The sequence below is a fragment of the Callospermophilus lateralis genome, chromosome 18, assembly GCF_048772815.1.
Source record: "Callospermophilus lateralis isolate mCalLat2 chromosome 18, mCalLat2.hap1, whole genome shotgun sequence".
Taxonomy (NCBI): Eukaryota; Metazoa; Chordata; class Mammalia; order Rodentia; family Sciuridae; genus Callospermophilus; species Callospermophilus lateralis.
In genome coordinates, this window is record NC_135322.1 from 53,836,196 (window position 1) to 53,980,374 (window position 144,179).

The 144,179-nt window shown below is 39.9% G+C and overlaps 3 protein-coding genes, 1 long non-coding RNA gene and 1 pseudogene across 9 annotated transcripts; 3 read left to right on the forward strand and 2 right to left on the reverse strand.

Moving 5' to 3' along the window:
• The first annotated feature begins 6,090 nt into the window (after positions 1-6,090).
• Positions 6,091-32,505, forward strand: Tat (tyrosine aminotransferase). Its single transcript, XM_076839132.1, has 12 exons — positions 6,091-6,150; positions 23,849-24,095; positions 24,246-24,350; positions 26,284-26,351; positions 27,222-27,380; positions 28,301-28,439; positions 29,017-29,069; positions 29,839-29,991; positions 30,563-30,691; positions 31,031-31,114; positions 31,837-31,935; positions 32,365-32,505. The coding sequence occupies exons 2-12, from the start codon at positions 23,861-23,863 to the stop codon at positions 32,503-32,505; spliced, it is 1,365 nt and encodes a 454-aa protein (XP_076695247.1). The 5' UTR covers positions 6,091-6,150; positions 23,849-23,860.
• Positions 32,506-35,037: 2,532 nt separating this feature from the next.
• LOC143384031 (uncharacterized) lies at positions 35,038-81,556 on the forward strand. The gene is made up of 4 exons (XR_013089241.2): positions 35,038-35,096; positions 36,213-36,323; positions 65,390-65,449; positions 81,490-81,556. It is a non-coding gene; the product is annotated as an uncharacterized LOC143384031 (long non-coding RNA).
• On the reverse strand, positions 44,943-46,843 carry LOC143384131 (lysosomal dipeptide transporter MFSD1 pseudogene; annotated as a pseudogene).
• On the reverse strand, positions 59,695-67,492 carry Chst4 (carbohydrate sulfotransferase 4). Its single transcript, XM_076839083.2, has 2 exons — positions 67,430-67,492; positions 59,695-61,409 (listed from the first exon to the last, which is right to left on the reverse strand). The coding sequence occupies exon 2, from the start codon at positions 61,389-61,391 to the stop codon at positions 60,204-60,206; it is 1,188 nt and encodes a 395-aa protein (XP_076695198.1). The 5' UTR covers positions 61,392-61,409; positions 67,430-67,492; the 3' UTR covers positions 59,695-60,203.
• A 31,190-nt stretch (positions 81,557-112,746) lies between the features above and the next one.
• Positions 112,747-125,583, forward strand: Znf23 (zinc finger protein 23). 6 transcript variants are annotated; one of them, XM_076838822.2, is made up of 5 exons: positions 112,747-112,791; positions 116,747-116,805; positions 119,099-119,225; positions 119,793-119,840; positions 123,348-125,583. In XM_076838822.2, exons 2-5 carry the CDS (start codon positions 116,773-116,775, stop codon positions 125,066-125,068), a joined length of 1,929 nt encoding a protein of 642 aa, XP_076694937.2. In that variant the 5' UTR covers positions 112,747-112,791; positions 116,747-116,772; the 3' UTR covers positions 125,069-125,583. The 6 variants fall into 6 exon arrangements, with proteins under 6 accessions (XP_076694937.2, XP_076694934.2, XP_076961963.1 ...); XM_076838819.2 differs by having other exon boundaries at positions 112,767-112,791; positions 116,741-116,805; XM_077105848.1 differs by having other exon boundaries at positions 112,767-112,791; positions 116,741-116,805; positions 123,351-125,583.
• The last annotated feature ends 18,596 nt before the right edge of the window (positions 125,584-144,179 follow it).

The window sequence follows — 144,179 nt, forward strand, 5'->3', positions numbered from 1 at the left end:
ACAATACCTTTATTTTGTTTATTTCGTTTTTTTTTTTTTTTTAATGTGGGGCTGGGGATTGAACCCAGTGCTTCACGTATGCAAGTCAAGCGCTCTATGACTGAGCCACAACTCCAGCCCCATATGTGATTTTTAAAAGTTGGTAAGAACAGTATATCATCAGACTATCTCTATACAAACTATGTTCATATATTTAAAAGATCTTAAATTATATTTTTGTGTTTATATGGTATACATGTACAAATATTGTATTTATGTGTATGGACAAAGGAAAAGATGAGTGATATTTGTGAGATGAAATAGTTGTTTTTTATATATGCTAAGTCCTTTTTTAAATAAAAATGTCCTTTAGGTTACATATTTTAAACATATTTTTCTCAACCATGTTAGATTTGGAACTTTGCTTTTATGCCTATTTTGATAATAATACTGAATTGTCATAAGGTACTGTATGTTGGTTAATGCACACATGCATCCATTATTTGTTTGTGCACCACATCAGTTTTGAGCATATACCATGGGATAAAGACTGGAAGTACAGAGGAAAAACATGGCTGTTGTTCTCATGGAACTTACAATTCAGTGAGAGGGGAAAATCACTCCTTAAATGTGAAATTACTTACAATTAGTGCTAAGAAGTAAACTATACTTGGATCAGTCACAGGGTTAAGTCAGGGATACTTTCTCCAAAGAAGTGATGTTTGCACAGAGATCTGTAGGATAAGTGAGTTAGGTAACCAGATGAAGGATTGAGAAGTTTACAACAAAAGAAAAAGCATGGGCAAGGCCCTAAGGAAGGAAGGGAAATGGGACAATTCCAGAACAGAGAGAAAGACAGTGGGTCAAGAGAGGGCATCCAGAAAACACAGGTCCTCTTAGAAAAGGTCAGGGATTTAAAAAGATCTTTATCTTAAGAGCAATGGAAACTCAGTGAAAAGTTTTAAACAAAGATGAGGGAGAGGAGTGTAACATGATCAGAAAATGCCTTTGGTCAATATTACTCTGGATTTAATATGGAAAACAGTTTAGGATGAGGGAAGATTACTAAGGAAACAATTATAAATAGTTCAGCCAAGAGATGAGAATAGCTAGGGCTAAGAGGAGGTAATGGAGATAAAGATAAAAGAATGAATTTCAGAGATATGTAGGAAGTCAATTTGAGGGAACTGGGTGAAGGTGAGGGAACTTTTGAAATGGCAGAGTGAGGAGCTTAGCAAATCCCTTCCCAAAAGACAATGATAATACTGAACAAAATTATCAAAGAAACAATTTCAGAATTCCAAAAATTAACCAAAAACATACATCAAAATATTTATTTGGGAAAAAAATGACTGAACCTCAGATATGAGTCATGGAAGATTGTGGCATTGTTATTGAGGCTCTTCTCACTCCTTCACCCAGTTCTCTTGGCTAAACATTCCACCAGAGTGGGTCAAGCTCCACAAACATCAGATCCCCTGCTGGAGGGGGGCTAATGTGATTTGGAGCAGAGCATGGGGAAAATCCCATGACTTGGAGTGTGATAAAAAACTGTAATGACCATGTGGCAAACAAAGGAGGAAGGCCAATGTCATAACTATCTTAAGTACTGGGGCAAGCAACAGGCCAACAGAGTAGTCCTAATTTAACTGGGAGGTCAGGAAATGAGGCAGTCACAGTGGGTGTTGAGGAACTCCCATTTATCGCTGGTTGCCTTAGAAGGAGTATGAGAAGCAACTTATATGTTCCTGGTTGAATGCAAAGTTTGTGCCCATTATAGAAGAGACGTGAAAAGGCCTGGGAGAAAGTGAATGTTGGGTCAAATTTATAAACCACATGAATTTTGAATGTGTTCCCCAATTCAACAGAAGTTCATTGGTAAAGAATGGAAGGTTCAAGATGTTTGAGTGCAACTTCAGACCAATCATTAGTGGAACATGAAGCTATGCTGATCCAGAAACAACCCATAGGAAGCCATATTTAAAAATAAAGGAAAATACTGACATAGATTTTAGTGGCTGACTCTGCAAGGTAGACACATTCTACATAATTAATTAGTTCAACCAAGTCACTAAACAACAACAAAAACAATAACAATAATAGAAAATAAAAATTAGGTGTTGCTACAATATAGTGTCTAAAATGTCCACATTATAACAAGAGTTTATAAGATATGTATATAAAGAGACAAGTATGATCCACAAACATAAATAAATTCAGTTAATGGAAGCTATCTCTGAGGGGCATGGATGTTAGACTCAATAGACAAAGGCTTCAAAGAAACTGTTTTAAGTATGTTGAAAAACAAAACCTAAAGGAAACCATGCTTAAAGAATTAAAGGAAAATATGATGATAATGATTATAATGGTTAATTTTTTCTGTCAACTTGACTGAGTCACAGAGTGCCAGACATTTGGTTAGAATTATTCTGGGTGTGTCTTTGAGGGAGTTTCTGAATTATATTAACATTTGAGTTAGTAGACTTAGTAAAACTGACTGCCCTCCCCAATGTGGGTGGGGCTTAGCCAAACAATTGAAAGCATGAATAGAACCAAAAAGACTGACCCTCTTCAAGCAGGGTGGAATTCCTCTTACCTGAATGTTTTGAGCTGGCACATCAGTCTTTTTTGTCCCCGCTGCTTTTGACTCAAACTGACACATCAACTGTCTTGGATCTTGTACTTGATTCCTTTGAACTGGAACTGCCTTTCCAGCTCTCCTGGGTCTCTAACTTCCTGACAGATTTTGGAACTTATTAACCTTCATTATCGTGTATGCCAATCTCTTATAATAAAATATCTTTATATGTATATATGCATACTTACATTTCCTATTGGTTCCTCTGAAAAACCATGGCTAATGCAATGACTGATTGAATAAAGAAAATGAATAAATATATGGAAATAATAAAAAATAACCAAATGGTAGATTATGGAGTTTAAGAGTAAAATTGAAATGAAAAATTCATTAGAAGGTCTTTCAACAGCATATTTGAGATGGTTGAATAATCAGCAATCTTGTTGACAGGTTATTAGATATTATCCAATCTGAAGTAAAGAAAGAAAGAAGGGAAAAGAATGGAGAAAAATGACAGAGACATTTGAAACAATATTGAGCATATCAATATACATTCAGTGGGAATCGTGGAGAGAGAGAAAGTTGGTAGGAAAATTTTTTGACAAAATAATGGTCAAAGACATCTCAAATCTGATGAAGAATATTAATCTATACTGTTGAATGCTAAGTAACATAAACACATAGACACATCATAGTCAACTTTTGAAAGCCAATCAAAAAATCTGGAAAGCAGGTAGAGGAAAATGACTTATCAAGTACAGGGAACAATCATAAAGTTAACAATTGACTTCTCATTAGGAACAATGAAGGCCATAAGGCAATGGAATGCCATATTCAAAGTACTAAATGAAAAGACAGTCAATCAAGAATTCTATATCTGGCAAAATTAATCTTCAAAAATCAAAGTAAAATAATATTATAGGTAAGTGATGACTGCTAGCCATCTTTTCTTACAAGAAATGCCAAATAAAACTCTTCAGACTAAAAGGAAATTGTATCTGATAGTAATTTGAATCTATAAGGAGAAGTGCTGGAAACAGTAACTTAGGTAAACATAAAAGGCTATATAAAATGTATTTTTTCTTTTATTTCATGAATTTATTTAAGATAGAAAATCAAAATTATAAAACTATTGTGATACTTGAATAACTATTTTCATATATATATATATATATATATATATATATATATATATTTAGTTGTAGGTGGACATAATATATTTATTTATTTTTATGTGGTGCTATGGATCAAATCAGCGCCTCGAACGTGCTAGGCGAGCTCTCTACTGCTAAGCCACAACCCCAGCCCTGTATAACTATTTAATACATATATTAATAGCAATACTTGTATAGGGAAAGTGCAAAGAAATAGATATATTGGAACATCAGTCTACACTTTGTTGAAATTAGATTAGTATTAATCTGGGAAGGATTGTGATAAATTAAGATACATGTTATAATTTCTAGAGCAATCACTAAAAACTGACTTCAAAGATAAAATAAAGAGGTGTGCATGGTGGTGCATGCCTGTAATTACAGCAACTCAGGAGACTGAGGCAGGACTATTACAAGTTCGAGGCCAACCTCAGCAACTTAGCAAGACTCTCAAATTTTAAAAAATAAAATTAAAAAGGGCTGGAGATGCAGTTAAGTGGTACAGCAATGCTGGGTTCAATTCCCAGTACAAAAAAAAATTCCAAAATCCAAATGGAATGAAAATAGAACACTAGAAAAAAAATAACTATTTAACACAAAAAATAGGGCAGTAAAAAACCCCCAAAGACTATGAAACAAAAATGGCATAGATATGTAGAAAACAGGTATTAAAATGGTAAATGTAAATTCAACTTCATCTAAATTTACATTAAATAAAAACAAATTAAATATTCCCATCAAAAAGCATTCAGACTGGGTGCAGTGGTGCACACCTGTAATCCCAGCAGCTCAGGAAGCTGAGGCAGGAAGATCATAAGTTCAAATCCAGCCTCAACAAAAGTGAGGTGCTGAGCAACTCAGTGAGATCCTGTGTCTAAATAAAATATAAAATAGGGCTGGGGAGGTGGCTCAGTGGTCTAGTGCCCCTGAGTTCAATCCCTGGTACCAAAAAAAAAAAAAAAAAAAAAAAGCATCCAGATTGTCAAAATGGATGAAAAACAAGACCCAATTTTATGCCATCTATGGGGAACATATTTAAGATACGAAGACACAAATTTCACACAGTTAAGTGGTACAGCAATACTGGGTTCAATTCCCAGTACAAAAAAAAAAAAAAAAAATTCCAAAACCCAAATGGAATGAAAATAGAACACTAGGAAAAAAAATAACTATTTAATACAAAATAGGGCAGTAAAAAACCCCAAAAGACTATGAAACAAAAATGGATAATAAAAGGATGGGAAAATATATATGCAAGAGTTAACTGTACAGTTGTTAGAGTGGCTATACTAATGTCAGGTGAAATACATTTTTTTCCTTAGGTGAAATACTTTTGTGTTAAAATGTATTTACCCGAGACAAAGCTGGACATTTCCTAACCATAAAATGTCATGACACACAACTATTCCTGTCAGGGTCACTCCAGGAGAACTAGGCTGGCACAAACGAATGACTCATAGAGAAATACCTTTTTCTTTGGTTTCCGTGATGGCCCCTCTGACTCAGCTCCCACAAAGAAGACAAGGCAGGCAAGAAAGAGAGGGAGCACCCCTCAAACCTGGGTTTTATTAATGGGGGAGCTAATACATGGAACATTCTATCCAAAAAAGGGCAAAAGGGTAGGATTACAATAAACAGGTACGTGTAATTCAACCCCATCAGGTGATGCCCACTCCGAGAGCTGCACCTGTCTTATCCAAGCAGAGGTAAAGTCCACTTGCATTGCTGGGTGCAATACCAGTCCAGTACCTTTTTACTCAGGACTTAAAGGTGTGTGCATAGCTTCTGTTCAGGGTGGCCTCCGACAATAAAACTTCAATTTATGAGGAAGATAAAACAATTATAAACATATGCACACCTAACAAACAGAATCCTGAATGTACATGAAGTACTGGCAGAATTGAAAGAGGAAATAGATGTTAATGATAGATGTATATGGAAGAGGAAGATGGAGGGACAAGCATGTCCTTAGTTATCCAAAGATGGCCCACATGAGTTTTTCTTTTTAATATTAATCCCCCACGATTTATCCTCCTTTATTAAATAGGGCTGATCTATGTAGCCAATAGAATATTAAATAAGAGAGGATAGCTTCTGAGGAGAGGTCAAAAAGAGTTACTGCCTTACTCACTCACTCTTGGGGATCCCACCTGCCATGTTGTGAGGATGCTCAAGCATCCCTCTGGAGGTCAACATGGGAATGACTTAGGTCTGCCAATAGCTAAGGAATTGAAGCTTCCTACCAACAGCCTTATGAGTGAGCCACCTTTTTATTTATTTAGTTTATTGTAAATGAACCATCTTGGAAGTGGATCCTCCAACTTCGGGGCAAGCCTCAGTGGACTGTAGTCCCAGATGACATCTTGACTGTAACCTTGTGAGAGACCCTGTCACAGCCACCCAACTAAGCTACTCCTGAATTCCTGACCTACAGAAACTGTGAGTGACAATAAGCGTGTATTGTTGTTTTAGAATCTTCAAGTTTTGATGCCATTTGTTTTTCAGCAGTGGATACATAAACCAAATGGAATATTACTCACCAAGTAAATGAACCATTTTTTTCAAGATTTTTAAAGATAGTTGGGCCAACTAGGTAACAATATGCACACCTATAATCCCAGCTACTCAGTAGGCTTAGGCAGGAGGATTTTTTGAGTGCACAACTTCAAGACCAGCTTAGGAAACATGGCAAGACCCTGTCTCAATAAAAATGGTTGTCCTTTTGTGTATTCACTCTCTGCCTCCTCTATCTCTATTCCCCAAGACTGGGGCATCTTGGAGATTATGTGTTAAAAATGGAAAGACTGCAGCATGAAAAGATCCTAGATCCTGAAAATTTCCCAGGAGAATGCCCAAGTGTGAGCACCTGCTTTTAACTGGGTGTGATTAAGAAATGAACATTAATTACAAATTCAAGAAAGTCGTAAGTGGATGATTCGGTACAACTTATAGAAAAGATGAAGGTAATCCCAACATGCATGTACTGCCATTGTGACCAGGAAAGTCACTTCCACAGCTGTGGGGAAATCAGCGTAAGGTTTGAACTTTGGTTACAGTTTTCTTTACTAGTCCACAGTTTTGCTGAGGCTTTTGAGAAGTTTGAGAGTGATTATACCATTTACTAAGCTCCTAGGTCAAAACCACTCACAATAAAAGCAACAAATTCTTGAAGGGTTTCTTTCTTTCTTTTTTTTTTTTTTAAGAGAGAGAGAGAACTTTTTAATATTTATTTTTCAGTTTTCAGTGGACACAACATCTTTATTTTATTTTATGTGGTGCTGAGGATCGAGCCCAGCACCCCACCCATGCCAGGCGAGCATGTTACCACTTGAGCCACATCCCCATCCCTGAAGGGTTTCTTTCTGATGGTGTGTTAGTGGTTAGGATGGATCTGGAGCCAGATTCCTTTGTTTGAACAATGTGATCCATTTGTGCACTTGAGCATGATATTTAATTTTTCAGGACCTAATTTTCCTCCAGTGAAATGGAAAGTTTTCCTTTATTGAAATGAGCTTAATCATAGAACTGATAATTTACCAGGTGCGGTGGTGCACGCCAGTAATCTCAGTGGCTCGGGAAGCTGAGGCAGGAGATTGAGAATTCAAAGCCAACTTTAGCAAAAGCAAGGCAGTAAGCAACTCAGTGCGACCCTGTCTCTAAATAAAACATACAAAAGGGCTGGGGATGTGGCTCAGTGGTTGAGTGCCCTTGAGTTCAATCCCTGGTATCCACCCCCGCTGCCACCAAAATATAATTGCATGATTTAATATATGCAAAGCACCTAGAATTTGGACTGGCATGCAAGTTCTATGTGTTAGCTATGATTTTTATTTTCTCTTGTGTCACTTTAATCTTGAACTTCCTGTGTTTTACATAGGAGAGGAAAGCACAAGCATGAAAACTGCATTTTTTTCTTAAATTCACTTACTGCAATTAGTGCTTATTTCTCAATCGCACAAAGTCAAAAGCAAATGTATTAAAGAGAAGGAAAAATCCTAATAGAGAAGGCAGTCGGAGGTTGGAGCTCTACTATGCTAGAATTTTCTTCTGACCCTCCCCATATCAGATCCAAGTTACAGTCCCCAGTCAGGAGCTGAAGGCAATGAAAAAACAAATATGCAAGTTTGTCCAAATTGTCATTTTTATCAGTTAGGATGTATATTTTGGTTGGATTATTTGGCACTTGCAAATCAATATTGCAACATCATTACATATTTGTTTTCTGATTTTTAAAAATGTGACGTGTTGGGGCTGGGGATGTGGCTGAAGCGGTAGCGCGCTCGCCTGGCATGCGTGCGGCCCGGGTTCGATCCTCAGCACCACATACAAACAAAGGTGTTGTGTCTGCCGAAAACTAAAAAAAATAAATATTAAAAAATTATCTCTCTCTCTCTCTTAAAAAAAAAAAATGTGACGTGTGAACTTGCTTGTATTTTAACTCCCTCCTGGAAATAAACTTGATTAAGTTGGATTGTTTAAGTACCCTCTTGTACATGGCACTGTTTAACACTTTCTAAAACAAGTTAAACAAACTTGTCCCTTGCTCTCAGAAATGCACAAACATGAAAAGAAACAGAGATATTCACTTTTCCAGAGTCCACCCAGAGGCAAATGCACCAGTCAAGAACACATTGATCAAATATTTACAAGACTTATAAGCGTTATAGTTAATAATTTTTATGGTTAATGAGTTTTGTATCAGGGCTCACTGACATGAAGGCAGGGTCTTCATGGAAAATAAATTAACGGAGCAGCAAAATCCAGTAACTCTCATCAGCAAATTTTTTGGTCACTGGTAGATTTATAATATGTAAACTTTCTTGAGAAAACATTGAAACAGGTATTTGTGTATAAACACAATTACTATTTTATTTAGTTTTAAGGAAAGGAGACAGGGGTTCCTGGGAAACCCCAGAACAGCTACATTTGAATTTCTTGTAAAAATTATTGATTATTGCTGACATCAGGCAGTATTCCCTCATTGTCTCCATATACTCTGTATACAGAAAACTTTGCAAAATCAATCTCCAGTCACTGTTTTTTTTGTGTGTGTGTATGTGTTGGGGGGCGGCTACTGGGGACTGGGGATTGAACTTAAGGGCGCTTGACCACTGAGCCACATCACTTGCCCCATTTTGTATTTTATTTAGAGACAGGGTCTCACTGAGTTGCTTAGCACCTTGCTTTTGTGAGGCTGGCCTTGAACTTGGGATCCTCCTGCCTCAGCCTCCAGAGCTCCTGGGATTACAAAAGTGAGCCACTCTTTTGTTTTTTTTTTTCCCTCTGCATCCCTGGTGACCCCTGGTTCCTCCTCATCTCATTTACCAGGATTTAACCTTGCCTCAGCTGTCTGATTCTTGTTTGGTGGCGGGGCGGGGAGGGCAGGTGATGGGGAATAGATCCATCCTGGTGGCACATGCAATAAAGTGCAACACTGAAGTCATCAAGCTGGACATTTCTCAATATTTGCTCTGGCAGAGATAAGGAGCTAGAGCTGATCTCCTGTTTCGGGGAACTGAAAACCATTTTGCAAAGACAGGGGAGTGAATGGACCCAGCTTCAGGTTTGGAGGGCAGGAGGTTTGCCAGGCACAAGTCTAGCCTTCCTTTGCCTGTCCCCTTGGCAAAATGAGATGCCTCCTATGAATCTCAGGTCAAGGTAGATAAAGCCCTTGCTCTTCCTTCAAGCTCACCCTGAACTTCCTACAGGCCTCCATGGGGATGACCACGGGTTTACTGACCTCTCACCTTTGCACTGGGGGCACCTGTCTCACCTCTCTGTCCCCATCCCCTAGCACACTGCTGGTCACATCCAGGACATCCAGTTAATGTCAACAAAACAAATCCAACCAGGGGAGGTTGGCTCTGCCTTCCTTTTGCCTCTTGATGTTTATCAGCCAGAAAACTGAACAGTACAGTTAACTGGGGGTTGATGGTGTCACTTTGGTCATAAAAGTTAATAATATTTGTTGCTTTATTGGTTTCTTAAATATCACTTAAGTAGAAACAAGACAGCATGCTTTAGTGGCTATGAGACAGCATGGCCCATTACCTTCCTTGGGCTGAGTTTTGACTCTGCCATTTAGTAAATGTGTGACCTTGGACAAGTTCCTTAACCTTTCTGTACCTGGGTTTCCCCATTTACCAAACGTGACTTATAATAGCACCTGCCTTGTGGTGGTGTGAGAATTAAAAAAAGTAACATATATTAAGTGTTTAGAACTTACAAAAGCACAAGAATATAGAGATGCTCAGTCAATACTGATTGATGAAAAAATACTATTGTTTTTAAATTTTCAGTTAGTTGTTAAAGATAATTCTCTCTCTTTTTTTTCTTCTTTCAGTTGAATTTTATGTCTAGGCTAGGTATTGAAAAGTATCACCCTCTGGATTATTGCTAATTTATAATAAATTCCCATTCTCATAAAATATTTAACACAATTCAAAGAGTTAATACCAGTAAAGAGCTTTGAATGGTGCCAGACACAGATGCTCAACAAATATTTTTAGTATTTTATTATTATTATTCATTTGTTCATCCAGCCAATTTTTTGAGCACCTATTATATGCTAGGCACCAACATATATCATGGAACAAAAATCCTGCTCTCATGGAATCAGCATTCCAAGGGGGACAAATAGACAATAAATAGAATACATGAACTGTACACTACATTTTATTAATTTCAGTGAATTTTCACATGTCAATATCTCAGAATTAGAATGCATCTTAAATCTGGTAGCATCTTACCATTATAATTGCTGCTATTTTTCTTTGGTATGAAAAATGACAGTACATGTGTCAATCAATGGCATATTAGACTTGATGTAATAGGACAAGCCTGTTAGATACAATCAGTGATGTGGAAAAATAAAGCAGAAAAAATGATAGAATCTTGGGGAGGCTTTGCAACTTCAATATGGTATATCCCCAAGTTTTTTTTACATTGACCTATCTTAGAAATCAAGGACCAATAATTATCAAATGAAATCAGAATTTAAAAACATTATTAGTGCTAAATGTAATGTGGTATCCTGAATGGGCTCCTAAAACAAAAAAAGTCACTTTTTTTTCCCCAGGACATGTGTTTTATTTTTCTTCTTTTTGGAGGTGATCTTTTATTCATTCCTTTTTAGAAGTGAAGGTATAATTTACAAACAGTAAAATTCACCATTTTTAATGTATAGGTCTGCTCTAGTCTTAGGACTGAATCCTTTATATGTGTTTTCCTATACATGCACACCTATGATGAAGTTTAACTTATAAATTAGGAGTAGGAAGAGATTAACAACACTAATCACAAAATAGATTAACTAGATATTAATCTACTGTAATAAAAGTTATATAAATGTGATTTCTCTCAAAATATCTTCTCATTTTTCTTTTTTCTTTTTTGCAACTGGGGATTGAACCCAGGGGTGCTTACTGCTGAGCCACATCCCCGCCTTTTTTATTTTTTATTCTGAGACAGGGTCTTGGTAAGTTTTAGAGACTGGCTCCAAATTTCCCATCCTCCTACCTCAGCTTCCTAAGTAATTGGTGTACTGCTTCCAGCTCAGAAAGGACTCTTGAAGTCTCTTTTAGAAATAATCACTGTGAGAATCAGAGTTTCTGATTCTCTTCGCTTTAGGAAAGGAAGAAAAAAAGGGATTTTGGCAAGTCAAATGAAGGAAGGGGAATTGTTTATCAATATGTAATGAACTGAGAAGACAAAACAGGAGGAAAAGGCAGAACCACTCTGCTGTGGATGCAGGAGGATTATGGAGATGGGGATCCTGGGATTCCCTGCTTTCTCTCTCACCCTCCTGCAGATGACTTCTCACTGCGAGACTCATTGAATTGCTCTGTGTGGACACCTAGCTCTTGGATGACCACTGACACCAGGCCTGGGTTACAGAATGTGGGCCCAGAACTCAGTTGGGGAGCAGGAGCAGGGAAGGAGGTTGTCTCTGCTTCCTAGGGAGAAGCCCAGCCTCAGAAGTTGGGATGCCCGCAGCAGGAATCAGTTGACCTGAGATGACCAGCTCCCAGGCTGTGACTGCTCAATTCACCCTTGTTATACTCACCTAAGAGAGGAGTCCCAATGCCCCACAGTCCACTGTTGCAGGAATAACTTCTAAGAACAAGAGTGGGATATTAAAAATTCACTTATTAAAAGCTTTAAAATTCCTCTGAAAGAACCCATCAGGATCCTACCACCTTACCACTGAAACCATTGTTCTCTGAAATTGTCGCCCTGTGGGACCCTCAGGCAAGGGCCAAAGGAATGGCCCGATTTGAAGGTCCTTGGACGTGATGGAGCAGGGATGTTCGAACTCTCTGTGGGGTACTGAGTCCCAGTTCTGTGCAGACACAACCAGGAGACAGTCTCTTAATTCCCATCTGCATTCCTGTTTGGTCTCAGTGGTCTGAACCCAGCTGCCACATAGCAGGGTGACCCTGCTGCCCTCTTGCCAGAAGCACATGCCTTTTATGGGTTTTGCTTTAATTTCAGACATATTCACCCACCCATGATGTTGAAAGGCATTCATAGAGGGTAAATTGAGGCTCAGTCTGAGGCCATGAGATAAATGCTTTTGTGTTAGAACACTAGCCATAGTTCCTCCTCTCCTAGCCAGACTGAAGCACCTTCTCTCTGACATCATCCCCTACCACACTCCACTAGGTTCCTCCATCCTCTAGCTGGGCTGTGCGTGAACATGCCTAGCGCAGTCCCAGGTCAAGGCAAGACTTGCGTTTCCCTCTGCCTAAGTGACTGTCTTCATCCATAGGATCCATCTCCTCCCTTCATTCCCATCTCCATTAACCGCCATTGCCTTGGTTGGGGGGCATGCTAACGGTCATACACAAAATAAGACCCCTTCCAATCCCACACCTGGATTTCTTATCATTAATGCATTAATACTTCCTCACACCAGCTTCTTAATTCATTACTTCTCTTCCCCCAAAGGCACGTCAGCTCCATGAAAACAGGGGCTTGGCTTGCTTTCTTCACTTAGAACAGAGCCTGGGCCAGAAACATTTGTCCGATGAGTCCATAGATGACCCTGGATGGCAGAATTCTTGCTGTAGAAGAGCTTTGAGTGACAAGTAGGCCCACAGGCCCGCCTTCCCAAGTTTGACTTGGTTCAACCCTGGTTTCATCCTGGCTCATTGTTTTTCATTCTCTCTACCAGTCCTCCCCCTCCAAGCTGTGTGCTCAGTGTCCCACCCCATTGCATCTCATCTTTGTTTTTGCTCATGGTCCTGTGGGAACTTGGTGTTCCAGACTTGGGTAATTCTCTGTGGTTTACCACCCCCTCCACCCCCCGCCATCGATGGTCCTCTCCCCTTTGTAGATCTCAGCAGTGAGTCTGGATAAAGGTTGCTGAGTTACATCACTTTTGGCATTTGTTTCCAGGAGGAATAGGCCTTGAAGCCTCATTGTGGGAGGGCAGTGGCAAAACCTTTAATCTTTGGAACATTCTATGCTTCTTGGTGGAGAGAATGTTTCAGAACTGCAGACCAGGTTATCAACTTGAGACTTTGTGCACCTGCCTTGCGTGGAAGACAGACTCCATACATCCCACTAAGGCACAGGGCTGGGGATGCTCAAGTGTACGCTGTGGTACCACAAGATATTCTTTCTCAAATAAAATCTGTGCCTTGGGCTGGGGATGTGGCTGAAGCGGTAGCGCGCTCGCCTGGCATGCGTGCGGCCCCGGGTTCGATCCTCAGCACCACATACAAATAAAGACGTTGTGCCTGCCGAAAAAACTAAAAAATAAGTATTGAAAAATTCTCTCTCTCTCTCTCTCTCTCTCTCTCTCTCTCTCACACACACACACACACTCTCTCTCTCTCTCTCTCTCTCTCTCTCTCTCTCTTTAAAAAAAAAAATCTGTGCCTTAGCTCACAGCCATTACTGCAGGAAGGAATTCAGGTCTCAAGAAAAAGCTAAATGGGACTCCTAAGCGCACAGACCCAAAAAGGATCAGCCGGGAAGAGAAAGATTTCCTATTTCATGTTATTAGTATTTAAACCGTCCTCTTCTGACAGCTCAGAAGTCAGGCTTGATGGGAAGATAATCTCCATCTCTTTCTCTGGGTTATACATTGTATCTATATCCTCCCCTTATTTGCAGAGCTAGTTAAACTGGGCTCTATTTTGGTACCAACATCTGTAAAATATTTCCAGAAAAACAAGGAATAAAATGCAGTTAACCAACTGTAGGACCTTGGAGGAAGCTTTAAAAAAACTGTTTTGCTTAGCCTGGAAAAGAAAATAAAATAAGATGCTTTTTCTAGAGTCTGAATAATTCAGTGTGCAGCAGATTGGCCTATCCTGTTATATCTTCTTTTGAAAGTGGCTTCTGAAACATGTGACTGCAGTTCCGTTTAAGGTAGGGGAGAGAGAGACCCATGCGTAAAGGATGACTTAAACTCAATGGCTTTTCAAGATTATTCCAGCCCCTATTACTCAGGATTCTGTGATCCAGGTTAGAAGTGGGATTTTGGTGGCGGTTTATGGCATCTCAACAGGAAACAGATGGTACAGGCAGAGAAGGAAATTGGAGAGAGTTTATTAAAGGGACTGCATACAAAGGTGTTTTTTTCATAAAATTATTGATTTGTGATCTCCTATGATTCTGAGAGTTGACTGGGAATAATCGAGTGGATCTTGCTTGTGATTTCTTATGCAGCCATGGCCATCTTGACCCAGGGTCATCTGAAGGCTCAGATGGCCTGGACACCCAGGATGTCTTCTTCACTTTCCTGTCTGGTACCTCAGGATTTCTGTGTCTTCTTTTTCCAGAAGAGTAAACTGGATTTCTTACATGGAAGCTCAGGATCCCAAGAGGAGGAAGCAGAAGCTAGTGGTCAACTGGCCTATATTCACAACTGTCACAGTGTCCCTTCCTCCAACTTCTATTGGTCACAGCAGTGACAGGGCATCTCTTGAATGTTAAGAGCTGAGGTGGGATTGAGATCCAGTGAGTCACAAATGAAGGAACATCAAGTTCCAACTGAAGAAAAGTGGATGAATTAATAGACGGTTTACACAGTTATGCAAAGCACACAGCAAACAGGATGGTGTTATTTGCTAAGCACCATGAGAAAGGTGGCCAGGAGGCACCTCAGTCAGTAAACAAATGAAGATTCTATTTCTTTTTTAACCTCTAGAGCTCTGATGGAGAGTGAATGGCCATAACTTTAAAATCTCAGATGCGGGGCTGGGGCTGGGCCTCAGTGGTAGGGCGCCCGCCATGCACGTATGAGGCACTGGGTTTGATCCTCAGCACCACATAAAAATAAATAAATATATTGTAAAATTTTCTAAAAAGAATTTTTTTTTTTTAAAAAAAAGCTCAGATGCTCTTTCTAAACCCGGTGGCCCCTTCTAACCATAAGGAAAACACCCGACAAATGCAGATTGAGGAACATTCTACATCAAATCTACCAAGGTCATGGAAAACAAGGAAAGCCTAAGAAACTGTCTCTGACCGCAGGAGGCTGAGGAGACATGACCATGACTAAATGTAAATGGGTTCCTGGTGCAGGAAACAGATGCTGGCGGAAAAACTAGTGAAATATGAACACAGGTATTATGGACCAATGTTTGTTTCTTAGTTGTGACTAAGAGTGTATCAAAAATAGGGAGACACTGGGTGAGGGGTATGTGGGAACTTGGTACTATCTTTGCAACTTTTCTATACATCTAAAACTATCCTAAAATAAAAAGTTCAATCATAAAAAAGAAAGCTCCACCAGGCCTATCTTTCTGTTTCAACAACGAGTGAGACAGAGAGACTATTGAGATAATGTAGATAATGAATGTGAACCCAAATCACAAGGTTCTCTATGAATGCAAGGCATCATAAATTATAAAAATCCAAACTACCTCCTTATCCCATCTAAATTCCACACTCCACCTTCTATAAATACAGAAGGACTTTTTTCTTTCTTTTTTTTTTTTTCCTCTTACCACTCCACCACTTCTTTCCCTCTGGTTTATGTGCTCTCCATTGTCAACTGGTGAATAAGTTTGGAGTGTGGCTTGTATAAAAACACTATGCCAAGAGAGTATAAAGAATCCTCCTCACTGTTCTAGGCCTCTAGGCAGTTAAAATATGTACATTCCTTTGTACCCAATAAATAAGAGGTAATAAGGAGGATTCAGGACACATAGATAGTATGTAACTAATAAGGAACAATGAAAGTAAGTGAGCAGAGGTGACGGTTATTTGCTAAGCGCCATGAGAAAGGTGGCCAGGAGGCACCTCAGTCAGTAAACAAATGAAGATTCTATTTCTTTTTTAACCTCTAGAGCTCTGATGGAGAGTGAATGGCTATTATCCCATTGACTCAAGAGGTTGAGGCAGGATAATTGCAAGTTTGAGGCCAGCCTCAACAATTAGGGAGACCCTGTCTCAAAATTAAGGAATAAAAATAAAAAGGATGGGGAATGTTATTCAGTGGTACATTACCTCTGGGTTCAATCCCCAGTACACACACACACACACACACACACACGCACACGCACACACACAGAAAGTGAATGTCCATGTGTAATTCACATAGTGAATTCATTATTTTTCTAAGTCTTTTTTCTGATGATCTCTCCCTTAGTGTTTTCTGTTTTTATATTCTGTAGGGAAGAAAGGGCTCTATACATCTCAGCCCACTTTGTCCTCTAAAGAGAAGCAGATATGTTTGTGTAGTGAGATCTGGAGCCAGATTTCAAGACTTGTACTCCAACTTACCACTGACTATCTGGGGAGTTAGTTTTTAACCAAGTGAAGTGGAGATGATACAGCCTGTCCTTCTAGGACTGAAGTGAAAATTATATGAGTTGGTTCAGAACAGTGTGTTCTTCTGCTATGGGATAGATGTCCATTCTGCATGGGTAGAGGAAGAAGAGTATTGAAACATTTTTATTGAAATTAGGGACCCAGGGTTGAAGGTGACTATTAAAAATAAAATTTACAAAATTTTTATAGTCTTAGGAAAATATTCGCAATATATCATGAAATGAGACCCACAGAATACAAAAATTCTGATGTATAAAACATATGGATGTCTACCTAGAAAAAATAAATTTCAAAATGCTAATTGTTGGTAAAAAAGATTAACAGTCGTTATCTCTGGGAGTTGAATTATTTTTAAAATACTTCTATTTGAAAGTAGAAAGGTGGTTGCCAAGAGCTAGGGAAATGGAGAATGAGAAATAAGTGTTTAATGGTTATAGAGTTTCAGTATTGCAAGAAGAAAAAGTTATGGAGATTGGAGTTACACTGGTAGTGTATTCATATATGAACATAGGAAAGTTATATTTTACCACAATTTCTAGAAATTTTCAAAGTACCTTTTTATGACAGACATAGTAATGTAATCACTGGAAATGGTTGGGTTTTTAAATGAAAGGTCTTAACTCCATTTGTTGATGTAGTTTCTTGTGAGTGTACCTAAGTTTATTGGGTCCTTGACCCTTGATTCAAAATCAATTTTACCTTTTTCCAGTAAAACTTTCTCTCTTTCTCTCTCTCTGGTGCTGGGGGTTGAGCCAGCACTTTTAAATTTTGAGACAGGGCCTTGTTAAGTTATCCATATTCTTCTGCTTTAGCTCCTGAGTGTTTGCTACTTCACCTAGCTGATATTTTTCTACCTACCTTCCTTTCTCTCTCTCTCTCTCTCTCTCATTTTTCTCTCTATATCGTCCTCCTTTCTCTCTTTTTCTTTCTAGGTCCTAGGGATTGAACTCGGGGCTTTGCTCATGCGAAGCAAGTGCTCTGCACTGAGATACAGCCCCAACCCCATGAAGCTTCCTAAGTAGAGTTGGGTCCTCACCCCTTGTCTGCTTTCAATTGAGGGGAAACACTAGCTCCCCAAGGGTGGTGTTACCCAATCTTGTTTGCTTTGTCTGTTTTCCCTCTGATCTCAGCTGCACTGCTGGCTGCTGAGGTGGACATGAGGGTGTGTGCATGGCGCTGGCCTTCTGATGCAGGAGCCCTTGCTCCATTCACACACCCCTCAGGCCCGCAGATTCTGCGTCAGTGGCAGTATTTGCAGGACCATTTGCCAAAACCCTGTGCAGCTCATTGTCCTTTGATCTTTAAACCTTTATCTGAGCCAGTCAGGTTGAGACAGAGGCCACTGGACCTGTGATAACTCAAAGCAGCTGTTGTGTTACCGTGTGACCCCGTCCTAGACCAAGGTCTCGACTAAGAAAAGATGATCCTACTGGCAAAAAATAGGCAAGGGATATGATCAGACAATTCACAAAACACAAAGATCCAATATACAGGAAAAAATGATCCTCCTCACTAAAATGACAGGGACAGAAATAGCAGTTCTGATTGAATATCATTTTCCTTTGTCAATCAATTTGGACAATTATTTAGAAAATAATTCCCAAGGTTTGCAAACAATTACTGATTGGAAGGTAAATGGCTTTTCTGAAAACAACCTGGAAATGCATATGAAGAACTATAAGAATGTTCATTTTGGAATAGAATATTCTAGAAATGATGATGTCATAAACAATTTCTTGAGGATATAGGAATTTAGTACAAGATAAAAGTGACATTTAAAATTAGTAAGGTTACTCTATATATAGAGTTACGAAAAATTGTGCTGAGAATGGATAATTATGAATGTAATGCACTCCACTATTGTCATGTATATAAGAAATAAATTTAGAAAGTACTATAAAAATAAATTTAAAAATTAATAAGGAGACTACCATTTCTAGAGGACAGAATAATCTGGAAGATCTTTAGCTACCAAAATATCTAGAAATATTGCACAAATTGTAACAAAATGGTTTCCTGAACTAAGATAAAAAGGCAATCAGAAAGAACTGAAAACTAGAGACAAAGGTGGGCTAACACTGCTGTTGTTTCAGGAGGGATTAAAATTCTCAGGCTCCTGTTTTAATGGTAACTGGTCACCAAGCCAACAGGCTGCATTTGTCATGGGAGAGGGAGTTGGATCTGAGTCTCATGGGTAACTGGGATCCTTGAATTCTAAAACTTCAGTGATAGCAATCAATGTCTATAGCCTAACTCTGAGAAAATCCCATTCTTGCTTAGTCTAATGTTTTTAAAGGACAATAGAAGAATAGCCTAAACCTCTGATAAAGATTCTTTGATTGACCAAACTTTAGTCAGGCTCCTGGACCTTCTCTAAACCCATCTGTGCACTTCCTAGCAAAATCCAGTTTTAGCCAAGAACCCTGCAAGGTTATTTTATGAAGAACCCCTTAATACGTGATCTCCTTGTATATCTGATGAGGTTTCTTATGCTCTTTATCTTATGTGTGATCACACTGGCCTATCTTTAATAACAATCCTGTTAGGTCATTTAACCAGAATCCTTCTTACTCCTAATGTTTTCTCTTAGTAAATTTCCATGCACTGATACCTACCTTGCTCCTTGGCTACAAATTCCCACTTGCCTGTGTTGTATTTGGAGTTGAGCCTCTTCCCACTGCAAAATCCCATTGCAGTGGTTCCTGTACCATTGCCACAGTGCTGAATAAAGTCTGTCTTACCATGCTTTAACACATATCTTTGAATAGTTTTTTAAAAATTGAATACTTGTGAGATACTGTCTATGTGGAGAACCCCTATAGTAACACTTAGCTGATTCCCTGCGCTATTCCTCAAGCAGGATATGTTGTCCTGACAAATAGCATGAGCTCCAAGAGGCTGTCAAAATAGGCATATCGGCATTATCTTCTCTTCTATAGTCTATCATTGACAGATTTTGGAGATCTATCAATATTTGGGAGATCTATCAATAATTTGGAATGTGATTCCATTTTTAGGAAAATATCCCACAAGTCACAGTCAACTCATAAAATTGAGCAATTATAAATGTACAAGGATGCTCTATCTGCTTTATTTATAATAGGAAAAATATGGAAGCTGCTCCATGCCCAAGGAGAGTAAAATAGACAAAGTAACACTGTGTAGCCTCAAAAAAGAATAACTGATTTCTATGTTTGACAATGTGAAAATGTCTAAAAGGCTTTAGAAAATATGCTATAGAATAGCCTTGTCCATTAGAAATAGGATGTAAATCACATAATAATTTCAAATTTTCTAAAAGGAATAATTTAAAAAGAAAAAGTAAATCTAAAAAATAGATGACATTAATTTTTAGAGTTTATTTAACCTAATATATATATTCTTTAAATGTGTAATCAATATAAGATTAAGATGTTTTGCATTGCCTTTTTATACTAAGTTTTTAAAACTTGATGCATATTTTGCATTAGCCATACATCTCAATTCAGACCAGATGCATTTCAAGAACTCAGAAGCCAATTATGACTACAGGCTACAATACTAGATAGTGCAAGTATAAACAAATATATTGTATACATATATTTTTAGCAACCCCCAAACAGCTTCAAAAGTGTTGTATAAACATAGAAAACAGTTGGAGAAGGATACATAAGAAGTGACTAAAAGTAGTTACCTCGACAGAGTGGAATTGTGGGAAGGGAAGATAATCAGGGTTTAGAACATTCCTATTTAAATTTATCATATAAGAGGGGCTCAGATTGTGGCTCAGTGGTAGAGTGCTTGCCTAGCATGTGTGGGGCGCTGGATTCAATCCTCAGCACCACATAAAAATAAAATAAAGGTATTGTGTTCAACTACAACTAAAACAAAATATTTTAAAAATTTATTAAAAAAGAATATATCATACTTTACTAAAAAGGTAAGAGAAAAGTGTTTATTCTCTTCAGTGTCGTAAATCAATATAGAAATTTATCTTAAAGAAATAATAAAATGTATATGAACCAACATTTATGAACAAGGATGCCCTTGGCAGTATTATTTTTAATGATAAAAACTAAACTCCATGTTATGTTTAACAATAAGACAATTACTCAATAAATCCTGATACTTATCCATGGTGTAATGTTTCTTATAACATGGAAAATATCTATGATATAATTTAAAAATTCAAGATGAAAACACTAAGCATATAATGATCCAGTAACTTCAAGCTATATACCTAAGAGAATTGAAGACAGGTATTCACACAAAAACTTGTACACAAATGTTAATAGAAGCATTATTCAAAATAGGTAAAATGGAAACAATTCAAATGTCCATCAGCTGGTGAATGGGTAAACAATATGTAATGTATCCATTTCATAGAATATTATTCATTCATAAAAAGAAATGAAGAACTCTATGCTACATGTAATATGGTTGAGCTTGGAAGACATTTGCTAAGTGAAAGAAACCAGATATAAAAGAGCACATATTGTATGATTTCATTTATTTGAAATGTCAGAAATAGGGAAATCTGTAGAGACAGAAGATGGATGTTGGTTTTCAGGAGCTGGGGAGAGTCAGCGTGGGGAGCCGCTGCTTCATGGGTATGGGCTTCTTTTTGTGGTGATTTGAATGTTCTGGAACTAGATAAGTGGTGATGATTGCACAAAGTTATAAGTGTGCTAAAAATAACTGAAACTTATACTTTAAAATAATGAAAATAGTTGGGTGTGGTGGCACATGCCCGTAATCCCCCAGTATCTTGGTATGTGAGTCAGGAGAATCACAAGTTAAAAGTCAGCCTCAGCAACTTGGTGAGACCCTGTCTCTAAATAAAATATAAAAAGGAGTGGGGATGTGTTCAGTGGTTAGATGCTGAGTTCAATCTTGGATACCAAAAGGAAAAAAAAAAAAAGAAAGAAAGAAAAGATGAAAACAGTGAATTTTCTGTTACATGAATTTTATTTCAGTTTAAAGAATATCTATATAGTCAAGACCCCAGCTTTGTGGGGAGAAATAAAACCATACAAGCACCAATATGTTAAGAGTGGTGGTGAGATTGTAAATTCTTATAATTTTTTTTCTAATTTTCCTCCAACATATTTATATTTAAAATGTACAGGAGCATAAAATATTGTAGAAAATAATGGTTTACTCTCTTGGCAAAATATGTGTACTTCTGGTTGTTGTGGTGCACACCTGTAATCCCAGTGGCTTGGGAGGCTGAGGCAGGAGGATTGCAAATTTAAAGCCAGTCTTAGCAACTTAGTGAGGCCCTAAGCAATTTAGGAAGATCCTGTCTCAAAATAAAAAACTAAAAAGGGCTGAGGAAGAGGCTTAGTGGTTGAGCATCTCTGGGTTCAATCCCTTGTACAAAAAAAAAAAAAAAAAAAAAGAAAAGAAAAAAAGAAAAAGAAAAAACAACTATGTGCTTTGGAAATAATACCATGTTCTCACTCTGTCAGTGATTCTGCCAAGTGCAATCCTGTCTAGACTGTGAGGTATACTTCTGCTTAAGGACACTTTGGGCATAGGGTGGTAAATGCCAGAGCCGACCAGTCCTTTCCTTCTCTGTGTCTTTGAATATTCCTAAAACAGGGCTCTGCATTTGCCTTTTGAGACAGAGGAGCCCTGGTTGGTGAGCTCAGGGCTTCTAGTATTAGAACTCACATTCCCTTGAAATGAAAGTGTTGGCTTCCCATCCTCACTGCTGCTTCTGCATCTCCACTGCTAAAATGATGTGGTAACTGCTTGCTTCATTATAATGGAGAAGAGAAAGCATTGTACACATTCTGAAAAGTAATAAGGAATACAAGGTCCAGAAAAACACTAAGGTTATTCAACACCCCACCCCCAAACCTCCTGACTCAGATCTCTGAAAAGTAGATGGAGAAGAAAAAATTATGTAATAACTCTGTATCCAAACAAATAAACAGATGGGATCTGAGCCCTGGGAGTCACTGATATTTTCATTAACTCACAGGAATATTGTTGTTCCTGCTGAGGACTGTGACTTTGCTTTTGTTTTGTAGATGTCATCTGTATCATATTCTTCCAATAATACTACAGCTGATAAATGAAGGCGGCTTTACCTACATAGAAGGATACAATTGTACAAGTTTTAGCTGCCTTGGAGACCCTGACCTTTTAAGCTATTTGTTGAGTGACCATTTATTTCAACTGTCCACCTTTCTTCTAATTGGAATTTGAAACTTTGGGTACTGATAAGGAAAGGGGAACAAGATGTAGGAAATAAAAAAGACCTTGTCAAGCAAGTTGTAGAACATGATTCCCTCTGTTTTGAAACCCTATGAAAGTATGCATCTGGGTCTATCTTAATCTAACTATCATCTTTTTTTGGTGAATGACAGAAGGAGTCAAATGCCTACACTCCCTACTCCCAGGAAGGAGAATGGAGTGTGTGCACACACAGACTGTGCACAAAAGAGGGCAAGAAAGCACTCTCACCTTTTCACTTTATGTATTTCTGTACTGTTAAAAAATCAATAGAATGTTTTGTAACAAAAGAGATTTAATAAAAATTACCTACTGACTTCTGGCAGTTTTCTGAAACACCTAACCCAGTGCCTGGAAAGGATTAACAGAGAATTCCAGATGTTTGAAGTGAGGACACATTCATGATTGGAGGGTGGCAGCAGGTGAGAAACAGTCAAGGGGAGAAGAGAGGCCCAGGCGAGTACTTAGCTCTTACCCCTAACCAATAGCATAAAAGTTTCAGGTCCTACGCCCATTAGTGGAGACTATTTTAGGAGTCGGAATTTGTACCTGAGTTCATTGCCACGGGTAATTTATCAGAGGACTGGTGAGCTTTCAGCTTTGGCTGCTTGGAGGTTGCATCTCCCCCATGTGGAAGGTAAATCTCAAACCTCAGTGATATGGTGGTGGTGAGTGGAGCGCTCACACTTTTCTCTCCCATGTGCTAACTTCTTTTTCCACTCAGGGCCAGACACAGAGTAGTGAAGAATTAAAGGAGATTCTTTCTCAGATTGGTTTTTCATAGAAATGGGGCAGCACTTTTTCTTTGTATCATTTTCCCTTGGTTTTCCTTAGAGAATCCTTCTGCCTTTGCAGCGATTATGTTTGTACCCAGCAAATCCTACTGAACAGTAGAGAAATAGTCAACCAAATGGGACCTGTTGATGTTGTAGAGTAGGTTGTTTTGTTTTCCATCTCAGCAAAAAGCTTTAAAACTTTCATTATTTATAATAAAGCTACTTCCCTTTATAAGAGAAGGCAGCAAAAATGTTTGGAAAAGAGACCTCCAGTGATGTCACCCTGATGTTTAGATCCAAACATAGCTGCCCACCCCTGCTCCGCCTCACAGGACCTTCTTTCCTCCTAGGCTTCTCTAGTGATGGACCCCTACATGATTCACACCAATGGCGATGGCAACCTCTCCCCGGTTCTGGATGTGCATGTCAATATCAATGGGAAAAGCTCTGGACTGGGAAAAATGAAAGGCAGGAAGGCCAGGTGGTCTGTGAAGCCCTCTGACATGTCTGACAAAACTTTTAATCCCATCCGGGCCATTGTGGACAGCATGAAGGTGAACCCTAATCCAAACAAAGCCATGATTTCTCTGTCCATTGGTGAGTTGGGGACACTTGATGGAGGGGTAGTATTGTCTCTCCAATCCTCATGGGCTGGTTGGAGAAGATGGTGGTAGAAATGAATCTGAGTACTGAATATGGAAGAGTAATTCTGGGCTCTTTTTGGCTTTTTCCCCCTCCTATGAATAGGAGACCCAACTGTGTTTGGAAACCTACCTACTGATCCTGAAGTTACACAAGCAATGAAAGATGCCCTTGACTCTGGGAAATACAATGGTTATGCTCCATCCATAGGTAGGCTCCTGTTGAGAATATACCTGGTGGCTTTCAAATGTTTAGCTCTTTTAATAGGAGATCGTTCCTACCAACTCTAGATTAAATAGCCCTTTGGTTTGGGGGAAAAGAGTCTTGCTCCAGATGCTTCAATGTGTTGAAGGTCTAACTTCTTTCCGGGCTCCCTTTGGCATGCTGACCCCTCCCCTCTGGATTCTCAAACAGACTTACTTCTCAAATAATGCTCTCAACCCATCATTACTAATTCTAATAGAAAGGCCTTGAGTCTGGCTGGAACTGCTTGTTTGCTGAGTCCTCTAGGTCCTACATTAATTTACTTACCGCCCTATGTAAATAGTTCCTTCATTTTATTTTTCCTCTCTATATTAAAGGCTTATTTTCATTGTGGTTCTGATCACATTGAAATGCAATTGTAACTATTTAAGGTAGAAAGGTCAAAACAACACACACACACACACACACACACACACGGGGCAGAACAGGCAGCCACACTGAAGGATAGAAGGTTTCTCTGTTAGAAAATTTTTCTATTTAGGTTTAACATTCTCCATTTGTCAAAGATTTCTATCCAAAATATTTTGGTAAAATAAGTGATTACTGTCAGTGTTTCTTCCCTGTGTTTATGTGTACATAGGAACATATTCTTAGTATAGAATAAAAATCCAGTTAAATGTTAAGATCAGATTTTAAAATTGCTTCACTCTGAGTATAGTAGTGTACACCTTTTAATCCCAGGTACTTGGGAGGCTGAGGCAGGAGGATCTCAAGTTTGAGGTCAGCCTTTGCAACTTACCAACACACTGTCTCAAAATAAAATTTTTAAAAGAGGGGCTGGGGATGTAGCAGCTCACTTTTAGAACACTTGCCTAACATGTGTGAATTAAGTATCTAGTACCACAAAAACAAAACAAAGTGCTTCAGAGAGGTGTCAGGACTGTGTTTTTAGTTGGGTTACTTACACATTAGATAATTTTTTTTTAAAAAATTATTTTTTTAGTTGTAGTTGGACACAATACCTTTTATTTTATTTATTTATTTTCATGTGGTGCTGAGGATTGAACCCAGGGCCTCGCAGATGCTAGACAAGGGCTCTACCGCTGAGCCAAAACCCCAGCCCCACATTAGACAATTTAATACAGCAAAAATCAACACAAAAGTTATGTAATTAAGTTTCTGACTTTAATATCCAAAGTACTAGGGAACTGATCCAACCCAGAAAACCAAAACCAAATCTCCTTTGACAAACAGTTGGAGGATCTGAACATCTCATGCCAAAGGAAATACAGACAATAATGTATAACTAGGAATTTGCTTTTCCTCACTCATAATGGAGAGCTGATTTATATAATTTCAAGGGATCCATTGTTTCTATTAAATGAAGAAACATGAAATGTTGCCCCTGGCCTTGATAACTTGTCTTTTTGGATAGAAGCTTTACAAAATATTATAATGGGCATGAAACTGTCAAAACTTCAGGCTTATAAGCCAAAGGTGGAAATATTGTACAAGAATATAGTTTCAAAGAAAAAATTTATACAAAAACTTATAAACATATAATATAAAAAAATATAAAATGGACCACACTTACTCAATGCATTGATGACAACTTTTCAAAAACTATAGTTCCTATAAGAGATTTAGGAATAATTTAAATCTTTTATCTTTTAGAGACCAAAACATAATCACAGTAATCAAGATTACATAAAATATTTTATAGTTTGGGGATCTGTTTCTTTTATTGACAATGAATATAATAAAATTGCAAGATATAAAATATCAGTTAATCACCTTGGTCTACAGTGGCTGAGAGCTAAGCTGAACAGATTGCTTTGAGCAGGGACAGGAGGCAGCTTGAAGCCCATGTTGACACTCTAGGGCACAGTCCTCAGTTAGGGGAGAAATCGCCAGCTTCCTCTCCCTGCTGTTCTTTCAGGATACCTGTCTAGCCGGGAGGAGGTTGCTTCTTATTTCCACTGTCCTGAGGCACCATTGGAAGCTAAGGTGAGCCTTAGTCAAAGTTCCAGCTTGGAAGCAATTTAGGGCAAACTGTACCCCCTTTCCTTGTTTAGTTTTATAGGAGTAATTGGGTGGGGGACACGGAGGATAATTTCCCTTTAGCAATTTGAGGACTTTTTATTAATTGGGACCACCAATCAGTGTTTATATTTAATGTCATCATAGTATGATATGGATATCTCTTATAATATCTGGGGTGTCTGTCACAAGGAGTCTCAAAGGACCCAGAGGTCACCCTAGATTTGATGTTATGCAAAAGACCATTTGAAACACAACTCACAGACACCAAATAATTAAATTTAAAAATTTGCCAATAGGATCATTTTAATTTGTAGCTTTCTTCATTCACCTAGGGCATTCAGAAAGAGAGAAAGATATTCCAACAGCATACAAATTGATGGCAGTGCCAAGTTTAGATGCCGCCCTTCCCTCTATTGTCTGCGGTGTGGGGTAGACATTTCCTAACGTAAGAGGTGTCCTTCATCTGTGCTTCAGAGAAGAGCCAGATTTCAAGTCTATGGCCAAAATTAAGTAAATAGCCAGGCTAAAAATGCCCAGGTCAGCCCAAGGTCTCTCATGGAAGTTGGCTGAGTCATAGCCAACTTATCCTCCCCCCACAACTTATCCTTATAAGAATGATTTGTTTATTTCTTTCAAGTGGCCAACATTTTCAACAACATTTAGGTATGGACACATGTTTGGTTTGGTTTTGGCTTAGTATAGTTCTTACTATTTTACATGAAACTTTTTGGTTCATTACTGCTCCTAACTCACCCATATCCATCTCACAAGGTCTTTTCTTCTGTGATTGTTGGAACCCCTTACAGAACTAAACCTTTTTTTTTATCTTCACAGGATGTCATTCTGACAAGTGGCTGCAGTCAGGCTATTGAACTTTGTTTAGCTGTGTTGGCCAATCCAGGACAAAACATCCTCATTCCAAGACCCGGTTTTTCTCTCTACAAGACTTTGGCTGAATCTATGGGAATTGAGGTCAAACTATATAATCTATTGGTAAGTGACTTTTTAATTTTAGATTCAAGTGCTCAATTACTACCCTATAAAATTATGACTTTTACCTCAAAGAAAAGAGTCTGGCAGAATGACAATGATCAGAATGTGAACAACATAAATGCTGGTGAGGCTGTGGGGGGAAAAGGGACACTTCTAAATGGCTGGTGGGACTGCAGACTAGCACGGCCATTCTGGAAAACAGTATGGAGACTCCTCAAAAAACTAGGGATAGAACCACCATATGACCCAGCTATTCCATTCCTTGGTATTTCCCCCAAAGATCTAAAATCAGCATTCTACAGAGACACGTCCATCTCAATATTTATAGCAGCCCAATTCACAATAGTTAAATTATGAAATCAAACCAGATGCCTGTCAATAGATGAATGAATTAAGAAATTGTGGTATATACATACATTGGAGTTCTACTCAGCCATAAAATGAATGAAATAATGGCATTTGTTGGTAAATGGAAATGGAGAATATCATGCTAAGTGGAATAAGCCAAACTCAAACGCAAAGGTGAAAAAATGTTTTCTCTCATATGTGGAAGCTAGTGTAAAATAAAGGAAAGGGGGACGGAAGGAAAGGATAACATAAAGAAACAACTGCATTTAAATTAATAGGTGAAAGGAAGTCTAATAGAGTAGAGGAAGGAGAATGGGAGAGGGCAGGGAGGACAGGAGAGAAAACGGGGAGGAGAAAAGAAGGGACCATGAATAAAATCAATTCCATGCACGTCTGAGTTGTCGAATGAACCCGACTATTATGTATGACAATAAAGCTCTTAAAAAAGAAGAAAAGAAAAGGCTCTGGCAGTGAGTGCTTGAGGCCAAAGACAAATTTTGTTATTTACACTGCACCCTTGGGTTGAGTACTCCCCTGCAGTCATCTTGGTCTCCCTCTTTCTTTCTCTCCAGCCAGAGAAGTCTTGGGAAATTGACCTGAAACAACTGGAATCTCTGATTGATGAAAAGACAGCTTGTGTCATTGTTAACAACCCGTCAAATCCCTGTGGGTCAGTGTTCAGTAAGAGTCATCTTCAGAAGATTCTGGCAGGTAAGTCCAAAGGTAGGAATAGGGTCATTTAGCAGTTTCCTAGAATGATGAAAAAGAATATTAATATTCTTTCCTATATTCCAAGCCTGGGATGAAGGTAGAGGACTCCACTGATGTCTCTAGTCCATTGTGTGGCATTGGAATGGTAGGACCTGCCGAAAGGAGGATAAAAAGGAAATACGGGTTGAGCATCACTCATCCCAAATCCCTGGAGCACTTTGGAATAGTCAGATTTCAGATTAGGAAAGTTGAACTGGAAAAAAATCTATGTAAATATTCAAAATTTTAAAAATACAAAATCTGAAACACTTCTCGTCCTGAAAATCTTGGTTAGGTACTTTACCTGTACTCACTTCATCACAATCCCATCATGTGGAAGTGAGAGTTTGAAATATCTAGTTAATTAAATGGCAAATTTAGGCCCCACAGCCTGGAAGAGTATCAGAAAGATTTACAGTTCTTGAAGAGGAAGACCGCACAAAGAGACATGAAATTAGCAATAATAAGAGTAGGTGAATATTAAATGAGAGGGAAATTTGCATTAAAAATGATTTCAGCATGATTTTCTTATTTTCAGTGGCTGCAAGGCAGTGTGTCCCCATCCTAGCTGATGAGATCTATGGAGATATGGTGAGTCTGGGTCAGGATATAAAGCTACAATAATGTCTATCCCAAATTGTTTCATGGGAATTCTTAAATTGGCAAGTGAAACAATCAGAAGCAACTCCTAGTCCTTTCCCTGTAACAATTCAGCATCCTTGGAAACTTAACAAATGTATAGATCCATGACTCCTTGGTCAGTTTTTTTTTTTAATATCCATAAGCCTTGAAAATCCAAAGATACTTGAAGTTTATTTGGTTGCAAATTCTGAGCTGACCTGATATATCTGTAGATTTTTTATTTATCCCATGTGTGGATATATATTTGTTAAGAGTGCAGGGAAAGTGGCAGAAATATTAATATTCTTAATTATCCTAGACTGCTGTGGGCATGTTTCATAATGTGTGGTACACGTGTTGTATAGTCTTTTCAAAATCCAAACAGTTCTGCATTCTGCAACACATCTGGGCCCAGGAATTTTAGATAAGGGATTATGGACCCATGTTTTGTTTTTAAATCTAGAACTCTAATAGTCACTAATTCCATAAGGCTGGCTTCATGAAGTTGTATGCACGATTGGGATAGAGTCCGTTTCCCCACTTTAGGCTTCCTTTCATGCAGACTAGACCTGGAATTAAATGTTTTAAATAATTCCCTTTGAAGCCTCCTGGAAATCTGATCATACTTCAGCGTAGAAATGAACCTGTAAATCTGAATCCCTGTTCCTTCTAGATAGAAGGAAAAGGGTGGAGGTATGGGGTACAGAGAGAACTAAACAAGAAGATCTCTTCTCCTTAGGTGTTTTCAGATTGCAAATATGAGCCATTGGCCACCCTCAGCACCAATGTCCCCATCCTGTCCTGTGGAGGGCTGGCTAAGCGCTGGCTGGTTCCTGGCTGGAGGTTGGGCTGGATCCTTATCCATGACAGAAGAGACATTTTTGGCAATGAGGTGAGGGCAATGTGGTGCAATAGGATGTGTGATTCAGGATATATATTTGTTTTGTATGCATAGTAGTGAGAAGGTAGGACCCCTCCCCTTTCTTCTTGGCCTTATAGTTCATGGTGTCTGGAAACACTAGATAAAGATGGGAATAGTTATAGCTCTCCTAAGTTCAGTTTTCATGTATCTGGCTTTATGAAGAAGTTTCATCCACCTCCAGTTTTAGGACTACAGGAAAGGGAAATAATGACAGTAATGACAGCTAATAGTGCTGGAGGGTGAACCATGTACCTGTGCTTTATGAACAGTTTTAATTTAATTCTCACAACAACCTTATGAGGCTAGTATTAGTATTCACTCCATTTTACAGTTGAGAAAGGTACAGAGAAGTTACATTATTTGCCTACAGTCATCCAGCAGGTGTATGACAGAGCTATGCTATAGATCTAGTAACCTGATCTAAGATGTCATTAGGCCACATGACTTCCTAGCATTAAAAACCTGATAGGTCAGAATAAGAATCCCCCAAACAGGGATGCGTAAGTAAGATGAATTATGCATTTCTTGGGGGGACTTCTAGATTCGAGATGGGCTGGTGAAGCTGAGTCAGCGGATCTTGGGACCCTGTACCATTGTCCAGGGAGCTCTGAAAAGCATCCTGCGCCGTACCCCTCAAGAGTTCTACCACAACACACTAAGCTTCCTCAAGGTAAGGGCAGCCTATGGACTTCTACTTGGGGAGTTTGGGAGTCAGAGAATACCAGCAGTGGAATTAGGAATGAATGATCCCCATTTCTGGAGCACCATTCTAATATGGAACTTCAATATCAGGAAATGGCATCATGTAAGAATTCACCCATACTCTCACTTCTGGTAACTCACTCTGCTCTTGGCCAGGAACTCTAAGTGATAGAGTTTTTCTTGTTGACTCCTTATGCCAGAAGATCAAACCCAAGTTTCCAGCTTTCACTGAGGATTCTTTTAATGATGTGTTTTTTTCTTTTACTTAAAATTTGATCCTTGATGTTCTCTCTACCTCCTCTTTTAGTCCAATGCTGATCTTTGCTATGGGGCATTGGCTGCCATCCCTGGGCTTCAGCCTGTCCGCCCTTCTGGGGCCATGTATCTCATGGTAAGTAGGTGTGTGGGCGGGGAAAGGCAGTAGTAGGTCCATGCATGTTGTAAAGCATGGGAAGGTGGTATGCAGGGTTGCTTATGGGGTTATGCAGGGCATGCTGCATTCACAAAGGCTAGGCTCCTGAACAAGACAGTTGAGGAATTGCCTTGTTCTGAATTGTCCCACTGATAAGATTTAATCTCAAAGTTCTCAAAAACGTGGTACTGATAATCATTTTATATGTAGATACAGGGAAGTTGTAAGATGCAAACAAGCTACTTTATAGCTCATAACTGGGAATGATTCTGGTCCTCTAGGGGTATTTGGAACTGTATGGGAACTTTTGTTTGTTTTCAGGATGACTTAAGGGTGCTATTGACATTTTGTGGGTCAGGAATTCCAAAGATCTTACAATGGGTGAAACAGTCCCATGCAATAAAGAAGGACCTGACGCTAATGCTAATCGTACCTCTGTTGAGAAACACTGGCATTCTGTTTCCTTTCATTTATCAACACCCAAGAAGGAACTCTGTAACAAACTAAAATATGAATATAAATATATCCACTCTTCCCTGTGATAAATTCCACACATTTATAAGTGCCAGAACGCTTAGTTATCAGTAGCAGAGTTCCAAGATATCTTTTAAAGCAGTTCCTACCCTAATTTCTGGCATAGCAAATTGGCCTGTTTTCCCTCCTTCTGATAAGATGGCCTCTCCCTTTTATTATTGGTACAGGTTGGAATTGAGATGGAACATTTCCCAGAATTTGAAAACGATGTGGAGTTCACGGAGCGGTTAGTTGCTGAACAATCTGTCCACTGCCTCCCAGCAACGGTGAGTGCTTGTGTATTTCTCAGGACACTCTCAACAGTTCCTAGAGCCCCTGGAGCTCTCCCTGAGCTAGGTGCTAGCCTGACCTTTTCCCCTCCAACAAAGTATATTCTCATTTGTCATGATTCACACTTATATGTCTCATGACTTCAATTTAAAGTTTGTTTCTCCCCGTCATTATCTCATCCATAATGGGTGAGATAACCCATGTTTATAACAAACATGCTAGGTGAGACACATTCAAGCTTGTCCCACAGTCCATTTCAAGATGAATTAACTCAGTTACTGACTCAGCACCCTAGTGATGGGGATGGGTGGATGGATATCCCAGGGGAAACGCCAGCACTTCTTGCTGGTGAGAGACCTGCTGTTTTAGGGTGGTCCAGTGCCAGATTCAATTGCTCTGAAAATAACAGGTTCTTATTTTTGCAGTGCTTCGAGTACCCGAATTTCTTCCGGGTGGTAATTACTGTCCCCGAGGTGATGATGCTGGAGGCTTGTAGCCGGATCCAGGAGTTCTGTGAACAGCACTATCATTGTACTGAAGGGAGCCAGGAGGAGTGTGACAAATAGACCCTCCTCTATTCTTCTGAAGATGTGTCCCTTCTGAGGAGGGTTGGACTGGGCTCTGCAGCTCCTCAGTGAGTCAGACACCCCCACAGGGAGAGGAGCCTCAAAAGCACCATGTCAGGGATTCAGGATTATTCCTACTTTCCCCCGTTCACATCCACATGCACACTCTGAACCCCAGATTCTCCTCTCGCCCTGCTTGGCTGGAGTGACTCACTAGTTATTTAATTTGTCCCCCTCTCATATGGCTTCCTCCTTTTTTTCCTGAGAATACCAGGTTAACAAAGTTTACCAGAAAACAGTTAAGCCCATAAAAGTAAGAGTTCAAGGTGGGAGAAACAAGACTGTGAGAACAGGTGCCCCCAACTATTTCCTTATTGTCTAAGTAAGGACACTGTCCAGACAGGTCTGACGCCCAACTCTGTTACTGCCTCATTTCAGGTATACCTCACTTTTGCCACAGAGAAACATGTATCTGGCTGGTTTTATTCTAAACACATTTGGAAATTTGCTATTTGAAGGATCATTTAAAGAAATATTTTCAAGGATTATTTTGGTAAAGAATTATTTTGTGATGCAGATAAATAACCTTTAATTGATCAGTTCCTAAATTTAGTTTTACATGCATCAGGCTTTCTTAAAATGAGACTACATCTTGTTTTAAGAGAAACGAGAAATCAGAGAACCTTCAAGAAATACTGTTGTGTATGGGCCAAAAATATCCTCACTTGTCATTGTTACAGAATCATTATCACTTTTGCTGTGATGTTAATATTGATTTATTAATATTTGTTATATTATCTTTTCATGTTTTCTAAGAAACATTTGTATTACTAGATCTTTTATTTTGCCAAGGACATAAATTATTTTTCTTCTTTTTTAAAATAAATTGTATCAGGTATGCTTCTCTGTGATGTGTTTTTCCTCCTCTGTAGGGGAATCTCCAGGCCCTACTCTGTCTGTTGATATATTAGCCAGTTGGCTTATTTCTTTGTAGAATTTATTTCTTCATAGATGTACTAATTTTTGGAGTTACTTAAGAAACATAACTCCTAGAATGTTTTATTTGGGAGCTCAACTTCTGGCTTTCTGCTTATAAACAAGGGAAACCCCAAAGTAACAAATTATAACCTCTATCCTTGAACTTCATACTTTCAACTTTTTTGGATTCCCATCCTCTGGTACCCTTGCCTAGACCCAGTATTATTTTGGGACACAAAGTTCAGCTTGACTAGCAAATGAGAAGTGTTCCAGATTTGCATGAACATTTTGTCTGCAAATCCCCTTAGGTACAGTTGCCTGTTTAATTTTTTCTTTTGACACTTCCCTTAGAGAAGGGAAGCCCAAAATTATCTTGCAAGGTTGGTTGGGGATGGGACTACACCTTAACCAATGTGGACATTTCTCACCAAAGGAAGTTTTCTTAACTAGAAGAGGAACTTTGAGCCTTAACCCTAATAGTCACATCTAATTAATTACCTTTACAAAAATAAAGATTAAATTCCCCTTCCAATCCATGTTTGAGTTCAGGGAGTTCACACAAACATTTGTCTTTCAATGCTCTTCAGCAGATCCAAAATGAATACACAATGATTGAAATGATAAAGATGTCAGTTTCCTGTATGACAACATTGCCAAAAATTTTCAAAAAATGCCTGGCTCCTCTTTTCCTGTCTCCTGCTACCAACCCCCCATAGATCTCTGTCCAGAAATAAACAGGAAGACTCTGTGCTTTACACAAGACATTTTAGCTTCGAATGTATAGATAATTCTATCCCGCATTACTAAAAGAATTCTGCTCAGTCCTCTTAAATTCCTGAATGTCCTTGGTGTCTACATTTTGATAAATGTGTCAAGTAAACATTCAAACATTTAAAAAGTAGTACATGCACACTGGAAAAATTTCATACAATACAAACAAACCCTCTTTCTTTTCTATCCCATCCTCTAGCCATCCAATTCCCCCACCCCTTGAAGGAATGAATACACTTATCAGTAGCCGGTTCATAACCAAGAATATTCTGTGCATATGTAAGGGTCTCCGTGTGTCCCTTTCCTTTTTTCAAACCAACTATCACTCAGCTTTAGAATTCTGAGCCCTACGGAGGTCGAAGGAGGGATGACATATTGAAGTGTCCATCACTTCGTGGGTGTCTTCAGATAAAAACACTCTCCCTCTTCCCAGGCAGGAGCTGTTTCCAAACAAACTTTGATATTTAGCTTTTTTGGCTTTCCGGATACTAGCATCTGAGTGTCATGAGATAACACTAAGAACACATTACAAGATCGGAGACAAGAGCTCTGCTGTGAATTCACCTGTGCCCGAACACCGCCTATCAGGTGACTCACTTAGAAAACCGCAGAACAGCTAGCACAAAGTGTTCCACTCCTCTCCCTAGCAACCCTCAACGCCCGTTGTAGATGCCACGGCTGCGCAGGCGCAGATGCGCGCGCGCGGGGGAGGGGGCGCTGCGGTGCTAGGGCGCGTGCGCTGTCGTCAGGGACCACGCGTGTGTTGTGCCCTCCAGTGCGCAGGCGCAGATCCCAGCGGGCGGTGAGGTTTTCTGGCTCTAAGCAGCTCCTGGTTTTCTTAGGTAGAGGGTACAGTTTTATTTCCTCCTTTGGCTTCCTCGTGTCCTAAGTTCTGTTGTGAGATTCTCTTCTTCCTGTGCTCCCAGTTTGGGTCTCGTCTGGCAGAAGGTTTCTAGGAATTTGACAAATCATCCCTGAGTGTTGTACACACCTGTTAATCTATTTCCAATCTCGGGCCAGTCCCTGCAAATCCAATGAATTGAGAAGCCCAGGAATTCCATTTACCCTGTGTCAGTTTCCAAAAGTAAGGACCTTTGGAACTTAACTCCAAAGAATCGCGTCTCTCATGGTCCCCAGTGCCTGCCATATGGTAAGACCTCTACTCAGAACAAAGAATCCGGCCTGTCCTCCCTCTGGAGATGGCCTGCATTCTTCCTTGAATATGTGCCTACTTTTCTAAAGAAGCCTGTGCCTCTGAGGGGAAAAAGAAATCCACCTTTATGGTCTTGTCAAAGATAAAGCCACTAGTTAAAGTGAAGACAGGTTTTAATCAGTAGAATGCTATTATAATAGGGAGGATTCCAGCATGATCTGAACTGAACTTCAGGTTGTACCGAGGTGATAGTAAAGGAATAGGGGAATGAACTGGTAGGTTCAGCATTGGGGCAATGAAAAGTTACAAAATAAGAAGGAAGGGGTTGGTCCGTTTGCAGTCCATCTAGGTTCACTGTTACATGAAGATTAAGGAAGTTGGGCTCCCATCTTCCCAGAGAGGCTGGGAGACAGGGACACAATCTCAGGTGGTGGCTGGAATAAATAAACTCCTTTGATAGCCTTGAGATTTCTCTGGCGGTGGTTTAAGCAAGTCCTGGGTGTTATAGTTTGGCTCTGGAATTCTCCCAAAGGCTAATGTGTTGAAGGCTTGGTCTCCAATATAGCTTTGCTCAGAAGTGGGACTCTTGGGAAGTGATTGGATCATGATGGCTCTGATCTCATTTGGATAAATCCATGGATGGATTAATAATCTGATTGTATTATTCGGGTAAGGATGGAAACTATAGGAGGTGAGGACTCATTGCAGGAAGTAGGTCACTGGGGGCATGCCCTGGATGGCTATATCTTGTTCTTGATCCCTTCCTCCTCCTCTCTGATTCTAAGGTCTCTCCTCTCCTTTTCAGATGCGTGATTTTTCCTTCACCATGCCCTTCTGCCATGATGTTTTTGCCTTGGAACCAACTGACCATGGACTGAAACCTCAAAACTCTGAGCCAAAATGAATCTTTCCTTCTGTAAGTTGATTTTCTCAACTAATTTTGTCACAGCAATAGAACACCTACTAACAAACTCGGTCATCCTGGGGTGTGGTACAGAGATATTAGAAATTGCATTAGTGTTTTGTTCAAGTCCCTGGAGGCTAGTTGAGAAAGGACTCAGAAGAACCTGGCTGGAATTTGATCAAGGAGAGACTCTTTGTTACACTATGTACTTGCAAATTACTATACAAAGGGCTATATTTTAATTACCCTAAAGTTTGAGTTATTGTATTCGTTGGAGAAGAACAGAGTTCCTGGAACATTTTACTCGTACTTTATTTATTGTATGTTTATAGACACATTTCATATGTCATAAATGTGAAAATCCAATGCTATTGGCCAAACTGTTTCATGGTACCTTCCCAATAAGCTTTTTTGTTGTTGTTTGACATTCAGATTGAAGCATATTATGTAGGAGGTAATGTCCAATTCCTCAAATAAAACAATCTGTATAACCGAACATGGCTATCTTAATATTTGTCAATATTTCAAGCACAGAATTCAATTCTCATTCCTTGAGACAGTAACCTGATAATCAATATTTAAAGCATTTTCATGTTATGCTGCATTTAAAACTAAAGCCAAAATGTGTTCCTTTGATATTGTCTAAACTAAGATTAGAACAATAAAAAGATTATGGTACTAGCAAACCAAATTCAACAGCACATTAAAATGAGTATGCATTCTAACTAAGTGATCTTTATTCCTAGGATGCAAGGATGGTTTAACATATAAAATCACTCAGTATAATATACTGCATTAAGAGAATGAAGGACAAAACACATAAAATCATCTTAACAGATGCAGAAAGAGCAGTTGACAGGATGCAATATCTTTTCACTGAATGATTAAGAATAGAAGACATTTTGTCCACAGAATAAGGGTTACCTACAAAAGGCCTACAGCTAACATATTAAATGAGAAAAGACTGAAAATTTTTCCTCTAAGATCAGGGAAAAGGCAAGAATCCCTGCTCTCAACACTTCTATTCAATATAGTATTGGAAGTTATAACCAGAGCAATTAGACAGAAAAAGAAAGAAAATTCTCTAAATTAGAAAAGAAGAAATAGTTTCTGTTCATAGATGACATGGTCTTGTATGTAGAAAATCCTAAATATTCCACAAAAAAATGTTAAAATAACTAAATTCAGCAAAGTTGAAGGATACCATAGCAATATTCATCAGTTATATTTTTATACACTAACAATAACAACCCCAAATGAAATTAAGAAAACGGTTAATAGTAGCATCAAAACAGTAAAAATTAAAAATCAATCTAATTAAGAAAATTAAAGACTAATATAATGAAAACTATGAAATGTTGGTGAAAGAAACCGAAGAAGACACAAAGAAATAGCTTATGCTCGAGGACTGGAAGAGAGTATTGGTAATATATCTCTGATGGTTAATCTGGATTATTAACTTGATTGGATTGAGATAAACCTAGGATTAAGAGATTAATGGGTGTTTCCAGAGACATTGCCATGTGGGACAGTAAACTGAAGGGTAGATTTGCTCTGAATGTGAGCAGCACTGTCCTGTAGCTAGGAAAGCCAGAAGCAGCAAAGTGAACAGAGGAAGCCCTAGAAGATGCAAGCTCTGTTATTCTTGAGCAGGTGTGTCTATTGCTGCTGCCATTGTGTGTGGATGTCAGACCCAGCTTCTTCACTTTTCCATTGTAAAGCTATTCCTGAGGGAGTTTCCATGCCTCTAATCTTGGATGTGGCTGCACCATTGGTCCCTCTCATTCTGAGGCTCTAGCTTCTTGGACTGAGCAGCTACTGGTTCTTCTGGTTCTCTAGTGTGTAGATAGTCATTGAGTAACTGTCCAGCTTCTGATGATGTAAGACACCCTAATAAATCCTGTTTCATAATGGTACACATACATTTCCTATTAGTTCCGTTCCTCTAGAGAACCCTACCTAGTACAGATTTTGGTCCCAGAAGTGGGGGCTTTGCTGTGACTATACCTGACCATATGTTTCAGAAGTGTTTGGAACTGGTTTGTGAGAGGAGTTTGGAAAAGTCTGGAGATGCAGACTAGAAAGGCCTTAAAATGTTGTAGGCAGAATTTAGTGGGCAATTACGGTGGAAGCTCAAAGGACCAGAATGCCAACAGGATGGTAAAGATTGTGTGCATAGGTTTCAGACTTTTTGTTTGTTTTTACTACTGGGGATTGAACCTGGGGTTTTATCACTGAGCTATGTCCCCAGCCCTTTTAATTTTATTTTTCGACAAGGTCTTGCTAAGTTTCTGAGACTGGCCTTGAATTTGTGATCCTCTTGCCTCAGCCTCCTGAGTCATTGGGATTACAAGTGTGTGCCACTTTGCCCAGCTCATGAGGTTTCAGATGGAATTGTGAGGACTCTATTGGAAACTGGACTAGAGGTCATTCATGTTACATTCTGGCAAAGGACTTGGTACATTTTGTGCATGTCCTGGGTATTTCAATGAGGATGAATTTAAAGTCATGGGATAATTAATTGGGTGGAGGAAATTTCAAGGCAGCATAGCATTTGAGGAGTGGCATGAGTATTGCTGGTAGCTTTTGGCTAGGTTTACTGTGAGAATTAGGATAAAAAAGCAGAGCAGAAAGATTTTAAAAACTTGTAGTTTAGCCAGAAAAGTGCATATAAAATTGTGGTTGCTAAAGATATTAGAGCCATTAAAGAGAAACCAAGTTCTTTGTACAGAGATAATAGGAAAGTTGCCTTGAGGGCACCTGAGGAATTAGTAAGATCCTATTATTCACAGGCTCAAAGGTCTAAAAATGAAGACTCATTTGAAAAACTTTGCTTTAAGAAGAGACTGTAGGAGCACCCTGCTGCCACAGGACCACCTAGAAAAGATATTTCCCCAGGATTTGGTTCACTGTGTTCAGTCATCCAGGCACTCAGAGACCACTACAGCCAGAGTCTAAGCAGGCCTGCTACTGTTCCAGTTGGTGGTGGACCTTGGCTTCATCCACATTGGTGCTGGTTTCAGAGGAATGCAAAATGTTAGAGTTAGGGGACCAAGGAGGCTCCCACTGAGATTTCAAAGGAAGGCCTGGGAGGCCAGGCAATGTGTGAGCAGGGTTGGAATTCCTGTGAGTGGCCCCTGAGGGCAATTATGAAGCTGTGAAAGTGAAACTGGAGCTTCACTGAAGATCCCAAGAACTTAGAGATGCCAGAAACACAGAACATTTATTTAAGGTCACATCTAGGCAGTGAGAAGAGATAGCCCAACAGAGAGGACATGTGAGCTACATACCTCATTAACAAGCCATACTATTATTCCTAAGACAATTAAGACTAAAGCTACTAAAATATTTAAAACTAAACAACTAAAGTATAGAAAATAAAAAAAGAAAAAGACATACTACACAAATTATAAATCAAATAACTTTTTGGAACTATTAATTGTCAAGTATTATTTATTGAGTAACATTAATAAGGACAAAAATTTGACTCTTATTATATCACAAAGAAGAATCCTGTAGGAAATAGTATAATTACAAACAAGTATGCAACTAACATATATCTGGAAAAATACAAAGAAAAAAGAAAGAATTACAATGAAGAACTGACAATACGCAGTCATCATGGAAATCTTTTTTTAAATATAAATCTCTCTCAGCTTCACAGATCTTGCAAACTAACAATATATGTTATATGTGGTACATATATGTATTATATATGTATGTGTATTGTATTTATATGTATATATGAAATCCTATAACTAAAATGGAATGCCCATTATTTAAAAATTGAACATTTACCCAAAGTTAATCAAGTATAAAGCCCCAATAAATGTCTATGTGTGCATTTCTTTTTTTTTCCTTTTAAGTTTTTGCATAAAAACATCACCTTTCATTCTTAATTTTCACTAAAAATCTGAGTAATATATTTCTTGATGGAAATGGAAATTGTATAATTTATCAAGAAATGTGGTTATAATTCTCAGATACAATCTTATCAGTCATTTCTCTATGACCACAATGCAAATGTGGCTGGAACACGCACACAGGGTAGAAGTGTAAGGTACTGAGGCAGCGGTGGCTGGCGATTGTGACGAGAACATACGGGTGGCTTGGGAGCTGGAGCCCCTCTCTCAGCGGTTTCCACGGCCACTTAGAGGACCCTATGATACTGTGGAACTAATCAGATTAAAGGATAATGGAATGTCTATGCTGGAAGCAGAAGGCCCAGCGTGAGGCCACGGGGTATTCACTGAGATCACCCCTCAGGAAGCAGACAGCTTGCCATCCAGGCGAGCACATTGCTGCTCTGCTCTTGCAGACTCTATGTGTGCATTTCTAAATCATATTGATCTTGCCAATTTATAAAGTTTATATAAATACTTTAAATGTTTGTTAAATTAATCATAATATTAGAAAAAGAAGACCAGCCGAAATATGGGTTTAGCATTTAAAGGAATTTAAATTTTTTTTTTTTGGTGGTACTAGGGATCAAAATCAGGGCCTAGGCCATGCCAGCCAGTGTTCTACCACTGAACTACATCCCCAGTCTCTCAAAAAAAATTTTTTTTTCTTCTCAAAACTTTTTAAAGAAAAAAATCCTGCAATCTTATTAGTGTGCATTCATTTCTTCACAGTGGGAAACATAACTTTTTTCTCGTGTTTTATACAAAAGATCAACATTATTTCAGGGTTTAACATTTTGAAAGTTGGGGATATTATTATGGAGTCCACATTTACAGGAAGTACTTAAGTTTGTGAATTAGAGCTAGATGGGGTGACCTTGTCATTGTTGGTTCATTTGAGGGTATAAAGTGCTTATTTTATTTATCTTTTATATGGTGCTGAGAATCGAATCCAATGCCTCACACATGCTAGGCAAGTGCTCTCCCACTGAGCCACAACTCTAGTCCCTCTCTGTACCATATGTTATATCTGAAATTGGTTCTCTTTTTTAAATATTTATTTTTAGTTGTAGTTGGACACAATACCTTTATTTATTTATCTTTTATGTGGTGCTGAGGATTGAACCCAGTGCCTCACACATGCTAGGCAAGCACTCTGCCACTAAAAGCCACAACCCCAGCCCCTCTCTTGTTTCCTTTACTGAAAAATTATAAATAACATCAAGTCATTTCCCCCACACACTGCAGTTCACATCTCTAAAACCCAATTTCTTAACTATGGTGCCACATTGCATCAGATATTTAGGTATCTCTGCTTTCCTTCAAAATGTCTTTTAATGGTTTCATTTGAATCAGAATCCAAAGTTCAAACATTGCTTTTTTAGTTTTGTGTCTAAGTCTTTCTTGATCTAAAGAACCTCCTCTTATTTCTTATTCTTTTCTTCTCATGCCTCTGACTTGGTGCAGAAATGAGTGGCCTATAAAATTTCCCATATTCTGGACGTGTGTGTTTGCTTCTGTGTGGTGTTGTTTAACTTGTTCCTCTAGCTCCATACTTCCATTAAATAGATTTTAGCTTTAGAGCATGCATTTTCAACAGGGGAGTTACTGGAAACTTTACGTCTTCCTTTTCTGATGTTGTATCTTTATTTTAATGCTCGCTCCCTAGTTGATGTTACTGTAGTTTGTTTTAGTCTTTTAAAGTATTTTACTGATTATCTTTCTTTGCAACAGAAATATGGACTGATATGACAGACTGCTAGACATTCCCCAGTACCCCTGTCTCTTCTTTTCCAGTATTAAAAACTGCTGATCTAACTGGCCAGGATCACTTTTCATATGATTTTCTCAATTTGGGGTCTCCCAGACCATTTAGGTAGAATACATTCAATGTCAAAGCCATGAGATGGACTGTTTGTACATCTCATAAGAGAGTTTTAATTTTTCTCTCCAGAGGCCAGAGCAAGGACGATTTCTTTTTAATCCATCATTTCATTTAAATTTAACATGGCTTAGGTTTAATATGAAATTGCTGTTTTCACATGATCCTGACTCTATTGGACTGTTAGGATGTTGATACCCATGAACTCATGCTATAATTCTCCTCCTTTAAAACACAGCTACATTACTTTATATCCTTTCTGGGCCTTATCCTTTGTTTACTTTGACCCTTGACATGTGGGAAATTTCAACATCTCTGTGAATAATCTGGCCAACACCCTAACTTTGCAGCCTCTTGCCTATTCTGAACCTGAGGAGCTGTGAATTCTACTCCCAAAGCCAGACCTTTGCTCTTTGTCATCATCCAAACTAGACTGCAATATTTTCACAATATTAAATCCTGATATATAATTTCCTGATCATAATCTGTTTATCCTTCAGCTTTCTTGCAGCCTTACACTTTGCACTTTAAGCCCTCTAATCTCTTCATATATTTCCTCTGAAGTCCATTAGTACCCCTGTGTTGTTACAACTTCTTTTCCTTTCCAGTGGACATTCCATGGTGCAGTATTCCACTCACATTCTTTCTTTGCTTCCTACAGTGTTCACTGTACGAAGCTCTACCTGGGGTTAATGTAATCCTGATGGCTCTTCATTTTTATACTTAAAATAAAGGCAAATGGGCATTGTTTTGAAAATACATTATCAAGTACTGGACCAGTGCTTTCTAGGAAGTTGTGAATTGGAGGTGGCAGAGCCATGTAATAGGAGGAGCCTAGAGAAGAGCCATTTACTGACTATGTTGTTTATTTCGGCAAAAGAGAAAATTTAGTTGTGTTTTAGCCATCACACATTTGGGAATTTTTAAAAACAGAACCATTACTTTAATAAAACAGATACCATTTTTTTTTTTTTTTGTAGTGAGAATTGAACCCAGGGGCACTTAAGTTCTGAGCCACATCCCAGCCCTTTTTTGTATTGTATTTAGAGACAGGGTCTCACTGAGTTGCTTAATGCCTTGCTAAATTGCTGAGGCTGGCCTTGAACTCGAAATCTTCCTGCCTCAGCCTTCTGAGCTTTAGGGATTACAGGCATGTGCCACTGCACCCAACACCATATTAAATTTTATTTTTCATTAGGAATAAGAAAATTATATGTATAAACAGTTATATAATATTTTGTTCCTCTGTTTTAAAATACATTATCGGGCTGGGGTTGTGGCTTAGCAGTAGAGCACTTGCCTAGCACATGCAAAGCCCTGGGTTTGATCCTCAGCATCACATAAAAACAAATAAAATAGAGGTATTGTGTACAACTAAAAAATAAATATTAAAAAAATAAAATACATTATCAATTACATAATTAAAAATAACACACACTTGAGATAACATTTCATCAAAGGAAATATACAAGTGATTGACAAGCATATTAAAAGGATGTTTGACATCATTGGTCATTAGATAAATGTAAATCAAAGCCTCAATGAGATACCATTGAGGCTTTGATTTAGTAGGCTATAATAAAAAAACAAGTCAGAAAATAATATTACTGTTATTTATTACTGGCAAGAATGTGGAGAAGTAGAAACCTTTATTAATTTTTGATTGTAATGTAAATTGGAAAATAGTTTGTTGATTCCTCAAAAAAGTAAATATAGAATAGCCATATGACTCAGCAATTCCATTTGTAGGTTTATACCCCAAATAATTGAAGGCAGGTGTCCAAATAAAACTTTCATCTGAATGTTCATATAAACACTATTTACAGTGGTCAAAAGGTGGAAGCAACCTAAATGTAAATTAATAAATTTAAACAAATTATGATATATACATATCATGGAATATTCAGTCATAATAAAGAAATGAAATACTGATACATGCTTCAGCTTTGGATGAGTCTCTAAAATATTCTAAGAAACCAGAGGTCACATATTGTATGATTTCTTCTCTGTGGAATATCCAGAATATTCATAGAGATAGAAAGATGACTAGTGATTTCCAGGGACTGGGCAGGGAGAGGGAATAATAAGTGGGTACTTAATAGGTGCAGAATATTCTTCTAGGGTGATGAAAATGCTTTGAAAATAGAAAGAAATGTTTGTGCTAAATGCCATTGAATAGTACATTCTGAAATAGTTAATATTATGTGAATTTTGGTCCAATTAGAAAAGAAAAATGTAACAACTATAAAACTAACTCAATAAGTAAATAAAAATTAACTACTTGTAATCTTCATGCCCAGAGATGACTACTATTACTATTTTGCTGTGGTAGGTTTTTTATATGTAGGCTTTAAAAAAGTGAGAACACACTGGATATAATTATTGGTAAAACATGTTATTTTATTTAATAGAATTTTGCTTCAATATGACAAAAATAGCACATAATGATAGAAATTATATCTTGATTGTATCCATGTTAGCATCTTCATTGTGATATTGCACTATGGCTTTGCAAGAAGTTGGCTTTGGTCAGCTTCCTTTTTTTCATTGCTTTTATCATATGTTGTTATTATACATATTCATTTGGTGTTGTTTAATTCAATCACTTGGTTAAGGTGGAGTCACTTTACAGAGTTGTGATGGGAGGATTAAATGAATGACAGGTGGTCCATGAACCTTACTGCTTCCTGTTCTTCTTCAACATTGGCTTTGGGGCAGATACACATCATCCCTGACTTCACTTTCCCACTATAATTGCCTCTTGGTGGAGGTAGTAGTTATCTATGACTTGAGAATATTAAAGAAAATTATGAAAACTTTCAAGCATACACAAAAGTAGAAAATAATTTAGGTTCCCACTTGGGCATGATTCATCAAATAAAGGAAGACCACAGATAAAAATGACAAAGAAATACAGGAAGTGAAGAAAACTTCTAGAAGCAAATGTCCCGAGTATCCAGTATCAGGCCAGTGATAATGGAAATGATGGCCAGCCCCAGGTTCTGAATGGACTGCACGAAGCCATATGCAGTGCCCAGCTGATGTTCAGGAACATCAATCTGGGAACATCAATCCAGGTGAACTTCAGCATTTTCTGTCAAATGCCACCATTGGCCATAGTGCACAGGCGAGCAATGAATAGGAGAGTCCCAGAGACACATAGCGATCCAAGGATTCCTCATGGTGAAGACCAGCATCATGTGGGACACACGAGTGGTGGTCACTGCACACAGAATCCAAATTATGTTTTTCCCTGTCTTATCCACCAAGAGCCCAGATATTGGGGACAAGTGTGCTGCTATGACAAACACGACACTGTTAACTGTACTTGCTGCCTAGGAAGACCGTTCAAATTTCTCTAAAGAAAATTTTTCCCAGTCCAGTAAAAGGACACTGCAACCTAGTAGCAGACACAGATGATAAATATCAGCCATAGAGGGAAGGAGAAGTCCTTTCTATCAGCCAACTTTTAACTTTACCTGTTTTTCCTTATTGTTTGTGAAGGATTCTATCTTCTTACCAACAAACATGGATACATGTTTCCATTTATTTAGATCTTATTTCTTTGATTATTGTTTTAGGCTTTTCATTGTACAAGTTTTACATCTCCAGGAAATTTACTCTTAAGTAGTTTATGTTATTGTAATTGTTTTTTAAATTTCATTTTAGTTTGTTCATTGATAGTATAGGGAAATAGAGTTGATTTTTGTTTACCAACCTAGTATCTTGCAACCTAATTTTTTAGTGGATTCCTTAGGATTTTCTTTAAACAAGATCATGACATCTGCAAATAGAGATCACTTTGCTTCTTTTTTCCCCCAATCTTTTTATTTCTTGTCCGGTTGCCCTGGCTAGAATCTCCAGCAAAGGGTTGGTAATAGATACCCTTGTATTGATTCTGATATTTGAGGGAAATTATTAATTCCTTCACCACCCTTGTATTGATTCTGATATTTGAGGGAAATTTTTAATTCCTTCACCACTAGGTGTGATTTTTCCTATGGGTTTTTCATGATGCTGTTTATCAGTTTGAGGAAGTTCTTAGATCTAAGTTTGTGGATTTTTTTTTAATCAAGAAAAGTTGTTGGATTTTGTTGTGTTTTTTGCATCTACTGAGATAATCAAATGATTTTTATCCTTTATTTTCTTTATTCTCTTAACATGGCATATTATACTAATAAATTTTCCAATGTAAGACCAACTTTGCATTCCTGGAATAATTCCCACTTGGTTGTGATATATAGACCTTTTGATATGTTATATGAGTCAGTTGGCTAGTTTTGTTAGGCTTTTTGCATTGACATTCATAAGAGATATCAATATATAGTTATTTTTGAGACAGATCTTGCTATGTTGCCCGGAGAGGTCTAAAATTCCTAGACTCAATTAATCCTACCTCCTTGGCCTTCTGAGTGCTGGAATTACAGGCTCATGCCACCACACCTGGGTAATACATAGTTTTGTGTGTGTAGGTGATTGGTTTGTCTGGTTTTTCTATCAAGGTAATATTGATCTTATGGAATGTATTAGGAAGTGTTTTATCTTTTCTATATTTGGAGAGAAGTTGAGGGAATTAATGATAATTGTTTAAATGTTTCGTAGAATTTATCTGTGAAGCCATATGTTTTTGGGGATTTTCTTAATGAGAAAGTGTAAATTACTAATTCAATATCTTTACTATCATAGGAGTTTTCAATTTCTTCTTGAGTTGGGTTTGGCAGTTTGGGGCTTTCTAGAAATTTGTCCATTTCATCTAAGTTATCTCATTTTTTGACATATGTTTGTTTTCAATGATCCCTTATAACCCTCTTTATTTTTTTAAGTTCAAGATTAATGTCCCTCTTTCGTTCATGATTTCAGTACCTAGTCTTGTCTCTCATTTTGTTGATCAGTCTAGGTAAAGCTTTGTCAATTTTGTTGATCTTTTCAAAAACCAAATTTGGTTTCATTGATTTTATTCTTATATTTTGTCCTGTTTTTCATTCCCTTTATTTTTGCTTTAACTTTTATTGTTTCTTTCTTTCTGACTGCTCTGGGTTTAGTTTGATTTTCTATCCCTATATCTTAAGGTGGAAGTTTAGTTTATTGATTTTGAGATTTTTTTTTTCTTTTTAAATATTGACATTTAAAGCTAAAAATTTCCTTCTAAGCACTACTTTAGCTCTATGCCATAGTTTTGGTATGTTGCATTTTCATTTTTATTCGTTCTTTTTGTTATTTTTTGCAATACTGGGGATCAAATCCAGGACCTCATGCATACTAGGCAAGTACTCTACCACTAGCTACCAGCTCCTCACTCATTCTTTTAAAAATTATTTATTCTTTAAGCATCGTGTCTTTTTATTCTTTGAACATACTTAAAATAGGGGCCTTGAAATCTTTGTTAAGTCCAAAATCTGGGCCTTCTCTAAGGCAGCTTTTATTGCTCGTTCCTCCTCCCCAACTTCTTGTTTTGGGTCACATGTTTTTGTTTCTTTGCATGACTCATAATTTCTTGTTGTGGAAATTTGTATATTTCAGATAATATTTTGTAGAAATTCTGGATATTGGTCTTCCTCTTGCCTATTGTTATTTGTTTGTTCATTTATTTAGTTAATTGGCTGAATAGTTTACTGAAGTATATTTTCCCACTGTATGCATTCTCTGAGAGTCAAACCTTAACCGTACACACAGGCTCTCTGAAGTGCTAGGTTACTGCTGTTTACCAGTACTCTTATCTCTCCTTACTTCAGTCTCAGTTTCTGGGTAGTCTAACTACATTGGTAGCACATGGAACTATTAGACTCTAGCACTTGCCAGCTGATTTTTAAATTGTTTTTGTCAATGTCTGGGACACATATTGCTCTACAGTCTGATCCAAGCCATCAGGCCCCTATATGAGGGCAGTCTTTGAGACTTGCTTTGAATCCAGGAGGGCTTTTCTTAGTTGTCTATTTTTCTGGTTCTCTCTTTTGATTTTCTAGCTCATCTGCCACTTTAGTTGTTGTTACTAGTTTGGTAGAGCTAAGAGCCTTCTACTAATTGCTTACCTCCAAAATATTCATTGTTTTTTGCCAACACACTGAGGCACAAACTTCCCCATGTTTCTTTAAACATAAATTAAGTCCTCCTAAGAAGAGCTACTGAGCTGTTCGTTCTTAAGGTCTACTTCTCTCTTTGGACATAATCTCTGGGCTACTGCTCTAGAGTAGGGGACAGGGACTGTAGTCCTCTTCTCCTGAAGTGACATATCTGCCTTGGTCTACAGGTGGGGTATTGGATGTAGATGGTAGCCCCTAGTCTTTTCAGCTCGCTTCTCCTGGCATGGAACCTATGACTGTGAAAAAGGGTAGAGGCATGTGGGACCCAGTATTCTCAGCATTCAGTGCCTAGATAGGATTTCTGCCCTACAAGTTGGGATTAGATTTTGCAAGGGAGTCGCAGTCCAGTCCCCTGCCCGGAAAGAGCTTCTTCAGTGCAGAGCTTGGTGTGGTCATGAGAGATGCTAGCTACCTTCCTTCCTAATCTTAGACAAAGAGCTGGAGGGAAGGAGAGTCCCACTGTTTTGAAACCCTCGTCCCAGACAAGAGCCTTGAAGGAGAGGAAGCTCCATCTTCTTGTGCACCCTGCTTGGATTAGAATTTCTGTCACACTGAACTGGGGGGAGATCAAATCAGGTGGTGGCTTATATGCCACAGACTCTTACTGTTCTCTGCTTGCTATATACTTGGGACAATATCTAGAGGTTTTAAGTGGATATTTTTCCATAGTTTTTACTCTTTAAATATTTATTTCACTGGGGAGAGTGTCAGAATTCTCACATTGACTGAATATTCCAGAAGTGTGGTTACCTTAGAAGTTTTTACTTATCCATCATTTTAGTATAAAAAATTCAAACAGCAAGGCTGAAAGAATTTCACATTGAAGATTTATATTCTCCTCACCATGATTCTACCATTAGCATTTTTGTTATAGTTCTCTTATAATGTATCCGTCCATCTTTTCATGTGTCTACCTGTCCTTCGATCTCATGTAGACAACAGTAAATTCTCATAAATATTTCAGCATGTATCTCATTAACTAGAACTCAATATTTATATTTTTTGGGGTAAATTTGCATACATTGAAGTACAAAAATCATAAGCACACAATCACTTATTTTGACAAATTCTGCAGTGATGTAAACTAAATTCTTACCAGGATGAGGAACATTTTTATTAGCCCACAAAGTTCCCTCATGTGTCTCCTCTGTCCAGAGGAAAACACTGTTCTGATTGTCTTCTAAGATATGCAGGTATTACTTATCTTCTGTTTGGAACCAGATATAAAAGAAATCATACAATGTGAATTTTTTTATGTAAGACTTCTTGTTGTATGCTTTTGAGAGGCATCCACATATGTGCATTAGTAGTTCATCCCCCCCACACACACACTTCTTTTTGTTTGTTTGTTTTGGAGTGGTGGGGATTGCTCCCAGGGTCTTATGCATGCTAAGCAAGTGCTCTACCACTGAGCTGTATCCTCAGCTCAGTTTATCCCTTTTAATTGAAGAAAAGTATGGAATGATATGAATTTAACAATTTTCTTATTCGTTTTCTGAATTACAGTCACTAAATTATCCTACTGGAAGATTTTAGTCTGAGAATTTATATCATCTCATTTACTCTTTAGATAGCTCATTCTGGGTAGGAATGGAAGGCGAGCTTTATGGGGAGCAGGACAAGGAGAATCAAATCCCATTAGGAGGCTGTTGTTGCAGTTCAGGTGAGGTTTGGATGAACACTGTAGTAGTAGAGATGGTGAAAGATGTCTGGCTCAGTACGTTTTGGGGGAAGTTGAGCTCTCAGGTCTTGCTAATGATAAGATATGGAAGGTGCAGAAAGAATATGACTCTAAAAATGACTATTCCTTTAACCATTCCTTTAACTATACTTTACCATCATGGGAGTGAAGTGTCAATAAAAACCAGGTTAGAAACTTTCTGCTTAGATATTTGGCTAAAAACCAGATTGTAATCAGTTGCCAAGTATTTGCCAAGTTCTTATAGAAAGCAATTGATTAATTTGTAGGCTACACCCTGTGAATACATAAAACCCTTCAGAAAATCAGAACAATCTGTAGCTTTCTGGCCAAAGTAATATCACTATTAAAAACGTCATTCAAATGCAAATCAAAACCACCCTAAGATACCATCTCACTCCAGTAAGATTGGCAGCCATTATGAAGTCAAACAACAACAAGTGCTGGCGAGGATGTGGGGAAAAGGGTACACTTGTACATTGCTGGTGGGACTGCAAATTGGTGCGGCCAATTTGGAAAGCAGTATTGAGATTCCTGGGAAAGCTGGGAATGGAACCACCATTTGACCCAGCTATTGCCCTTCTCGGACTATTCCCTGAAGACCTTAAAAGAGCGTACTATAGGGATACTGCTACATCGATGTTCATAGCAGCACAATTCACAATAGCTAGACTGTGGAACCAACTTAGATGCCCTTCAATAGATGAATGGATTAAAAAAATATGTCATTTATACACAATGGAGTATTACTCAGCACTAAAAAATGACAAAATCATGGAATTTGCAGGGAAATGGATGGCATTAGAGCAGATTATGCTAAGTGAAGCTAGCCAATCCCTAAAAAACAAACACCAAATGTATTCTTTGATATAAGGAGAGCAACTAAAAACAGAGCAGGGAGGAAGAGCATGAGAAAAAGATTAACATTAAACAGGGACGAGAGGTGGGAGGGAAAGGGGGAGAGAAGGGAAATTGCATGGAAATGGAAGAAGACCCTCATTGTTATACAAAATTACATATAAGAGGAAGTGAGGGGAAAAGGAAAAAAATCAAGGGAGAGAAATGAATTACAGTAGATGGGGTAGAGAGAGAAGATGGGAGGGGAGGCGAGGGGGGATAGTAGAGGATAGGAAAGATAGCAGAATACAACAGACACTAGTATGGCAATATGTAAAAACGTGGATGTGTAACCGATGTGATTCTGCAATCTGTATACGGGGTAAAAATGGGAGTTCATAATCCACTTGAATCAAATGTATGAAATATGATATGTCAATATCATATTTGTAATGTTTTGAACAACCAATTAAAAAAAAAAGTCAGTTAACTGAAGTGTTTGGATCCTTAGCTTACCACCCCCGGCTCTGCCCACACATATCACTTGACCTAGCACTTCTGAGCTATTGGCTTTAGGATGCAATTTCCTATTTCTCTCAAACAGGAAACTTCTAAATGTTGGCCTATTCTTATCTGAGTCTTCAAACATATCCCTGTTTCTCAGAATGGAAGTTTCTGTGATTGGTTAAATGATATTCCCCCTAAATATTATGTGAGGAATGAGCCCTTTACATATAATAGAGATGAGATTGATGTTTTTGTTTATTAAACAGATATTTATTGAGTGCCTACTATGTGCTAGCAACTCTGGGAATGAGATAGTCCTTTTCCTCAAAGAATATGTCATTTGTCGTCCCCACAATTTATATTCCTTGTTCAACAATAGTTACTAAGTATCATTAAGTAAACATACATATAAGTAATTTTTAATTTTTAAACTGTAAAGATCTATAAAAAATGTTCATCATTACTAACAGTAAAAAAAAAAAAAAAAAAACAATTAACTGCCTTTACCCTCCTCCAAACCCAGAACTACCATCTCTAACCCTCACCACTACTACCAAATCTCACATGAACTGCAACAACAGCCTCCTAATGGGTTTACATTCTCTGCAGTTAGCCATTTAAGTCAGTATTGATTTCAGGTGGAACAAAACTAACTTTCTGAAATTCACCTCATTTTTATGAATGCTAGCTCCATGTGCCTATTGCACTTAATGTCCTCGGAAAGAATATGTAAACTGGATCATTTTACTGTAGTGTGATAAATGCTGTTAATAGGAAGCTCATAGCCTGGCATCCAATAAAGGATTGGGAGGGGGTCAAGCCAGGAAAAATTTGCAGAGATGTTTAAATTGAGACCTGAAGTTTGAAAAAATAGAGAAATTGAAGGTAGGACAAAGTAGGGTATTCCAGGTGGGAAAAACAGCATGATCCAAAATCCAGAGAAAGATGTCTGTGTGGTACATTAGTAGAACTATAAATTCAGATGGGTGAGAAGTAGAATCTATGAAAGACACAAAGACCAGATCGTGGGGCTTTCTAACTGCACTAAGATATTTGGATTTTCTGACGTCTAAAATATAGTGAAGATTCTGGATTGAAGGGGGCAGTTTAGAGGCAGGAAGCCAAGTCAGTGGTTCAGGAAAAGGATGGTAGTGCCATGAACATCAAGTGGGGAGGGCCTTGGGGAAAGAGAAAAGTAGATGAACTTAAAAAATGCTAACCAGGGCTGGATGCTGTTGTGCACGCCTATAATTCCAGTGACTCAGGAGGCTGAGGCAGGAGGATTGCAAGTTCAAGACCAGCCTCAGCAACTCAGTGAGACCTTGTCTCAAAAGTTTTAAAAAAGGTCTGAGGATGTATCTCAGAGGTGAAGTGCCCCTGAGTTTAGAGGTAAAAAGCTAACTAGATAAAATAGATAGCTGATGGATGATCAGTGGAAGAAGTTAAGGACAAAATCTAGGTTTTTGATTTGGCAGCATGTTGAAAGTGGAAAAGAGAACCAGAAGGATGCAGAATGGTGTGGGGTGGAGGAGGGGAAAATCTTGAATGCAATTTGGACCTTGAGTCTGAGGTTCTGAGGGTCTTTGATAGAGAAACTTCAATTAAATTTAATTAACTTGAGTTATTTGCATCCAGAATGCTAAGGTCATAGTTTGGTTAATGATGAATCAAATAATGAGGTTCTCTTCCTGCAGCTCAGCCTGACATAGAAGAACAGAAACCTTTATTCCTTCTTGTTCAACATGTTTACATTCTCTGCAGTTATCCACTTAAGTCAGTATTGATTTTGGGTGGAACAATACTAACTTTCTGAAACGTACCTCATTTTAATGAATGGTAGCTCCATGTGCCTATTGTACTTATCACCTCCTGTCAAAATATTTAAAAAACAAAAAATTAAATAACTTCCTTTTGGTTCTTCTAGTAGCAGAAGAAGCCAACTTGAAAACTGTCCAGGAAGATAGGGCCAAAGGCTATCCCAAATGGTGAGGGTCAGAGTTGGCAGGGCTGGTTTGGATGGGGCAGCAATCAGTTAATTGTTTTATTTTTTTTTTACTATTAGTAATGTCCAACATTTTTATAGATCTTTACAGTTTAAAAATTACTTATATGCATGTTGACTTAATGACAATTATTGTTGAACAAGGTATATAGATTGGGGGGATGACAATGAAAAGACATGTTAAAAAAGAAAGTGAGGGCCCGGGGAAGGAGCTAAAAAGTATTGGTGGGTGGTGGAGTGAGCCATTCTCTGTCTGCCTCTCAGTGCTGGGGATGAAATCAGGGTCATGTGCGTGATAGGCAAACACTCTGCCACTGAGCTACGTCCTTAGCCCTTAAGCCATGTATTCTCATTGAAGGTGATATTATTGCCAAGGAATGAAAAATGGCTCTGGGGGGGGTATAAACTTAGATATTATAATGGCTTATAATCCTTCAATGGGCTCTAGTACATGAACAGATGGAAAGATATACCTGTGATTATTAAAATTTCATTGGGGGTGATGATTAAGAAAAAATATCTAAAATGCTCACTGAATCAATAATAAAAAAAAGGTGGAGAAACACTGACGACATCCTCTGGTGCCTAGAGAACTTTTTGACATTCATGACTGATTCCTCTGTTCTCGGACATGTGAAGACAAGTTTGTCTTTGCACATCTGCAGCTGGCTGCACTGGTCCTGCTCACTGAGGCCCTAAATAACCATGTTTAAAGCCCCTTTCATCCTCTGAACACAGTGCCTGAATCAGGGTGGACGTGAGCCACGGAAGCCTGGCTGCGCCTCACGTTCTCTCCTCAGGCTCTTCTCCATCTCCTGAGATGCAGCTCTGTATTTCTGGATGCTGCTCTACCACTTTACTTTTGAAGTGGCTGCCAAAAGAGTGGGTACCAAAAAAGCCTTGGTTATGGCATCTTTCCAGTCATGACATTTGGGCACAGGGGCTCATCCATTTGAACAAGAGTGAATGTGATGGAAGAGAAATTCACTGAATCATCAGATCTTTGTCTTTATTCCTGGTTAATGTGGGGTTAGGTTTCCCAGCAGCTACGCCATCATTTGGATCACATTTTGTTGTTGTTGTTGATGTTGTGGAAACTGTCCTGTCCTTTCTCAGCATCCCAGTCCCCTACTCACTAGATTACAGCAGACCCCACCCTCACCAAAAATGCCTTTAGGTAAATAAGTACAATTATTTACACCAGTTAAAATAAGATACTAAAAGACAGAGCCAAATGTCCCCTGGGGAACTAAGTCCCCTCTGGTTGAGAGCCACTGATGTGGAGAACCCAGATGGTCAAAAAGTATCAGTCTCTTCATCATATTGGTCTGATCAGAAATTTTGCCATGAAGGGTTTGAGGTCTGTTGCTAAGCATGGCCTTGATGAGAACACAGTATTATCAGAAATGGTGGATGAAAGTATTGTGACCACAACATTCACAGCGATCACAGGTGAGCACTGGGTGAGCACGGGGTGAGGATGGTCCACATGTTAACTATTAGTCTTCCCAACAACTCTAGAGAAGCAGTGCCATTTTATTCTGCCCACCCTACAGCTGAGGAAGAGACATGGGGACCTGCCCGAGGTCACCTGGCTGGTAACAGCAGAGTCACCCAGGTGGCAGAGTTAGTGCTCAAGCATTCATGAGTGCATGATATCTCTCTCCTGCTTTCTTTCCTGTAAAATCCGTACTTTATCCTTCACAGACCAGCACGGTACTGAGCACATAATAGCTTGTCATGAGAACCGATTGGCTTTTGTCTGTTTTGACATTGGCATTTACTGGGGCACACTCCCCTGTTTCCAGAGGGTCCCTGTTCAACCATTCCTCCCTTGGTGATAGCGTCTCTTATGTGTCTATAAAACAGCACCCTCCTTCATTTTCTAGCCCTTTACCCCGTTTTAGCCATCCCAAGAGTACTTAGCATAGTACTTAGCCTCCTCTTAGTACTTATTGTTTGTTCCCTTGCTCTTCAACAGACTAAAATATCTTTTGAATGAAAGGAGGGGCTTTATTCTACCAAAACTATTATACAGATTTAATGCAATTCCTATTAAATCCTAGTGACATTCTTCATAGAACTAGAAAAAGCAATCATGAAATTCATTTGGAAAAATAAGAGACTCAAAATAGCCAAGGCAGTCCTAAGCAAGAAGAGTGAAGCAGGAGGTATCACAATACTACACCTTAAACTATACTACTGAGCAATTGGATCAAAAATGGCATGGTTGGGCTGGGATTTGGCTCAGCGGTTGAGCACTAGACTAGAACGGGTGGGACCTGGGTTCGATTCTCAGCATCACATAAAATAAATAAATAAATAAAGGCATTGTGTTGTGTCCATCTACCAAAAAAAAAAAAAAAAGATTCTCTCTCTCTCTCCCTCCCTCCCTCCCTTCCTCCCCCTCTCTCCCCTCTCTCTTAAAAAAAAAATGGCATGGGTATTGGTACCATAATAGACATGTAGACCACTGATACAAATAGAAGATGCAGAGACAAATCCATGTAAATACGGTTATCTTATACCAGACAAAGGCGCCAGAAACAAATGGTACTAGGAAAACTGGAAATTCATATGTTGCAAAATGAAATTAAACCTCTATGTCTCACCCTGCCCAAAAATCAACTCAAAGTAGGTCAAAGACTTAGGCACTAGAACAGAGGCCCTGCACCTAACAGAATAAAATGTAGGTCCAAATCTTCCTCATGTTGGCTTGGGACCTGACCTCCTTAACAAGACTCCTAAAGTTCAAGTAGTAAAATCAAGAATCAATAAATGGGATGGACTCACACTAAAAAGCTTCTTCTCAGCAAAGAAAACAATCAGCAATGTGATGAGAGCCTACAGAATGGGAAAAATCTCTACCACATGCACCTCAGATAGAGCACCAATCTCCAGCATATAGAAAGAGCTCAAAAAACTTAAGATACCAAAAACAAACAACCCAGTCAATAAATGGGCTAAGGAACTGGACAAACACTTCACAGAAGAAGAAATAGAATTGATCCACAAATATATGAAAAAATGTTCATCATCTCTATCAATTAGAGAAATACAAATCAAAACTAAGAGTTCATCTCACTCCAGTTGGAATGGCAATTATCAGAAATACAAGCAATAATAAGTGTTGGTGAGGCTGTGGGGGGAAAGGTACACTCATACATTGTGTTGGGACTGCAAATTGGTGCAGCCGATATGGAAAGCAGTATGGAGATACCTCAGAAAACTTGGAATGGAACCACCATTTTAACCTAGCTATCCCACCCCTCAGTTTATACCCAAGGAACTTAAAAACAGCATACTACAGGGACACAGCCACATCAGTGTTTATAGCAGCTCAATTCACAACAGCTAACCTATGAGACCAACCTAGATTCCCTTCAACAGATGGAAGGATATAGAAATTATGGTCCATATAAACAATGGAATATTACTCAGCCTTAAAGAAAAATGAAATCATGGCATTTGTAGGTAAATGGATGGAACTAGAGAATATTGTGCTAAGTGAAATAAACCAATCCCCCAAAAAACAAATGCTTAATGTTTTCTCTGATAAGTGGATGCTGATCCATAGTGGGACAGGGTGGAGAAGGGAGGGAGGAATGAAGGAACTTTGTATTTTGGAGAGGGGAATGAAGGGAGGGGTCGGGTGGTGGGGATGGGAAGGATAGTGGAGTGAGAAGGCCATTTTTACCCTATCTATGTATGTATGATTGCACTACTGGTGTGACTCTGCACTGTGCACAGCCAGAGGAATGGGAAGTTATGCTCCATCTGTGTACAATGTGTTGAGATGCATTCTGCTGCCATATGTGACTGATTGGAACAAATTTTAAAAATCAGAAAAAAAAATGAAAGGAGGGGCTTTGCCTGCTGTGTTCACTGCTATAGCCACAACCTCTAGAACAATCCTTGACATAGAACAGATGTCCATTAAGCACGTGAATGAATGAAAATGCACGTTAGCTGAACGCTACATTCATACTCTTGTTATTGGTTACTGCTTTTCCTCAGTATTCTTATAAAAAGATAACTCTCCTCTGAATGACCAGAGAAATTTGTGCAGAAGAGGAGCATAGTATTGGGGCCAGACAGGAGGGTCAACAGAAGGGCTGGCATCTTGGGGATCCCAGATTAATGACTATCAGAGATTTATTGTTAACTGGCTGTGGCACTCTCATATGTCCATTTTTAAAATTTTGCTTCATGGGTCTATAGTAATTCAGTAGAGTCATGATAATATAGACAGTGGGATTAATTTTTTAGGCTTGGATATAAATCATGTAGTAATTCTAAACTATTTTAGAGAAAAATTAACAGATAATACAAGGCTATATTTTTTTATACAAAAATTAGTCAATTATACCTCTCTGTATAGCTCTAAGACTATTATTCATATGTTGAAAAGAATATAATTTTAAGTAACGTGTACTAAGAATTTAACAATTGCTCTCATTATATTGAAAAAGAAGCCACATAGTAATTACAGGTAGGAATGCAGACACACTATGACCTGCTTTTGCAGCTCTTCTAGGAATGGTGTACCAACCCCTTTCCCCCCCAAAAAAAAAAAACAAAAAAGGGAAATACAGAGAGTCAAAGCCTCTGTGTCTCAAAACTATGACTTTCTCACTCTCCACAAAATTACTTTGAAGTTTTGGGACCCCATTCTCCATTCTACCCCTGAAACTATAGGACTCGGGAGAGCTTGCTCAGTTTCCCTTTTACAAAGATGCAGATTGCCATCCTGCAGTTAGGCATTTCTCTCAGATTTGAGAGAGCTCATTCCCTAAACCCTGACAATTGGGCCTGAAAAATTTAGATCTGGTTCATCCTCATCTAGGTTTAAACTCATCTTTAGATCCTATACAGGTGAATAGTCCAAGAAGGCAAAGAAAAGCCTCTCCATTGTTGGGGTTTGGGATGGTACAGAGACCTCCGAGTTAGAAAGGATGCACCTGGAGGATATTATCCCCTATACTCATCACCAGTGTTCAGTCCATACGTACCCCATGCCCCACAGGGCGCACTAACCTCTGATTCCTAGTGCCACCACCTGAAGACATCATGGGAGACTGTCCCTTTGCTCTCCAAAAGTCTCTTTCAACACTGGGTCAGGTTTTAAAGAGGTCATAGAGCATGATTTTATATTGCACACAGTTTTATGGTATATAAAATGCCATGATAGTATTATTATATATTGTTTAAACTTTTGGAGGTGGGATAGAATGCTATACACAAAAAATGAATTTAGACAGAGCTGTCCAGGAGAACTTTTGCAGTGATTGAAATGATCTACATTTGTGCCTAGATGTCTGAGCCTTAAAGGACGTCTACTACTTGGTATATAGGAAATTTAAAGCTGTGTTAAAGTGGATCTTGAATAAGACCCTTAGGCTTCCACATGGCTAGTATCTTTCCTTGTCTCAGGATGGGGGGATCCTTTTGGAGAGGGACAGCAGACAGCTCTGTACTTTAGCATCACATAGAAATGGTTTCCAAGGAAGTTATTAACTTTAAAACAGTTAGGCAGGGACTGGACTTTCAGAGGGAAAATCAGAAATGGTGAGTCTATCACAGCCTATTCCCTCACTGGCCCACATCCTTCAGTGCACATCTGCTGTCTTGGGAGATTGACACTGTTTTGGAAGTTTACAGAGGCAAGCCTTTTCATGGGAGCTCCTACACTCTTGAGGAGTCCCTAGAGTCGCTTGGGTTTGGACATTAGAATAAATTCACTCCTTTAAAGTCACATATATACTGACTTCAACCAATCCAACTGACAAAGATAATTGCTCAAATATCTTAGATGATGGAGCCACACAGGCACCACTCAGCTCAAGGGAATGGGGAAATTCAGTTCTGACACTAAGGAAACTTATGTAGTGAGAAACACGTCAAAAGGTGGAAATAAGTTGGGTGTGGTGGTACACACCTATAATCCCAGGTACTTGGGAGGCTGAGGCAGAGGGATTGCAAGTTTCAGGCCAGCCTGGACAACTTAGCAAGACCCTCTCTCGAAAAATATTTTTAAAGGGCTGGGAGTGTAGCTCAGTGGTAGCAATGGTAGATCACCTAGGTTCAATTCCCCACTGTTCAAAAAGAAGATGTTAGAAACAAAAAGAAAGATGAAATGAAAAGGTCTCTCAGATTTGGACAATTAAGACATTAAAAAAGTCAGGTGAGGCACATACTGATACTGAGGACTTCTGGCTGAAGGATCAGAGTAAAAGAATTATTTGCTCAGATCCTAGGGTGATGCATTTGGTTTTATTATAACTTATGCCTTACACAGGAAAGGGTTAAGTGGCTGAAGAGGATGTAGGCTTAGTTCATCATCTAACACCAAATATTATTGTGGTAATTTTTTATATATATGGTTGTTAGATAATAACAAACATAAAAATCTATAAAGATGATTATGTTCTTAGGTTAGGCTCCTGTAAGGATGAACATTTAACACAGGTAGAAAGGGAAAATTCCAAACAGAATCTTATTTTGGAATTTTAGTATTAATGGATGGCAGCTTCTTGGATCAAAGTCTTCATGTGATAGGAAATGCTGTGGCCAAACCCATAGGTAAGCACCCAACCCTGTTCCTGATTCCCTCTTTGAATCTGCTGGGAACTGTCTCTCTGTGGAATGTGCTTCTGAACTCTTCAGTGAAAGACCCACTTCCCTGGCTTTTAAAATGCGAACAGGGATGTTTATGGACTTACTCCTCTGATACTGTTTGGTGTCTAATGGGCCTCCAGGCCACCAAGTCTCTGAGGTATTCACAGATAGGAAGATCAAGAAGAGAGGCAATCCCCCATGTAATTGATGGGATATGCTGCTCACACCAGGTCCCTGAGTCTCTTTTCTGCACAGGAAAATAGCACAATTCCTCTGCTGGGGCACGTGTGGGCACAACTCACACCCAATGTGCACAACTGCAGACACAGTTAAGGCTCAGAAGCATTCAGAGAATGTGGCTGAGGTTAGAACCAGGTGGGGACAGAGCCTTCTCCCCCCTGGTAGACTCGCTCAGAGGGTTTCCAGGTAGTCAGAAGATCCAGGGAGAGGTTGCTCTGCTCTTGTTTGGATCTGACCTGGAGGTAGCCCAGCACATCCATGGTATCGCCACAGACTTCCTGAAGTCGAGAAACCTTTTCATAAGGCAAGGACCAGCGCCAAGCCTGGGAAACGTTGAGGGCATCCCTGGCATTGGTGTGGAAGGCATGCTCTCCCATGCCCTTGCCCCGGGTGATGTTATACACCCAGTTCTGGAGATGGGGCAAGAATTTCAACCCCACATATTCATACATCCGGGAAGTCTGAGCCAGTGGAGCCCGGACTAGGTCTTCATAGCGGATGAGCAAGTAGCGCTTCTGCAGAGCTCTGGGCAAGGACTGGATGGCCTTGTAAATGTCCAGCTGGCTTTTGCAGATGATTTGCATCGTGTAGTATGGATGATCTTCCTTTTTGAGTTTCTGCCAATTCTGCCCCATCACAATATGACTGTCAATCATGAGTTCTGCTGTGGTGTGTTCTCGGGAACGGAACACCGCCCGCGGGTCCCGGACCAGGTGCACGATGTGCAGGTTGAGGGAAGGGTCTATCAGCAGCTGGTAGAGGGGCTGCAGGTTGAGGAAGCGCACCTCCTTGAGTACCACGTGGCTGTAGGAGCGGCAGGCCTTCTCCACCACGGTGAAGGGCTGTTGGTTGCACAGGATCTTGCAGTGAGCGTGGAAGGTGATCTCCTCCCTGGGGAAGAAGTCACAGGCAGGTGGGGAACACAGTGCCCGGCTGTGCTCCCACTGGAAGAGACTGGACTGTTTGAGGGGACCAGGTTTCATGTAGGCATCAAAGACACTCATGTCACACAGAAAGGCAGAACGCAGTAGATCCCGCACGGCCATGTGCAGACTCCAGGCAGTGCTCTCGGTGAAGGTCATCCACACGTGCCAGGCTGGCTCCATTAGGTAGAAGACGTCTGGGTGCTGCCCAAAAAGCTGCCCCACAAAAGAAGAGCCAGAGCGCCAGGAAGACAGGATCAGCACATGCACAGGCTTGGGCTCCTCCTTTCTAAACGGGGCCCTATGGTTATACATGTGGAAGAAGAGAGCAAAGACAGCCACCTGGGAAACCAGGAACAGCAGGAGCCTCATTTTTTTGAGCAATATCATTGTGCTGAAGAGGATGACCTTTAAGGAACAAGCAGAAGGGACTGAGTCAGGCTCCTGTTTTGGTACCTGCCTTTCATCCTCTTTCTAGCCAAAGCCACCTTCTCTCTGACACCTTCCCAGGAGCAATGTGGAAAGCTAGAACATTTGTGCAACCAGTTGCACAAATTCCTGTCCTGACCAGTTCCTGTTCCTTGCAGTTAGTGTGTCCATAAGTTTTATATATTTTGGGATCTTTATTTCTCCCCCTGGTCTTTCTTGGGTTACCAAGAATCCTGAACTCAGCCAAGTTTAGTCAACATAGGAGAATGACTGCAGCGGGCACCCTGGTGGCTGTATGCCTTCACACAGGCCACAGAGGCAAAGCTTAATCTCAGTCTAACCCAAGTCTTGGTTGGGTGCCTTGTGATTCTCCTGAAGCTTAAGGAGAGGAGCCACCCAGCAAGGAACACCCTGAGGACATTTCTCAACCGACACCCCCAACTTGAGGGAGATTGCCTCAAGCTCTTTTGCCATCTCCGCCCCCATTTTTCATTAAGCACAGGACTTTCCACTTGAGTTCCCTGAAAAATCGAGCTGCAGGTTATAAAACTGCTTGGCTTTAGAATTGTATCCTCGGCAGCAGAACCAAATGCCCATGATACCTGTCATCTGGTTCTCTCTGACTTCGTCTCATCTTGTGGGATAAGGACATGGGGGAACCGATCCAATGATGACCTTGGGTCTGTATAGGTAATGAACAATCTATCTATTTCAGTTGCATTGTTGTCTCCTTATCAGCTGACTCTGAAAGTGTGCCAAGCAACACTCAGCTGTAATAGTGATCCTTATGGCCATTGTGTCACTGTGCTGCTGCTTGTGGAAAGCTTGGCCACTCAACACAACCTATTCAGGGCTGCTCAGTATGGTTGGGCAGAGAGTGCATTGCACAACCCTAGGGCGTGCCATCTCATCAAGGATTTAGAAACTTATTATAAAAAGTTCTGTAGGTGATCTTAAAGTATCTTGGTCCAACAAGGTAAATATTATAGGATAGTTTTCCAGTTGCTACATATAAAATATTTAAAGAAAGGATTTCCATTTTGCACCAAGGTTCATATAGACTGGGAGCAATCTTGAACATATTCTTGTGACATTCAAGGGTTGCTTCATATGAAAAGACAGTGCCAGATTTTTTTCCTTTGGAGATTTTAACTCTTTCCCACATGACTATAGGTCATTTTGGGCATCTTCTTGATATAAATAACAATTGAGAGATAAAATAGCTATTATATATAGTACAAATATTATTAGCAGCAAGTTGCTAATTAGCATAACCCTATATACCCAAGAAATTCTCCCTTTTGGTTTTTATATAGAAGAGAAACTATTTCTGGATAGTAACTGGAGTTAGATGTAGGGTTTACTATTTTCCTGGTGATGAGTTTTATCACCAAGTTTAAAAAAAAAAGTGTTTAATTTTGTTTTTGTTTTTTGGGGTACTAGGGATTGAACTCAAGGGTACTCGATCACTGAGCCAGTCTTTTACCATTTCAGATGCCTCAGTAATGACCTTTTTGTTCATACACCATTGCACATGTGTGTACACAAGCTATTGTATTTTATTTAGAGAGAGAGTCTCACTGAGTTTCTTAGTGCCTTGCTAAATTGCTGAGGCTGACTTTGAACTCACAATCCTCCTGCCTCAGCCTGAGCCACTGGGATTACAGGTGAGCACCACTGCATCCAGCTAAAAAAAGGGTTTTGGTAGTTAATTTTCACTTGGTTCAAATTGTTTCGAAAAGTATCATTCTCATGGATATTCCATAGACTCAGAATTTAAAACAGGGCATTCCTAAGATTCTGCATGCAGAAGAAAAGATAGGGAGTGCTTACCAGTCGGCAGCCTGGTCCGTCACACCTAGTCTTTAACACACATGACAGAGAAGGGGAGATTTTTTTGACAAGGAGTTGTGTCTGTAAGGGAAGTCTGTAGTCACATTTTAGAAAGCCTCTAGACCTACTGTAAATAGGGATAATGATATATTTTTTTAAGGGTCACAGCTTTCCCCCCCCCCAAGGGAAAAAGAACAAGAATTTACTAGTTGCTGAACTGGTAACCTCTTCTCTATTTACTAACAGCTAGTATTTATATAGCTTGTAGGATATGGTGAAAAATCTACCTCCAAAACCTGTCCCCCATCTGCCCATTTCTCAGCTTGTCCCTAACATAGCAATTGGGTTTATTTTTGTATGCGTAATTTCATTTGCTTTATGCATTCCCCAAAAAGTTCAAACATATATATTTTCTTATTTTTTTCCCTCTTTAAAACACAAAAAATATGGGGCTGGGATTGTGGCTCAGCGGTAGAGTGCTCGCCTATCAGGTATGAGGCCCTGGATTCGATCTACAGCACCACATATAAATAAATAAAATAAAAGTATTGTGTCCAACTACAACTAAAAAATAATTATAAAAATTGTTTAAAAAACACAAAAATAGTAAGTTATTCCCACTGTGATGCACATTTTTTTTTTTTAACTTGTGAACATGTCTTGTGGGAAGCTTTCCCTGGTAGTATATAAGGCATTTCCTCATTCCTTTTTACTACACAGATTCTATTATATGGATATACAATGACTTATTTAACTCATTTTCTTATTGATGGGTTTTGGCTTGCTTTGCAGTCTTTTACATTTCAGTGCCTTAGTAATGACCTTTTTGTTCACACACCATTGCACACGTGTGTACCCTGAAGTGGAATTGGCAAGTCAAAGAGTATGTGCATGCTAAGTTTTGGTATCTATTGCCCAGGCAGCCTTCATACTGCTCGTAAACCATTCTCTATGTCCAGAGCTCCAGAGATATTTGAGAATGGCTTTTAGAGGAGGAAGATGTGACTCCTAGAATTTATAGCTTGTTTCCTGAAGAGGTAGAGCTTACTTTGCCAGCTCATGGGCTTCCCTTGGAAGTCCCCTGGACCTTCTGGGAAATGGGTAATGATCCATGCCAGGCCTTGTGTGGCAGTGGCAGAAAATCCCCTTCTCTTCTATCCATCACAACAGTGCTCTTCCTCAGGATGTGCCAGAAGGATCCAGGGAGGATCTTCTTTCTTTTGTGGCTAAAACAAAAACAAAACTAGACAAATCCCCCTCCTAAAATAACCATGTTGCTCTCTGCCTGGGAAATGCCAATGGATGGTAATTCCTGCCTTGTAGACTTGGCCCTGTGGATTAGAAGAAGGCCAACTAAGTAGGCTCCTAGTTCTTAAACTTGAGTTCAAGAGGAAGTGATTAGAAACTAGAACATTACTGATAATGGTCAAAGGATGCCCTCTCCATCCTCCACCCAAGACAGATGCAACTTGAACAAAGAGCTTCTGCTTAGGGTAACATGAGCAAGAGAAACAGTTTGGAACAAAGAGAGGAAACCATGGAGCAAAAGAGAGAGGAAACTAAGGAGAGAAGAACTTGACCTGTATGCAATTATAAGGAGACTGTTGGTAGAATTTTATACACAGGGCCTATAATGACTTTAGGAAAAAAGCTGATATTTCCTGGCGATTAGGAGAGCAGACACCTTTCAAAGTACGTCCTCCCCGCCTCCATCCCAGCTGTAGGCTAACTTTGTCCTGTGGGGCTCAGTGACCTTGTGCCTTCTTTGCCTGCCGGCTCTGTTCCTGGCCCCAAGCCCATTCCCTCTGCAAGCTGGAGCTTGACCTTCTAACTCTGTTAGAAGTTGTCCATAGTTCTCAAGAATTCCTACAGAATTTTTTGGTACCTTAGAATCCAGACTCAACTTTAAATTCTTCCAAAACTTCCCTGTTATTTAGGAGTCCTGAGACCTTCAACTACAACTCTTCCAGAGTCAGCCGACCTTCTTCCTTTAAGAAAGTTTTTCCTCCTCTTTCCAAATGTACCTCTAGCATCCATCCCACTCTAGAGGAATTAGCTGTATGTGAATGTCTCTTCCCACTGAACTGCAATAATTTAAGGGAAAGTCTGTCTTGTTTTTCTTACAGGTCCATAACAATTTGGCGAGTGATGAGGATTCCTTAAACACTTTTCAAATGAATGAAGAAGTAAGTACTAAGAAATCAGTAAGTAGTTGAGTGTGGGAGGAGATATCATCACTGTTAGAAGCAAATAACCCAACAAGCTCCTTCTCGAAACTGAAAGTTATCATTTTATAGAATGCATACAGACAATCTTTAGTATCAATGACTACATTGAGTACTAAAGCACATAACCAGTACTTTCTCAGGTGTGGTATTAATAAAATCAGGTGCATAGTTTTGATATGAGATGGCACACTAAAAGTATTTTCCTATACTGATCCTGTAGTAGTTAAAACTAAAAGGAAAAACAACATTAAATTATTTTTAGACATTTTTATTAAAACGAAATAAAAGCCCCATTCAGGTGACAGGCTGCCTTGTTCTAATCAGTTCAGTTACTAGGTAGACAAAGCAAAACAATCAACAAAACCCCCAAACTCAGCACATCCCATCACCCCAGAAATAATTTGAACCCGTATTGCTCTAGTGATGGGTGATTGGCATCAAATTGAAACACAGTGGACAGCCTCTAGTTGAAGAGTAGTAAGGATGTTAGGATTTTGAAAAATATCACCAAAGGGGTGGCGATAAGGTACAGTGACCATGAAAACACCAGAATAATGAGCCTCACTGAACAGTCTGATTAAAGAGGGCTGAAGTTTGGATATCCCCATAATCATACTGTAAAGACTTTTAGGAACAAAATGAGAAATTCTGTGAAAAAAAAAATAACAGTTTAAGAAGCCTGAATCCCAGGGGCTGAGTTGTAGCTCAGTAGTAGAACACTTGCCTAGCATGTGTGAGGCACTGGGTTTGATCCCCAGCACCACATAAAAATAAATAAATAAATAAAGGTATTGTGACCATCTACAACTAAAGAAGAAGAAGAAGGAGGAGGAGGAGGAGGAGGAGGAGGAGGGAAGGTTGAACAAGGTATTATTATTATTATTATTATTACTATTACTTTTTAAAAAGGTCAACTCATTTATTCTTTTTTTTTTTTTTTGTGATGCTGGGGATTGAACCCAGGGCCATGTGCATGTGAAGCTCTACCAACTGAGCTATATCCCCAGCCAGCCCAAGGTATTGTTTTTTTGTTTTTGTTTTTGTTTTTTAAAGAGAGAGAGATAGATAGATAGATAGAGAGAGAGAGAATTTTTTAATATTTATTTTTTTAGTTTTCAGCAGACACAACATCTTTGTTTGTATGTGGTGCTGAGAATCGAACCCGGGCCGCACACATGCCAGGCGAGTGCGCTACCGCTTGAGCCACATCCCTAGCCCTTGTTTTTATTTTACACATATAAAGCATTCAAATTCCAATTAAAAGTTCCAGACTTGCTCAAGACCATTCAAGATAGAGGTCCTTCTACCTTAGCTGACATGCTGGCTCTCCAACTTAATCATATTTTATATCTGCATGGTGTTTCATGATTTTCAAAGCCCTTTGAGGGTTAGTCATAAAAATAACCCAATTAGAAATTTTGGAGTGATGAGCCACTTTCTTATTTTTTAGAATTTATTCAGTTTATTTGTAAACTGAACTTTTGATTGATTGACTCACCAGCTATAATAGCTCTGCCTGGCTCACAATGCCCATCATTTGGGTCTCAGTTTTCAGTGATCACATTACACTGCACCTAAGCTCGAAAAAACCTTCAGCTCTCTATGCCTCTCCCATCCCCAGCAGAGAGCAGGAGAGAAACTGTGGGAATCACAGAAACTTGAGCTCCAAAGCAGGATCTGAACAGATCAGATGTACCAGGGGACAGTTTACAAATGAACATCAAAACAGCCCTGCCCAATTCTAGGCACTTTAGGGATAGGGTCAGGCTTGGTGGAAGAGCTGATAGAGGCTACTTTCTACTCAGAAGATGCCCCTGGTGACTCGGATACAGATTCACCCTCCCTCCCAGCCCCTCTAGCCAGCCATGGATCCAAGCTTTGCTGCCAGGAGTTATCTGATCCTCTGATCCCACAGCCCTGGGATAATTCTCTTCTTACCTTATTAATGGCTTAGGCTTCCCACTGCTTTTGAGAGGCTCACTGCTAGCCGAGCTGATCACTGTTCACTGACTCACCAGATCCCTTCTGGCTTCCTCCTCCTCCTCCTCCTCCTCCTCCTCTTCCTCCTCCTCCTCCTCCTCCTCCTCATAAAAAAGATTCACCTTGCAAGAGGCTTGACAAACCACTGGCTCCCAGGAAGCTGTGACATTTATAACTTTAACACCAGTGAGACTCAAGGGGTGGGGAGACTCTAGAGCATGTGGACAAAGCAAAGGAGGAAGCATTCTCTCACCCGCCTGGGATGTTGCCTGGAATGTTGACTGCTCAAAGGTCAGCTCTCATCGCAAGGTAGAAGCGGAAAAGAGACTCCTGGAGACTTAGCAGATGAGTTCCCAGGGACATTGCTCATTATAGGCAGAATTGCTCAGAAGGTCTTATACCTTACTCATATCTTTTTTTTTTTTAATTTCTAAGGAGAAAATGTGAAGGTTGTTTATGCCTTGCACTTCTTTGCTCCCTCCACCCTACAGAGGTAAAATGTCTTATCCTCTGTGTCACATCCAACATCTTTACCCTTCTCGTAAGAGGTAATAAATATGTTCTGGAAGGACACAGATGTACTGGCATTTGGGGCATTTGGTTGGAGTAAAGGGGACAAAAAAAATTCCCTTTAAAAAAAGAGAAAAGAGTCGTTATTAAGGATGATAATGTCTTACTAGCTGTGTGCCTTGAGCAAAACACATACCCACCCTGAGCTACTTTACATGGTTGTTAAGAGTCTAAAACAAGAAGATCCATGTGCAGAAATGGAAACTGTGATGCAGCATAGAAACCACAGATTTTCAGAGATCTGGGCAAGTTACTGCATCTCTTTTGAGTCCTAGAATATCAGTGTAAAATAAGGGTGATAACATCCACCTGATAGTATTGTTGTGAATGTTGGGATTAATACACACAAAGTCCCTACACAGTATTATGACAATAATAAAAGTTTTAAAGCAGTAGCTATTATTGAATAATAATAATATACCTCTTGTTTATTCCTGGGCTGCTGGCTCAATTTCCAGGCTCTGAGAGAGTAGGCAAGCATTGTGTGAGTTCTGGGACTCTAGGGTTTGGATGATTTCCATCAGCTGAGTCCCCTAAGGCCTTATCACTGCACAAAGGACAAGAACCTGTGAGGTTGCCACGTATTGATTTCAACTGTGTATCTCTTCTCCTCTTCCTGTTTCTTTCTGGCAGAGAGAAGAGAAATTTCTCTTCCTCCCTGTTCTATGCAGAGATGTAAGTTGAAGAGCCAGAGTAGGTAGCAGTAGTTCCATTTTTACTCTTCTTTTAAAACTAATACTTGTTAAGTATAAAAAGTTTGAAAATACACTATTTATAAGGAAGGAAATAGAAATCCCTTTGTGAATTGCTGCCCAGAGAAAATTGCCATTGATAATTTTCCTGTTCATCTAGAAAAGACAATTTTATACATGCTTTTCTTTTATTTTTTGCTCTATTTAAAGATAGTTTAAATTATGAAATGCAAATAGGTCATAAAGGTAAATCTAACAGGGCTGGGGTTGTGGCTCAGCAGTAGAGCACTCGCCTCACATATGTGAGACCCTGGGTTCGATCCTCAGCACCACATAAAAATAAATAAATAAAATAAAGCTATTGTGTCCAACTACAACTAAAAAATACATATTAAAAAAGGAGTAAATTTAACAAAGGAACTACCACTTAAATAACAAAAATAAACCAAAATCAGAACAGCGCCAAAGCCACCCCCCTTCCCTCACAGACCTCCCAGCTCAGCATTCAGGGTGCTGCTTTCACAGTCAGCAGGCCCTTGCTTCTGTGTGTGGCTTACCATGTGGGCAACATCAGTGGAATCAGAGCTTTCCTTTCAGCCTTATCCTTTAAGAGCCATCACGCCATTTCATATAGTTATCTTTTTAAAAAATTTCTATGTGATGTTCCTTATACCACCTCTTATGATGTATCTTGTTAATGGGCATTGGGATTGTTTATAGTTGTGATTGACTTTTTTTTTTTTTTTGTGATCTTCCTGCCTCAGTCTGCTGAGTCGGTGGGATTACAGTGCACCACTGCACCTGGCGTATCTGAACGTTCTTGACATGTACCCTGGCACACATGTCTACTGCAGTGTCTCTTGGGGATGCTGGGACACAGTCCATGTTGGGCTTTGAGTTTTTTACTTCATGCTATTTACCCATGTCAAGTAATATATTTGGCAGATGTTATTTTGACAGGATTTATAATATTCCAGTGCTCCACTCTCAGACAAAATTAGATCGTATTCTTTCTGATTTTTTCCTATTACAGGCAACACTGTGATGAATAGGTGACCTTTTATATATTTTGGTTGTAGATGGACACAATACCTTTATTTTGTTCATTTTTTTAATGTGGTATCAGGATGGAACCCAGTGCCTCACACATGCTCAGAAGCGCTCTCATATATCAGATACACAAATTGTGTTTTATTTCAGGGAATCTCAGAGATCCCTACAGTAGGCTCTGTATACTTCATGCACTCTCAAAACATGGTGTGAAGACCGTTGTCTTCCTGGAAGCACCATTCCAGAGAACTGGATTCTCCATCCCTGCCCTTGGAGCTTCACCACCTTTACAGTGTGGGCTCCACCTGAATGGTGACGAGACCTTGGGTCAGACACTCACCTAGTCTCTGATTACTTTGTTTCAGTTTCTGCTGGTTGTATCATCTAGTGCTACTGCTTTTATCTAAGCCATTGTTCCTCGTGTACTGAGACTGGAGTTCCTTTATGGCTCGACTTGGGTACAGGTCTTTCCTGCTCACGGTGGCACTGAAAGGTCAATGAGGTTTTTCTTGAGTTTCTTTTCATGTGGGGGCTCCAACATTCTTCATTTTACTGTGTACATCAGCCTACAATATGGATGTGAAGATCTGAAACTTTTGAGTGATATGAAACTCTCTATCTTTGTCACCAATCCTACATTACTTACCAAAGTCTGGTGTCTGGCAGGGACTGTGTATTGGCTAAGTGGCTGGATTTAGAGAATGGATTTAGGGGGACTAGACCTTTGTGTTTTGGCTAAACTTCTACATGTTTGACCTTAGCATCATAGTGATCCAGCACCTTCTGAAGAAGTGTCTGCAAACCAGGAAGAAAATCTTGGGTGCTATAAATATTTTTATCAAATTGACAGTTGTTTTAAATAGAACTTGCTTCTTTGAGTTGCATCCTGGGGGTGGACACCTGTGTAGGTGCTCCATGGCAATAGGATGGTCTTTATCGCTGTGTTGGAAATATTTGTTTCAATAATGGTAGAAAAAGCTAGATTAGGGGAGGTCAGAATCAGGGAAAAGGAAAATGTAGTTTTAAGTTTCTTATTGGTTGTTGTTTTTTGAGGCCTCTTAATAGGGCATAGAGGATAGGAAAATAGGGAGTTCCTGGTAGAGATCAGGCATCCTTTATGTCTTTGGTGGATCAGGAGCTTGACATTGCTGAATATTGCTGGATAATGGTTGCCTTACGTGGAATCAGGATCCTGGAACTGATAGTAAGAGCAGGTGAAACCAGGGGAACATTAAAAGGTGTGATTATAATAACCATGGAATCTAAGCTGGATTAGAGGAGAAACAAGGGCACAAATGGCATAGCTGAGCTAATGTGGAGGACAAGCTTTTTGGAAGCCAAGGGGTCAGGATTTGAGGCATGATAGTTTTGGAAGGACCATGAATAAGAGCATTGAGATTATGTAGCAGCATCCTAGGAGCAGTGTTGGAGCATAACCATATGACTGCTATGAGGGTCGTTTAGTCTGGCTAACTTCTGTTGTGATTTGGCTATGAGATGTCCCCTAAAAGCTCATGTTAATGTAGGAATGATTAAATTATGAGAATCAGAACCTAATCAGTGGATTAATCTAGTTGATGGATCAATAATTTGAAAGGATTATAGTCCTGGGGGCTTGCCCTGGAAGGGTTCATTTTCTCGTGGCCCCTTCCCTCCCTCTCTGCTTCCTGGCTGCCATGAGAAAAGCCGTGCTCTTCCATTACACCCTTCTGCCATGATGGTCGGCCTTACCTTGGGCCCAGAGCAATGGGGACGGCCAACCCTGGACTAAACCTCTAAAACCATGAGACCAAAATCAACTTTTCTTCATCTAAGTTGGTCTTGTTGGATATTTTGGTCACAGTGATATAAAGTTGTGTCAAATGTGGGCAACTGTAGGAAAGGAAGAGGCAGAATGATCTGGAAGCCTCAATGAGGAGAGCAAGTGGACTCTGTTCCACTGTGGGGAACAGAGAATAGCTGTCCCTAGAGAGGGCTACGGGGGAAAGAGTGACCTCAAATAAGACCCAATTTCTGTTAGAGAAACAAGAAGAAGGAAAAGTACAGACTCTAAGAGGGATTTTGTTGTTCCCAGCAATGAACTCATGAAGATTTTAGGAGATGGAGAGAGTGGAAAATGAGGTCAAAAGATGGGCTATACAGAGCCATTTGGGATGGGACATGGAGCAACATGAGATCCTGGTCTTTTTGAACTTCCAGCATAAATCAGGAGAAAGAGAATAATGATAAGAGAAACAATGGTCTCACCGCAGGCAGAAGTGGCCGAGCTGAGTGTTGGGGGAGAGCATCCCGAGAGCTGGCTCTTTACTCTTTGTTCTCATCACTGGTGATTCGAAGGCCAGGGAAGGAGTGTTGTTGAAACTCGAGAAATGGAGACCCCGCACACTGAATATGAACAGTGTCACCACTGTAATGGTGCAGAGTGTTTTGAGTCAGCTTGCCTGAGGAATGGGAGTCTGGTCGAAGGCAGGAAGGGAAGTGACGGAGCAGTGTGGAACACTAAAGGGCAAGGTAGACTCCGCGAGACTTCACAGGAGTTCCTGAGTGCTGACCTATCTGACACACGTTGTACACTCACAATTTGGGCTGATATGGCAGCTCAATGATGCCCTTGGGTATAATCTTTCGGTAGACTTTTCAACCTCATTTATTGTGTCGTGGCCATAAAAATGCTGCAGAACATCTAGGACTAACATCCATGTTTCAGAGAGGAAGTAGGGGAACAGTTAATAGGTGGAGAGGATATGCATGGTATAAGCAAAGAGGTGCATGCACTTAAGCCTCCAAAGTTCTTAGCTCTTGTGTGTTTGCTCTGTTTAAAACAGCTTCCCTTCTTTATGGCCAACCTAACTTCTGTCTTTTCTTTCAAGATTCAACCCAAGTTAGTATCACCTTTTCTGGGAGACCATTCATTATCTCCCTAGGCTGAGTTAGGTGCCCCTGGTTTGTATGTTTAAGTTGCAGGGATGACTCTGATTCTTCTGTTCTCTATTTCCTGTGCTGTGTAACTCTGACTGTAGTCTTGGCAGTGCAACTTATTTTAATCATTGGGATATTTTTAAACAGAGGCTTAAAAATCACTGTGCAGTTGGGTGTTCTCTTGCTCTTGAGTGTAAAGTAACAACAATGATAATGTGCCTGCTTGATGAGATGCACATGAAACAGACCCAGATGGCCATGTTTGTCCTAGCCAAGGCCATCCAAACTCTGCCAAGAGCAGTTTAGCCTTGAATACTTGAACGAACCCACCCAAATCAGCAGAACCATACAGGTGACCACCCCAATGCATGAGAAATTGACAGCTATTGTTGTGTATCACTGAAATTATGTGGCTGGTTGTTATTCAGGATTATTGTAGCATCAGGTGATTGACATAATCCTTTGGGCATGACTCTAAACATGGAACACTAAAGGGCAAGGTAGACCAACCTTAGCCTTGTCTCCCCAACTAATATTGGGAAAGAGCCACCTTTTATCTGCATATATCCAGCACCCAACCTAGTGCCTGCCACATAGGGATTGTTCAGTGAAAGCCTGTGAAAGGAATGAGTGAATGAGCCTTTGTTTAAGGAACTCACTGCTTTGTGCACAACAGGTGCAAATTTCCTGTATTTAAACAATGAAATCAAAATGATCTACCTACGGAAAATCCAGTTCAATAAACTACATGAAGCTCCCATATAAAATAAACTCTCATCACAGATTAAAGCACTTTTATACCTCCAGTACAATGGTCATTTCTTAAACACTGGGCACTTGCTTTTACATTTTATTATATTGTATAGATCAGTTTAAAGATAATCTAAATCCCATAACACCTTTTGTAGGGTAGAGTGTAAATAAGTGGATATGACTCAGTCTAAATATCCTTACTATTATCTTCAGTAAACACTACTAGACCATTTTAACTACTGACATTTCCTAAATAATGTGAAGAAACTTGTATTTCTGAAAGAAATTATTTGCATTAATATAAAAAAGAAAATTTTTACTGGGGGTCTGCCTACTGGGAGCAAAGGTGTATCTACTAGCTTAGTCAGTGTGCAGGTGGGAAGATGAGGCTATCATCCTTGTGAAAGGTCAAAGATCACACGACATGGACTATTTTGGGGACACTGAGCAAACTAGTTTTGACCAGGATGAGAGTTTCCTGCAGATCAAACATTTAAAAAAGTCTATGGGTGGAAGGTAGAGTGGACCCCAGCTATGGAAATCCTGGAGTATGATATGAGGGCATTTTACCATTAGCTCTTGCTGAGCAGAGAATGCAACTTTTAAGGAAGGTAATGACCAAAATGTACGAAGCACAGGTCACTCTAGCTGCTAGGTTCCAGCAGTATGCTGTGAGATGATTTTTGCAGAAACATGTTTAATAATCACATCAAGTCATTTAATATAAAAATATTATTATGCAGGCAATGGGCCATTTATTTAAAAATAATATTTCATTAAAGTCTAGATTTATGTCAGAATACAAAAGACCAAGGAATTATTTTGAGGTCAAATGTTTATTGTTCTCTTCCTTATAATCATTTAGCCTGTTGCCCATTGGGAGTCCATGAATTATTATTATTATTTTTTTCAGTTTAAAAAATTATTTTACTATTCAGTAATTCTCATAAAATACATAAATGATATCATGAGTACCAAATATGACCAGAAATATCCATAGCAAATTAAAACTGAGCATTTTGCCACAATTCTATCAGGTGTTTGTTTTTGTTTTGGTGTCAAGGAATTGAACCCTGGGTGCTTAGCCACCAAACCATGTCCCAGCCCGTTTTTTTATATTTTATTTAGAGACAAGGGTTTCACTGCGTTGGTCAAGGCCTTGCCATGTTGCTGAGGCTGGCTTTGAACTCTGAACTCTGAACTTTGAACTCTGGCCTCAGCTTCCTGAGCCACTGGGATTATAGGCTTGAGCCACTGTTCCTAGCTATCAGACTTTTTTCTTCTTTTTATCTAGACTACATTGGGTTGATCTCATTTTCCTTTGTTGTACTTTTAAAATTCTCCCCTGGCTCCTGTTGATCCAGTTGTATGGAAACCTAATTGTAGCCAGGGGCACAGCTTGGAAGTGACAAAAATGAGGCTCCTTGAAGCCAAAACTAGAATCAACATGCGAATCACCTGCTCTGAGTTCCCTTCCCAAGAACAGAGCTCCCTGAGTTCTGGGAACATTTACCTTTTGGGTGTGAGGGTGTTATTTGCCCTTGAAGTATTTCACAGCCCTATAACTGGATACTAATTGCTATGTTGGTGTCAGTGTTTCCTTTTATTCAACAGAAGCTTAGAGTCAAGAAGGTTAATTCTATATGTCATGTTAATAACAGAAGCCCATCCTTTCACACTCCATGCCTCTCTACCTGCTGTTTCCTCTAGAACATTCATCCTGCCACGCTGGGATTCCACCTGACAAACTCCATTCAGCCTTCTAAACCTTTTGTCTGTGCAGCCTTCCCTTATCCTGATGATCAGTGGTCTCCTCCCTACTCCACACCTAACCCCACCATGTAAATAGCCATTCTCTTGTTATACAGAGTTAGTTATGCACATGCATTTCATGTCTGTCCTGTAGCTCCTTTTGTATCCCCAGCATCCAACATAAGATCTAGCATCTAGTAGGCTCTCAGTTAGTGTCCAAGCCAAGGGGAGAAGATCTAAGGGCAAAGACTGAAATTCTAAATTCTTCTAAGAAATCAGAGCAAAATATAAAGGGCAATACCTAAAAACAACTCAAATTAGATTACTTCTTCTTAAAGTATTTGGTTTCACAGCCCTCCAGTGGCAATCAAGGCAATGCCATGTGGCCCCTTTATGGTATTCATTTAAAAGGCTCTTTGAGGCATCTCTACTGCGGAGGAGATGCGGGCAGCTTCCTTTACGACTGCAGAGCGCGGCCTCGCCTCTGTTCCAACTGGAAGCTCGCTCCTGTACACCTTTTTGTCCTGTTTTCTCACGTTTCCACCACGCAGGAACGTTGTTTTCTTCCTCAGAGATCAGCCTTCCTTGCCACATCCTCCTCCACCCACCGCCTCCCCAGCCAGGCAGAGCTGCCGGTGGTGGGGCAGGAGGGGGAGTCTAGCTCTGAGCCCCGGGGTGGGGGTGCTTTCTTTTTACTCGGTGAACGTTCCTTCTCATATTTGTAATCAGACAGGCGTGCAGTGTAATCCGCCCTCCGTGAGGATTGATGGAACTTGAGCACGGTTTAGTTAGCAGGCGATGAGGAAGTGGGCCTCAGCAGGCCAGCTCCTGCAGCTGTTCTGCAGACAAAGCCAAGGCCCCCTGGCTTGGGGTTGAGTCCTGCGGGTGTGTCCTGGGGAAGCAGAGCCTGGGGCCCCCTTCCCTCTGTTGCTCCTGGCAGTAGGAGCCAACTGGATTAAAGTTTGTTGAATAAATGAATGAATGTGCTCCCATTTCTATCATTCTTGACAATCTGTTTGTCTTCAGCTCTCTGTATTTGTTTTATCTTCCCTACTCTTTTTTTAAAGAAATTGGTTGTTTTTACGTTTACATGACAGTAGATTCTATTTTGATAAAATTATACACGCATGGAATACATCTTATTCTAATTAGTGCCCCAGTCTTGTGGATGTACACGATAGTGAGATTCACTGTGTTCCTTATTCTTGAGCAATTCATGAAATATGATATCAAACACCTTGAATGTAGAAGCAGAAAAAGAACCCAGCTGTCTTCTATTAAGCCAATGTTAAAAGAGATTTTCAAAAATAATAATACCAATATTTTAATTTAATTTTTTGGTTTTGGAAAATATAGTTATTTTTTATAAAAATCATGTTAATTATGTTAATGTGTAGTGTGTTTATTATTGTTATCTTTAAATAAAATAAATACAAATTTTAAATTATCAGTTTTAATTTCTAATATGGTAAATATTGATACATAGAAGCCTATATATACAAAAACTCCTCAGGGGTTTTAATTCTTTCAGAGTATTGAGGAGCCCTGACATCAAAAATGCTCGAGAAAAGATATATTAGATAATATATAGTTTTTCCCCCCAGCTGTATAATTTTGGATATTCTCAACTCTTTTTTTTTTTTTTTTTTTTTTAGAAAGAGTGAGAGAGAGGGAGAGAGAGAGAGAATTTTAATATTTATTTTTTTAGTATTTGGCAGACACAACATCTTTGTCTGTATGTGGTGCTGAGAATCGAACCCGGGCCGCACGCATGCCAGGCGAGCGCGCTACCGCTTGAGCCACATCCCCAGCCCCATCTTATTTTTTTTTTTTTTTTTTTTGGTGGGGTTCTTTTTTTTTTTTTGTCTTTTTTTTGGAACTGGGGGTCGAACCCAGGGCTTTGCGAATGCAAGGCAGACGCTTTGCCACTGAGCTACATCCCAGCCCTATTCTCAACTCTTAAAGCAGTTTAGGCAAGGTACAAGTTTTGGAGGGTGAACATTAGGGCTCAAGATCACTAATCAGTTTCCAGACTCAACTCAGAAAAAGAGGCAGCCCTGGGGCCTGTCTCCATGCTTGTTCTTGACTGTTTTGGGCTACTTGGATTTATTCTGATCTTTTTTTTTAATTTATTTTTTATTCTACTTTGTTATATATGACAGCAGAATGCATTACAATTCATATTACACATATAGAACACAATTTTTCATATCTCTGGCTGTATATAAAGCATATTCACACCATTCGTGTCTTCATACATGCACTTAGGGTAATGATGTCTAACTCATTTCCCCATCTTTCCTACCCCTGCTACCCTGTGACCTCTCCCTTTGTTGGGAGTCTCCCTGAGAACTCCTCGGGCCTTTCAAACATGGCGGCGGGCAAATTGCCAGTGGGCGGCTAGAACTCCCCGGGCCTTTCAGATAAGAAGCCCCTAATGCAATATGGCAGCAGGCAAGTTGCCAGTGGGCGGATAACAGGTTGTTTTGAAAATTCACTAATTGTCCTCCCATCTTCCTCGCATGTGAACAGTTGGTGATCTCCATGAATCTTATGCAGGGCGGACGTGCATGCACCATAGATAATGACCTGACCTTTACTATGATTAGCCCCGGGAGCTTCCTGGTCTAAGATAACTGACTTTCACTTTCTATATAAGCTAACAGCAGTTTGCAATAAAGCACTTCATCTTTGTCACTGCTATCCTGTGTGTGTTTTGATCTCCAATAACGAGCCTTGGCCTTTCACCCTTCACTTCCCTCTCCTTTGCCTTATCTAAAGTTCCTTCATTCCTCCCATACCCCCCACCCCCCATCAACATATCAGCATCCTCATATCAAAGAAAACATTCTCAATGAACGCCAGAAAACTTGTACCCCTATCTCAAGCGCACATAATTCCCAGTTATGACTTTGTACTTCTAGTCTCATTATTTCATTCCTGACCCCCATCCTCTTTTATGCTTAAGTGACATGTCAGCTTTTACTTTCTCCTTTGAGTAGACCTCTCCCCCAACTTTCTGTACTAAATCTCACAGAGCAAATGCTCTTACAATATCCAGGCACTTCCTGGTCTAGGGATTAGCCCCGTGGTGTGTTTCACACTGTGGCAGGTACAGGATTACAACTTGTTTCATGTTTAAGTTCTTTCTGGTTGAGTACCTCCAGGGTAGGTAGCAGGGGAAAAGGCAAAGGAGGGAAACTCAACTCTTTTGCAACAGGTTCTGTATAACTAGTAAAAAGTTAAATTAAAACTTTGTCACAAGTGAAGCAAAACCAACCAAACCAACCAACCCCAAAATCGTTCCTGGTGTAGTTATTTCTAAGAACTTCCTTGTTTGGCTGGAGGATCTCCTTTAGGAGAGGCCCATCTTGCAGAGTGAATACAGAAGTAGGAAGCACGTCACATATCACGTGACAGTGAAGCATGAATGTGCAGTTTAGGATGCAGACTGCCTTTGTTTTCTTCCCCTTCATATACCTGAGTCATAGCTTGATGGAATGGACTAAGAATTTTAATTGGCCTCTGTTACTTTATGAAAAATTATTTTTAAAAAATCTGCATATACTATAAACTCAGATATACTATATATTATATACCTGACACATACTGGTAAATTTCTTTCTGTTTATTTGCCGGTGCCTGACTTAATTGGTGATTTCTTTGGGTTCTGCTTTTGCAGTTTCCTTGATAATCTTCCATGATGACACATTTTTGAGGAAGCTGGTAAATGTAGGGGCTATTCCCAACCAGGTCACTTGTTTGTTGTGTGATCTTTGGCAAGTCTTTCTTTCTCTGTGACTTATATCTGCCACACAGGGACAGTTGGGAGGGAAACAAAATGCAGACAACAAAGTTTTCAGAAAGTTAAAAGTATCATTCAAAACCTAAATAATATCAACTATTCCTCATACTTGATTCTCAAAATACCATGAGAAAGAAACAGGAAACTAGGTACTGGTTCTACTTGCCACATCAGAACAAGACTGGAATGTTCTTGGGGGCCAGGTGTGGTGACACATACCTGTAATCCCAGTGGCTCCGGAGGCTGAGGCAGGAGGATTGCAAGTTCAAAGCCAGTCTCAGCCACTTAGCAAGTCCATAAGCAACTAGTGAGATCCTGTCTCAAAATAAAAAAATAAAATAAAAAAAGGACTGGGGCTGTGGCTCAGGGATTAAGTGCCTCTGGATTCAATCCCTGGTACAAAAAAAGAAAAAAGAATGTTTGGGAGGTTGCAAAGTATGTCAAGTATGTCAGTGATTGGGTTGGCCACATCTGCCTTTTCACAGCCTGAGGAAGGATTCTCAAAACTAGAGGTCAGTATCTTCCATGCTGGGATGGACCGTTCTGAGGGAATCCAGTTCCAGATTGTCAGCTTCACGTGTGGTCTTCTGGGAGTAGGCCTGATTGCTCATGCCAGTTCTTCTTGCCCCAACCCCCTTTTGACATCTGCCCCCTCTTGTTTTGCAAAAAGAATTATATACTCGTAACCTGCTCTGAATTGCCTCAATAGGTTAAAAAATGAATAATCAAAAGGGGAAGAAAAAAAAAAAACATTGTCTACCATTTGTCTTTCATTGTCTTGCACATTTTCCTTTTGGGAGGAATTGGCCTGTGAATGGATATTCTGAATTGGGGATTGTTGAACAGGATAGAGGAGCAGAAGTGATTTCACCTCTTCCAGCTCTTTGCTCCTAGCTAGAATCTTGTGATTTGCTTTCATGGACATCAAATCTCAAAATCTCTTTTTTTTTTTTTAATTTTTTAAATTATTGATGGATTTTATTTTCTTTTATTTTTATGTGGTGCTGAGGATCGAACCCAGTGCCTCATGCATGCTAGTCAAGCCACAACCTCAGCCCCTCAAAATCTCTTTCCCCTACATATTTGAGATAGACCATTGTAGTCTGTACATTCAGTCACCAAGACTTTTAGTAAAAGTGCATTTAAAACATGAGATGAGATGAGATAAAAATTATTGAAAAAGTATTGAATTGGTGATCGTGTTTGGAATTAATATTTTGCCTTCCTAATATTTTGAGTATATCAGATTAAACAAGGTATCCATTATATAAAATAATAACATTGTTATATAAGTGAATAATTATTTAGTATGATAATTCTTGAAGTTTTTTTGAGTGTACTAGATTCCAGGAATTAAGTAAGTGAATTTCTCCAATAAGTAGGCAACACATTCTTTTGAATCTTTCTACTTATTGGTTTTCATCAAAATTAAAGGAGAAACTTGTAATAAAATGATGGATTTAGACAGTGTCAAAAATACCTGCTAGCTCCATTAGATGAAAAGCTGATGGGGAACTAGATAATGAGTGATTTTAGCAGATAACACTGAACCTGTTAATGATCAATCCCATCACAAAAACAGAGATGCTCAGACTCTATGTACTTCCAGTGAAGTAGGAATTACCTATTCCACTACAAAGGATTCTTGCCCCAGTATCAATTATGAATTCGACCAAGCCTTAAGCTCAAACCATCAATCTTTAGGAAATACAGGGATCAGAGGAATATGCTAACGTGGTCCAAGCAGCTGCCATTAGCAGAATTCAGAATTTGGAAAACTCTATAGGACAAATGACCCAGTTTTCATCAGATCAATTGTGAGGGTAAAGAAAAACAGGGGAAGAATTGAAAGGATAAAAGAGATGTAGAGGAAATATCAGGCAAATACTACTTGTGGACATTGTTAAGATTTTCAGTGGAAAAGAAACCCCACTGAAATCCAAATCAAACCCTAACAAAAATATGTATGAGACAATCAGAGAGAATTTTCACACCAGCTGGATATTGCATGACTTGCATTTTAAAGGTATATGCTGGTTTATAGTTACGCTTAAAAAAAGCATCTTCACTCTTAAGAGACATATACAAAGATATTTACAGATGAAGTGGTCTGATACCTGGAATTTGCTTCAAAATAATCCACTGGTGATAAAATGTGGATAATAGACTGTGGAGAAGGGTTGAGATGAAACAAGATTGACCATGTTGTTAAAGCTGGTGGTGGGCACAGCTAGATTCATTTCATTCATCTATGTTTGTATGGACTTGACATTTCCAATATAAATATAGAAAAAAAATCTAAAAAATAAATCGATGCATTAAAGAAGTACCTTATCTAGCCACCAGCTGGTAGATCACTAAATATATCATTTTTTGATGATAAAATACTGTGGATTTTTAGTATGAAGTTGAGAGGATGGAGCACCTGACATTGATTCCCATTGATTTGCTTATATAAACAATGTTTATTATTCTAGAAAGAAAATCAAGATATGTTGAACTGGGCTGGGGATGTGGCTCAAGTGGTGGCACGCTCGACTGGCATGTGTGTGGCCCGGGTTCGATCCTCAGCACCACATACAAACAAAGATGTTGTGTTCGCCGAAAACTAAAAAATAAATATTAAAATTCTCTTTCTCTCTCTCTTTAAAAAAAAGATATGTTGAATTTTTTCATTCTATCAAGAGGTGATATTTATGTAGGAATACATAAAGAAACATGGAAAAGAAAAGCCCATCTCCTAAGAGATATGTATTTTTAACACTTTTTTCTTTTTGTGTTTAATAATTGCTTGTGTTATTTTATGAAAATTTATGTTGTTTTAATCAGGTATATACTGATACCAGTTGTAATAACCAGATTCAGAAGTTTTAAATATTTGGAGCCTTTGGTATCAGGACAAATTTTTAAAGTTCAAATTATATGTATTACATATTTTGTATGTGATAAGATAATTGGGAGAAGACTTTCAAACCTAAAACATTCCCAAAGGATGAAAATGTGTGAGGAAGTATAATGGAAATAAAATTTCAAAGAGATAAAGGAATGGTATAAAATATCTGAAAGTTAAAGAAGAGATTATTCATGATTTTTTTTTCTTTTAAATAAGTGAGCTGGCCCAGTGGCACATACCTGTTATCCCAGTGACTCAGGAGGCTGAGGCAGGAGGATTGCAAGTTCCAGACCAGCTTCAACGATTTAGTGAGGCCCTCTGCACCTTAGTGAGACCCTGTCTCAAAATAAAAATAAAAAGTTCTGGGGATGTTACTCAGTGGTTACAAATGCACCCCTGAGTTAAATCCTCAGTACCAAAAAAAAAAAAAAAAAAGTGATTGAACACTGATTGATTAGGGCATTAAGATTATATGGATGTATTTAAAAGAATGACATAACAGTTTAATTTAAATGTTTTTTTCTTAAATTAAATCCTTTAAAATTATTAATAATATAATAATGACATTATATGTCCAAAATGTTAAATATTAAAAATGTTAAATGATAAAAACATATTAAAAGCTGTCTAGATGTTTTTCTTTTATGAATTTTTTATTGAGTAAAATTCACACAACATAAAATTAACCATTAATAATTTCAAGGCGTACAATTTGGTGGCATCTAGTACGTGCACAATGTTGTGCAACTATTGCCTCTTTATTTCCAAGATATTTTCATTACCTCAGAAGGAAACTCTGTACCCATTAAGTCCTCGCTCTGCATTCTCCTCTACCCAGGTGCCTCTGATGATAAAATACTGTGTGAAACAGAGGCACCTGGGGTAGAGGTCTCTGTAGATTTACTTATTCTAAATGCTTTGTACAGTTTAAATCATGTGAAATACAAAATGCAAGGCTTGTGTGTATGGCTTCTCTCAGAGTGTCTTCAGAGTTCATCCATGTTGTAGCATGTATCAGTACTTCATCCCTTTTGTGGCTGAATAATATTCAATTATATGATTATGAATATACCATGTTGTATTTATTCCTTCATCATCAGTTGATGGACAGTTGGGTTGTTCATACTAAACTATATTGTGTGTAGTGGTATTGTCAACATTCATATATAAATATGTGTTTGAATAGCTGTTTTCAATTCTTTGAGGAATATTTCTAGCAGTAGAATTGCTGATAATTCTATGTTTACTTTTTTGAGGAAATACTAAGGTTTTCCACAGTAACCATACTATTTTATATTTTCACCAGCAATGTGTAAGAGTTCTAATTTCCTCCACATTTTCTGCAATTCTTATTTACCATTAAAAAATTATGACTAACAGTATATCTCATTGTAATTATGACTTGCATTTCCTTATTGACTACTGACACTCAACATTTTTTCAGGTGCTTGCTGGTCATAAGTACCTGGTCTTTACAAAACTATTTTAGGTTACCTAAAAGTAAGAATAATAACAACAAAAAGTTTACATACCATGACCCTGAGCTTCAGACGCCGTGAAGATCTTGCCCAAATTGCCCTGTGTCCTCCAGTACCTTTCTATGTCCCTGAGACTTCAGGTGTATTTGACTGAGGGGACAGTTCTCCATTCTAGAAACACAAAACTCAAATTAAAAAAAAAAATCAAAATTTCCCTCGAGCGGGAGGAATGGCTTGAGAGTCTGTACATACTGAAGCTTCAACAGAACCATTATTCTCTCCTACCTGTTAAATTAGGCCTCCTCTATTTTCTTTTATAAACACTAAGAATTCAAACCTCTATGATGAAATTTGAGTGCTTATTGGGAGCCCCTTGGACATAGTTGCCTTTCCTTACTGATGTTTTGGTTAGGCAGGATAACCAGGAGGGACATTGGGCTCTGATTCTCACAGATAGGCTTCAGCAGCAGTGGTCTGGGCAAGACATTTTGGTGTCACCCTGGAAGGTGAGAGGACCACAAGTATCTGGGCAGATGAACTCGCAGCTCAGCAGAGAGCTTTACCAGGGAAGCTAACTCAGGGTGAATACTGAGCAGTAAAATTTATATTTGTGGGAATATCCATTCTAGCACATCATGGAAACCTAGGCTTTTTCTCACTAAACAACTGACTCTTTTCACTCCAACCATCCTCAACCCCCAGAGTCACAGAGGAAAATTTCTGGCTTAAAACGGAACAGCACAGGGTAGGAAGGAAGTTAGTGATGTCCTGTGTGCTGTAACATGTTCTGCAGCATCCTTTGCCTCTAGATGCCGGTAACACCTTCCCACAGTTGTACTAACCAGAAGATATTACCAAGGGCTTCCCTCAGGTGAAGTGCAAATCACCCAGTTTAAAATCACTATGATCTGGATGAGATCCAGTCATCAGTTTTGAAAAGTTTCCTGGTTACAGCCAGGTTTGTGAACCAGTGCTCAGTTGGTCTTTCCTTTGGGAAGCATATTCTGGTATGAAAGTCTCAGGAATTTTGGAGTAGGGTTTTATAAACTGTAATTTAATATTATTAGTTAAATGAGCATGGAAATATTCTGAGCCAGATAAACAGTTCCACTCATCCTATCTCATAAGCAACTGTTCCTTTCTATCCAGGAGACTTTGTCAAACAGAGACTGTGAAGAATTTGAGAGGTTAGTAAAACCTGTAAGCCTGTAGTTTACAGAGCACTTTTAGTGTGAACAAGGAACTCAAGCTAACGAAAGATCTAAGCCAAGATAAAAGACCACAAAGTGTACATTACTGGGACCAAGATAAAATCTACTATTGGATGGAGGTGTTCTGTGCTTCAAGGTCTTGCACTTGGGGATCTACTTACATGCCATTAAATAAGAAGACATCTAAATGAATAATAATAGCAATAATGATAATTTTTAAAATAGGAAGACAAACAGAGGAAGGGGATCCGAGGGAAGGTGTAGTGGAGGGAAAGGGGAAGTACTGAGGATAGAAACAGAGAAAACTATATTATATGCATTTATGAATTTGTCAAAATGAATCCCACTATTATGTATAACTATAGTGCTTTAATAAATAAAAAATCAGGGTTGGTTTGAAGAACAAGCATGTTAATTCTTCTGTAACATGTTTTAAAACTAACTGTTGTACATGAACATTTATGCATTGTGAGTCTGCTCCTCATGCCCTTGTGGCAGGAACTCCCAGTATGTTGTTGGCTCACACATCGCCCTTTTCCATCATCTTCCTGCTCTGCAAGCTGGAAAGTGAAAAACCTGCCCTTCAAATTCCCCTGCTGTTGAGAGTAGCGGTGAGACATAACTTGACTATTAAGGACGAAAGCTCTATGAGGAAAGGGTTTTGGTCTATTTTGTTCTCTCATCTTCAAAACTCATCAGATTGTACATTCTAAAAAAAGGGGGACCCATTTATTGCATGTTAATTTTTATCGAAATAGTGTAAACACAAAAGAGCAATTATTATGAAAATTAAAAGGCAGATTAAAAATTGGAAAAAAATTTCTTGGCTCTGCAGGAAGTTGAAGTGAGGATCCTAAGAGGAAGAGGTACTAAGACCCTGTTCTTCATTTTTAGATAAACTGCAGAGTATCAGATTTATCCAGCAGACACTAGATGTCACTGTTATGCTATGTAAACGTAGTTTTGATTCAGGAGTGCTATTTAATCAGAACAAGATCAAGCTCATCAAGTGGTTGAAGATTATTAGTCCCTTCCACTCACATACACCTCCACCCTTGATGCCAGATATGATCTGATCCAACAATGACAACAGTTAAAGTTATCCCAGAAGCTTTCCTTAGGGACAACTGATAATTCTAATATGAGGCCATATCAACTGGCATTATTAAAGAATCTGTGTACGCAAAGAGAGATTCAGGTTACATTGAAAAAGACCCAAATCAAATGTTTAAGATGGAGTTGGACATCAGATTGCAAGTCACAAATTTTGGATCTGCTCACTGAGAAGATGCAGGTGGGGGGAACTCAGGAATGAACAAAGAGCCTCAAATAGAAGAAAACTGTCTCAGAATCTCGTCAAAGACAATGAAATAAAGTTAAAATAAAACGTGGCAATTACTACTTCAGTATAACGGGCTTGGGGGAAAAACAGGGATTGAAATACCATGTTGAAAAATCTAAATCAATTTTCTGGAGAACATGAACAAAGACATAATATGCTCATGGAGTTGAAGAGCTTTATGCAGGGAGAAAATAAGGGATGAGAACAGTGGTAGAAACACCATTTTTAGATAACATGTCACCAGAACCCAAACCCAACTCTGTATGTGCCAGCTGCACATGTACTTCCAGAATGGATGAGGAGCCAAACTTGCAGGTTGTGGTTTATTTCCTCTACCCAAATCTGTAGGCGATGAGAATTTCTACAAGATGGGAGAATGAAAATGAAATGTGGATGAACAAAATAAAAATCTTGAAAATCTGAAAGAAAAAACTAACATCTGAAGATGAGAACACAGAACTAAAAATCAGAGTGGCCCTTTCTTTAGCCTGAAACTTGAGGACAAAGGTATGCAATAAAATCTCTGTGGGTGAATTGACCAAAGGCTCTTCTTTGCGTTTGATATTGACTAGATTCTAGATTTTGGAAATAAGCAGACAGATGATGATCTGATCACTATGATATGGGACTAAATAGAAAGTCATAATTTCACGTTCCTTTAAAAACCAGGAACTGTGTTAAATTGTTTCTCCTCCCTATTTAAAAACAACCCATTGGTGGAATTTATCATAACGAGGCTTCAACTTTTTGCAGGAAGATATATTCCAAATAGTCACAAGTTCTTTCTGTAAAATTATCATTCGACCCTACTGAACAGGTTGAGAAATCAGACATTTTCCTGTGTTGAAAACTGGATGCTGCTTTAAAACTGGCTTGGAATATTGAATATGAGAGATGTTCATAGGTATTATTAAAATCCTTTAGCACATTTTCATTGTATTCAGGTTAGTATATGGAAAGGATGTTTTCTGTGGATAAGCAAAACCCTGATGATAAATTACCTCAAATAATCAATCTGGGGTCAGAAGAAAATAATTTGGTTAATTTCTATTCTAGTATGTTTCGGCTTTTTCCAGTGCTGAAGAGCCTGGTCTAAGGTTTTTAACTCTTTTTAGTAGAGGTTTTTAGAGTATAAATAACAGAAAGTGAAAAGAATTCTATTGTTTGATTTCATTTTCTACACTAAAGACTTTAACTTTATAATTTATTTGGCTGTAAAAAACCTTAATTTTAAAGAAATTTCCATAATTTTATAAAATTTACAATTATCCTTCAATGTTAATTTGGGAATTAATTTTTGCAATTCAGAGTGCTACTTCCCATTGGAATAACATCTTAGATGGTGGCTGAGTTCTCACGTGGTAGATGAAAACCTGTTTCTTTCACAATGAAATAATTTTACTTTCTATGTGCAAAAACCAGTAAACAAAATAATTACAAAACTAGTAAATGCCAGTGAAAATGTTTTTTTTTTCCATTTCATCTCTTTATTGACAGCAGGGTTAATGGAAGAAAAACGAATTATCATATAACACTATTCCCATAAAAGTAAATATTTGTCTATTATATTCACTGCTATTTTCCCATAATAGCAGCTAGCACATAGTAAGCCCTCAATAAAATTTTGTTAAATAAATATACATTGGATAATAAAAAATTATTAAAGATTTTTAATGGACAGAGCCCTCTGCAAATGTTTGAGGGCTTTAACATTGGATGTTATATACATTTATCATTAAAAACAAAATATATGGCTTTCCATCCCACATTCAAGTTTTTTCCCTATGATTACCCATTATCAAGATGTTTTTTTCCCCAAAATGTTTAGTGAAGAGGAAGACTGAACTTACTGAATTTCAAAAAAATAGGAAAAGGAGAATGAAAATGTTAAGGAAGAGTATGCAAAGAGCCTTTGAGAAGAGTCCCCAGAATTGGACATGAATGAAATCAAGTCTTCAGATCAAACATGGGGTGTGGGCATAGGCATATGTCAGAAGGCACCACAGTCAAATGCAGAGTGGGGAGATCCTGATGGAAAAATAGGACATCGTCTAACTGTGAGAGATGTTGAACATTTTTTCATATAATTGTTGACCAATTGTATTCCTTCTGTGAAGTGCCTGTTCAGTTCCTTTGCCTATTTATTGATTTGATTGTTTCTTTGGTGTTATTTTTTTTGAGTTCTTTATATATTCTGGAAATAATGCTATATCTGAGGTGCAGGTGGCAAAGATTTTCTCCCATTCTGTAGGCTTTCTCTTCACATTCTTGATTATATCTTTGCTGTGAAGAAGCTTTTTAATTTGATATCATCCCATTTGTTGATTATTGATTTTACTTCTTGTGCTTCAGGAGTCTTATTAAGATGGTCAGTTCTTAAGTCAATCTGGTGGGGATCTGGGTCTACTTTTTCTTCTATTAGGTTCAGGGTCTCTGGTCTAATGCCTACATCCTTGATCACTTTGAGTTTTGTACAGGGTGAGAGATATGGATTTAATTTCATTTTGCTGCATATGGATTTTCAGTTTTCCCAGCACCATTTGTTGAAGAGGCTATCTTTTCTCCAATGTGTGTTTTTGGTGCCTTTGTCTAATATGAGATAACTGTGGGTTTGTCTCTGTGTCTTCTGTTCTGTACTATTGCTCTACATGTCTGTTTTGGTGCCAATACAATGCTTTTTTGTTACTATAGCTCTGTAGTATAATTTTTTTCTTTTTGTGGTGCTGGGATTTGAACCCAAGGCCTTGTTTCTGCGAGGCAAGCACTCTACCAACTAAGCTATATCCCCAACCCTGCTCTGTAGTATAATTTAAGGACTGGTATTGTGACACCTCCTACTTCACTTTTCTTGCTAAGAATTTCTTTGGCTATTCTGGGTCTCTTATTTTTCTAAATGAATTTCATGACTTCTTTTTCTATTTCTATGAAGAACATCATTAAAATTTTAATAGGAATTTAATTAAATCTGTATAGCATTTTTGGTAATATGGAAAGGCTGCATGGCACCATTTGTTGAAGAGGCTATCTTTTTGACAATATTTTGACAATATTATTTCTACCTATCCAAGAACATGGGATATCTTTCCATCTTTTAATGTCTTCTTCAATTTCTTTCATTAGTGTTCTGTAGTTTTTTCATTGTAGAGGTCTTCCACCTCTTTTGTTAGATTGACTACCAAATATTCTTTTTGTAGCTATTTTGAATGGGGTAGTTTTGCTAATTTCTCTTTCAGTTGGTTCATCACTGATGTATAGGAATGCAAATGAATGCCGCACTGAAATTTCATCTCAATCCAGTCAGAATGGCAATTATCAAGAATACAAGTAATAATAAATGTTGGTGAGGATGTGGGGGGAAAGGTATTCATTGCTGGTAAGACTGCAAATTGGTGGAACTCTAAAAATCAGTATTGAGATGGAATCACAATTTGACCCAGCTATCCCACTCCTCAGTATATATCCAAAGGACTTAAAATTAGCATGCTATAGTGATGCTGCCACATCAATGTTCATAGCAGCGCAATTCACAATAGCTAAAATGTGAGACCAGCCCAGGTGGCCTTCAACAAATGAATGGATAAGGAAAATGTGGTATATACACACACAATGGAATATTACTTAGCCATAAAGAGAAATGAAATTATGGCATTTGCCAATAAATGGATGGAACTGGAGACTGTTATGCTAAGTGAAATAAGCCAATCCCCAAAACCCAAAAGCTGAATATTCTGATGTATGGATGCTAACTACAAAAAGGGGTGGGGTAGGGATGAATAGAGTACTTTGGATTAGAGAAAGAGGAATGAAGGGAAAGGAGTGAGAATGGGAATAGGAAAGATAGAATGAATCAGACATTTCTTTCCCATGTTCATCTATGAATACATGACCAATGTAATTCCACATCATGTACAATCAGAAGAATGGGAAGTTGTTCTCCATGTATGTATGTCAAAATATATATTGTTTAAAAAACAAATAGGATAGTGTCTTAAAAAGACAAAAACATTAAAAAGAGAAATTTTTATTCATTGCTAATAGATTTAAGAGGCCTATCAACCATATACAGTATGAGGATCTTACTTGGTACAGAATTAGAAATAAAATATCCATAAAATACATTTTTTGAGGTAACCAAGGAAAATTGTCTGGGTTTGGGGGATTTCAGTTCCTTAATCCACTTTCTTCACTGTTCTCAAACACTGATGGGTGTCATAATCACCCAAAGGACATGGGGAAAATGCATAGCTGTAGACCCTTTTCTATTTAAAGGAGACAGGCTCTTTGAATTCTATGGGCTATGTATGACTTGATCTGGTCTTTTGGATTTGACACTCCAGCAGAAACCTGTTCCCCGAAGGGCTCTCTTGAGAACCCAGAAAGACACAGGGACCAACACTTTAGAGCTTTGTCTTAGACTAAGCATGGGATAGCACAGGCCCTGGGCTTCCGGCATTTTCTTTATAAAAGCAATCAGAGGGGAGCGACTGTAAGGTTCTAAGGGTCCCTGAAAGTCGATATGGATTCCAAGGTTAGTGGCAAATCTTGAGGTGACAGTGCGGGGAGTCAAACGAGAATGGTAGGATGTGGCTCCTCTTGCAGAAGAAAAACCATGGCTCACGGTGACAAGGGTCATCTTCAAAGGACACTGAGTCAAGCGTTGGCAGCAAGAAACCGCAGAGTGGACGGAATTTAGGAGTCATTCAGCAAGTGACCGCGACCCCCTGGGCCTGGTGAAGGCTATATTATAATGAATTCCAGCACTGTACGTCCTGGGTGGTGGCGACCCATTTCCTTCCCCATCCAACAGGAGAACCATCTTGATCGTGAAGCTCCCAGGGAGAGAGAGAGAAAAGCGTGTGCAGCACGAGGAAGCGAACAAGACGCCTCTAGGGCTGGAAGTTCAAAATCACTGACGCCTAGGTGACCCGGGCGGGGTGCGTGTAATGCACTTCCGGCCACCTAGCGCCGCACGCAAACGTAATTCTCACGTAGCGCACGACACACTTCCGCCTCGTGTGCACCCCAGTGGAGTCCGCCCGGAGGGGGCGCTGTGGGGCCGAATTCCGGCGCGAGTGGCCGGCTGCCACTTGACGCCCGCCTCGGAGATGGGCTCGGCCACCGTGGTGTTCGCCGCGTCTGCTTCATCTCGGTTTAGTTTAAGAAACGTTTGTGGGTTATCTTTATGGAGTTTGCTTTTCCCGGGTGTCCTCTGCCGCCTGAGCTGTGAACTCCGGTGTGTCTGTAGGTGGCCGGCGTTGGACCGAGGTTTAGAGTCGGTGACGGTCCCACAGAATCAGTGTTGTCTTTCCGTGGAACTTGCGTAGGTTGAGGTGTTGGCAAACCCAGTTTTGAACGGGCTGTGGCTCTGTTGTGGTTGAAGTAGCGGTGAGCTTTTCTGGGTGACACCGTGGTTGTAGTGTACTAATGAAACCCTAGACACGTCTCCCTGAGGAGTTCCAGGGATTTCATTCCCAGGTGATGAAATTGTGTTCATAACTGTCGTTATGAGGGTCCTTGTTGCAGTTTTGTGTACGGTTTATATAAGAATAAATAAGAAATAAACTGTTCATCAATAGATGATTGCACAAAGTTTTAAAAACATTCCGTGGGATACTTATAGAGCCATTGAAAACTATTCAAAGAATCACTATCAACATGATAACAAGTGTCCATATCGGGTTGGCTAATAGAGCAAATTCTAGACAGCATACGAGTATGCTGTTTGAGAAAGTATTTACAAACATTTGAGTGTTGTGGGGTTTCTAGTAATTTTGACATTTTCTAGGAGTTATCATTTGTAACGGGAATGTTCCATAAAGGCCACATGGTAAATAAAGGCTTTGTGCCAGCCCAAAGCATTAGGAGATGGTGAAACCTTTAGGAGTTGGGACCTATTTGGAGGAAGAAGGTCACTGGGGGTGGTTTTCAGTTTGAAGGATATATTTTGTAACCCCAGATCCCTTCCCATGAGGTGAGCAGCTTTGCTCCATCACACTCATCAGCCATGATGCACTGCTTCACCACAGAAGCCTAACAGTGGAGCCAACTGACCATGGCCCGTAACTTAGAAAACCATGAGCTGAAATAAATCTTTTTTTCTTTAAGTTGCTTTTCTTATTACAGCAAGAGAAAGCTGACTGTCACTGCAACACTGGGCTGACATATTCTTTTTATAAGAATGTAAACTCTTTTGATTCATTTTAAATTTACATACAATAAAATTCACTCTTCTTGGTTGTATAGATATGAGTCTGAACAATTGCATACTCATGTAACCATCACCACCCTCACAATCAAGATTCAAAACAGTTCTGTCATCTCAATAAAACTCCTTCCTGCTGCCTCTTTGTAGTTATGTTGTTGTGGTGTGAACAAATCAATAAATTATAAATTATAGACTATAGGAATAAAGATTTTGATAAGTCAGATGATAACAGAAATAAAAAACTGTAAGACCGGATTTAAGCCATGGAGACAGCTTTGGGACCCATTTCTGAGAAAATAAAATTAAAGCTATTTTCTGTTAAATTCAAAAAAATATATTGTCCTTAGTACTTTGTTCCCCACAAAATGTACTCAACCCAGGTTATGGTGGTCTTGGTGACCCAAGGCTTTGAACTAGATACTTACTCCCGCTTGAACCCAGTATATGGTTGTCTAACACCTGCTTAAACCCAAGATGCGGTTGTCTAAGTTGCTCTGCTGACTGCTATTTCAGCTTCTATGATTGGCTTGCTTATATGACACTAAGAAAAGTCCCTGAGCTGTAGTTTTTGTCCTTAAATTCCCAAGACACAAGCCAGGAAATTGCTGTTCTTCCACAGAGCTTCAGTCTCTAGGGGAAACAGTCCCTGGCCATGTAATAAAGCTCTCTAATTTGTTTCAAATTTGGTCTTTGAATGTTTTCTGAGTGGTCTCCTTATAACAAAATACATCTTTGGCCTGCAAGATAAAATAACTTAAAAGGCCATTGGGCTGAGATGACTTCAGCACCTTGGGTTTCTATTAAGCAAGCCAATCCCAACTGAATGTGAAAAGTGAAATGGAACTGACATTTAAACAATCAGAAACCTCTGACTAACCTTTAACTAGGGACTTTCCATTTTAACCAATCAGATATTTTGTCGTACTTCCTTGAACATCTTGTAAAAGTTGTCTTTTCTTGCCGCTTTGGTGGTATAATGAATTTGTTGTGACTTGATGCTATGTAATTTGTGAATCACTGACTGCTCAAATACTCTTTACAATTTTGTCTTTTTTTTTTTTTTTTGAACTGGGGTCGAACCCAGGGCTTTGCAAATGCAAGGCAGACGCTTTGCCACTGAGCTACATCCCAGCCCTACTATTTTAATATGCCTAAATTTATTGTTTAACACCCTTGATTTACTGTTACTTATCTGGGAAACAACTTCATGGAAGTAATGTGGAAAAGTTTCAGGTATTATAAATATATCACCAGAGAGTCCACACAAGGAGATAAAAATAGAAAACCATTAAGATGTAGCTATTACAGGTATAAATTTTAAGTTGTCCTATACACTAGCATGGCTTAATTATCCTCTAACAACTTTCTTTAGATATCCTAAAGAACCTAACTAATGGCTAGGCTCCACTACAACTGAGAACATCATTTGGCTCCTGAGCCTCCAAGAACATTCCTTGCTCTCCCTTGGAAGCCAGAAGGCAACAACCCCTGCACTGAAGCTCTGTTCAGAAGAATTCCCCCAGAAGAGATCTGGTTGTATCCAGAACAATGAGTGAGGTCAAGTTCTGCCTATAGCCCCCTTTTGTATTTTTCTTGCCTCATTGAATTTGAACTGAATTACAGAATTTAAAGTCCAGCTTCATCAAAGTCTATTACTATTGATCTGTATAGAAATTGAACTGGAAGGATTTGCAGAGTCCTAAGAGATGTTTAGGATCTCGGTGATGGAATTATTGTAGTGGGGACAGAGATAGATGCCAATGTCATAGCACAAAGGTGGGTGGTAAGCATTCTACATCCCTGTGAGAACTCAGATATGAGTTATCTTTCTAGAACTTCATTTTCTTATTGAAGTGGCAGTGTTCTTGGTAGGAAGGTGCATCTCAGAATACCTTATAGTGTTCTCAGAACACCTTTTTTGTATCTCAGAACATCTTTGTCAAGCCAAGGGTACTGTGGCAGAATAAATATTGGCAAGCTTGGAGCAGTCTTGATGCTAACTATGTATAATAGAAAATTAAGAATACTTAAAAATTAATTTCCAGAGAGGTACCATCTAGAAGGCAGAGTAAATGTGTGTGATTCATGTGTTATGTGCTTGTGTGTGTGTGTGTGTGTGTGTGTATATATTTATATTTATGTTTATATTTATATATTTATAGCTGTTTCCTGTTTGAGAATAGCTTGTGAGAGACATTGACAGCAAGGAGTTATAAAAAGTATTGTCTTGATTCAGCTCTTCATTATTGTGATTGGACTTTTAATTATAGATTCCTCATTACTCTTGTGTCCAACTTCATGGTACAGTAACCATGTTTGATCCTCAGTGAAATGTGGTCCAATCCAATGGGCAGAGCCAGTTTGAGTGCAGTCAAATAGGAGAATCCCCAAACGTTAGAGCTGAGGAGGTGAGTGCCAGGTAAGGAGGCTTCTGTTATGCATCCCAGGAAGGTGGCATCATGCATGCAAGTAAAAAGCTACTTTTATGTTTCCCAGAACCTCCAGGAGGTGGGAAATGGGACTGTGAGTGTGGGCTGCCAGTAGAAAATGTGACCCTGTGTGATCAGCTGGCTATGGAAGCCCCATATTCCTTTAGAAAGGATTAAGTGTGTTCAGATGGCATAGCCATAGACTTCCCTGGGTTCATTCAGTCTGTTATTCTGTCAAGCACCTACTAAGTGCAGTGTTCTAGGTTTCTGGAATGCAACAGGATGAGAAGTTGCATAAACTTTCAAGTCTATGGGAAAGTCAGTATCAATCAATATTGACTCTATCTCTGCCCTTATGCTTAACAATCTTATTGTTTTGGGGGAACAGCCTTTTTTGTTTGGTTTGGTATGAGACTGGTCTCCAACTTGGGACCCTCCTGCCTCAACCACCTGAGTAGGTTTCAGGAGTGAAGACCAATGTTTTGAACATTCACAAGTACCAGTGTGCACACTGTCCTTGGATCTGCTACAGCCTCCTTGATTTGTACAATAGTATCCTCCTTACCCTTGCTGATACTGTTCCAAGACCTCCAGCAGATGCCTGGATCATAGGATTTGTAGCAAATCCTATATATACTATATTTTTTTCTATACATACCTAAAATAAAGCTTAGATTGCAAATTAAGTATAGTAAGAAATTAACTACACTGTTAGCAGTAATAAGTGATAACAAAACAACAATTTCAACAATACACTGTGATAAAAGTTATTTAAAACTTATGAATTGTTTATTTCTGGAACTTTCCATGTAATATTTTCAGACCATTATTGACCTTGGGAAAGTGAAACAACAGAAAATTAAACTGGATTTGGGGTGGAGGTCTACTGTTCTTCTCAAACATGTGGTTCCTTGAGTAAAGATTCTCTTTCTGGCCTAGTTAATTCCTCTTCCTAAATCTTCCTATCCTAGGTGGACAATTATTCCACCTCTTTTGTGGCAAACTTGGGGTTTTCATATCATCATTGTATGTCTCTTTCTGTAGCCATTTACAGTTGTTTGAGTGCAAGTTACACATGGACAGTAATTTTCCATGTGATCCTTAGTGCCAACCACATTGCTCAGCACAGAGTATGCCTCAATAAATATTTGTTTACCGAAAAGGCAGATATATTTCTAACTTTTGGGAACAATAACTTTATTCTAATTAGCTCACAAATAGTAATATTACAACAGCTTATGTAAGGAGGGTGCATGAATATTTGCCCAAACCCAAGTTGTATACCTTCTCAAATGAAACTGTGTACAGTCAGAACACACTTCCTTTGCCATTCGGAAGCAATGAAGCTTTAAATAATAAGAGAGGTTTAACTGATGGTTTTACTTTATACTTTCACTATCCATTATGTTTTTGTGCTAAACTAACTTGGTCATCAGAGTGATTTTTCATTTCTTTAATTTGAACTTCTTGATTAGATTAGTCCATTTGCAAGTCCATGCTGTTTCAGTATCTCATTGAAACCCTCATAGAGTTTAATGAGAACTTGGTTTAGGCATGCTTTATCTTCTAAAAACAAGGGCCACCAAACTGCTTCTGCTATGTTGGCTGGGGTTGCTGAGGTTCCTGGCAAGTGATGTCAGACTTTGAGTGCTCAGCATTACTGCCTCTACAAAAGTCCCCTGAGATGGCATGACTCAGTTTGTGCCTGACAGAAAAGTTCACAGCTCCATAAACTGCAGCCATTACCATCTGGGCCATCAGACCTGGCTACCAGGGTACAGCAGGTGCATAATTCTGAGGAAACTGGGAAAAGTCAGTAATTTGAAGGCAGGACCATAGACTTGGGAGAGAGAAGGCAGCCTCCTTATAGGGGATTGGCCTAAAGCTTAGATTGCAAATTAGGTATAGTAAGAAATTAACTACACTGTCAGCAGTAATAACTGATAACAAAACAACAATTAAAACAATATACTGTGTTAAAAGTTATTTAAAATAGTTATTTAAAACTGCAGCAGGTAAGCCTGCTGCAGATGGTGAGGCTGCTGCTGGTCACTGAGCTGCTGGTGATGAAGTGGGCACAACTCTCATCTGAGGGTCAGGGCTGGACAGAGGAGCCAGATGGGAAGTGCAGCTTCAGCTTTCACATGGCATTCCAAGTGCACAGTAACTGTACACCTAGAAATGTGAAACTGAGAAAAGCCTATATTTGTAATTATAATGTAAGATACTTGATGTAAGAAAAGTGAATACATGCCTAGCAGATCCAACTTAATTTGGATTCTTCACGGCTTAACTTTCAGATTGAGATCTCGAGGATCAGAAGGAGCTAACCAGTTAAGCAGAGGGCGAGTTTGGAATGGCTGTAGAGGCAATAGTATCCTGAATTGGGATCTAGTCAGTCATTTAGTACTTGAACTTGATATTTATTCTAATTCAAAACATAGTGATATAGTAAGAAGTTGGGAAAACATAAAAATAGCACAAAGATAAATTGAAGATCATCATAAGTCCAACACTAAGGCATAAAAATATGCTGGGTTTTTACTTCATATACATGGGGTGGTTTGTAGATATTTATGAATACAAATATATTATTTGTACACAATTGGATATGTAAACATAAGTTTCATAATAATTTCTTCACTTACTGCCTTTGAATATATTTTCATGTTATAAACTATTCTACAGCATGATCTTTAATATCAACCCTATTTTTTCCTCATTTGTTCCAAATTGTTGCATATTTGTTTTCAATTTTGTGTTATTAGAAATAACCCTGCAGGGAAGGTTTATGAACTGAAACTTCTGGTCACATCTCAGATAAATCCTTCACATTGAAATGTTTAAAAATTGGGTTTAACATGTAAGTTTTTGAACAAATTTAAACAGTACTACACATTCATGGTAAGAAAAAGAAATACTTAAGATGTGTGGTAAGAAAGAAATCGCCCTCCTTATTTAGATCCTCTAGCCCTCTGTTTAGATGTAACCACTTGTGACAATTTTCTGAAGGAAAACAAATAATATATATTATCCTTGGAACTTGATATTTAACAATATAGATGAGAACATTCTTCAAGTAGGGATTTGTCTGAAGAAAAAGATGCAACAATTAAACTCCAAAGAGCAGAAAATAGGCTCTGGTTCCTGACACTTGCTGTAGCATAGTAACTATTTTAATTTGGCATCTTTATATACAATAGCATAAACAGCTTTTTGTATTTATTGTCCATTTATAGATGATGTGCTTGAACTTTTTTATTGGCTTTGTGAGCATTCAATATTTTATTTTATTTATTGATTTTTTAAAAAATAAATAATAGTGGAATGTATTACAATTCTTATCATATGTATACAGCACAATTTTTCATCTCTGGTTGTATATAAAGTATGTTGACACTATTTAATTTTTCATGTTGTAGGTAGTTTCCTAGTTTGACTTTGACTTTTTCTTAGTTTTTTTTTTTAAATCAGAAATTTATCCTTCTAAGAATAGATCTTCTCAAGTCCGCCTTTCTTTTTTCTTTTCTTTTCTTTTTTTTTTTTTGAGATGGGCTCTTGCTGCCTTGCCTAGGCTAGGTTCAGACTTGTGAACTTCTGGCCTTAGCCTCTATAGTAGCTAAGATTATAGGCATGTACTACTTGACCTGGCTTCTAGTTCTATCATTCTTTTTTAATTTAATTTAATTTTATTTTGTTTTTTTATTGGTTGTTCAAAATTTTATCATTCTTTTAAGAGGACAATATTATTATTCCTAAAATATATTTCCTTAGCTTCTTTGGTAGTTGACTTGTGACCTCACCATTGTCACCTCTTTCTAGATGTCTATATATCCTGGAATGGACAATTACTGTTATTTTCCTTTAGTCTTTCTTTGGTTTTATTTCTCACTCTCAAAATTTAGGGTGTTTGTAATGTATGTTAGGAGGTAAAGAAAACTAATTGCATACTTTTTCCTTAGATAGTTATCAGTTATCCTAGAGTCATTCATTGAATTATCCATTCCTTTTCTCCATTGATTTGGAATGACATTTTTATAATGTACTTGATATTTTTTGTCCTTGTCAGGTTTTAGATTCTGTTTCATTGTTCTAGCTGTCTGTTTTTGTTCCATTCTGCTTTGTTATATACTTAGTATCTGGTATTGCAAGATTTTCTCCTATTAATTTAAATTTTAATGGCTATTCTTTTTTCAAAAAATGTAGTTGTAGATGGACAGAATGTCTTTATTTTATTTGTTTTATTTTTATGTGGTGCTGAGGATCAAACCTAGTGCTTCATGCATGTGAGGCAAGTGCTCTGCCACTAAGCTACAGCCCCAGTCCTTGATGGCTATTCTTAACTGTTATTCCATATCAACCTTGGAATCACTTTATTAGGTTTCTAAATAATAGGATATACACTCAACTCTTGTAGCCCATTAGTAGTTGCTTCTTCCTCTTAGATCCTGTGCCCTTCTCGTTAGGTTTTGCTTTGATTTTGTGTGTGTGTGTGTGTGTGTGTGTGTGTGTGTGTTATTTGCCTGTTTCGCGCTTTGCTTTTGCTTGACATTGGTGAGTTCAGGCTCTGGTGACCTTGGGTAAATTACTGACTTTTCCCAGTTTCCTCAGAATTATGCACCTTATGATATAGTCTAGTTTAAGAGAGTGGGGGGCAGGGAGATGCTGGGAATTGAACCTAGGACCTCATGCATGCTAAGTAAGCTCTCTACCACTGAGCTATACTGGCAACCCTGAAGAAAAAAAAATATTTATACACCACCTACCCAGTGGCCATTGGCAAATGACTGCTGCTGCTATTGACATATTTGTTGGATATTTTTAAAAAGAGGGCCTTCAATTGGATGTCGCTTACTTTTAGTTCTTTTTGTTTCCTCCCTTAGTCCCTGCCTGTCCCTGAGAGGGAGTCCAGGTGATATCCTGAAAGCCTGGCACAGGTGAGCCATGGTTTCCTCAGGTCAGCCATAGGAATATCTGACTTGTAGGAAATGGGGATGATAGGGGTGATTCTGGAAAGTCTTATAGCCAGAGCAGTAGGAAGATAGAGCTTGTTAATTCCCTCCAGTAGGACTAGATGCTGGGGAAAGAGCTGATGGTGAAGGGCTGCACAGCCAGGCTCCAGAGCCATCAAAGACAGAGACAGGAGGGAGTGTTGAAGAGAGCCTCTGGCATGTGGGGATCTTTACTGAGCTTCTTTATTTTATTTGTTTTATTTTCATGTGGTGCTGAGAATCGACCCCAGTGCCTCACTGATGCTAGGCAAGTGCTCTGCCACTAAACTACAGCCCCAGCCCTTGATGGCTATTCTTTTTTTTTTTTTTTAAGAGAGAGTGAGAGAGGAGAGAGAGAGAGAGAAAGAAAGAGAGAGAGAATTTTAATATTTATTTTTTAGTTATCGGCGGACACAACATCTTTGTTTGTACGTGGTGCTGAGAATCGAACCCAGGCCGCACGCATGCCAGGCGAGTGCGCTACCACTTGAGCCACATCCCCAGCCCTGATGGCTATTCTTAACTGTTATTCCATATCAACCTTGGAATCACTTTATTAGGTTCAGCAGCTCTCCCTACCCTCCAGAGGGAGCTGTGAGAATGAGGTAAGGCAGTGTTCTAGTCTAGAGTGGGAATGATCAAGATCAGCAAGGTCACAAGGTTCTTGGGAAGTGACCGCAAAGAGAGGCAAGAAGAAAAGAAAAAGGGAACCTATGCCATTTGTCCTCCTCTAAAGGAATGGAAGAAGTTTGGATTTCAGAATTAGGGCATATATATTCTTCATGTGGTTAGTATCGTGGCTAAGCAAGACAGTGGGCTATGATAAGAAAATCTATATTAGGACAGGACACCTGACATTAGGGATCTCATCAAGCTTCAGTGGCATTGTGGCCTGAGCCAGTCACTCAGCCCCTTTGCATCTTACTTGGCTTCATTTGTAAAGTTAACATTAGTGCCTTAAATTTTGGAGACAGGAAAACTGATTTCTTGAATTTTACTTCACTTTTTGAGACTGATGATTTTGTGGGTGTTGCTTTATCACTTACTTCTTCCTTATTTTTTGACTTATTTTTCTAGTAATTTATACTCATATTTTTCTAGTAATTTATACTTATAAGATACAATCTTATAAGATTGACTTTAGTGTACACCAGGATCACTCATTAAAACACAGATTCTTCTCAGAGAGGGACCTGAGAATTTGCCTTTCTAATGGGTTTTCCTAGTTGATGCCACTGTTACTGGTGATGGTCTGGTACCACATTTTGGGAACTACTGTCTAGTAAGTGGTGATTCATTCAAGGGATTTTTTCAGAAGTTGATAGGGCCATCCTGTCTACTGGGCAGAGATGGATTCAGTGCAGAATAATCTGAGACTGGAGATATTAAATGTCCCCAGTTGTTAAACTAGTGCTGATTGTATCATGGTATAGAAGAGTCAGATTCCAGAAATATTTAGATGATAACATTGACAGGATTTGACTACTGACAGTTTGTCATAAATGAGCAGTTACTGGGACAAGATTGTCCAGGATGAATCTCAAGTTTCTAGCATAGGAGACTGGGCTAGATTGGTTTTATTAAGTGAGAGAAGGGGAAAAATTGTCACTGTGCAATTTTTTTCTAATTCATATGCATATGAAAGAACATGAGTTTAGGGGGGGAAGGTGTGTATGGTATTGGATGGGGATTCTGATATATTGGGTCATCCAGAGTCTGAGGCAGAGCTGAGACAAGTGGGGCAGTGAGGGTTTGCAGAGTCAGTTGAGGTGTTGGAGGGTGGGAAGTTGTTTGCTGCACGTTCAGGTAGCAGTTTGATACCAAAGTCTAAGGAGTGCTCAGAGGCTCTCGACCATCTGGGAAAGTAGAGTTTGAAAGGTAGGGAGGGTAAAAGGTGGATTCTAAAAGAGCATGAGGCTTGATTGGAGAATCTATTACAGATTATTTTGGAGGTGTAAAATAGTTCCACAGGTCATTCCAGAAGCTCCATTCCAGAAGCAAGCAGAATAGACTGCCCCAGCCCTGTCAGCAGGAGCTCCCTCTGCTGGTCGTTCTTGAGCACAGGCAGTGCGACCACTTTTGCTAGCTCAGATGGAGGGTTAGGAGTGAGTTTATCAGGACAAACCCTGACTCTCAGGGCTCATGGGCATAAGGAGCAGTAAAATGGGAGCAGAGAGTGCTTGTGAACGAGTGTCTGGACAGACTGGGGCTAATTGTCTACTTGTTGGTACAACAGCCAAAGATAAAGTATTTACCAAGTCAAAGAAATTTTGCTCTAGATTATTCATGGAAGACTCTTTTTTTTTTTAAAATGTAAAACATATTTTATTATGGTAAATTTTGTGTCCAATGGAAGCTCTTCTGGTATTGAGAGAAGTTTCAGATATTTGGCTGTAGACTTCATTTAATGGCCTTATACTCAGTTCTTTCACCTTTTTTTCATTATTCATTCTTACAGGGCTTTCATTCAAGCCCTCATTACTTTCCCTTTTGCCCCATATTCTAGCCTGGCAGAGGATTGACTCTGGAGTAACAGAATCTGTTGTTTTAGAAGGTGGTGACCTTTGAGGATGTGACCGCGTACTTCATGCAAACAGAATAGGTTCACCTTTCTCCTGCATAGAGGGCCCTGTACAGGGAAGTGATGCTGATGAATTGTGGGAACTTGACTTCCCTGGGTAAGATGATTTTCCTCCTTGGAGTCAGATTCCCATTTTATTTTTTTCCTTACAGGCTGGGGATATGGTGTGGTTAAGGAGGGATTGACTCTGGTTTTCTCTTTTAAGTGAGGCTGAGTTTAGTGACCACCTTCAGAGATTACTGGATAGGGAGAGGTCTTGGGTCAGCTTGGTACCAGTGTAGGGAATTGATGTCCCTAGTGTAATAGTATGTCCATTTTCCAAGGAGCTGTGCAATAAGCAGTAAGTAATTGCTGTTGGCTGGGGAAAGGTGTGATCCCTTCTCTGTGTTTGCAGGTATCTGCAGGATCTCACCAACTTACCTGCTGCTCTTGTGTATTTTAAAAAGAGGTCACAAGTGTTTTTTCCTATTGATCAGAATCTCTTTGGCCTTCTCCAGTCCTGAGCCCCACTTCTGTGGGTCTTAATCTTACTGAGATACCTGGAGTTTTCTTTCTTTTGGCATGCAGATTCAGGGCTGAAAGGTGCCATTTTATTTCCTTTATTAGGATACCCCGTACCCAAACTTTACCTGATCTTACTTCTGGAAAGAGGGGATTTGCCTTGCAGGCTGGCAGCACAGGATGATCCCCATGCAGGGAGGACCAAAGACTTCTGTAAAGATAAGTGAGGCAGATTTAGAACCAACGACTATAGAATTTTGTGGAGCAATCTATTTTAAAATAAACCATGCTGGAAATATATTTCATTAGGTAATAAACCTTTCCCACCAATCTTAACCCTTATCAACATATTACTATTCATTGTATCTCACCTACAATTCTTGAATTATTTCTAAGTTTCCACATTGCCCACCTCAGTGGTCTTCCTTCTTTATATGGGTTGGATTTATTCAAGAGCAGTTTTTGAGCACTTGCCATTTACCAAGCTTTGTTTAACAAGCTCTGGAGGATACATGTTCTGAAGATAGTTGTAAAGAGCTAAATATAGTAAGAGTTGATGTTAGTATACAGGCAGTGAGCTGTGGGAGCACAGCAAAAGGAGGGTTGGGGCAATTCCAGAGTAGAAGATATGTAACACTCCTTCAGTTGCAGGACCACATGTCCCAAATTTGATGGATTATTGTGATTCTCGGATGGTGGTGGGGATAATTTAGATTATCTGGCTAGAGGAAGGGAAAAAAAGAGCCAGTAAATCATTGCAAAGAACTTTGCAGTTCAATGTACAAGAGAGTCACTTGGTAAACACATAGAAATAGTTATTTCTGGAGCCCATCTGTGAGTATTTTCTGTGGTTTCTAGTTATCCTTGCAAGAACATGAGACCTAGCCTCAGAGCCTGAATGGGTCTTTCTGTTCTTTACTTCTTAGAAACTGGAGCTGGCAGAGTCTGCAGCATACCCTGAGCCCCCTTACACATGGCCAGTGGTATAGGTGAGTACAGTTAGTGTGTCTTATCCACTCAGACTCATGTGGAAAACATAGAATGCAGAGTTTGTGGTGCACCTGAAGGGCTCTATCCTGAAGAACTCATGCAAGCAGTGAAGCCGGCAAAACCAGGACAGGGAACAGGAAATTAGAGTACAGGCAAAATAGCATGGAGTGGGAGCAGTGACCTCTACAGTGACCTTACCATTATTTCCATGGGCCTGCCAGGGCTGTTTTTCAAAATACTAACTTGATGTAGGATGTGGTTTGATTGGACTGATGGGAAATGAAGGCATAAAGTCCCGTTTCACTATTATTTATTAGGCATTAATTTTTGAGTAAGTAAATTGCGTAGGAATTTAGTGATGACACAAAAATGGAATGGGAAGCTAAGTTGGAGTAAAATTGACTGCATCTTACCAAAATGTTGCCATAAAATGGGAGAGTTTAGGTAACACTGGGGAACACGACATAGGGGAAGCTTTTTAAATTCACAGACTTCAGATCTGAGCACAGAGTGTGAGATTCCTCTAGAGGATGGCTGTAACAGGCCATTGGGAAGGCAGGTGTGGAATCTGGGATAAATGTCAAGTTTGAAAGTAAAGATGGAAGTGTACTGTATCACAGTGGGGTTGAACTTTCCTCCAGAGAGAATAAAGAGCTAAGTCTTATATAGTAAAGAAAATTGAATTTTAGAGGGAAGAGAAAGTAGTCAGGCAGTCAGAAGAGCGCCACCAGAGGGAACAGTGAAATTGAAAGCAAGGGTGAGAGTTTCAGGGTTGGTGGTTTGTAGAAGGGGAATGAATGGGAGAGGGAAAAGGCTAGGTAGCATTTTAGCCTCTAATTTTGGTGGTTTAGTAATGAAAGAAAATAAACAGTACTAATTTTCAAATTATTTTCATTATGATTCTCAGTAGGCTTTACACTTGACAGCAAAACCCTATGCTGTGAAACCAGTGTGTTAGAAAACAAAATTCACCCTTACCATTGCCATGTATGAAAAATGTTTTATTATTATTATTATTATTTTAATTTTTATTGTTGGTTGTTCAAAACATTACATAGTTCTTGACATATCATATTTCACACATTTGATTCAAGTGGGTTATGAACTCCCATTTTTACCCTGTATACAGATTGCAGAATCACATCAGTTACACATCCACTGTTTTACATATTGCCATACTAGTGTCTATTGTATTCTGCTGCCTTTCCTATCTTCTACTATCCCCCCTCCCCTCCCCTCCTATCTTCTCTCTCTACCCCATCTACTGTAATTCATTTCTCCCCCTTGTTTTTTTCCCTTTCCCCTCACTTCCTCTTGTAAGTAATTTTGTATAACAGTGAGGGTCTCCTTCCATTTCCATGCAATTACCCTTCTCTCTCCCTTTCCCTCCCACCTCTCGTCCCTGTTTAATGTTAATCTTCTTCTCATGCTCTTCCTCCCTACTCTGTTCTTAGTTGCTCTCCTTATATCAAAGAAGACATTTGGAATTTGTTTTTTAGGGATTGGCTAGCTTCACTTAGCATAATCTGCTCTAATGCCATCCATTTCCCTCCAAATTCCATGATTTTGTCATTTTTTAATGCAGAGTAATACTCCATTGTGTATAAATGCCACATTTTTTTAATCCATTCATCTATTGAAGGGCATCTAGGTTTGTTCCACAGTCTAGCTATTGTGAATTGTGCTGCTATGAACATCGATGTAGCAGTGTCCCTGTAGTATGCTCTTTTTAGGTCTTTAGGGAATAGACTGAGAAGGGGAATAGCTGGGTCAAATGGTGGTTCCATTCCCAGCTTTCCAAGAAATCTCCATACTGCTTTCCAAATGGCCGCGCCAATTTGCAGTCTCACCAGCAATGTACAAGTGTACCCTTTTCCCCACATCCTCGCCAGCACTTGTTGTTGTTTGACTTCATAATGGCTGCCAATCTTACTGGAGTAAGATGGTATCTTAGGGTGATTTTGATTTGCATTTCTCTGACTGCTAGAGATGGTGAGCATTTTTTCATGTACTTGTTGATTGATTGTATGTCCTCTGAGAAGTGTCTGTTCAGGTCCTTGGCCCATTTGTTGATTGGGTTATTTGTTTTCTTATTGTTTAATTTTTTGAGTTCTTTGTATACTCTGGATATTAGGGCTCTATCTGAAGTATGAGGAGTAAAAATTTGTTCCCAGGATGTAGGCTCCCTATTTACCTCTCTTATTTTTTCTCTTGCTTAGAAAAAAACTTTTTAGTTTGAGTAAGTCCCATTTGTTGATTCTAGTTATTAACTCTTGTGCTATGGGTGTCCTATTGAGGAATTTGGAGCCCGACCCCACAATATGTAGATTGGAGCCAACTTTTTCTTCTATCAGACACAGTGTCTCTGATTTGATATCAAGCTCCTTGATCCATTTTGAGTTAACTTTTGAGCATGGTGAGAGAAAGGGATTCAGTTTCATTTTGTTGCATATGGTTTTCCAGTTTTCCCAGCACCATTTGTTGAAGATGCTATCCTTCCTCCATTGCATGCTTTTAGCCCCTTTATCAAATATAAGATAGTTGTTGCCGCAGTCTGGCTGGGCACAAATCACGAGCCACCACACAGCTTGTAGATTCAAACAGCAATTCTTTATTCCCGAACTCACACCGGCCTTCTACAAACATGTTCTGGGGAAATCCATGTTCTCTGCCCAAATCCACACCTCCACTGGGCTTCTATCTCCCAAATATACTGTCTGACCCTAAGAACTCAAGAGGAACTCAGGCAGCAGGATACGCCCTATTCTAAATGGAACGCCCTAATCTCCTATTATGCTAAACTGGGAACACCCTAAACACGGATCCGCCCTGGTCCTTGAGCAAGGTCACCTTACATGCAATGTCGCTGCAAAATGTCCTATTTCCATGAGTCCTTCCACTAAAGAAACATAGGGGTACGCTGGCAAGGAAATTGTCATACCTACTTGGCTGATGGCTCCCAGCAGTTGTAATTTTGTGGATTGGTCTCTGTGTCCTGTATTCTGTACCATTGGTCCACCCACCTGTTTTGGTACCAGTACCATGCTGTTTTTGTTACTATTGCTCTGTAGTATAGTTTCAAATCAGGTATTGCTATACCGCCTGATTCACACTTCCTGCTTAGAATTGTTTTTGCTATTCTGGGTCTTTTATTTTTCCATATGAATTTCATGATTACTTTATCTATTTCTACAAGAAATGCCATTGGGATTTTGATTGACATTGCATTAAACCTATAGAGAACTTTTGGTAATATCGCCTTTTTGATGATGTTGGTTCTGCCTATCCATGAACAGGGTATATTTTTCCATCTTCTAAGATCTTCTTCTATTTCTCTCTTTAGGGTTCTGTAGTTTTCATTGTATAAGTCTTTCACCTCTTTTGTTAGGTTGATTCCCAAGTATTTTATTTTATTTTTTTTGAGGATATTGTGAATGGAGTGGTTGTCCTCATTTCCATTTCAGAAGATTTGTCGCTGATATACAGGAATGCCTTTGATTTATGCCTTATGATTTTATATCCTGCCACTTTGCTGAATTTATTTATTAGCTCTAGTAGTTTCTTTGTAGACCCTTTTGGGTCTGTTAGGTATAGAATCATGTCATCTGAAAATAGTGATAATTTAAGTTCTTCTTTTCCTATTTTTATGCCTTTAATTTCTTTCGTCTGTCTAATTGCTCTGGCCAATGTTTCGAGAACTATGTTGAACAGAAGTGGTGAGAGAGGGCATTCTTGTCTTGTTCCAGATTTTAGAGGGAATGCCTTCAGTTTCTCTCCATTCAGAATGATGCTAGCCTGAGGCTTAGCTTAGATTGCTTTTATAATATTAAGGTATGTTCCTGTTATCCCTAGTTTTTCTAGAGTTTTGAACATAAAGGGGTGCTGTACTTTGTTGAATGCTTTTTCTGCATCTATCAAGATGATCATATGGTTCTTATCTTTAAGTCTATTGATGTGGTGAATAACATTTATTGATTTCCATATATTGAACCAGCCTTGCATCCCAGGGATGAATCCTACCTGATCATGATGCACGATCTTTTTGATATGTTTCTGTATCCGATTTGCCAGAATTTTATTGAGGATTTTTGCATCTATGTTCATTAGAGATATTGGTCTGTAGTTTTCTTTCTTTGAAGTGTCTTTGTCTGGTTTAGGAATCAGGGTGATGTTGGCCTCGTAGAATGAATTTGGAAGTTCTCCCTCTTTTTCTATTTCCTGAAATAGCTTGAAAAGTATTGATATTAGTTCTTCTTTAAAGGTTTTGTAAAACTCTGCTGTATACCCATCTGGTCCTGGGCTTTTCTTAGTTGGTAGTCTTTTCATGGCTTCTTCTATTTCCTCAATTGATATTGGTCTGTTTAGGTTGTGTATATCCTCCTGAGTCATTCTGGGCAGATCATATGACTTAAGAAATTTATCAATACCTTCAATATCTTCTATTTTATTGGAGTATAAGGATTCAAAATAATTTCTAATTATCTTCTGTATTTCTGAAGTGTCTGTTGTGATATTGCCTTTTTCATCCCATATGCTAGTAATTTGAGTTCTCTCTCTTCTTTGTTTTATTATTTTTTTATTCTAATGTAGACCAGCATATTTCATTTAAAAAATTGATAGTGGTGCACTATATCAATTTATGACTAATGATTAGGCAGTTTAAAAGACCCTGTAAGAAAAATTTGATCATGAAAGGATGATCATTAAACCCAAGTGGATTTGGGGGTCTAAAGAAGAAGCTTGAAGATGAAGAAAAGAGATGGAGCTGATAGAGCAATGTTTCAAAGGAAGTGGGAGGAGGTAGCATCAGGATTGTTGGGAAGTGTGAGACTTGGAGGCAAGTTCTGGGTGGGAGGATGTGGAAGTGGAAAGTAAAGAAGTAGAGAACTTCACCTGGGCAGCCTTTATTTCTTTCAGCAGGAAGGAGGTGACAGGGCCAGGCGAATAGGGAGGTAGGCTTAATTTGGGGTAGAGGACAAGCGGTTATTGCTTAGAGGAACTATCATGGGGATAGTGATCAAAATGGGTGGTAGAATAAAGGGTAGCAGGGAAATAAGTTGATGGCTCAGTCCTGATTTTATGACACCAAACTGCCTAGAAGCAAGAAAAAGGAGGGGTGTGACAATAGACTATGGGCTCTAAGTTGCCTTGGTCATTCTCTTTCAGACTCTTTGTCACCAGGCTTACGTTAGTCTTGAATTTCTCCTCTCCCAATATACTCCTTTTTGGATCCCTTACTTGTTAACTCACAGTCCCAGGAGACTGATTAACCAAGACTTGTCCCCAGATCACCTCACTTAATTCTAAAACTAAGTTAGTCCAACATTTCATAACAATAGATTGACTTTGAGCTAAAAGGTCATCCAAACTTTAGGAACACAAACACCATTTTGTGGGCTGTTGTTTGTCTCCCTTTGGCTAATATGAGAAAGGATACCCTGCAGTCTTCATGTGTCTTAAACTGGGTTCTTCCCTTTCCGTACAGGTGGAGTGTCTACAAGTAGTTTTGTTGCATGTTTGGGGATCAGACTTTGAAAGTCTGATGACAAGACATAGCAGATGCCTGTAATTCCAGTGGCTCAGGATGCTGAGGCACGAGGATCGTGAGTTCAAAGCCAGCCTCATCAACTTAGTGAGGCACTAAGCAACTTAACAAGACCCTGTCTCAAAATAAAAAATGGCTGGGGATGTGGTTCAGTGGTTAAATGACCCTGGGTTCAATCCCCAATACTAAAGATTAATCTATCTATCTATCTATCTATGCAGTACTTACAACTAGGCACTACTTCCTCATTTTTTGGATGAACAAATGGAGTTTCAGAAAAGCTAAGTGTTGCCCAAAGTCTCTCAGCTAGTAACTAAAGAATCCAGGACTTGATAGTTCTGCACATTTGTTTTTAACTTCTTTTCCTTTATATTTTTCATATTTTCTATTGCTATGTCTTCCCATTCACTAACTTTTTATACTATAATATCTTATATGTTCTTAATCCCATCCAGCAAATTTTTCATTGTATCCCAGTTTTTTATCTCTATAAATTTTATTTAGGTCTTTTTTATATATCTTCCAAGTCTCCATTTATATTTTGAATATATGAAATGCAGTTATAATAATTTAAATTCCACCATGACCTAATTCCGTAGTGACTATTTCAGAATGTATCAGGATTCATTTTTAATTTAATTTTTTGATTATGTGTTGCTAGTCCAAGTAGGTAATATTAACTTGAACTGTGTACTCAGTGACAAGACTATGATTACACAATCTTGGAGGATATTTACATGACTACTAAAGAGCTTAAGCAAGGACCACAGACTTCTTTGTTATATTTCTTTGAACATGAGAAGATTTTCTTGTAATTTATCCTTTTATGAGTCCAGGCATCCAGATGGTCATACGTCCGTGAGAGACATCAATTACTATTCCTTGCTTCATTCAGGCCTTCCAGAAGTTATAAGTCAGCTTCTGCAGAGAGAAAAACTTAGAAATCTTCACCACCCACATTTATATTGGTCAAAATACCTGATTAGCTGATTTTAGTTTCTTGTTCATTTTTCGTGTCTGGCTATACTTTCCTGTGAGCTAAGTATTTAAAATAATGTATAACTTATACTAGAGTTATTATATATTAACTCTAAGTTATAATGTATAACTTATGCCAATTTGTATCATCCCTAAATTTTATTCCTACCTTATAAATACCTAACTTTTTTTCTAGACAAACTTTAAAATAATTTTTATAAGTTCTAAAACAAATTAGGGTTTTATTTAATATAATATTGGACTTATATAATAAATCAAGAAATATACCATTCCTATTGAAAAATGATCATGCCTTTCCATTTTTATTTAAATTTTCTTCATATATGTCTTAAATATTAATTTTTAAAATTATTCCTATGTATCTTTTGTTGCTTTGTGAATAAGACCTTGCCTACCCTGGTATATTTCTCCACATAATAGATGAATGATTTCTACTAACTAGATTCAATTGATCCTTTATTAATAATAACTGATTTTTTCTTCATATTGAAACTTTGAACTCCTGGAATGCACTCCAATCAGATTTATTATTTTGCCATAATTTTCAAGAGGAAGAAGCAAGCATAACTATCTTCACTTTGTCATATTAAAACTGAAAGCACAGATAAAGATTTTTAAATGTGAGAAAATTGTCAGTTTTCTCTAGTGGTTGGGAAGGAAGGGTTTTCTGGAGGCCTTGGGGCTGTGGGACAAAGGTATAAGAGAAGAAGGAAGAGGTGGGATCAGGGCAAGGTGGAGAAGGGATTCTGACCATGATTAGTAACACTATACCAGGCACAAGACATATCCTAATCTTGGTGGCATAGATGTTCACACAAAATGACTGAGCTGGGTGCAAACTTCATGGATCAGCAAAGCCTTTATTCAGTAGTGGAGTCATGCATCTGGCCACTTTTCTGATGGAAAATGAGCCACTGCCCAAAGCGGGAATCTGTGCTTATACATATTCCACTGAGAGGTGACTTAATTATTGACAGAGTGTGTCAGTTTGGGCACTCAGGAAACAGGTTTGTGAGAATTTGAAATTTGTTTTTACTGGGCAATATTTTTACTTGGGGAAGAATGGAAGGTCTGGAGTCAGCATTCAGTACTTATCCCTTTCTCTCTGGGGTCCCATTGTACATTGTACTGTCTTTGGGTAAGGATTTATTTGGGGGAAGGATCAAATTTGACTTCCTCCCAGAGACTGCCATTTTAGGCTTGATGGATATCTCCTTCCCAGGGATTGTCCTGTCACTGGGAAAAGCGTATTGGGAAAGAATCAATGTTATCAGTGTGTTGGCTTCTTCCTCACTCCCCTTCCCAGACCACACTATTTGGGGGTTTGTCATTTTCCATATCTTACAATAGAAATAAAGACAGGTTTTACCCAGGTTTTGGGGGCTAGATCTTTTGGGTCATTCAACAACAACAACAACAACAAAACACCTATTGTTCCCTTCCTTTGGGCCAGGTTTGGTTTTTATACCTGATGATAGCGGTGTTGAACAAGATATAGTCCCTGCTCCTTGGAGCTACCAGAGAAGCAGATATTGAAGTAATTATCACCACTAAATGGATAAAAACGTGCCGAGTACTGAGAAGTACAGGGTGCAGTGATGGCATGTAGTGGGCTGCCTACCTTATTCTGGATGGTCAGGGAAGGATTGCTTTCTATGGGAGTCCAGCTGACACTTCCAGTAGTAGTCAAGATGGAAGGTAAGAACAGGAAGGTATTCTAGGTTTAGAGAACAGCAGGGCTTAGCAAGTGGGGCCAAAGTTGAGAGAAGGAAGAACATGGGAGTGATGAAAATGCTGGGAAGGTGAGTGGGGGCCAACACCATCCAGTGCTGCAGCATTGGAGGGAGCAGAATTGGAAGGAAGAAAGGCCTACACCCTTAGGGTTGGGGAGGGAGAATTTTAAGGGTGGTTCAAGTCAGCGGATTTTAGAACTTTCCCCCCTCCTCCTCCAAGACTTATAATTTCATGGGGGATGTATGTTGATACACTTGGGGAAGCTGGTGAGGTTACTGCCGGCGTCGTGAACGGGAGCCAGGAGTACCAAATTCTGCAATGCAGAGGGCACTTTTGCCTATTGAAATTTTTTTTTTTTCAGTTTCAAATGCCTTGCTGGACATTCACGTCAGTGAAAAATCTACATGACAGCATGTATTGCACTGGTCCAGCCCATCTGGTTGCACCTGCAGCTTTACTACAATACAGGTTTTTTTTTTTTTTTTTTTTTTTTTGAGAGGGAGAGAGAGAGAGAGAGAATGAATCTCTTAACATTCATTTTTCATTTTTCAGCAGACACAACATCTTTATTTTATGTGGTGCTGAGGATTGAACCCAGCGCCCCACGCATGCCAGGCGAGCGCGTTATCGCTTGAGCCACATCCTCAGCCCCCATACAGATCCCTCCCAGGACCCGGACCCTTAAGGAGCAACCACCCTCGCGGGTCACAATCGAGCTGTCACGGGGTAAGGGGCAATGGCCTACTCTGTGCAGACAGAATTCCAGCCAGGCGGGGCTGGGCGAAAGCACCACCGAGCAGTAGAGCTGGTACCCGCTAGAGAGGCTGGGCGCGCTGGGTGACGCATTTCCGGTCGCGCCGTGGAGCAGCCCGCTTCTGAGGTGAGAGTGGGCCCGCAGGTTCAGTGGGCGCTGCCCTGATCCAAAGTTCCGAGCGCTGGTGGGGCGCCCTTACATCGTGGGCGGAATTGGGTTTCCGCAGCCAGCAGGGCCCTGGAGGCCGATCCTGGGAGAAGGAGCCGGACGGCGGCCAGGGGTCCGCTTCCTTCTCGACTCCTGCTTTGGAGTTGGTGGCCAAGCAGTAGCGCTTGATCTGCTCGGGGTACATCCAGTGTGGGTACATCCAGCGGGGGGAATACTTGCGGGTTGAAGCGGCCCGAGGTGATATCACAGGTCTCAAGGAGGTCGGGCAGGGACTTCTGCTTCTATGAGTTTCAAATTTGGACCGCGTGCTCCCGGCTCCTGCCATGGGGTCATGAATTAGGACCGAGAGGGAACAGAAAAAAACAGAACCTCTCCCAGCCACCCGGCAGCCGAAGCAGCCTTTAGGAGGGCACCATCTCCTAGAGCTACGTCGGTTTCCAAAGGTAACATGACGCCACTTCTCTTAGGCTACGGAATAACAGTGACCTGGGCATGACTTCTACACTGTAATTACGAATTTACTCAGTTCTAGAATACGAATAAAATAGTTACAGAATTGCTAATCAATAACCCCAGTGAAAACAAATTTATTCCTATAGCACAGTATTTGAATACAGCTGTTTTTGTCTTTAGCTTTATAGTATTTAATCAAAATACTATTTTCCAGAGTTGCTAGCTCTTGTCTTTCCCACTTCTTCACCATGGTTATGTTATTCAGTTGTCGTACAGTTAGACTCATTTGCTATTGTTTGCATTCCATTTTGGGACTTTATCTTCACCCCATTCAGGTGTGTGTGTGTGTGTGTGTGTGTGTGTGTGTCTGTCTGTCTGTCTGTCTGTCTTCAAGAATATATTTACATAGGGCTGAGGTTGTGGCTGAGCGGTACAGCACTCACCTAGCGTGTGCAAGGTGCAGGATTCGATCCTCAGCACCACATAAAAATAAAAACAAAAATAAAGGTATTGTGTCCAACTACAACTAACAAAAATTTTTTAAAAATTAAAAAAAAGAATATACTTACATATGAGTATATATAGTCGCAAAATGAGCACCTGTGGACATATCACCTGATTAAAAAAGAACAGTGCTGGTGCTGCTACATCTATCAGTGTTGTTCTCACTCATCTTCCATCCTCTCATTTCAGAGATAACATCTATCTTGAATTTTGTGTTATCATAGCCTGTTTTAAAAAATGTATCACCCATGTTTCTGTGTGTATTATTATTTGCAAGCTTTATATAAATGGCATCATAGTGTCTGTAGTCATCGTGTACTTGCATAATCAGTATTATGTCCCTAAATCCATTCATGTTATAGGTAGCTGTTAGGTAATGTTCCATTGTGAAAATGATAGGAAAATTTGTTGATGTCAGTGGACACATGGGTTCTTTTCAGGTTTTTTTTTTTTTTTTTTTTTAATGAAGTAGTGCTTATAGTGAATATTTTTAACACATCTCCTACATATAAGTGTCTCTAGGGCATATGTTTTTAAAATGAGGCATGAGTATTCGAATTTTTTACATACCTTTGTAATTAACAGTATATTTATCTTTCTTTGGCTTATTAATGTGGAAAAGAAATGGTAGAGTTGTCTTATTAGATTCAAATGGAGTTACATATTCTTCAATCATAGAATAAGCTTTCCTTTTTAAAAAAAAAAAATAACTTTATTTATTTATTTATCTTAATGTGGTGTTGAGGAGCGAACCCAGTGCCTCACACACGCTAGACAGGCGCTCCACCACAGAGCCACAAACTCAGCTCTAGTTTTCCTTTTGAACACCATAAAATACATTAAAAAAATGGACACTTGAGCCATTCTTAACAATCCGTGAAATAAAAATTAATAGATAAGGTTATTTAAAACATGCAATAAATCTAGAACTTATGAACAGAGGAAAAAATAAGCAATATTATTGTTAGATCAGAGACAAAACAGAGTTGCTGATTGGCTACAAAATAGTAATTAATATGTGAAATTTAAAAATCTTTGTAATGTGGCTAATAGTCCAGAGGAAAATTTGTGGCTTATAGACTTTACTTGCCAAATAAGAAAGAATGAAAATAATGAATAAATCATGGAACTTCAGGAAACTGGGGAAAGCTTCTTCCAAAAGCAGAACATGGAACAAAGATTTGTGTGTAGGAATTTATTTAGGAATTTATTGAGGAATATTGTCAGAGGGAGAGTGTATAACTAGAGGAATAAACAGAAGGGAAAGCCTGTTAAAAGAAAAACTTTAGGTGCGGTGGCACACACCTGTGATCTCAACAGCTTGGAAGGCTGAGGCAGGAAGATCTTAAGTTTGAGACCAGTCTTAGCAACTCAGCAAGACCCTGTCACAAAATGGAAAGATGAAAAGGGCTGAGCATGTAGTTCAGTTAAAAGCAACCTTGGGTTCTATTTCCAGTACCAAATAAATAGGAAAAAATAAATAAAAGAAAAACTTTAGATAAATTTAACCAAGTTCACTTATGTTTTGATAATTAGACACACCCTAGAACCAGGGCAGGTTCAGGAATACTCTGGGGTCTTCATGTGGCTAGAGAGCACTTTCAAACAGAAAAGGGGAAGTGCCATCCAGAAATCAGAAGTTCAGTTGGTTAATACCTGGAGTTTGCCTTATTTGAACCTGGCTTGACTGAAGCTCAGCCAATGACCAAGACTTTAGCTATAGCTGGGTATGGTGGTGCACCACTATAATCCCAGTGAAAGCTAATGCTAAGGCAGGAGGATTGAAAGTTCAAGGCCAGCTTCAACAATTGAGTGAGGCTCGAAGGAACTTAGTGAGACCCTGTCACAAAATAAAAAAGGGCTGGGGATATGGCTCAATTGTTAAGTGTCCTGGGTTCAAGCCTTGGTACTTTAAAAAAAAAAAAAGAGCTGTATATTACAAAGACAAATTTGTAAGTTACATTGGGATTTTTCAGTTTATGTTCTAATTTAGATTGCAGCTTTATACACACAAAGACTCAAATATGTGAGTAGAGGGCTTTCTTCAGCCAAATTAATTGAACATACAAATACAAGGACACATTGTCAAAGTCTTCACAGGTTGTCTTGCAGAGAAGCTCCGTCTTTGAGGAGCCTCATGTGACTCTTCAGGTGTTATCTCCCCTGTACTTCAGGTCCCAACAGGTGTCCCATAGAGGCATCAGAGGACCTCAGGGCAGGAACCAGGTTAAATGGTATAGATTCTTTCAGAGGCATTGTTGGTTGTAGCTTCCCAAAGGTGGTCAGTGCTTCCTTGGAACTTCAGAAGTCCATGACTTTGCAATCAAAATGCCGGATAGTGTGAGGACGCAGTCTGGTACCTCCCTTCCAGCCCAACTTCCTTAAGGAATCCTGGGCTATGCAGGAAGCTAACTGTCAAGACCTCTGTGGAAGCACTAGGATTCTGGAGGACCCTCAGATCTCTCAGGAAACAGGCAGCTGTCAGGGAACAGCTGTTCCTTTCTCCAGGTGCCTTCCAGAGCCTGACTCCCTAGGCCTGTGTGCTGGGACTGTAGCCCAACCATCTTTGATTGTCTTACAGTATAATCAAGATGGTGTTTGTTCAGAGAAAGAGAAACGAGTCAAAGATCATAGTAATGTTCTGTCTGAATTGTTGATAGATGAATTTTTTTTATTATTCTTTTAGACTGCATGCACTTTTATATACTTTTATATATGATTTTTGTCATATAGAAGTCCTAGGGTTTCTGAAAGTAAGCATCAGTGTCCTAGCTGGGAGGAATCCTGGGCACTGAGCCAGGGAACAGATCACTTCCTTTTTCCTGTTCCATGATAACTCCTATTCATGCTCTGTCTGGATGCTGGCTACCTGTGCCTCAGATCTTCTCTGAAGGGCTGTGTTGATCCTAGTGGATGGTGACTCTCTCACATTTTCTCTGTTTCTCCTCAGCTGCAGCCCTTCTCTGAGAGGGATACCAGGTGATGGCAGACATGCTCCTGACAGCCTGGCCCCAGGTGAGCTGTGGGTTCTTTAACTCTTCTGGCAGTTTCATTGAGGAGAACTGAGAAGGGAGCTGGTGAGCCTTGGCATGAAAACAGCTTCTGCCTGCAAGACAGGAACTTCTGGGAAAGGTGGTTCAGGAGTGGGGCAGCAGAGACTGGGATGGTGACCAGTGGAGGCAACAGGGAAGCCCATAAGGCAAATGTGGTCCTTTGCATTCCAGGGGTCCCTGTTTCTTCATACAGGAGCATCCCCAGCAGGGGGCTCTGGGTGAATGGGGCTATGGAAGCTGCACATGTGGGATGCTGTAGGCACTGATGTGAGTGGAGGAGAATTACACAGGTTTGGGATTCCCAATGGCAGGGGTATCAAGGAAGAGGAGGAGCAGGACCAGATCAATGAGAAGGATGCTGTGCCTCTAATTAGGGGGGAAAGGAGGTGATGATGGGAGTGGGATAAAGGGAGGGGAAAGACAGGGAGTCTTGTGGAACAGAGTGTCCCTTTATGTCCTTGTGAAGCTTTCAGGGCTTGGGGTATAGTGATTCAGACTTAAGATTTTTGAAAAGAGTTCTTGACCTTCTCCCTGCTAAATGAATTAATGAATGAACGAACGAACGAACGAACAAGCGAACGAACAAGCTTGCAAACCAAAATGTCTAAACACTTTTCAGGGACTTTGCAGATCTCCTGAAGCTTATTCATGGACTTCTGTAGACTCTAGAATTCCATAGTCCCAGTAACATATTTGAGGCTTACTGTGTTGCAAGATCCAAATGGTGCCCCTTGCATGGACCATTTGGACAGGGTGTTTTTTTTTTTTTTTTTAATTTTTTTTTAGTTGTAGTTGGACACAACACCCTGTGCTCGGTGCTGTGTTGTATTCATTCTACCAAAAAGACATGGAGGCAAAGGGGAGTGATGTGCCCTAGGTCACGGAATTATTGTATGATTTGAAACTGTCCAGCCACATGACAGCTGTGGAACCAGTCATGTTAACTTAATCAGATTTGTGACAGCCATGTATGAAATAATTTTCAGGGGAGATTCAAAAGCAAGGTGACCATTCCAGAACAAATTCCACTGGCCCAGGAGATATGGGCTTTATCAAGGAAAGTTGTTTAAGAGGAGTTGTTTAGATAGTACTGCTAGAGACCTAAAAGTCTTTAGGATGTAGAAAGTCAAAGGATTGGAAAATGAATAGAGAAGAGGAAGAGTCAAGAACAACCCCATGTTTCTATCTGACATTTCCTTTGTGGATTGTGCTGACATTAAGAATGAGTTCAGGAGGAGCTGCCAACTTGCTTGGGGAAAGGGTGGTGATATCATATAGGAGGGCTCTTTTTTTTTTTTTTTTTTTTAGTTGTAGTTGGACACAACACCATTATTTTATTTATTTATTTTTATGTGGGGCTGAGGATTGAACCCAGGGCCTCACACTTGCCAGGCATGCGCTCTACACTGAGCCACAACCCCAGCCCCTAGGAGGGCCTTTAATTTTGTGCAGAAAAGTTACTTGACCTACTTGAGGTCACACATACAGGACTCACAGACACACTTAGAAATTGGTAGATGGAGGTTCCCAGGATCAAGAAGACAGATCCGAGCAGAGAGGAGTTGGGAGGCAGATCTCAAGTCCTCAAGGTTGTAACAGAAAGCTGAAGTAGGAGGAGGGAGAGCCAACGGGGGACTGCAGCTGCTTAGAAGGGACTTGGGACTTGTGCTGACCACATAGCTTAGTGGCAAAAATAGAGACCAGAAGGGTGGCAGAGCAGCTGGTAAACAGGAATGGTGGTCTTCCTTCTTTCCCGAACATTTTTGGAGAAACACTGAATTTTAGATAGAAGTTGGAAAGGATGGAACTTGAAAGGGAGAGGGTACCAGAAAATGCCAGTGAAACCACTGGCCCAGGCAGCACTGAGCCTCCCTGCTGGCAGTGCTAGAGAAAATGCCACAGAGCCCCTGGTTAGGGGGTCTGTGATGGGAGTACCTGGCAGATGAGATGGAAGCCAAAACTATTCTAAAAGAGCAGAGTTGTTTTGGGGGAATTTGTTTATGGGAAACATTTTCTTTTAGCCTAGCTTATGTTATCTTTTATAAGCATAAAAAAATGGCATAAGGTTTCTGTGCTGTGAGAGTAGATGGATAGTCCATGGTTTACTTTCCTGGTGCTTTTTCTCAAATCTTCCTTGTTATTAATAGTGTATTCTTAACAAGCTCCCTCCCCAGACCTTTATACTGCCCTCTGCCCCTCACTTAGGGCCTGAGCCATGCTATTGGCCCTAGGGCAGCAGGAACCTGTTGTTTCAGAAGTCGGTGACCTTTGAGGATGTGGCTGTGTACTTCACCCAGACGGAATGGGATGGCCTGTCCTCTGCGCAGAGGGCCCTGTACAGGGATGTGATGCTGGAGAATTATGGGAATGTGGCCTCCCTGGGTAAGGTCTCTCTCCCTTGGATTCAAACTCTGCCATTTGGGGATTCCTGGCTCCCTTGTCCCTGACAGGTTGCAGGTGGAGCACCTGGTACTCTTTTACTGAGTGGGTACCTCAGTGCTATTTCTAGTCTCCTGGGGATTGCTGGGAAGAGCAAACCTCAAGCTCTCTTTAGACCAACATAGGTTTTTAGGTTTTGTATACACTTTGATTCACCCTATGGAAATTGTGTTTTGGAGACAGCAAAAAAATAGTTACTTCCTGTTCCATGGTGGCATCTTCAGGATTTCCCTCATCTTACTTATTTTGAATCTTTTTAAGGATTTCTGTGCTCTGAATATTTCAGTCCAAGGTCAAAAAGTGGTAATCCCAATAGTCTGGGCCTTTCCCAAGTCTTCCCACATCCCTTCCAAAGTTCTGGCCCTTCTCATCCCCCTCCCCTCCCCTCCTGTGCCCTCCACCATTCCCAGAGTTTTATCTTCCTCATTGCAGAGGCAATGTGAGAAGAGGTTTAGGAACTCATGTATGGGAAATAATTTATGTCACTCCTATTTCCTTCTTCCAAACCAGGATTTTCACTTCTCAAACCTGCTGTGATCTCACGACTGGAAGGAGGAGGTAAGTTGGTGGGCCCTTCTCCACTGGCCACTGGAACTAGAACAGGCCAGGGCCTCTGCACTGATAAAGGAGGCACATGTTGCCCAGCAACATATAAACATGCCACATTTATTGGCCAGCCCTATAGAGTAAAGTTTGAATAGTTTTTATTTTTTGTTTTGTCTTATTTTATTTTAGTGCTGGGGATTGAATCCAGGGTCTTGGATATAAATTTTGATGATTTAAAGAGCTAGGCCTATTCTGTTTTCATAAATTTCCTAATTCTAACAACGGATATTTTTCAAGTGCCTTGTTTTCTTTTCAATCCTAATTTTGGAATCCCATCTTTCTCGGACAAAATTAATTAATTTTGAGAGTCCTTGCCATTAAGTATTTTCCACTTAATGTGGTGGATATAAAATTAACAGATTTTTCACACAGAAAGGCAGAAGCTGCTAAAAAGCATAGTGGGCTTAGAGTAGGCTTCCCCAAGGTCCCCTCCTCATTGTACTATTTCCTATTAGTGTGACTTTGAGAAGTCCATTTATTTGAGATCTCTAAGATTCATTGATCTCATCTCTGAAAACAGAATAATAAAAGGAGGTAGGATTGCTAGTCTTGTGGGTTGAGGATTAAATTGTTAAGACACATCAAGTACCTAATATAGTGTGTGTTTAATTAAATATTTTTTTATTTTGGGGCTTCGGGGGAGAGAACTATACATAACAGAAGTAAAGAGGTTCCTTTTCAAATGTTGATATGTGGCTGAAACACTTCAGGTGTCTTACAAATATGCATATTGTCAGGGAGTCAGTCTTGGGATGGAGTCAAGAGTTTGCATTTTCATTCATATTTTGAGGTCCTTAATCAAAGGTGTTTGGATCTGATTCTATAAACAACAGATGGTTCTGAAATCTTGTCTCTAATCAACCCATCATGATTTAACTGAGGATTAACATGATTTAACATTAATCTCATGCCTCACCTATTTGTGTAGATTAATTAAGGTGAGGAATAAAATGGGTTCTAGGCAGGAGCTCTAAGGGAAGGAGAAGGAGGCACAAGGCCCATGTCAGCAGAGTTGACCTTCTTTTAAAAATCTTTTCCACAACCCCCATCCAGTACCTTCCACTTAAATCTCTTGTACTAAAACTGTATAAATGTCCATTCTACAAAAAGAGGTTGAAAATGTAGTTTTTTTTAAAAAAATGGGTATAATCCTACTTTAAAAAAATGGAAAATATGCTATAAAAAATGAAGTGGAGAGTAGATATTGCATCTGCCACACCATAGAATTGGAAAACAGAAGGGTGCCAAGTGTGGAAATATTGGCAAAAAATAAAAGTGGTTGATCCACATACAAAGTTTAAATGTTAATCTGTGTGAAAGTTCACCCTCAGCAGAAGCCAGAGAAATACTACTTAAAATAAAGAGATAGATGAGTTGGGAGTTTAACTCAATGGTAGAATGCTTTCCTAGTATGTGCAAGGCCCCGGATTTGATCCCTAGCATCATACACACAAAAACAGTCATGATCATCATAATGAGATTTCACCTATCAGAGAACCTATATCATCAGTGAGAGCAGTTATATTAATGTGTTGATAAAAGTACATCAAAACAGGAATAGACTCCTTAAGTGAATCCATTATGAATTAGTAGTCTTTCTAGAATAAAAGTTTATACTTGGTAACCTGACTGTACCCTAATAAAATAAGCAAACATGTGTATGTATAAAAGTTTACCACACATTTATATAGTAACAATATATTGGGGGGGGTTTCAATTTTCAGTGTAAGGAGAATGGTTAAATTGAGGTACCTGTGGAGGTGAGAAGAGTATTTAGCAATTTCAGAAACCTATTTTTGCAGTCTATCTAGACATTGGAAAATGTTCATCATGAATAAAAGAAGAAAAAAATATTCAGTTTTGATATAGTATGTATTTGTTTTTAGAAAAAAATGAAAATGGTTAGGGAAAGAGATGCTTCAAATTAGCAGTAGTTATTTTTAGGTGGCCACATTTCAGGTAATTTGAATTTTCTTCTTTATAAGTTACTGATATTATAGCTTTCTCAATCAGTTTGAACTACTGTAACAGAATACCATAGATGGGGTGATTTATAAACAACAGAAATTTACTTTTACATTTCTGGAGGCTGGAAGTTTAAGATCAAGGTGCAGGCAGATTCTGTGCCTGGCAAGGGCCTGTTTCCTATTAAGGCAACTATCTTCTCACTGTATCCTCACATGGTGGAAGGGAAGAGAACTTTCTAGGATCTCTTTGAAAAGTATGCTAATCCCATTCTTGAGGATTTTGCCAAAGGCCTCACCTTCTAATACAATTTTATTGAAGCTTATGGTTTTAGCATATGAATTGAAGGTCTGGGGAGAACATTCTGTAGCATCAGATGGGAATTATTTTTTAATTAGGAAAAGACCAGTGTTATTTTTGAAAATGCTTTCTAGGAAATCCAGCTTATTTGGGTTTATTAAGGGGCATATTCCATGGGGTTCAACAGGTATGGAAGATGAAAAAAATAGAGGCCCTCTTTTTGGACCAACGTTTTGAGAAGTTTGGGAACAAATGCAGAATTCAGTAGCTCTAAAGATTATTGAAATTATAAAAGAATTTTAGGAAATGATCAATTTTAGGATTAGGGGAAAAGGTGGAAGGAAAAGGCGAGGCTAATACAGTAGTATTCTGGAGGGATGGGAAGAAGTGGATCAAATAAGGGCTTTTCTGAAGTGGAAGAAAAAGAAGTTAAAGAAGGAATTTTGAAAAGCCTAGAATTTAAGTTCTGAGGAAAGAAAATTCTTTCCCTTTTACTTCCTTTTGCCATGATGTGTCATTGCCAATATTACCACATATTGCTGGATTTCTTTTCTTTCCCAAGCATTTTCTTCTTTTTATTAATAAGGAACTCAGTGTCATGGAGATGACTAAGATTGCAGAGTATAGAAAAGCATAGTATGATGGGGAAAATGCTGATATGGTGGACAAGACCTACAGTTTTTTCAGTGTTGTCAGTTTTAACATTCATGTTATTGATAATGGCTTTTTCTTAGGCAGAGCATGACTAGTGATCTTTTATAATTATTACTTTAAAATTCATAATATTGGTACATACTCAAATCAGTACAGAAATTATATAAAGTAGAAAAAGAAAGTCTACTAAATTTCCTATACCAGTTTGCTCAGTTTCTTGTGTATTCTTCCAGAAGTAGTTTTCTAGGAATAGGAATGCATTTTTTTTTTCTTTGTATGAGTGGAATCACCTCTGTGTACTGTTTCTGGATTTATTTATTTATTCAGCAGTATACCTAGACTTTTCATGTCAGCATATATGGATTTATTTAACTCTTAGTTATATGGTATTTCAGCTTATGAATGAACCTTAAGTTCTTTGACTTAATCTGGTGATTTTAAAAATCCCTCTGATTACTATGATCCTTTATAGCACAAGTGTTTTTTTTTTTTTCCTAACATGCTTCTTGTATGAAATTTTCTATTTTCTGTTTCTTATAGTAGATCTTGATATCCAGACTGGCAGTAATTTGTCCAAAGAAATGTGTGAAGAAAAAGTTAGTACATCATTTGAACTTCACAAGGACTCTTCCCAGGAAACAGATTTTTCAGAAGCCTTTATGCTTGAGCAACAACAGGAAGTCCACTTAGCAGGAAGTATGAAGGAGGAAAACAGCAGTGTCACTGATGGTACAGTGAAAAATGAGACAAGTCCTATGGAGGAGTGTCTCTATAGTCAGAGTTCAAACTCATTTCAATATCATACCACGTCCACTGGAGAGCAACACCCTGGTTCTATAGGACAAGAGAAAGTCTTCAGCTTTGACACAAAACTTGTTAAGCATGAAATAATTGATACTGAAGAAAGACCTTTGAAATGTGAAGAATTAGTGGAAACTTTAAAGTGTGACTCTCGACTTAATCAGCAACTTGAAAGCTACACTAGTGTGGACAAACCTTTCAAATGTGTGGAGTGTGGGAAATGCTTCAGCTACAGTTCACATTATATTACACACAAAAGAATCCACAGTGGAGAGAAACCCTATCAGTGTAAGGTGTGTGGGAAAGCCTTCAGTGTTAATGGGAATCTAAGTAGGCACCAGAAGATCCATTCAGGAGAGAAGCCCTATCAGTGCCAGGAATGTGGAATTGGCTTCAGCTGTAGTTCTGCATATATCACACATCAGAGAGTCCACACCGGGGAGAAACCTTATCAGTGTAATGACTGTGGGAAGGCTTTCAATGCTAATGCAAAGTTAATTCAACATCAGAGAATCCACACTGGAGAGAAACCTTATGAATGTAGTGAGTGTGGGAAAAACTTTAGGTGCAGCTCCCAGCTTAGACAGCATCACAGTGTCCATACTGGAGAGAAGCCCTTTCAGTGTAAAGAGTGTGGGAAAGCCTTCAATAATAATGCAAAACTCATTCAGCATCAGAGAATACACACAGGTGAGAAACCCTATCAGTGCAATGAATGTGGAAAAGCCTTTAATATCAAAGGGAGGTTAATTCAGCACCAGAGAATCCATACTGGTGAGAAGCCCTATGAATGTAATGAATGTGGGAAAGCCTTCAGGTGTAATTACCAACTTCGGCAGCATCGGAGAATCCACACTGGGGAGAAACCCTATGAGTGTAATGAGTGTGGAAAGGCCTTCAATGTTAGTGCAGAACTAGTGCAGCATCAGAGAATTCACACTGGGGAGAAACCCTTTGAATGTAATGAATGTGGGAAATGCTTTACCTCTAAAAGAAAGCTACTTGATCATCATCGAATCCATACTGGAGAAAAGCCTTATCAATGTAAGGAATGTGGAAAAGCCTTCAGTGTCAATGCCAAGTTAACAAGGCATCTGCGAACACATACTGGGGAGAAACCTTTTAAATGTATGGAATGTGAGAAATCATTCAGCTGTAGTTATTACTATATTGTCCACCAGAGAATCCATACTGGAGAGAAACCCTTTAAATGCAAAGAATGTGGAAAAGCCTTTCATGTTAATGCCTATCTAATTCGGCATCAGAGAAGCCACACTGGGGAGAAACCTTTCCGATGTGAGGAGTGTGGCAAAGGCTTCAGCTTTAGTTCTGACTATATTATACACCAGACTGTCCACACTTGGAAGAAACCTTATGTGTGTAATGTGTGTGGGAAAGCCTTCAGATTTAGCTTCCAACTTAGGCAACATCAGAGTGTCCATAATGAAGGAAAATCCTAATAGTGAGAATGATGTAGAAAACTGAAGACTAATATTGAAATGGATTATGTATCATCAGATTCACCCTGGGGAAATACCCTGAAAAAGAAATGAATATAGCAGTCTTCTCATGGAAACATCTCCTGTTTTATTCAGTTTTTAATCAGGAGTGTATAGTCAGTTAAAAAGTAATATCTTAAAAAAAGATGTATAACATTGTTTTGTGTTGACAGCCAATCAGGAAACATGATTAAAGAAAATATCTCACTCCTAGCAACATCAAGAAAAGTGATTTTCTAGATATAAATAATTATTTTGTAGGACCTGTATGGAGAAAATTATAATTATCCACTGAGGGCCACCAGAAGAAACTTGAATAAGTGGAGAAGAGAAGCCTTGTTCTTGCATAGGAAAACCCATTTTTTAAAGATGTTCACTGTACCTAAATTAATTAATTTCTGTTTAATTTTTGGCAACAAGCATGCATTACTTTTGTAAAGAGGAAAAACAATAAAAATTTCCTTTAGAAAGGAAAACGAGTGAATATTTTTATGAAATAGAGGAAGCATTTCAAAGCTTCAAATGAAAGCTAAAAGCCAGCAATAAGGAAAATATTGATAAACTGATCATTCAGAATTAAAGTTTTCTGTACATTTTTGTTTTAAATAATCCCAAATAAGGCTAAAAGATAAAACACAAAATGTGGAAATACATTTGTAAAATTTGTGATAAGAAAGTGTAATATCAAATATATAGGGAAATTTTACAATTGAAAGATAAGTAACAATAAAAACCTGCAAATGACATTAGCAGGCAGCTTTTAAAAACATAAAAATGACTATTAAAGCAAGAAAAGCTGTTTTGTCAGTAGTACTCTAAGGAGAGATTAGTATTTGCTTATCATATGCGCGCATACACACACACACACACACACACACACACACACACACAGGTCTCAAATATCCTGCAGCCCTGAAAAATGAGGTTTACTATAGATGCCCTTAATAGAAATAAAAAGCAACAAGTTGTTATTCAGCAAAATCATATTAAAGGGTTCCTGTTACTTCTGTTAGAGGTACTTCTCTACAAACATGGTTCTTGAGGTCCTGAAGGAAGGTGTCTGCCTTGGATTCCCATTCTTATTAGTGCATTTTAAGGTCTCTGACTCCATGAAAATCTTGGAAGTCCAAAGATATTCTTTTGAAGATAATCTCCCACCCCTTTAAAAATTTCTAAGCAATTAAAAGAATACTCAAGCTTTCAGGAAGCTGAAGAGTAAGAGGCCCAACTAGGAAAAACTCAAGCAAGATGCAAGGACAAGAGAACTCCCCCCCCCCCCATGCAAAACAATGCAGAACAATTATTTAGATACTTAAACTGGAAATATTTCTGTTTCTTCAGATATTCATGTTTGGGTGTCCTCCGTGGCTACATGAGGATAAGCAATTGCTGGTCAGTGAGACTGCCAACTCCTCAAAAGCTCTGTAGGCAAAGTTCCTTATCCTACAAGGGTGAGATAAAGAGTGAAGATACTCAGTAACAATGAGTCGTGAGGAGGGTGGAGAACTGAAAAGGGCTGCCTGCCTGGGAGATCACTCTCTCCTCAGCTATGACAAGTTGTGGCTGAGCAGGAAAGCAGATGAGAGAATGCCAAATGATGAATTTTCAAAAAAGGAAATAGAATTTTCAAAAATCTGAATTCTTGATATCTCAGAATTTAATGTTCTAGAATCCTTGAACACTTATCAAAAGTCCATTTCTAGATGGTGGTTTTGTGTAATAAATCTGATGCCCAGTGTGTGGGTTTCCACACTAGGCAATTCAGTTCTCTGTGGACACCAACTGGGTGTTCTACAATGTAAATCAATTTTGACACTGCCTGGAATAAAGCCTTAGACTGTTCCTACTTTAGGTACCCATCTTATGAAGGTGGTCCCCAAGTTACGCCACTTCTGACTGACTTGACTACAAATTGAGGGTTCCCATGATCCTTTGCTCCTACTACAGCTCACAGAACTGAGGGAAACACTTGACAATTTCCAGTTGTTATAAAGGACATTATAAAGGGTACATGTGAACATCCAGATGATGAGGTACTTAGGGCAAGGTCTATAGGGATCTCAGGTGTGGGAGCTTTTGTCCTCATAGGTTGGGGTGTACCACTACTGGCACATGAACACATTCTCCATTCCAGAAACAGCTCATTTGGGGTTTTTATGGAGATTTCATTATGTGCCTATGATTAACTAGATACTTGGCCACTGGTGAATAATTCAGTCTCTCCTTCCCACAGGTCAGAGGGTGGGGCTGAAAGTTCTTATCCTTTTAAGCCTATGGTTGATTCCTCTGGCAACCAGTCTTGAAGCTACTAGGGGGCCACTAAGGTTATTTTATTAACATAAACTCGGGTGTGATTGAAGAGAGCTCATGATGAATAACAAGATTCTTCTTTAACACAAATCAGGAAATTCCAATGGTTTTAGGAGCTCTTATGCCAGAAATGGAGAAAAAATATCAAATGTATTTCTTATTATGCCACAGGCAAAAATCAAATGACTTGGTTTACGTTATTACTCTTTGATTTTTAGTTATATCATTTGCAGGAAAATGGATGGAGCTTGTGAATATTATATTAAGCAAAAACAAACCAAACTTGGAAGGTCAAGGGTTGTATGTTTTCTGTCATAGGTGGAAGCTAGAGAGGAAAAAGGACAAAGGCTGGGGAGATCAGTAGAACAGAGGAAAGGAACTAGGGGAAGGGGAAATACTGGGGAATGATATTGACCAAATTATATTGTGATATTTTGGGCATGTACAAATATGTAACACCAAATCCCATTCACTCAAAAATTTAAAAGGTGAAAAAAGTAAAAATTGTGATAAAATGCACATAAAAGTGATCCTTTTGACCTTTTTAAGGTGTACAATTCAGTGACATTTAATATATTCAATGTTGTGCAACCATCATCACTACCTAGGTCTTGAACTCTTTTACCACCCCAAAAGGAAATCCAATACTTATGAAACAGTCACTCTTTTTTTCCCCACATCCCAAACCTTGGCAACCACTAATCTGCTCTCTGTCTTTATGGACTTTCCCATTCTGGATATTTCATATTAATGGGAGCATACGATATGTTACTTGGATTCTCATACTTAGTGTAATGGTTTTTTCTAGGTTCATTCATATTATAGTATATGTTAATACTGTGTATTGATATTCCATTCATGGATAGATTACATCTTTGTTTATCCATACATCAGTTGATGTACATATGTTGAATAAATGTGTGTTTTATTTTTGTTTGGTTTTGGTACTGGGAATTGAACCCAGGTCCTGTATGCTTGGTGGCACTACAACATTTTATATTTCCTTAAATGTTTATGAAAGTTCCAATTTCTTCATAATCTCACTAACACTTGTTATTTTCTAATATGTTTTTTTCTCATAGCCATCCCAGTGGGCATGAGTTGTTATCTCATTCTAGTTTTAATTTATTTGCATTTTACTAATGATGAATGATGTTGAGGAGCTTTTTGTGTACTTTGTTGCCCACTTATGTATCTTTAGAGAAATTCTACTGAAGTTCTTTGCAAGTTTTTATATTGGTTTGCTTGTCTCTTGTTTGTTAGGTTTAAGTTCTCCCTAAATTTCGGATATCAAACGCTTATACAGGGTCTCTTGCAGTGCAATTCCGTATAAATTTTAGGATCAGCTTTTCTCTCTTTGCAAAAGGCCCTTGGAATTTTGAAAAAAAATACATGAACTCTATGTATTGATTTGGGAAGTATTGGCTTCTTTTTAAACATTTTTTTGTAGTTGTAGATGGTCAGAATGCCTTTATGTGCTTATTTTTATATGTGTATGTGATGCTAAGGATCGAACCCAGTGCCTCACACATGCTAGGCAATCACTCTGCCACTCAGCCACAGCCAGTCCCAAGTATTGCCATCTTAATAATATTAAGTCTTCTAATCCAAGAACACAGGTTATCCCTATTTATGTAGGTCTTCTTTAATCTTTCAGGATTTGTTTTGTAATTTTCAGTTTATAAGTTGTATACCTCTTTAGTTGAATTTATTCCTAAGTATTTTTTCTTTTCAATGATATTATAGAATTGTTTTATTAAACACCTTTTTATATTGTTTGTTACTAGCATATAGGATATCATTAGTTTTTGTGCATTGGATTATCCTAGAGAATGTTTTGTATGTATTCAGGGAGTACACTGCTGTTTTGGGTGGAATTTTCTGTATATGCTTGTTAAGTCCAGTTAGTCTGTAATATGTCCAAATCCTCCTTTTCCATATTGATCTTTTTTTCTGGTTCTATCCATATTGAAGGTGGGGGTATTGAGGTCTTCTACTATTGTAGAACAATTGTTCGATCTCTTAAATTCTGTCAATTTTTGCCCCATGTATTTTGGAGGTCTGATATTTGATATAGTTAATTCAGGGTACTATAACAAAATGCCATAAATGTAGTAGCTTATAAACAAAAATATCTATCACTGTTCTGGGTGCTGGTAAGTCCAAGAATAAAGTGCTGGAAGATTCAGTGTCTAGTGCAGGCCGGTTTCTTACATAGATGGTTTTTATTGTCTCACATGATGGACCAGAGACAAAGCAGCATTCTGGACTCTCTTCTAAAAGAGAAGTAATCCCATTTGTATGCGCAGAGCCTAAAAAAACACCCTTCCTCCTAAGATCAACACACTGGTGATAAGGCTTCAACATGTGAATTTTGAGGGAACAGAAAACATTCATGCTTTCTTGATGAATCAAGCCTTTTATCAATATGTAAGGTCTTTATCTTTCTCTTGTAACAATTTTTGACCTGAAGTCTGCTTTGACTGTTATTAATATAGCCACCTCAGCTCCCTTTTGGTTATGGTTTCCATGGAATATCTTTGTCTTTCCTTTTACTTTCACCTCATTTTCTATAAGATTAATCCTTAATTTGGACCCAAGGGAAAAAGAAAATAAAGATGACAACAAAATTCAGAAATCTTAGAAATCTTATGAAACTTTACATGAAATTTAAAAAAGACTATTGAAGGAAAAGAATTCTTTAAGAATTTTAACTAAGAAGAGAGAAGTGCAGCTCTGACCTCTGCTGAGCTGGAGTAGACTGTAACATAGCAGGTTTTGGAAACTCAGGTGCAGTTCCTCAGGGAGAAGAAGACTGGAGAAACCACACACCAAAGTTATATTACCTGGTCAATTTTTTTTTAAGAGAGAATTTTTGATATTTGTTTTTTAGTTTTTGGTGGACATAACATCTTTATTTTATTTTTATGTGGTGCTGAGGATTGAACCCAGTGCCGCGTGCATGCCAGGTGAGCGTGCTACTGCTTGAGCCACATCCCCAGCCCCTGGTCAATTTTGTTATGAGAAATTTGTTCTAAAAGTCCTTGCTTACAATATGCTATAGTTTAGATCTGGAATGTCTCCCAAAAGGCTCATGTGAGGCTTGATCCTCATCTATTGGAAGGTGATACAAATCCTTCAGAGGTGGGAACTTGTGGGAGCCTAGGTCATTGGAGCCATGTCCTTCCAAGGGATTGTGGGACTCTAGTCTCTTTCTTTTATTCTCTCTTTGGCTAACTGCTATTAATGAGGTGAGCAGCTTCCACCACCATGTATTTCCGTCATGTTGTGTCATGCTGCATAGCCCCAAAGCATCAGGGCCAATCCATCATGGGCTGACACTTCCGAAATGGAGCCAAAATAAACCTTTCCACTTTTTTTAAAATAATTTTTTTTAGTTGTAGTTGGACACAATACTTTTATTTTATTTATTTTTATGTGGTGCTGAGGAGTGAACCCAGCATCTTGCACATGCTAGGCAAGTGTTCTATCGCTGAGCCACAACCCCAACCCCTAAACCTTTCTGCTTTTTAAGCTTTTCATCTCATGTATTTGTTCCAGAAAACCAACTAAAATACAAGGCAAAAGAAAACTCATTTTGTAAAGATTACATTATGTAGTGGGAAGAGCTGAAAGGTCAATAGAGTCATAGGATGCAGATTTGACAGGTGACAGATGACTCTCAGACCACATCTTTGTTAAGAGTGGTGGGAAAATACATATGTTGACAAGTGTGGTATGACACTATGGAATCTCCTTTGCAGAAAAGGAAGTGGGACGGACAGGGCAACCCTAACAAGGGTTCTTAATTATTGTAACGTGGGTCTTTCCAGAGAAATTCATGCTATATCTCTATTAGAATTTGCATGGGCATGTCTCATGGCTTGGAGAGAGGAGTCTCTAGTGGCCTATTTAAATGGGGTTGAGGGCCTTTTGGGACAAGATCTCACCCTGAAGAAAGACCAAGCCAGGTGCTGCAGCCTGGACACAAGCCTGACAGCAGCTGAGAGTTGGCATGATCAGGGACCACTGCAGGGAGCAGGTTAGTGACTCCACATATGATCCCCACTCTGGGCCCCCAGGTACACTGTGAGGCAAGGACTTGATGGGTGGGCAGGAGTCCTGGAGAGTCCTGTCATCAGTGTCCTGAAGCTCTCTGCTCCTACCAAGGGTCATCCTTGCACCTACCCCAGCCCACATGGTTAGAATGCACTTGTGTGGGTTTATGTAGCTTAAAAAGCATTTTTATTTCACATACAGTGACTTTTGCTTTCCATCCAGGCACAAGCCTCCTTCTCCTTGACCCAGAACAAGGGTACCAAGGGCACCAGCACTTCCTCCCAGAAGAGCTTGGCCTCCTCTGACCTGACAGATAAGGAACCCATGGGCTGCTCCTCTGAAGGAGAGTGGAGGTCCTGCCAATTCAGAAGGTGCAACACCGGTTTGCCACACAGGATGCTCCCAACACACCTGAACACAGAGTCTGGTTCCCAAACTGTGCAGACTACCCTCACACACTTGCACAACCCCCAGGTGGGGCAAGGGCCAGCCAGATCCCCAGTCCCGAACACGACCAGCAATCAGACACACACTTACCCGTACAGGTACCCATGCAGGCCCTGCACACATACTGGCTGTGGGAATCTGAGCAGACACCTCTAGCAGAAGCAGCCTGCCCTGTCCCCACTCCTGATTCCTTTCCTCCTCTCCTTTGGCCTCTGCCTTCTCCACACTTCCCTGCACTCCCCTTCCCACTCCTCTGTCCCCTCCTCCTTTCCTCTTTTGTTCCTTTCTTACCTGCCTCCCCTCCTGCTCAGAGAGTCTGGGTCCCTGTGGGGACAAGTGAGGACAGAGTTGGGAGGCTTTGGCAGGTGATGTGACCCCAAGAGAAGCATAGACCTGCAGATATGAGGCAGATCCAAGGGAGGACCTAAGTCATTTATGCCACACCCATAGTCCTGGCCAGGCCTTCCAGAACAACCAACTAGACTCCATAAGGGAAATCTCTGAGACCTGACAAGATCCTGCCCCAAGGAAAGACCAGGCCAGATGGGCAGGCTGCAGAGCATCAGGGCCCAGGGGTGGGCTGCCAGGTAGCAGAGGAGGAAGTGTGATGCCACATAAGCAGTTGGGCTTGGTGTGTGCACAGGGGACCCTCGGAGAGGCACTGATGCAGCCCTGGCCTCCTGGGTTCTATGTAGTCAAGGCCTGCAGGGGAAGACAGCAGAGCTTTTCCCATCCTCCCTACTGGCGTGTCATGCCCCCCATGACATAGGCCTGAGAGGGCTATCACTCCCACTTCACTGAGAAGGGTACTCTGGCGCAAGGGCTTGGACTCAGATAGCAAACAGACCCAGGTTCTGGGGCCCAAGAGGCTTCGTGGGTGGCACTGGGCAGGTGCTGTACCTTCTCTTGCCTCATAGTCTCATCTTGAGAGTGCCACAGGGCCTGGCTCCTCCACAGGGCCTCCCAATGCCAGTGGCGCCTCACGTTGCCACCCCCTCTTCCTCCCAGGGCATCTTGGCCTGCTCTCTCCATCCCTCTCTGTTCTTCCTCCCTCTTCCCCAAATTTCCCTCTCATGCGTGCTCTCACCTCAGCCCTCCTTGCTCTCTCACTTCCATAGTTCTTGGGTGTCTGAGCTGTTTGAGAGCGGAAACTGAGAGGGCATCCATCTTCCTTGGTCTTCCTGAGGCCCCATGAAAGTCATAAGTAGACAGTGGGTCATTTCTCTGGTGGCTGGTGGGATGACCTGTATGCAGTGATGCTGTGACTAGGGGTGAGAAGGACTCCATATGGAGCTTGTGGAAACTGATCGGGGTCCAGCTCAGCACGGACACTAACCAGGTGTGTTGGCTGTGTTGGAAGCACAGTGTCCTTTTACCACCAACCCTTTCTCTGTGTTTTGTGACCTTGGGCACAATGTCCTCCTGTTCTATGGCTTCCTGATCTATGTAACAGAAGAACATTTATTATGGGGAGGCAGCCAGTCCTTTGTTAGGGGGTTCTTCTTCCTGCCAAGGATGGTGTAAGCCACCTAAGAAATTAAAGTTTAGAATAATTAGTGAAGAACAAAAGACAAAGTCAGAATTAGGTTTGAAAGATGGAGCACCTGATGGATCCAGTCCACATAGGAGCTGGGGCTAGACAACAGGAAATGGCTCCCGTCAGGCAACATCAGAGTATACCCAAGGCAGGGACAGGTTACGGGGAGAGTCTTGCTTCATGATATTTTTCACTCAGCAGGTTAATTAGCATCTTGGCAGGTCACATCCATCTCAGAGGGGCTGTGTGGCTACAGCAGGTCATCCCATCTCCCCTGCTGTGTGGGACCAGGCAGAGCTTGAATAGGGCTCACGATGTATCTGGGCAGTCAACCAGAGCAAGTGTCCACTGGAAGTTCCCAGACACCAGATCTCCTATTCACTAGGTTGCGATGTACAAAATAGTCCACACACAGCCCATGGTGCCCCTCAGTAGTATAGACAAGATAGAGACTAAATTCCATTGGCTCTGGCAATCTGTGTTTAGCAGCTAGCTCAGAGGACATATAATCGGTTCTTAACCATTCTGGTTTCCAACTCAGATGAAGTTGTGAACCCTCCCGAGACATGCCCATGTACCCATGTTCAGCAATCTCTACCAATTTTGAATCCCTAGCACTGAGGCTTGTCCATGGTACTTGGTCGAGACCCTCTCTTCTACCCTGCCCTGCTTGCCCATCCCCCACCTTCTCATGGCTCAGCACCAAGCTCAGTGGGAGCTCCCCAGCCTCTGAGATGCAGCCCAGTTCAAGATAGACATTTTGGACAATAGAGAAGTTGAGAAACATCCCCCTTGAAGGAGCCATGTGTCATTGTTGTCATCAAGAGCCCCCTCCCTCCTGGCTTGGGACATATATCCACTTCTGTCCCCAGTTGAGTGTTCATTCTCTGGAAATCCAAGATCATTTAAAGATTGGACTCCTATAGAATCACCCATATTCTCCATTGTGTGCAGGACCAGGAGGAAGTGGGGGTGGTAGGAGGAGGTGGACCTAAAGAGATCACTTCTCACCAGCACTGAGGGCCTCTCCTGGGCTTCAGGAACCATGACTCACCTGAAGATGCTGCTTCTGGTCACGTGCCTCCTGGGGTCTTCTCCACAGCATGCTCATACAGGTGAGTATAGGGAGGGGCAGTCTGAAGGTGTCCCCCAGGTACCTATGGGGGTCACCTGGACCATAACATGATATAGGCATGTTTGTTAATTTCCACCTGTTACTATTAAGGCTTTTTTTTTTTTTTACATTTTTATAATTTTAATAAGGCTTTTAAAAAATTTATTTGTTTTAATTAGTTATACATGACAGTAGAATGCATTTATGCACTTTGATATATCATACATAGATGAGATATAATTTCTGAGTGTACATGTTGCAGCATCATATTGGTCATGTAGTCACATATATACATACAGTAATAATGTCTGGTTCATTCTACTAGCTTTCCCCTCCCCTTCCATCACTTCCCTCTACCTAATCTAAGATAATGCTATTCTTCCCTAGTGCCCCCTCCTGCCTTATTGTGAATTAGTATCTGCATATTAGATAAAACATTTGGCCTTTGGTTTTGTGGGATTGGCTTTTTAAAGCTGAGTAATATTCCATTGAGTATATATATATATATCACCTTTTCTTTATCCATTCATCTATTGAGGGACACCTAAGTTGGTTCCATAATCTAGTTATTGTGAATTGAACTGCTATAAACATTGATGTGGCTGTATCACTATAGTATGCTGATTTTAAGTTTTTTGGGTATAAATCAAGGAGTGGGATAGCTGGGTCAAATGGTGGTTCCATTCCCAGTTTTCTGAGGAATCTCCATATTGCTTTCTATGTTGTACCAATTTGCAGTCCCACTAGCAATTTATGAGTGTGCCTTTTTCACCACACCCTCACCAATATTTGTTGTTGTCTGTATCCTTGATGATTGCCATTCTGACAGGAGTGAGATAAAATCTTAGAGTAGTTTTGATTTGCATTTCTCTAATTATAGAGATGTTGAACACTCTTTCATATATTTGTTGATCAATTGTATTTCTTCTTCTGTGAAGTGTCTGTTCAGTTCCTTAGCCCATTTTATTGATTGGGTTATTTGTGTTTTTTTGGTGTTAAGTTTTTTGCGTTTTTTATATATCCAAGAAATTAATGCTTTATTGGAGGTGCATGTGGTAAAGATTTTCTCCGAATCTGTAGGCTCTCTCCTCATGTTATTGTTTCCTTTTGCTAAGAAGAAGCTTTTTAATTTAAACCCATCCCATTTATTGATTCTTGATTTTACTTCTTGTGCTTTAGGAGTCTTGTTAAGGAGGTCAGATCCTAGGCCCATGTGGTGGAAGATTTGGGCCTATTTTTTCTTCTATTAGCCACAGGGTGTCTGTTCTAGTACCTAAGTCTTTGATTCACTTTGAGTTGATTTTCATGCAGGGTGATAGATAGAGGTTTAATTTCATTTTGCAACATATGGATTTCCAGTTTTCCCAGCACCATTTGTTGAATAGGCTATCTTTTCTCCAGTGAATGTTTTTGGCACCCTTATCTAGTATGAGATAACCATATTTATGTGGATTTGTCTCTGTGTCCTCTATTTTGTACCATTGGTCTACAAGTCTATTTTGGGCCAATACCATGCAGTTTTTGTTACTATAGCTCTGTAGTATAGTTTAAGCTCTGGTATTGTGATGCCTCCTGCTTCACTTTTCTTGCTAAGGATTGCTTTAGCTATTCTGGGTCTCTTATTTTCCCAAATAAATTTCATAATTGCTTTTTCTATTTCTATGAAGAGTGTCATTGGGATTTTAATAGGAATTGCATTAAATCTGTATAATGCTTTTGGTAGTATGGCCATTTTGACAATATTAATTCTGCTTATCCAGGAGCATGGGAGATCTTTCCATCTTCTGAGGTTTTCTTCAATTTCTTTCTTTAGTGTTCTGTAGTTTTCATTGTAGAGGTCTTTCACCTCTTTTGTTAGATTGATCCCCAGGTTTTTTTTTTTTTTTGAGGCTGTTATGAATGGAATAGTTTTCCTAATTTCTCTTTCAGTGGATTTATCCATTAAGTCTTTTAAGAAGGCAGTAGCAAAGGAGTTTTTGAGGAAAGCAATCCAAAGAAAAATAACAACAATACCTCTCAGCACACAGGATCAGCTTGGTGAATTCAAAATTTTGCACAATTCACACTGTGATTGAGGCCTGCCCAATGGTGGCAAAGACTGATACTGGTTTTCATGTTTGTAAGAGAAAAATTCTTAGAACCCTTTTTTAATGCGGGGAGCCACCCATGAATTGCTTGAAGGTCTTCTCTTGGTATGGAGCCACGAAGGTTTAATTTATCCTTGGGAACTATCCAAGGCTCCCCAATGCGCATTGGGTTGCCCAAGGCACAGGACCTCTATTTCCACTTTACTAGAAGACCCCTCTTGTAACTCTGGTTTTGGGCTTAACCCTCTGGGAACTGGAGAGCCCACTTCCTACTTTACTTGGCAAAGAACATTCCACGGAAAACCTATGATGTTCCCCGATATAAGTAAAGCAAGCACGGGCTCCATTTTGTCTTTTCAGTGTGGAAGCCCAATCTCTAAGATCAGCCAGCCTGTCCTGCCCCCCATTTTAAAATAACTTCCTGTGTTCTGTGATTTTTTCCCCTGCTCTATTTTTTTTAGTCTTTATTTCGCAGCCATCCCACTCCACTGAGAGAAACCTATTTCTACCGCTTACACGGGATGTGGGTGGGATGTTAGTATCTGTTTAATTCATGAATTTTGTACTTATGATGACAGGATCAGCAGAAAGACAAGGTAATTGGTTCCAAGAGTATTAAAACTAAGAGATTTACATACTCAGTTGGAAAAGGAAAGTCAAAGCTGGATTGCTACTTTGGAAACTGAATGGGTTAGACTTGCAAACTGGATGGGTTGGTCTTGCATGGCCACCAGACTGTACTTATGTAGGGTCATCTTCTCAAGCAGGCAGAAGACATGGCCCTACTCTAACATTTGTGCCAAGTTCACTGGCTGTGAAAGGGCTGAGTCCCAATTGGTTCTACAGAGTTAATTCAACCGAATTGGATTCCTGGGAGAGTCAAAAGACAGTTGAGGGGAATTGCTTAGGAAATGCATGATTTTTGTTGGTTTGTTTTAAAGCCACACTGTCATCATTTTGCCTGTTTCCAGGTTTTGGATATCTTTGTATGTTCCCTGCATGTCAGTGAGAAAACTGAGGTCTGGAGAAGTGCCTCTATCTCCAAGCCTCCATTCTATCATCTGAAAAACGGAGTAATCACAGAACCTACCTTCCCAGTGTGGCTGATGAATTACCAGCTGTCCGATCATGCATGCACACAGACTCACATAGGAGGTCCCCAAAGGTATCTTTCACAGACCCTCTGATAGACATGCAGCCACATACAATGTCCCCCAGAACTCCCACAAAACAGGCACATAGAGGCACACATGGGACACCTCAAAGGTCATCCCTTCTCACAGGCATGCCCACTCTGGCTATCTATAGCTTGAGAATCAAGTGTTGGCAAGGAGTGTGTCTTGAGTGCTTCAAAGGAGTCCCTCCTATCAGAAAGCTGGTGATGTGGTATAGGACCTCTACTGAGTGTCCCAGGGATGCTGTCATGTAAGTCTGACCCATCCTGGCACTCCCAGGAGCTGGCTATGTGTAGAAGACCCTGGAGCCCCCAGAACACACTTAGACAGAGAGGAGAAGACAGGACCTGGATCACCTGCTTTGCTCATAAGGACTGATCCAGACCATGCATTGTGAGACCCAGAAGGGCTCCAGGTCATGGGGTTCAAGCTGAGGCCCAGGGATGGTGGGACATCCCCTGGTCACATGGCAAAGCAGCAATTCATGTTATCTCTTAACCTGGTCATCGGAGAGGTCGGATGGTCAGAACTCACTGCAACTTTCTCAGCTCATGAGCAGCCTCTTCAAATCACGGATGAGGTGGTCAGAGTAGGGGAACAGTGTGTCCCGTAGCCTGGCTTTCTGCAGGGCCCACAGGTTCTCTGCTGTGGTAGGACTGAGGCAGGGACTCCAAGAAGATGGAGAATTACTAGTGACAGAATGCGATTTCTCAGATCTACCACCAATGTCCACATGAGCCTCTCTGAGCCTCAGGTTCCTTGGTCAACACAGGATGAGGGCTGCTTCCAGGACTCTGGAAGACCCTCCCTGACCTGATAGTCCCTGATGTTTCTCTCCCTCTGTATGTTTGTTTCTGCCCAGGGAAGATACATCTGTTTAGACCCTAAGCTTGGGGAAGGTGAAGAAAGCAGTCAGATACCTGCAGCCTCATGAATTCACGTGGTCTGAATACCCAGGAATCCTAATATCCTGTCTTGGCAGTCACTATCCCCAGCTGAACTGCTTGAGTCCAGCCAAGGCCTATGAGGACAACAAGGAGCCTCAGAACCAGAGACACCTGTCCTACACTAAAGTATTTGTTTTTTCAACTAAAGCCTGTGCCCCCACAGGCTGGGATTAAAGTTTTTCTCCTTCAGTCCATATCAGTGTGCCTGTTCCTGCAGCTCAGGGCACCCTCTACCCTTTGACCTTCAGGAACACCTTGGCCTGCCCTTTCCTGGTCAGAAAGGGAAATGGAAGCTCAAAGGAAAACATGGCTCCTGAAGGGCACCAGTGAGTGAGCAGGGGAGAGCCTGGAGAGAGGCCCACAAGGGTCAGGGCTGGGAGGGTCCATGTGGCAGGAGCAGGGCTCCAATGTCATCACACTGCTCCCTGCCCCTTGTTGGTGGCCCTCTCTGCAGTGGGGCTCAGGGTTCTGAGAAGAAGGTTCTAGATTGCCTCCTGTCCTCTCTGAAGTCTGCACTCCCTCCAGACCCCTTCTCCACTTTTGTTTGTTATTCTCTGGCCTGACCAGGAACCAGGGACATCGGTCCCCTTCACTCATTCCATTCCATTTCAGAATGTTTACCAGCCGCTTCCACGAGCCAGCACAGGCCAAGAACCGGGCAACTGCAGATGAGCGGCCTGGGCCTGCTCCAGAGGGAGCTAGTGCCCCAGCCCAGGGGCAGGCAGGGTTCTGGCAGCCCCTTCCTCCACTAGGCCGCACACATGCTCCACACAAGTTGGTCCTCGGCACATCCAGCACCTTCCAGGCTTCCGCCCAGCGTCGCAGCCAGCTCGAGGGTCCCGGGTCCGCTGCCTGCTCTTCGCCTCTGGGGCCTGCACCTCCCGCTCAGGATTCATCGCCCGCTGCCCACGCCGGTCCACGAGTGGCTGCCATGTTCCCGAGGTGTGGCACCCACCCCCTACCGGCCACCGAAATCCCACCCACCCTCAGGCCAAGCCCAGCCTCCAGGAAGAGTTCCCGATTGCATGGCGCGCTGAACCTGTCTCCTCCGGCTGCCACCCAGCCGCCTCCTGCAGGGTGGCAAAAAGTCGCCAGCCCGAGGCCGCCAGGTCCCCTGGGCCACGGTAAGGGGCTGTTTTGCCCTCGCCCCCCGCGTATCTGCCACTCCCAGCGCTCCGCTGGCCTGGAGCCCGCAGGCCACGTGCTGCCAGGAAGGGGCCACCGAGAGGCCGCTCCTGGCTTGGGACCTTGGCGGAGGCGGCTAGTGCCGGGCCTCGTGCTGGCCTCCTAGTGGAAGTGGGCGGAGACAGGCCCGTGTCGGGAGCCTGAGCCCGGCGCAGGAAGCCATTAGGTTCCCTTCCCCACCCGCCCTCGGCTCCCCCTCGCGGCCGGCGCAAGCCGCGGGCCCAGCGGGTGAGAGGAGGGTCACCAGCCGCAGGCCTCCAGGTCCCTCGGCCAGGCGAAGGCCGGCCCGTGGGCCTGTTTCAAGGGTGGCCCTTCAGCCCCTGACCCGGCCCAGGCCCCCCAGGGACTGAGCTTTCCGTGGAAGGATCTCCTGGGGCGCGCCCTGGGCAGGAGGCGAGGCCTGGAGGGGCCCCAGGACTTAACAGAGCCCAGCGGGGGACCCTGCAGCTGCAGACCAATCACAGGACACTGCGACCCTTCCTAAAAGTAGCAGACCCCCCCCCCCCCTACATAAATAGAGCTGCCCCTGTGAAGGGGGGAAGGGATGTTGTTGATGGAGGCCAGAATAGAGGCCTGGGCAGTGCCTAAAGATCCCTCAGGAAGTAAGAGGTAATCCTGGACGGAAATCAGTGCAGGGTTCAGAACTCAAGTGTTCTAAGAAATCAGTGCAGGGTGGGCAGAACAATGCACCCTGCTGGACAGGGGAACACCTGTGATCTCATAGAAAAGGAACTTGATTAGGCATGGTGAGTTGGGAGGCTCCCCTTGACAGCGAAGGACCAGGTGAACAATGAGGAGCAGTCTGGCCCAGCTTCCTCCCTTCCATCTGGAAGGCTCTTCTCCACACTGAACTGGGCTCAAATGCCACCTGCCCCTGGCTGGCCTCTCTGGTTTCTTTGGTCAGCATTGGATTCCCTGCTCAGTGATCTGTCTAACTAACCCTTTACACATCCTGTCCCCTGGGAGCTGCTGGTGTTCCAACCTAGTAGACAACAGGCTTAGTGGGCCAGATAGTCCTAGACCTTATTCACAGTACCCGATTGAATGGGTGATGACTATGAATCAGAAAAGGAAGAGGAGTTTGTGCCTGAGGATATATGGCTTATATATTTTCATTGGCAGGCATCCAGCTGAATCCCACTGGACAGTGCATAGAAAGAGACATTCCCAGGGTTGGGGAGGCTACTTGTGAACACAATCACCCAGTGAACCCTGCTAGGAACTCAGCCTTACAGGTGGAAGGAGAGTTGGCCTGTTCTCCATTTGCTCACTAGAGGGCACCCAGCCCCAAAATAAAGATCTGGAGGCAGATGTCTGCAGTTTTATCCAGATGACCCACACTGGCCCGGGTGTTGGCCCATCTGGGGTTTGAGGTTCCTCTGCCCATTTGACTGTAACTGCCAAGAGCTTCTGGGAAGAGACACTTGCAGCTGCCTGGCTCTTCTAGGGGAGCCAAGGTGAGAAAAGCACAGGCAAAAACTGCCTGGAGTTTGCTGGGTGAAGAGGGAAAATGCTGTTGGGATTTGCAGTTCCTCTAACTTATGACCCAGTCTCTGGTTTTACTTATTTTTTTCTCATGGCAAAATACATATAACATGGAATTTACCACTTTAACTCCTTTTATGTGTACCATTTGGACTTGGGTACATTCACAGTGTTTAACACTCATCACTATCATCCAGTTTCTAAACTTTTCATTGCCCCAAAAGGAACTCCTTACCTAGGAAGCAAGCACTTGTGCCTCAGTCCCCTGGTCCATGTCCTCCAGCCACTGCTAACCTGCTTTCTGATATTACGGATTGATGATTTCTAGATATTTCATATGAAAAGAATCAAACAATATATGGACTTTCATGTGTGGCTTCTTTTATTTAGCCTAATGAAAATCATTCCAACATTCCACCTCCCTGAGAAAGGCCCAGGCTCTGTTCTGGGCCTTCTATTTTCCCTAAAACCCCTTCTAGATATTACCAAGGTCCTAAATTTCATAGACAAAATTAGGAAAGGTCAAATATGTAGCTTTTTGAAAAGCATGAATGTGCATATATCTTCATGATAATTGGGGTCAGCAAGCATTTTCCAAACAAGACTCAAAAAGAATTAGCCTTGCTAGGAGTGATGGTGCCCACCTATAATACCAGAAGCTTGGAGGCTGAGGCAGGAGGACTACAAGTTTGAGGCCAGCCTGGACAAGTTAGTGAGACCCTATCTCAAATTTGAAAAAAAAGAAAGAAAAAGAAAAAGAAAAAAAGGTCGGGGAAGAAACTTAGAGGTAGACTGTTCCTGGGTTCAGTCCCCATCACTGAAAAACAAAACAACAACCCAACCAACCAACCAACAACAAAAAATTAATATTAAAAGAAAATGTAAACGAGACAACTAAATGTGGGAACCTTCTGTTTATCTAAAGTCACCATTAAGAGAGTTAAAAGGTAGCCACAGATTGCTTAAAGACATTGGTCTCGCACATATCTAACAAAGGATGCATATCTACAATATATAAAGAACTCCTATGATCCAGTCAGTTTTTCTCAAACATTTTTTTGGGGTGCAGTGTCTTCTTCATGGGAGGCAAGTACTCTACCCTTGAGCTATAGCCTTAGTCCCTCAAAAACATTTTAAAAAGTCGTCGAGATATGGATTTGCATTGTAGCTCTTCTGCCTGTTTGGGATCTTGGATGTGAGGTTCTGACTCCCCAAATTAATTCTCATATTTCTAGATTAGGAATAAAATCCAAGCTCTACTTCTTTGTTGTGTTTCCTGTGAGAATAAGTAAATGGTTCATGGGTCAGGGTGTGGATTTATGTGTATATCAAAGTCTCCTCCACCCCCCTCTTAAATTGGATGATTTGGGCCTGGCCGAGCCTGATCTGTGGCCCCCGGCCGCTGGCAAAGCCCAGGTGTGGAAATGCTCCTTTACGTACCCTGGGGGTCAGGTAAGGCAGAAACAGGGAAGATGAGTGAGAAAGAAATCAGAGTAGAGAGTAGTTTTGGTGTAGATGGTGGGCAGGAAGCAGATGAGGGGAGCTGGGCAGGACAGGTGTCCAGCTTCACCCCTTCATTCAAATTGATAGAAACACAAAGTCTGGGCCCCACCCAGACCTGAATGAGAGTTTGTAGGGGCGGGCGGAGCACTCACTCTGAACCAGCCCTCCAGGGACTTTTGATGCTCATATTGAAGAACCACTACAGAGGTGCAAGGTTTCCCTGGTCCCCACTTTGAGAGACTCTAGTATAAAGGCAGCAAGCACAGAGCCAGCCTGTTCAGGCAGAGCAGGTAGAAGAAAAGGGAAAGCGCCTCCTCCCTCTCCTGATTGCCCTGTAGGCTTCAGCCCAAGGTCAGCCTTCGGCAGCAGAGGGAGGGATTCCTCTAGATATAAGAGTTGGCACCCAACTGGCCTTTGCTCAAACACTAGTTCTTGAAGGGCAGCTGGAACCCAGTTCAAAGGCTTATGCCCCCCAAGTTTATCACCCCATCTTGCTTCCTGCCATGAACTTTCTTGGGGGGAAGTCCCTGTCTTTCCCCCACCCAAAGACACAAGTGTTAATTGGAAACATGGGCCTAGTAATTGACCACTCATGCAGAGGCCCAACAGCTGACCCGGGTTCTGACCCAGGGCTTCCTTATCTGTTAGGCTAATTTTTACAAATAGCAGCCCCTCAGTGCCTGAGTCTGGAGGGGAGGGTCTAGGGATGGGGGAGGGCCTGGCTGGGCCTGCATTCTGCTGACTTCGCACTTCCTAGGGTTTGCCCTGTCTTCTGAGGTGAGCTTCCTGTGGTGGGGGATGTGTGGGTGCTTCTCTGGCTGGCAGGGTGAGCTCCCCAGTGAGATTGATCCTTTCTTCTACTCTTTTCAGAAAACCTTGCCTTAATTCATAGGATGAAATTCAGGTTAATTTGAAATCAGAAGTGCTGGTTAAACAGCTTCACTGTCTTTAAGCTTTACCCAGCTTCCCTGGACAGGAGGTCTGTCGCTGTAGTCGGGGAGTGCCCATGCTCTGTGCCACCTCAGCCCTAGTGTCTGCAGTTAAAGGAAGCCTGCCACATCTCTGGGAGGATGTGTTAAATTAACCGAACAACTACTTGAGAATCATGGGGATTACCATTGGGTGGGGGCGGGGGAGAAAAATGGCCATTAGCTGAGAAAGAGGCTTTAACTTCCACAATTTTTAAATTTAGGCTGAAGTAGCTGCAAATATGCAAAATTTCT

Excerpts from the sequence above, each read along its gene's own strand:
- Tat (XM_076839132.1), top strand. The coding sequence starts at position 23,861 with ATGGACCCCTACATGATTCACACCAATGGCGATGGCAACCTCTCCCCG. Across the intron at positions 24,351-26,283 it reads TGGTTATGCTCCATCCATAG|GATACCTGTCTAGCCGGGAG; the intron begins GTAGGCTCCTGT and ends CTGTTCTTTCAG. Across the intron at positions 29,070-29,838 it reads ATGAGATCTATGGAGATATG|GTGTTTTCAGATTGCAAATA; the intron begins GTGAGTCTGGGT and ends TCTTCTCCTTAG.
- Chst4 (XM_076839083.2), bottom strand. The coding sequence starts at position 61,391 with ATGATATTGCTCAAAAAAATGAGGCTCCTGCTGTTCCTGGTTTCCCAG.
- Znf23 (XM_076838822.2), top strand. The coding sequence starts at position 116,773 with ATGGCAGACATGCTCCTGACAGCCTGGCCCCAG. Across the intron at positions 119,226-119,792 it reads TGGGAATGTGGCCTCCCTGG|GATTTTCACTTCTCAAACCT; the intron begins GTAAGGTCTCTC and ends CTTCCAAACCAG. Across the intron at positions 119,841-123,347 it reads CTCACGACTGGAAGGAGGAG|TAGATCTTGATATCCAGACT; the intron begins GTAAGTTGGTGG and ends TGTTTCTTATAG.